General features: G+C 52.8%; 6 protein-coding genes across 10 annotated transcripts; 4 read left to right on the forward strand and 2 right to left on the reverse strand.

Annotated features, from left to right (window-relative positions):
* Positions 1-4988: 4988 nt before the first annotated feature.
* On the reverse strand, positions 4989-24276 carry PLCB2 (phospholipase C beta 2). 2 transcript variants are annotated; one of them, XM_058541221.1, is made up of 32 exons: positions 23903-24276; positions 20459-20536; positions 19737-19805; positions 18939-19079; positions 18725-18804; positions 18587-18640; positions 18406-18481; positions 15547-15647; positions 15225-15391; positions 14988-15134; positions 14655-14812; positions 14296-14378; positions 13971-14055; positions 13213-13375; positions 12952-13070; positions 12728-12824; positions 11618-11702; positions 11355-11479; positions 10681-10835; positions 9976-10140; positions 9283-9382; positions 8638-8742; positions 8380-8474; positions 8169-8244; positions 7870-7917; positions 7529-7754; positions 7280-7448; positions 7097-7173; positions 6911-7006; positions 6352-6409; positions 5653-5739; positions 4989-5295 (listed from the first exon to the last, which is right to left on the reverse strand). In XM_058541221.1, the coding sequence occupies exons 1-32, from the start codon at positions 23984-23986 to the stop codon at positions 5092-5094; spliced, it is 3573 nt and encodes a 1190-aa protein (XP_058397204.1). In that variant the 5' UTR covers positions 23987-24276; the 3' UTR covers positions 4989-5091. The 2 variants fall into 2 exon arrangements, with proteins under 2 accessions (XP_058397204.1, XP_058397203.1); XM_058541220.1 differs by having other exon boundaries at positions 7870-7920.
* An 11810-nt stretch (positions 24277-36086) lies between these two features.
* Positions 36087-52072, forward strand: INAFM2 (InaF motif containing 2). Of its 3 annotated transcripts, XM_058541223.1 has the most exons (5): positions 36087-39859; positions 43176-43262; positions 44787-44961; positions 50889-51030; positions 51425-52072. In XM_058541223.1, exon 1 carries the CDS (start codon positions 36648-36650, stop codon positions 37107-37109), a length of 462 nt encoding a protein of 153 aa, XP_058397206.1. In that variant the 5' UTR covers positions 36087-36647; the 3' UTR covers positions 37110-39859; positions 43176-43262; positions 44787-44961; positions 50889-51030; positions 51425-52072. The 3 variants fall into 3 exon arrangements, with proteins under 3 accessions (XP_058397206.1, XP_058397207.1, XP_058397208.1); XM_058541224.1 differs by lacking the exon at positions 43176-43262; XM_058541225.1 differs by lacking the exons at positions 44787-44961; positions 50889-51030; positions 51425-52072 and adding an exon at positions 43365-43704.
* CCDC9B (coiled-coil domain containing 9B) lies at positions 47134-53791 on the reverse strand. The gene is made up of 11 exons (XM_058541222.1): positions 52936-53791; positions 51983-52096; positions 51591-51698; positions 50863-51018; positions 50647-50772; positions 49804-50003; positions 49457-49515; positions 48820-48873; positions 48619-48718; positions 47993-48035; positions 47134-47909 (listed from the first exon to the last, which is right to left on the reverse strand). Exons 1-11 carry the CDS (start codon positions 53143-53145, stop codon positions 47367-47369), a joined length of 1713 nt encoding a protein of 570 aa, XP_058397205.1. The 5' UTR covers positions 53146-53791; the 3' UTR covers positions 47134-47366.
* Positions 53792-71514: 17723 nt separating this feature from the next.
* Positions 71515-84018, forward strand: DISP2 (dispatched RND transporter family member 2). The gene is made up of 8 exons (XM_058540448.1): positions 71515-71627; positions 76523-76852; positions 77348-77377; positions 77524-77647; positions 77930-78045; positions 78242-78369; positions 78735-78832; positions 80121-84018. The coding sequence occupies exons 1-8, from the start codon at positions 71515-71517 to the stop codon at positions 83379-83381; spliced, it is 4200 nt and encodes a 1399-aa protein (XP_058396431.1). The 3' UTR covers positions 83382-84018.
* An 8252-nt stretch (positions 84019-92270) lies between these two features.
* Positions 92271-102087, forward strand: KNSTRN (kinetochore localized astrin (SPAG5) binding protein). 2 transcript variants are annotated; one of them, XM_058541226.1, is made up of 9 exons: positions 92271-92479; positions 92661-92755; positions 95866-95998; positions 96508-96555; positions 97761-97866; positions 98087-98180; positions 99733-99794; positions 100577-100651; positions 101368-102087. In XM_058541226.1, the coding sequence occupies exons 1-9, from the start codon at positions 92271-92273 to the stop codon at positions 101497-101499; spliced, it is 954 nt and encodes a 317-aa protein (XP_058397209.1). In that variant the 3' UTR covers positions 101500-102087. The 2 variants fall into 2 exon arrangements, with proteins under 2 accessions (XP_058397209.1, XP_058397210.1); XM_058541227.1 differs by lacking the exon at positions 100577-100651.
* A 6678-nt stretch (positions 102088-108765) lies between these two features.
* IVD (isovaleryl-CoA dehydrogenase) lies at positions 108766-121141 on the forward strand. The gene is made up of 12 exons (XM_058541228.1): positions 108766-108933; positions 110604-110693; positions 110927-110978; positions 113337-113506; positions 113963-114056; positions 114262-114398; positions 115610-115706; positions 116974-117067; positions 117566-117647; positions 118210-118314; positions 118414-118486; positions 119182-121141. Exons 1-12 carry the CDS (start codon positions 108781-108783, stop codon positions 119313-119315), a joined length of 1281 nt encoding a protein of 426 aa, XP_058397211.1. The 5' UTR covers positions 108766-108780; the 3' UTR covers positions 119316-121141.
* Positions 121142-135823: the final 14682 nt, after the last annotated feature.

Here is a 135823-nt window from a genome sequence, read left to right on the forward strand (position 1 = left end):
CTCCCGCACACGCTCACTCAGAGCAGGGGTGGGAGGAGAGTGTGCTCTCCAATTTCAGACGTCTCCAACCCCGACAACGCGCCCGCGTGCCAGCTCCCGGCGGCTGAGAAGCAGGCGGAAGGGAGCCTTAGGATCCAGGAGTGCGGCAGCCACGTTACCAACTCCCCGCGCCGCCTCCCCGCTGCTTCAGGACCGGCCGCCACCCCGGAGAGAGCGTGGACATACGAAAGGCACCCGCATGGTCCAGTCTCCCTCCGGAGCACAAAACCACGCCCAGACCACAGGGCTCTGACCTTGACCACTAGCTGACCCCCTCGGAGAGGAAGAAGAGGAAGAGAGCTCCAGTCGATAGGGTGTGGAAAAACCACTGCATCTCCTCTTCCTGTGGCCCGCTGCTCAGCCCTGAGGGGCAGGGGTGCGAAGGCCTTGCTTGAGGGGAGTCAGGGCGCCTCAGAGCCGCAGGGAGGTGGGAGGGGGTGTAGGATTGGAATGGATATTTGTAAAGTGAGATATGAATCAGGTACCAACTACAGAATTTACTGAGACTTTTCATGAGCCAGGTATTGTGTTCCCAGCTGTGGGAAATACAGAAGCAGAAGTTCAGTTCTGGATGCAAGAGACCTCTGCTCTCAAGCGGGAAGACAAGCCCAGGACACAAGAGGTGGAGGTTATCACCTGAGGGCTGAATGCGTCTGTTAAATACAAAACTGAGACAGTCCTTAGAGGAAAAGTGGGGAGCGGAGGGCTCTGGGGTCTTCTGTGAACAGGATTTCTGAGATGGTCTTCAAGGATGTGTGGGATCTGGCTGCTAAGAAATAAGGAAGACATTCCAAACGGGGTTACTGAGGCAAGGGCATGGAAGCAGGAAAAACACCTTTAGGGGACAGTGTTGAGCGCTGCTCTAAAGGGCCCCTTTCTATGAAAGACAGGGAATTAAGGGAAGAATAAAGGTGTCCTCAGCCTGGGCAGAGCAGTGACAAAAAGCTGTGCAGCAGGAGCTGCCTGGGGAAAGGTATGGGGTGAAGAGAGGATTGGCCTCTGGGAAGAAGACGGTGGGCCCAGGTGAGTGACATGGCCCTGAACCCTGAGCTTCTTGCCTCTCTCTAGGCTCCAGGGATGCCCACCTGGCATCCAGGGCCCAGCCAGGGAACGGGGGCTCCGCTTCCCTCTGTCCTGGGGGGAGCATGTGATGTGTACCTGCGCACACTGCGAAGCCCCCCTTTTATCTTTTTGCTTTTTTTTTTTTTTGGTGAGGAAGATCAGCCCTGAGCTAACATCTGATGCCAATCTTCCTCTTTTTTGCTGAGGGAGATTAGCCCTGGGCTGACATCTGTGCCCATCTTCCTCTACTTTATATGGGACGCTGCCACAGCATGGCTTGACAAGCGGTGCATCGGTCCATGCCCGGGATCCAAACCGGCGAACCCAGGGCCTCCAAAGTGCACTTAACTGCTGCACCACCAGGCTGGCCCATCTTTTTTCATTTTTTTAATCCTCCTGCTCAGGACTCTGCCAGTTTTCTCTCACGGTGTCATAGAAAGGGCACAATATTTGACATCAGAGTTAAATCCCTGCTTGGAGGCATTTACTAGCAGAGTAGCTCCAGGCCTGCAGATTCTCATCTGCAAAATGAAGCCAATAATACCAGCCCTGCCTGCTTCGCAAGAGCAAGCTAGAGAGTGTGGGGGAAAGAGCTGCACAGTGACTCCTAGTGCAGAAAGCCCAATCCCCCCCTCCAGACCTGGGGGCCCCTCCTGGGGTGTTGCCCAGGGGTGGATATAGACTCTCCAACCCCAGTAGGGACACAGGAATGGTCTCCCTGCAGAAGAAAGGCTTTTCTTCCCTTCATGACTCAATTCCCCTTTCCTGCAGCATGAAGGAAATTGCCTCCTTCCCTTCTTTCTGTTTCCAGAGGAGTGGGGGGAGGGGGCTGGAATCTGTGTGTGGCAGGCCAGCCTGACAAGCCAGGCAGCGACCCTCCCCACGTGGAGGAGAGAAGCAGCACCTGGAATGGGCACCTCTTTGGTCCTAAAGAGCTGCGCTGCTTCTTCCCTGAGACAACTCCGCCTCATTTACAGCCCTGTTCCCTGTGGTGGATGGAGACAGTTCCAGGGAAGAAGAGGAGCTGGGGCAGGTCCCCATCAGGCCCCTGGCCTGACAGAGAGTGCCATGCTGGGTACTCTTTGGAAGGAGCAGCCGGTTCCATTTGCCCCAGCTGGCTTCCATTTGCCCCAGCTGGCATGGCCAACCCAGGCAGGCCTGTGGCGGGATGGGATGGTGGCGCCAGGTCTCAGGCCCTGGGGCCTGTGCTCTGACTTTCCTGTGGGCTCAGTATGTTCTGAACAGAAAAGAAATAGCACAGCTGAAAAAAAGCTGAGACTTTGCTGCAGAGCACAGAGGCACCAACAGCCCGAATTAGAAGCTGTCGCTTAGGGAGCTGAAGGCTGACAGGAGATGGAGCCGAGGGAGGCAGGGGGCAGGCAGGCCCTCCACACACCCCTCCCCTCCCACCTGCTGAACCTCTCCTCCTGCAGGCCCCAGGCTGGCAAAAGGGCTTCCTCCCAGAGGCAGCTCAGGTCTACAGTCTGTCACTCTGTCTGCAGCTGCCCCCCCTCCCAGGTCCCCTTTCTTCCTCAAGTGTCACCAGCCCCCTCAACCTGTCACGTTGCACCAGCTTAGCAGGGCTGGGCCTGGTGGCACGTGGCTGGGAGATCCAGAGAGCGGGGGGGGGGGGGGGGGGGGGGGGGGGGGGGCGTACAGGGGGCGGGGTGAGTCAGCAGGGGACTCTGGTATCTGAGTCAGCAGTGGAATTGGAAAGGGGGGTAGGGACACTTCTCTTTACGCAAAAGGTGAAACTGAGGCGTGACGGGTGGACAGGGAATCTCGCCTCAGCCTCATAGATACGCAGCAGGAATGGAATCCAGGTGCCCTCCTGTCCCAGTACTTGAGGGAGGGCATCAACATTTCCTCTGACATCCCCTGCAGCCAGAGATGAATTCATCTCCAGGGCCCAGAGACTATGGCATTTTCCCGAGGGGGCACCCCCTGCCCTTTTTCCAGAGGACAGAAAGCAGGGAGGTGGGTATCTGGGCTCAGCCTCAAGGGAAGCCCCCAGCCTGCTTTGCAGAAGCCTCTCCAGGAGGCAGGATTGCATCCCTTCCCCATTCCGGGCTTCCCAGCTCCAGACTGGGGGTCCAGAGACTCTGCCAGGCCTGGCTGAGGGGCAAGGGGAAGGCAGTCTCCTTCCCCTGAGCAGTCATTGGCAAAAGCTGGGGGCTGCACAGTGGGCCCTATTTGGCGCTGGCTCTGGCTTATGCCCCCACGCCCAGGTCAGTGAGTTCTTCTAGGCCTGGAGCCTCATCCCTGGGTGGTTCTACCCCTGGGTTGGGGGGAAGATGAGGCACCTGAGTGCCCAGCTGGAGGGCTGAAGACAGGGTACTGCCCTGGGGTGGAGGGGTCCCACCCTCAGCTGCATCCAGTGTGTCTGCAGGCTGATCAATGACAGACCTTACTCCTGGGAATGAGCAGCGCCCCCCCCCACCTCACCCTGCAGCCAGGGACCGCTAGGATCCCAGAGGCAGTCCCCCAGAGGGACGGCGGGGTTCCTGTTTATTTTCCAAAGGCACAGGTGCTCACAGCTAATGGCGTTGCTATAGCTGTCTGATGGGAAAACAACCTCTTCCCAGAATCAGCCCCCACCCTGCCTCTCCCAAGCCAGTGCCTGTCCCCATTTGGGATTTGGAACCATGTCATAGGTGCAGTGAATGGCTGCCCACAAGCCCCTCTACAGCAAGAGTGGGGTCAACCATGACTGCCACAGGGGCCTGAGAATCTGACCACTCTGTCTGCCTAAAGGGGCCCAGGAAGCCTGAGGGTTTGCGACTCCCCAAGAGGGTGGGGGGCACCTTTATATTAGGCTCTTCTGCTCTAGCCCTGAGGGTGGAGACAAGGAAGGGCCACATCTGGGTGGGGAGTGGAAAGGAGGGATGACATCATTTTCCAGTGGGTGTGAAATCAGGGCCACAGAAGGGGAAGTGAATCCTCTTCAAGCCCAGAGGCAGGGCCATTCCAGTGGGCTCTGGAAGGGACCTCACCCCAGGGTTCAGCTCTCAAGGGTTTTCTCCCCCAGCCTACTTCATTTTGGGGGCATTCTACTCCCCTGCCCTCCATTTCTTAGCTGTAGAACAGAGGCCAGGCTTAGGCAGGAAATATTGGAACAGGATTCTTTAGTAGGAGCAAGAAGGAGAAAAATAAATAAACCACATGAAGTCAGGAGAGAAAATGATGCTGACCTTGTCAGGAAGTCTGAGCAGGGGTACATACTAGGAAGTACCCCCCCCCCCCCGCCCAGGCCTAGGAAAAGGGGGGAGCCAGGCTCTGGGTGGGAGAGTGCCCAAAAGGCCGTCCTCCTCCCCTCACCACAGTTGTCTCAGCGGCCTGAGGGCCAGACAGCTGAGGCAGCTTTTCCGCATCAGCCTCCCATCCCCCACAGGCAGGAGGCAAGGAAAGGGGCCTCAGCTGGGATCCCGGCAGCAGCCGTCCCCTTGGAGCTTGGAGGTAGTGCCAGGCTCTGTATCAGGGAGCTGAACACGAGGCCAACTCAGGCCAGGCTTGAGAAGGGGCCTAGAAGCCTGGGTGAGCTGCCCACCTTATGACAAGAGGGTTTGGAGTTTGGTCCTGCTTGAACTACAGGTGCTAGAGTGGAGGTTCCAGGTGGCCAGGCCTAACCCTCCAGGTGAGGAAACTGAGTCCAGAGTGGGGCACCACTAGTTGCACACTAGGAAAAGTAGAACGGGGCCAGGACCCCATTTCCAGGCTCCCAGTCCATATTCTTTTGCCCTCAACAAATATGCGACACTTATTCAGAGGTGAAGAAGGACGAGGAGCAGGAAGTAAGCTTAGAGAGGACCTCTAGGCTCCAGATGGGTCCCTGCCCTGATGGCACCCAGTTCCTGCCTCCTCCTCTAGCCTGGCTGTTGAGGAGGGGGCTCCAGCATCCCATAGCCTCAGAGTCTTTCCTCCTGGGGGGATGGAGCCACGTGCCAGAGATGGGTGAACGTCCTTGCAGAATGTCCCAGTGGAATGGGGGCATTAGAGCTGGCTGTCTTTGGCACCTGCCTTTGCTGTGAGTGGGTCCTGCTCACACAGTTCCCTGGAGGCTTCACAGGCCCTCTCAGGCTTGTCCTCTGCCTCTGAGGGGAAACAGGCCCTGAGGCAGCCTTTCACCGACTCCTTCACCTCTGCCTCTAGGCCCTTCATCCTGGTCTCATACTCTGCCAGCGCCTCCTGCTGGAACTGTGGGGAGAGCAAGGACCACCACCTGGCTCAGGAGGGGCTACCTGCCCACTCTCCCTCCCCTGGACAGTGGAACAAGGAGATGCTGGGTCTGTTCAGAGCTCCCAGGAGACTGGGGGGGGCGGGGGGGAGGATAGAGGAGCCCATCAGGGAGTCTCTGAGGAGAAGGTGTGCCAACCAAGCAGAGATCTGCAGAAAGGGCCTCAGGACCCCGTGGGAGCCAGAGCCTGTGACCCACAGGTGAGGGGTGAGTCCCCCTCCCCCAACCTCCTGACAGGCAGCTCCCTGGAGTGGGGCCCCTTTACACCCTGAAATCAGGCCAACTCTGCTGGAGGCCAGGGGAGAGGTCCCTGTCACCTGCTTCTCCATCTCCCGGATCTGTTCCAGGCAGGCTGCCTGCTTCTCCTCCAGCTTCTCCTGGTGCCTCTCCAGGTTCTCTGTCATCTGGGTGGGAGCAAGAGGCAGGGAATCAGAACAGCACAGACAGGTAGCCTGGGGTGGAATCCAGCTACAGTCCCAGTTAACCTGCTGTAAGACTTTGGACAAATTCCTTAACCTTTGAGCAGTTTTTTTAAATTTGTAAACTGAGGATAAGAGTACCCATCTCGCTGGACGGGGAAGGATTACGTGAGACGGTTCACGTGCAGCACCCAGCGTAGTGCCCGCACAAAGTTAGGACGCAGTGGATGGCAGCTCTGCTACTGTCTACTAATCCCCAGGGGAGCTCGGCTCCACTCTCAGCAGGGCCTTCCTTCCTCCTCCAACTCTTGGAGCTTCAGGAAGCCCCCCTCACTCCCTCTCACCCACCCACCCCAATCCTGTCCTCCTCTGGCCAGCTAGCCAGAACAGACCCCTTTAGGCTGGTATCCCAACCTCCACACAAAGGCCGAACCCCGGGATGGCCTAGGGGCTCCCCCTCCTCTGCACCACCTCCTCCCATCCCTAGCTGCACAGGCTGCTCTGGACAATGCATCTCCTAAGGGCAAAGTAAAGGCCTGGGGCCACCTCTGTCCTCCTATGGAGAGTGTGTTTGGGAAGGACACAACCCCTACACACCTGCTTGATGACCTGCACCACCTCCTGGATGTGGGAATTGTTAATCTCTCTCTTCAACCTGTTGGGGTGATGAGAGTGTCAGAGAGAGCAGGAGGTCCCTGGGAAGAGTTGGGTGAGATGAAGACTCCTCAGGGTGTAGGCGAAGTGAGAAATACGCCATGGGGCGGGAACCAGCCAGAGGGGTAAGCATGAGGACCCAAGGAGGATCTGAGGGGACCTTCTGAGGAAAAGGCTTCCTCACTAAAATGCACTCTTTCAGGGCTTGCGCAGGAAGGCACAGGTGGGAAGCAGCTGTCCCAAGGTTTCGCCTGCCCTCTTTGCATGCTTGATTTTCCCTTAAATTCTCCTCTCTGCTCAAATAGTGTTGGCGTGTGTTTTGCCTAAGAACACTCTGATCAGAGGTGACAGAAGTGAGATTAACTTACAAGAGCCAGGGGACAGGCACATCTCTGGGGAGCAAGTCAGGATCCACTTGCAGGGAGGCCCTTCCCACCTGGAGGGGTTCCTGCTCAGCCCTGGGCCCAGAGTTTGAGTCCTGGGCCTCCCGGCTGGGGCTCACCTCTCCTGGGCCATCTTGTCCGTGGTGACCTTGATCATGGCCTGAATCCGTTCCAGCCTCCTGGCCTCCAGCTTTTTCTTCATCTCTTTGGTGTCACTGCAGACAGAAAGGCATCAGGGAAATGTTTCGTGGGGCCTGAGCCCTCCTGGGAGATGCGAGTCAGGCGCGGGAGGGAGGCAGTCCTACATCTCCGAGGTCTCCCTGAGAGTCTTCAGCTCTGCCGCCTGTTTCTCTCTGGCCAGCTCCATCATCTTGGCGATTTGCTGCGGGGAAAAAGATGGGTTTAGCGAGCGGCCCTTGGTTGTGCGGGGGGGGGGGGGGGGGGGGCGTTGGTTGGGTTGGGTTTCCTCCCCTCCCCCGCCCTGGCACCTCGGCCACGTGCTGCTCCCTGCGCTTCAGGATGCACTCGTATTGCTCCTCGCCCTGCTGCAGCAGCTCCAGCTCCAGCCTGTCCCTCAGCTCTCGCACGCGCGCGTCCGCGCCCTCGGGGTCCTCGCCCGGCGCGGCCCCGGTGGCCTCCTCGCCGCCGGGCAGGCTCCTGAGGAAGCCACGTGGAGACAGGCCCTGAGCCCTGGGCTGCCAGCGCCGCGGAAGGCCGAGCACCGCCGCCGCCCTTACCTCTTCTTGCGGGAGCCCTTGCTGGGGCCGAGCCTGCGGACCCCGCAGCCGCCCCCTGCGCCCGGCGGCCCGAGCTCGGCCAGCTGCGCCGCGCCCCTCTGCAGCAGCTCCTCCCAGCGCCGCGCGCCGCGCCGCTCCAGCTCCCGCAGCTCCTTCTCGTGCCGCCGCTGCAGCTTCGCGACGCCCTTCAGCTCCCGCAGCTCGTCCAGGCTGGCGGTCCGCGGCTCTGCGGGGGCCGGGGTGAGGCGCGCCGCCGCCCGGGAGCCCCCCAAGAGCCCTTCAGGGGCCCCGGACCCTCCCCAGGCGCATCCCCAAGATCATTCGGACTCAGCAGGCCTTACCCGCAGCTTCTTTCGTGGCCTCCTCCCGGGCCCTGGCCCCGGCCCCAGCTGCTGGAAGAGCCACAGGATGAGCTGACAGGTGCCCTGGGGGGCCCCTTGACTGGGCTGGGCTCCTCCTCGCCCCCTGGGGTCTCGGTGTGGGCCCCCTGCAGCGCACTTTCCCTGTGCTGAGGCTTCAGACGCAGTGGTTCCCTCCCCGAGTCAAAGTCTTAGTCTCTTAAAGAGCTGGGATGTGCCTCTGGGTGCGGCCAGAGAGGTCGAGGCCCTTGCAGTAGGTAGGAGGACCCCGCAGTGCATACCTGCTGACCCGTTGCTCGTTGGGGCTGATGCCCCATTGACCTGACTGGGAACTGGACTCAGAGGCGGGAAGGGCTTCTGTGCAGGGAGAACAGGGTAGGAAGGTGGCTCCAACAGCCCTCTGTCCCTGAGCCCAAGGCTCTGCCCCCCCATCCTCCCATGGAGAGGGCAAAGCTCCTGGGGGTCCCTGGCAATGGACCAGGCAACACAGACCTCAGGCAGACCTCCCATGGCTTCCTTGAGCTTCATAGACTTCTTATCGTGGGCAGTGAAGAACTTGATGGGATTGGCAAGGGCCACGGTGAGATCTGGGTGCACAGGGGCATCACAGGCCTGGTATGGAGATGTACCTGGAGGCCTCCCCCTTCCTCATCCCAGGATACCCTGTCCTGCCCCACTCTGGAGGTTCGCTTGAGGAGGGGGGAGGGGAATGGACAGCCTGGGGCTCCCAGCATGCCAGGGGCCTCCTACCTGCCCAGGTGTCAGGTACATAGTCCTTCATCTCCAGGAAGACGAAGAGCGCAGGCATGGTGAGGGGCATGTTGCTCTCGCTGTGCAGGCACAGATGGTGGTATCCTGTTGGGCATGATGGGGTGGGCAGTGAGCCAGTGCCCACTGCCACCCAGCACTGCACAGGAGCAGCCCAGCACTCAAGACTTCTGGCTTTAGAGTCAGAGAGGCCAGAGTCCGAATCTGGTTCTGCACCTTCCTGGCTGTGTGACCTTGGGCAGGTTACTTTAAATCTCTGAGACTTTCCTCAGCTGTGAAATGGGGAGAATAGTGTCTACCTCATGTGGTTATTGTTAGGATTAAGTGAGAATGTGTTATAAGCCCTTAACTCATTTTAAGTGCCCAATAAGTGTCAGCTACTTGGGAAACTGTCCCAGTAGTTCCAGGAAATTACAGACATTCTGTTAGGTGGGCAGAGTCCCCACCTCTGTCAGTTTCTTGGAGTGGTACTATTCCTGCCGCACTCCTTAGGGCTGATAACATGAGAGGGTTAGGTAAGTTCTCAGGGCCACCTGCCTAAAACCGTCCCTCCCTCTGGACAGGCTCCTGATGCTGGCCTTGGTCTCAAACCTGCTGGGAACAGAAAAGAAGGACCCCTATCCTTACCAGAATTCAGGGCATTGATGGGGATGATGCGATGTCCAAGAAACTTGCTGCCTTCCTCCATCACAGCCACCCTGAGAGAGGCCAGCTCAGGCATCAAGATCTAAGGAGAGTTCAGGACAGGACAAGCTGGCGATGGGGGAGGGCAGCCACACTGCCCGGCTCTCTGGCTCCAGAAGTCTAAGGGTCAGAAGTCTTAGGGCGTGAGAACATGACAGGTGTTATCAGATTTGGTGAGGACAGTGGGCACACTCTAGGCCACACACATAGACATCCTTACAGCTCAGGCCGTGGCTGGTCTCACACAGGGCAGAAGGGCTGGGTGGAGAGCCCAGGGCTCTGGGATCCTGGTGCACACAGCCTTTGGCAGCTTTGCCAGTGAGTATCCAATGGGGGTGAAAGACCCCCGTGATTCCATGGAGCCCTGCACCCTGGACTGGGAGTTCACATTTCTGCCTCTAGTCCCAACATGAACATGCATGCGCCAACACACACATGCACACACACACAAAAGCTGCCCACCAAGTAAATTTCTGTAAACGTGGCTTTTGGATTCTTGAAACTCAGGAGGGCATGGGGTGAGGGTGGGGAGAGGAGGAGGATCAAGGATGTCCCTTTATTTATTTCCTCTTTTCTGTAAGTAAAGGCCAAGAAGTAGAGACAGACCCCAGCCCCAACCCTGCCCTGGCCCCCCACCTTCTCAAAGACAAAGGGCTCCTCCTTCCAGACAGGATTGATGGAGTTGGTACTGGGTGACAGCTTGGTGCGATAGCGCCTCTTGGGGTCCCCAGGAAGGCCAAACAGCTCCACTTCCACATAGGTGCGCACGCTGCGTTCTGACAGGAACTGCCCCGAGATCACCTGGGGGTGGGGGCCCACGGGAGGCCAACATCAGCTCCCCCACCCAGGCTCTCCCCCAGCACCTGGGGCCTCCAGCTCCTCTAGCTGAAGCATCCATTCTTGGGTACTGTGAAGAGCCTCATTCAGCTCCAGCCACTGAGCAGAGGCTGTGTGGCTTGAGGGCTACAGCTAAGCTCTGGTGACCAGGGTGCTTCCAGCACTCAGAGAAGAGGTGTGGGCCTCCCCACCTCCCTCCCCAGGCAAGGAAGGAACAGCACCTCCCCCATGGCCTGGGGCTCCTGCTGCCCCACTCTGCCCACTCTTCTCCCCTCCCCCACCCCAGCCTCAGCCCTTCCCCTTGGTTTCCATGGGGACCCAGAGGCAGCCTCCAGTGCTGAAGAGGAGGCAGTTTCCAAGGCAACTTGCTACTGAAGGAACTGGCTGGGGCTGAAGTTTTCAGGATATCGGGGGAGGGGGCTGGGAGTGGAGGAATGGGGCTCTTGTGTCTTTCTCCTCAAGACCCCAGCCCTCCCTGCCCGCTTGTCCGCCTGAGGGCCTTGCCGTAATGGAAAGGGTGGTGGCTACCACCACGTCGATGCGATCCACCGAGAAGGGGTTGAACTGTTTGTCTGGCCGGCGCATGAACTCATGCTTGAGAAGGTAGCCACTCTGGCCGTTGAACTCAAACAGCGCCATGTTCTGCTGCATGGGCAGGTCTGGGGGGACAAGGGCACTCAGTGAGGGAAGCCTGGCCCTGCGTCTGCACCTGTTCTCTATTTCCACATTTCCCAGCCTTTCCCGTTTCCTGAAGGGGAGGTTGGGCGGGCTGTAAGGATGAGGGTTTCTCATGTCTCCGCCTGGTTCCTTAGGGCGTCTCATTGCTCAGGAAGGGTCCACAACCTCGAATCAACAGGAGCAAAGCACGACCAGACCTCAAGTTCGCAGTGGGAGTTGAGGCCAGTGGAGCAGGTGTTCCCACAGACCCATTCAGGCAGAGCAGCCAGAACCCATGCCAGAAGCTGGCATCTTCATGTACATACTCGTATCCATGCAATCATATAGGCATGAGCTAAAGCATTTATACGCCTAAACACTCACACACCTGCATGTTCTCCCAGAGCCTAAACAAGCATCAGGACACCTCGGTGTGTTCTGAAGACCCCCACAGTGATGGAGTGAAGGTGGGAGGGGCAGGGGGCAAGGGAAGGTTCCTAGAGGCCTGGGAGTGCCCTCACCCATCGTCTGGAAGTTGAGGGCAACCATCTGGCAACCAGCATTCCAGAACATCTGGGGCATGTAGTTGGAGGAGTCCATGCGGGTGCCCTTGGGGTAAATGCGGCTCATCTGGCGCTTGTTGTAGCTGCCCCCGAGTATAGGATGCCGGCCCAAGGCCGCCGTCACCAGGAGGACCCGACAGCCCCCCCGTGAGCCTGTCCCCAGACCTTCCCCATCCCTCCACCCCAACCAGGGGCCCTGGCTATTGAGGCCTCAAGGATACTCCACAAACTGCACTGAGGCCTTGGAGAGCAGGTCATAAGCCTTGAGCTCTGTGAAGGAGGAGATGACATAACTTCGATTCTTCTCTGTGGAAGGGAGAGGGAATCCATGTCAGGCTGGCCCCTCCTTCAGCCCTGCCCTCCCCTTTGGGACAGCTGCCTTCAGCACAGAGATCCCTCCAAACTAGTTTCCACTGAGGCTTGAGGGTTTAGAGGGCCACCACCGGGGGGGGGGGGCTGTACAGATCTATGTGGGCAACAGTGTATGCTGGGGTAAAGGGTATACACAGTGGATCTGCACCAGGATGGGTGTATGCCACAGTTTTGAGAATGAGGGGCACAGAGAGTGTGAGGAACACGCTGGGAGGAGCCCAGGGGGTGAGGAACATGCTGTGATGTGCAGAGTGAAGTGTGCAAGCTGTGACTGAACGCGAGGGGGCAGGGGTAAGAGGTACACACCAAGGGCAGTGCATGCCATGGGTGGGCACAGGTGGGGGTGCAGGCTGTGGGTTCAGGGGTGAGGAGTCAACGTTGCAGAGTATACACTGCACAAGTGTGTACACAAAGAGGTGTTCACGTTGGGGACACACACAGAAGGTGAGAGGACTGCCCTGTGCGTACATGTGGAGAAGATAGAGGTAAATAGCATGAGTGTGTACAGAAAGGGAGGGCTCCAAGGGGCAGATGTACGCTGGCTGGTTTCTCTGCCTTCCACCCCCTCCCAGGAGTTCTCATGCCCCTGGGGCCGGGGCTTCTGGGCTTGGGAGCCACAGAACCTGCAGGAGGCTGCAGGAGCCCCAGGCCAGCCAGGCTGAGGTGGCCTGTCATAAGCGACCTGCTGTCCCCGACACACTCCAGAGCTTTCTGCTTGGTGCCAAGTTCCTCAGTTCAGTACTGGGAAACTGGGAGCCACTGCCACTTGAACATGCCCTTTGCCTGACTCCTGTGCTGGGTATTTATAGACAGGGCCCTAAGTCCAAGGAAGGGGGAGACCCCCCTCCTTTCTCCCACCCATCAAGCTGCTCTGGTGTCAGGACACGCTTCTTAAGAGCCTGCTCCTGAATCTAGCCTAACCTCCAGCTTACCCCCACCCCCACCACATGCTAACTCACGGGCAGATAACTCAAAGGATATGAACTTGGTGGGCTGGATGTAATTGACTAGGCTGGACATCTCCTTGTAAGCCGTCACCTCCAGGCCCGCTGTGCCCTAGGGAAGAGAGAGGAGGGTGGAGAAGAGGAGGACGGTACAGAGCCCAGGGACATGGCCCCACGCCCCCGCCCGGAGGGCTCTGCATTGGAGACAGTACAAGGGCCTCAGGGCTGTCGACACACACCTCATCCGACTGCATCTTCTTCATCTCTTCTTCATCCAAGCTTCCTGACTCTTCCTCCTCTTCCTCTTCCTCTTCCACCTCCTCCTCCTCCAGCTCAGCCTCTTCCTCACCAGCCCACACTGCCACACACAGCTCTGTGAGCACTGGGGCAGGGGGAACCCCGCACCAGCCTGGCTCCCTGGCACATCCGCTCCAGGCCCAGCCCCTCTCTCCCATTCCAGATGCCCCACCTCCACCCCCACTCCTACCAGGCTGACTCACCTGTGTCCCCACCCACAGGGGCGCTGGGGGGACTGCTACCCTCAGCCTCCCCATCCGGCTCCTTGCTGGGGGCTGGTGGGCCAGAAAACTGGTTCTTCTTGTTCTTGATGAGGATCTTGCCACGAAGATCCTCAGGGCTGGGCAGGGGGATGCCTGGTTTCAGCTGTGGGAGAGGAGAGAGGGTCAGCAACCTCCCCTCACCTTCATGATGTAGCCTGAGCTCCTTCATACCAAGCTGAGCTCCATCTGCCCCCTGCTTCCTTCTCCAGCCTCGCCTCTCCCCACCCCGACCCTTGTGCACTAAACCCCTGCCTGACCCACGTATCCCAGTTCCTCAAACAATGCTGTTCTCTCTTACCTACACCATCTGCCTTTCCCCACGCTCACCAAGACAGACCCAGTTTCTCCCTCAGGTTTTGGCTTAGCCATCACTTCCTCCAGGAAGCCTTCCCTGATCCCCAAGACCGGATCAGGACTCCCCTCCCATAGCAGCCACTGGTTGTAAGGGCCTGGTTACCAGTCTGTCTGCCCACTAGTGGGTAAGCAACCTGAGGGCTGGGACTGCATCTTTGTCACTAACATCCCACCAAAGTCTAGCACAGTGCCTGACATATGGTAGGTGATAGTCTTCCGGCCCCATGACCTTCCCAAATGAACCCCAGCATCCTCTGGGAACCTCTGCCTCTTTAACCCAGCCCCCACCCTTCCCGGGGTCCCCAGCCCCCAGGCCCAGATGCCCCACAGTGGATTCCCCTTACTGGGAACTTTTCCAGGGGCTCTGTGAGCAGCATGTCCCCAAACATCGTCCGGCAGTACTCGGCCATCTTGGCCTGTTGGCGGGGTCTGTAGGGAACAGAAATGGGGCTCTGTCCATCCTTTTGTGCCCATAGTGACCCAGATCAGGGGCCCAGGAGGTGGGGAGGCAGGGACAGAGGCAGGAGAGCCTGGGGTTCCACGGAGGTTGTGTTGAGACCTGGGAGAGAGCTAGAGGGCCTGGCTAGAGGAGGGGATGGTTGTGGGGAGGGCAGCTGCATAGGAGACGGGGACAGGGTAGAAAAAGGCTGAACAGGCCTGGATACGCACGAGTCCACGTGGTTTTCAAATGACAGGATGACAGGGTAGGGGGAAGTCTTAAAGGCACTTTCTGCAATAGCTTCAATTGCTTCCTGGAGGAGAAGGGCACTCAGTGTAGAGGGAGTCAGGGCTCCAGGCTTCCCCTCCTCCAACAGCACCCTTCCCCACTCCCCAGTTTCAATACACGCCTACATCTGGAGAGCCACTGTTGGCCCCCTCTCTCCTCTGGTTCTCACTGGTTCCCACACTGGTCCAAGGCCTCCCAGCCACTCCTCCTCTCTAGCTTCACTCCCCCTAACCCTAGAAAGCTTATGGCCCGGGCCCCTCCCTATTGCCACGGCCACCAGCCTCCACACACGGAGTCTCACCTTGAAATAGATGTCTGTGGTCATGGTGAAGCCATGGGTGATGATGGGCTCCTCATCGGGGGGCTTCCCCTTCCAGCAGTCCAGTTCCACGCAGCGGCAGCCAGCCAGCAGCACCTGTCGGTACATCTCGGCCGAGGAAAGGCCTGAGAACTGGCCGGCTGAGGTCAAGAGAGGGGGAGGGGCAGGGGCTTCACTCAAGGGCAGTCAGCTCTGCCCACCCGCTCCATCCTGGTCTGTCCTCTTGGCAACCCGTGGGCAACCCCTGCTGGGGATTCAGGGAACAGGAGCAGCCCTGTAAAAGGAGAGGTCAGCAATGGGGTCACCAGGGCCCACCTGTCAGGTAGGTGTTGTGTGAGGAGTTGATGAAGTAATGATTAAGTGGCTGCGTCATGTCGTGGTGGAGCAGTAGCTTGTCCTGGGCCAGCACACTGTTCTCTGGCCCGCAGAGAAACCACACCATGCCCTCAGGTGACAGCTGGCCTGGGGGACAGGGGATAGCTGTCAGGGCCACAGTCCAGCGGCCAGGGCAGGACAGGCCCGCGGAGGGTGTGGGGTTCCGTTAGTCCTCACCCCTCTGCACGTTGATGCCACTGGGCTCATACTTGTCGATGAGGCCCTGCACCTGGTCAGGCCGAGCTGGTGGGAACAGCAAGGAGTTGAGGCGGGAATCTCGTTGTTTCTTGTTGATGAATTTGGTCAGGTGCTCCTTGGTCATGTAGGGTTTGGCCTTGGCATGGCTGCAGGCCAGAGAGAGGAGCACAGGCCTATATCCCCTGGGCAGAGGGGCTGGAACAACCCCCTTCTCCAGTGAAGCCACGTAATTGCCGGCATGGCAGGTGGAAATTGTAGCCACGACCCCGTCCCCCTGTCCAGCCCAGCCCGAGAAGCTCACTAGGATGTGAAGATCTCGTCTATTTCTGGCCGAGGACAGAGGCTCATGAGGAAACTCTTGTAGACGGATTCTGGGAAGTCCTCAGGATTGATGGCGTCATTCTGGGGGGATAGAGTCACCCTATCACTCCTGCCCCCACCTTCTCAGAGCTAAGAACCACAAACTAGGCCCAGCCCTGTGCAAGGGGGCCTGGTCAGAGGGAGGGCCCAGGGCAGACAGAGGAGCATGAGGAACATCCTGAGCACCCACTTTTCAAGGCCCTGGTTGCCGAGCAGAGAGCATGCTTAGCTGGTTTGCTTTATCCCTGAATTTGCGCAATGGCTAGTCCCATGGCTGGGGCAGGATTGGAACTAAGAATGATCAGAACTGGGAAAAAAAGAGGTCAGAAGTAAGTGGGGCCACTTATCAGAGCAGTGGGCTATCTTTCTTTTAAAGTGGAGGATAAATTTTCAAAAAGAAGCAATTTGAATACGAACAATGCACCTAACAGAGCCCCAAGATGCATGAAGCAAAAACTGAAAGAATTGAAGGGAGAAATAGGCAATTTAACAATGATAGTTGGAGACACCAAAAAGCACAAGGAACAACACCAAAAAAGATAAATTGGACTTCATCCAAATTAAAAACTTTTGTGCTTCGAAGGACACCATCGAGAAAGTGAAAAGATAACCCACAGAATGGGAGAAAATATTTGCAAATCAGATATCCAATAAGGGATAACTCAACAGTGAAAATATAACCCACGTGAAAGATGGACAATGGATTAGAATAGACATTTCTCCAAAGAAGGTATGCAAATGACCAAGAAGCACATGAAAAGATGCTCAATATCTCTAGTCATTAGGGAAATGCAAATCAAAACCACGAGATACCACTTCACTCTCACAGGATGATTAAAATAAAAAAAAAAAAAGACAGACAATAACAAGTGTTGGTGAGAATGTGGAGAAACTGGAACTCTTATGCAATGCTGGTGGGATTGTAAAAGGGTGTAGTCACTTGGGAAAACAGTTTGGCAGTTCCTCAAAATGTTAAATGTAGAGTTACCATATGACCCAACAATTCCACCTCTAGGTATATATCCAAGAGAATTGAAAACATATGTCCAGACAAAATCATATACATGAACGTTCACAGCAACACTATTCACAATAGCCAAAAAGTGGAAACAACCCAAATGTCCATCAACTGATGAACAGGTAAGCAAAATGTGGTATATCCCTACAATGGAATATTATTCAGCAACAAAAAGGAATGAAATACTGATACATTCTACAACATGGATGAACCTTGAAAACATTATGCTAAGTGAATGAAGCTTGACATCAAGATCACATATTGCATCATTCCATTTACATGAAATTCCAGAATAGGCAAATCTACAGAAATAGAAACAGAAAGTAGATTAGTGGCTTTCAGGGATTCTGTGCCTTTGCATTCCATTCCAGAAAAACCTATCGAATGTCTTCCAGGATCATACTGGAAGGACAACATCAGTCTTAGTTTGGAGCAGAGGGTCTGAGCAGGAGAGCTAGACGGGATCTCCCTAAGACTGGATCTTAGACCCATCAGCTCCAAGCAAAGATGGGTCAGTGGTCCCTACTGGGACACAAGGAGAGCTGATAAATAAGGACACTTAGCCAAAGTGGGAGCTCAGGAGGCAGGAGAAAAGGAGGGTGGATGTGTACTGACAGCAGCAAGCAGTACCGGCTACAGGGCCCTCAGGGGGAGCCCATTCCTACCCTCTCACCAACCCCATGCTTGTGACTGATTGCACCAAGGGGTCACTAGCTCCATAGAGCTGTGACAGTGTGGGAAGTATTCCTTCTGGGATTGTGTGGACAGGCGATTAATAAGGTCTCAGTTTTATTATTTATTTATTTATTTATTTTTAATTTTTTTAATTTATTTTTTCCCCCAAAGCCCCAGCAGATAGTTGTATGTCATAGCTGCACATCCTTCTAGTTGCTGTATGTGGGACACGGCCTCAGCATGGCCAGAGAAGCGGTGCGTCAGTGCGCGGCCCGGGTTCGGATCCCGGGCCACCAGCAGCGGAGCGCACGCAATTAACCGCTAAGCCACGGGGCCGGCCCGGTCTTAGTTTTATTTATTTATAACGTCCCAAATTCCTACCAGGAGAAAAGACTCTATGAGATTCAGGTGGTGCCTACACAAAGGCGCTGACCAAGGGCGCCGGGGGCTGAGATCCAGTCCCACAGCCAGGCGTGAACTCTGGCTCAGGGCTGCCTCTGCCCAGAGGCTCCTTTTTGTAATTCACATAAGGCACCTCATTGGGTGACCTGCCTACGACTTGTAATTAAAAATTAATTACTTAGCTAAAAAGGAAGAAAAAATGTTTTCCGGTGTTGAGCTGGAGTCTGTGTGCTAGCTACTTTCACCCTTGGTTCTGTTCCTCTCCCTCACACCCTGCAAAACTAGTCCCTGCAGCTTTCTGATCCCTGCAGACCGCCTCCTGTCCCTGCTGACGTTACCTCACTCCTCCAGGCTGAAAACATTCACCTCAACTTCCATCCCAAGGCTACACTGGGAATGCACCCACCCTGCCGCTTGCCCTGAACACCGACCACTGTCCCCCACCACCACCCAAGGGTAGGGGATGCAGACCGACCTGCTCTGAACCTGGCATCTCACCCCTCCTTGTTCTGGTTCTGCCTCTGTGCCTGGTATCAGAAACCAGTGGCTCTAGGGTTAACTGGCATTTCGGGCTGCTGGCTGGGACTGTGTTGTCATTCCTGCCCTCCCCATCCCCCACCGCCTGGACAAGTTGCCCTCTGGTCAGAGCCAGCTGAGGTGAGAAGGAGAATGCTGAGGTGGGCTGGGGAGCGGGGAACCACTCACCTTGCCTTTTGGGAGGTGGCAGGCGCTGAGGGCAGCTTCCACCCTCTTTCTGTCAGCAGGAAACATCTGGAAAAAACTGAAGGAGCAGAGAAAGGCCCCAGGCAAAGAGAGGGGTCAGGCCTGGAGAGGGAAGGCTTTGGGGAGCTGGGCAGAAGTGTGGGGAGGGAGTAGGGAGGCTCACTTCTTCACAGGAATCTTCCCTTCCAGGTTGAGCTGCATCTTGAGCTTCACCAGGCTGGTGGGGCAGAAGGCAGCCTGTGAAGGTCTGAGGCTGGCACACTTAGCCCCACGCATTAGGGCCAGGCAGGCAGGCACTTACATCTTGTCCAGGAAGGTGCTGCGGGGGGCATTGGCCGTCAGCGGGTGCTTGACCAGAGCCAGTACATCTTCAGCCCAGTCCTACAGAACCCCAGAGCACAGCAGTCAGGCCCCTGACCACGAAGGTGCCCCTACCACCCTGTGGCCCAAGCCTGTCTCTCAGGAAGTCAAGGCTACCCCAGTGCCAAGCCCCATGCCAGGAACCCGCCATGCACCTTGCCAACGTTCTCTTTGTAGGAGACGAAGTTGTGGAAGGTGAGGTCCACCATGTCGGGGCCAGACACCACGGTGAGTGTCTTCAGCAGGATGTTGTTGTCAGGAAAGTCCATGTTGAAGACGTCCCGGAGCTTCTGGCTCTGCAGCAAGTGGTGACATGGTTAGGACCAGAGGTGTGCCCCCATCCCTGCCCACTGCGGCTCTCCCTGCCCCTCCCTCTCAGCCACTTGAACTATGGCCCACTGGGGCAGAGTCCTATCCCCATCTTAACAGCCACGGGCCTCAGCACCCTCCTATCCCTGACTCCAGGGGCTGGGATGGGGAGGCAGAGGCTCACAGGAAGAGATTAACCAAGGCTGTGGGGCCTGGGAGTCCTGTGTGTTTTGTTTGCCATTTTTCATTTGAAGATAGATTCTTAGCTCCCACAAAATCCTGCTTCCCATCAATCCCTTCCTCCAATTTTCCTACCAGCATTAGGCAAATCCAGGCAAACCAGTGAGGGGGTGGGGGTGCAAGGAAACCTCCCAGAAAGCCTGGGGTGCTCCAGGGGCAGGAGCTGGCTGCGCAACATCTCTGCTCACTGTGCCCTGGGACCGAAGCCCCAGCAAGCCCAGGAGCAGCCACACCCCTTCCTTGGCTGGGGCAGGGGCAGGGGGAGTGGGGGCAGCCCTGACGCCCAGCCCAGGAACCCTTCCCCTTGCTCCAGAGATCAGGCTCCCCACTCCCCCAAGGACTCCTGCCTCAGCCCCGTGGAGCTGGTGCCATGCTGAGCCTGGACTGCTACTGGGCCCACCTACCTTGGGTATCTTGGCAAACTTCCCAAAGCGGGTGTCCCGGATGCTGGTGATATCCAGAAACTCCATCTCCTGGAGAGGGCCCCAGTGGGAGCAAAGATGGGATGTGGACAAAAAAGTCAGGTCAAGAATGAAGAGCAGAGAGGAAGGAGCTTCCATACCCCTTCACATCTTGGCCAACTGCCCTCTCTAGATGCCAAGACTGTGTGGGGCCGCCCTGACCCCAACCTTCCCTTCCCAGAGATCAGGTTCTCCCTGCACATGGTGACCCTCCTCCCTTCCTCTCGTTCATTCCTTCTCTGGCCACTGGAGTTACTTGGGAGCTGTGGCCTGCAGTCTCGCCTCCACCATCCCGGACTCTCCCCAGGCTCCCCCTTCCTTCCTTCCCCCTCACCCCGGTGCTGAGGCCCTTCTCTGATCTCTCTGAGCCCTCAGTTTTGCCCAAAACAACAGGCAGAGAATCAGCCTTCAGCAGCAGCTCTTTTTCCTTTCTCTCTCTCTCTTCAAGGGATGCTAAGGCTGGAGCATCTGGGCCCGAGGAAGCCATGGTTGGAGATACTGCATCCTCTCTCCCAAAGCAAATAGCTCCGCCCACAGGAGCTCCCAGAAGCCACCCTTGCAGGCCATTCTATACTCCACGTCTCCACCGCCGCATCATCAAGAGGCTGCTTTGACTCAGTGGATCAGCCGGACCTCAGGGCCACGGTAGGTAGGGCCCACCTCACCTTACTCTGATACGTCCAGTATAAGTAATAGCCCTTGGGATCCACACGGAGGATAACCGGGGAGGCGATTGTGGTTTCCTGCAGAGAGAAGGAGTCAGCTCCCTGCTCTGAGACTTCAGGCCAGGGTTCTGGTGCTCACCATCTCCCAAGGCAGTGGCCGCCCCAGGAATCTGCAGGCGTTTCCTTGTTCTCCAGAGCTAAGCGCTGGGCATAAGCCTTCAAAGCTCTGAACCAGGGGTGGGGGGGAGGGTAGAGGATTGGAGACGGCATTTCTGGAAGAGAAGAGGGTTTCCCCTCTAAACCCCAAATAGAAGTTCTCCCTCTAGACCCCAAACAGGGTCTTGGCCCCCACCTTCCCTGTTTTCAAGGGCCACAACTCAGCCAAAGGGGTAGAATGTCTCTCCCTGAGACTCCAGGCTGCTCCCAAGAGAGCTCAACACAGTGAGAGCCAAGATCCCAACCCCCGTGCCTACACCTAAGGCCCCGTGCAATCCAGCTGCAGCCTGGCTTCCCGCATGCCCAGGCCTCCCCTCCGTGAACCACCCACCCCATCCATCCAACTGTCGCATAGACCGCATGTGTTCCCACCTCGAAGCCTAAGCGGCCAACCCTCCCCTGCCTCAAATACTGTCCAGCGCAAGCCTCACCTCTTCTGAAAAGCCTTTCCTGAAACATGCAGTAACAGTGGGGTGGGGGCTGGTTCTGAGGCCTAGAAGCCCATCCGGGAAATCGCCAGGGGCTCTTGGACTCCCACGAAGCAAGGCTGTACTAGACCTTGGCCTTGGTGCCCCATGTTTGCTGAAGCAGTGAGTGGGTGACGAATGAACTCACTTCTGAATTCCTGTTCCCCTCGCAGAGCACACAGGCTACCTTTTATTTGAGGGGTCTTTGTATGCATATATAATAAGACATTAAAGCTGAAGTTTCTAAGAAGCCACGGTAATTGCTGCACACCAAACCAGACCAAATGCAGAATTTACAAAGGAAATGGCCCCCAAAAAAGGGTTCTCAGATCAAGGGTGGTTAGAGACGGCGGAAAGAGAACACTTTGTGAGGAGGCTGATTTTGGAGAAAGCTGTGTTGTGAGCTCCCTTCCCGTCCCTCCCCAAGGGAGGGTTGGCGGTGCCTGACCCCTTAACTGAGGCCTAGTGAGGGGTCTCAACTGCACTTGGAGAGCTTCTGTCACCCCTGCAGCTGTGGGGCATAACAGACTGGGGTCTGACTTCTGCCCAGGAAACCAAGCGATGACAGGCGGGCTGACTATTGGAGGCTGAAAGACACTAGGGTGCTAGACGAGCCCAAACCCCCAGAGTCTGTTGGGCCTTGAATGTGTGAGTATTTGCTGGAGTCCAGAGTGCGCCTGTGGGAGAGGGGGGCAAAGGCCCCAAAGCCACAGGGAGCTGAAGGCGGTAACTGGATCAGGAGTGGGGGAAGAAGTAGTTGTGTGACCTCCTGACACAGAGATGGCAGGAGGACCCCAAGAAAGAAAGCCATACCTCAGGGGGGAGGGTCTCCTGAGAATCCACAAAAACATGCACCAGAGAAGGAATAAGCCTTAACCTTCAGCCAGGCTCAGAGAGCGTGAGCCAATTTCTGAGAGCACCTGTTCAATTTAGAACTTTCATACTCCTTTCCTACCCTGCACCCCATCCCTAGGGGGGCTTGGAGGAAGAGCAGGTAATCTTACTACAGGCCATTCCAGAGGGCCCGCAGCCCACCTGAAACCATTCCTAGAGGGAGGACGGCAGAAGATGTCATTCTAAATTAAGGTTGGAATTTTGAATTATAATTAGTTTCTGAGATAAGACTGGGTTTTGCGAGGAAAAGTGACCATAGGGTTTTCTATTCCCCAAGAGCAAATGGAATGTCTTGTGACTGGCTGAATTTCCTTCCACGGGCAGGAGGAGAGCTTCTGCCACCAAATGCATTGTAGAGGGGCCGTGGGAGACGAAATGAAGTTGGGAGTTGATTACATCCTGTGCATCATGCTTCTTCAACATGGCACGACATACCCAGGTCATCTACCAACTGGGCCAAAGGTGGTCTGAGAGCAGAGCCCCATCTCACAGGTGTGTGTGCCCCATGACTAGGCCTGAGAGATTCCTACTCGTGGAAGTCAGGATCCAGGACCGCGTGGTACCCTATCTTAGGGAGAGGAGTACACAGGTGCTGGCTTGCAGAGAAGGCCACATAGCATGTCCTCACCCCTAATAACCTTCTGCCCAGTCAGGTTACATACACTTCCCAGAGGAACTGAGAGAGGCCACTTCACTTTTCATTCTGAGCCACTTCCCTCATTCTGCAGGCTCCTGGGACATGCCACCACCGGCGGCATCAACCACGCCACTCCTAGGGAAGCAGAAAGCTTCTCGCCACGGGCCCCCTCCCCATAGTCATGGCAACCAGATACCTCAACTTGGCTCAGCACTGAAGGGTTGAGAGCCCCAAGCTGCCTTAGCTCACAGACCCAGAGCCCCCTCATCCCACCTGTAAGGAGGACGAGCCAGCCCTAAGGGCCCTCTCCCCTCCCCGCCAGAGCCTTCATGTTCCCTTCCTGGAACCAGCCCGCCCTGACTCTCACACTGGGCCAGCCCAGCAGCCTCCCCTCCGTGAGGGAGGAGCCCCATGTTGTTCTCCTCACCAGCCCAAGAGAATCCCTGGCCCATGGTAACACAACATTTTCAGAGTCCCAGACGACCAGAGTCTGGGAAGCAGACCCTAGTTTGGGAAGGAGCAGACACAGTGGAGACAGAGGTGGAGGGCAAAGCAGGGCCTTCCTCCTTCCCCTGCAGACAGGCGGGTGTCAGGGAGCCAGACTGAGAGCAGCCAGCGGAAGCAGAAGTCATTCCATTCCCTCCCAGGCCCCTGGAAACAGAAGCCATCAGTTCTCACTTGGGGTCCAGGAGCCTTTTGTGGCTGCCCCACAGCAGCCCAGGAGAGAGCAGGGCTTCCCTGGGACATGGCCAGGGCCAGGTGGGGAGGGATGAAGGAGTCCAGTCTGGGTATCCCACTGTGGCAAGAGTGGGGTGTCTGTACTGGGCGTAGGGGCCTGGCTCACCTCTGCTTCTGGCCCCTCCACTCTGGGGCACACTTTCCTCCCACTAACAGCGAAACCAGGAGCAACAAACCCTGCTCTTCTTGGGGGCTTTGGGGGAGGACAGACCCAGACCCAAAGAAACATCCTCCTAGGACCACCCAGGCAGCCCACCCTCTTCTCACATCCAGACACAGAGTCTTAGCCCTGGCAGCCCAGCGACACATACTCGGGGCACACATTCTCACCCCTAGGTTTGTTTATCCAGGCACTTGTGTCAGCTGCCCAGCCAAACCACACCGGCGCCTGGGTCCTGGCAGACATAAACCAACCCACCTACCCTGGCAAAGCCCCTAGTAACCCAGCCACCACCCCAGTGCCCCGGCAGCCATGGCCCCTGCCCCACTCACATCGTCCCATTTGATGAAGCGCTCCCCTTGGCTCAGATAGGCCTTCACCTTGGGGGGCAGCAGGACAGGGTTGAGCAGAGACATGGTGCCAAGCGTCCCTCTTTGGAGAGGCTGGGCCGGCACAGGCAGGCAGGAGGAGAGAAGGAAGGAAGGCAGGCAGGAGGGGAGCCAAGCTGGGCTCACATGGCACCCGCCCAAGCCGGTCCGGAAGTCTGGGTGCTCTTATAGTCCACGGGTGGCAGTGGCTCGGTGCAGAGTTGAATGCTTCGGCCAGAGGCCCATCTGCCTTTTAAATTAGCCTCCTCCCGCCTGCCTGCAGTGGGGGGCTGCGGTCACTGCTTCTGCCCAGGCTCCCCTCCTCGAAGCCCCCGCCCTTACCCCGTGCCTCAGCACTTCCTGCTCAGGGCTTCCTTCTCTGTACTGTTCAGGACAGAGGCGGGTCATGAGGCCTGGTCCCTTGGAGCAGGGGCCTCTCAGTCCCAGGGGTAGTCCCTGGTCAGATGTGTCTGGGAGACTGGAGAAGGAGCAACATGGGGACCAGCTGGGGACACTGTTGCCCAGGCAAGGACTGAGGGGAGGGAGCAAGGAGTTCACTGGGGCAAGGGACCTTCACAGAGATGGGGTCCAGAGCATAGGGGTCTCTCCCAGAAGCTGAGGAGGCTGGGACCACCCTGGAGGTGGGAGCTGAGGGTGGGGCAGGGCCCAGCTGGGATTGAGTGTTTTGAATAAGCAAAGTTTGCTGAACACCCAGCTCCTCTTTCTCAATGCTTCCTCCCCATGAAAATGAGGTGCAAGTGAGGCAATCACGCCCCTCACCGCCATGTAACTCGCTCCTCTCGGCCCTCCGCACCTGGCTGAGGCCTGGAACCGCCACTGACCAGCCACCACTCCACACACAGCTGCTTTGAGCAACCCTTGGCCGCCAGTCTCCACTGCACTCTCCTGCCAGGCTCCCTCCTCTGCTCTGTGCCCAGGGCCTGGGTGAGACCACTCGGGGCAGGAGGGCTGCTCCCCCAGGAGAGGCCTCGGCTCTGGGTGCCTGTTCAGGGTGCATGGCCCTAACACTGCCCCAGCCCGGGGAGCTCAGTCTCGGCCCAGCTCAGCCAGCTCACTTCCTCTTGCCCAAATGGCTCCCCTTATCTCTCTTCTTAATCCAGCTGGGGAAGCAGGGAGCTCTGCCCAGGACTTCCTTCCCCTCTCAGGGCCTGACTTTCTGCCCCAGGTCCCACCGTGGGCTTTTGTGCCACCCCCTGACAACTGTGGGACCCTCATCCAGACCCTAGAACTGGCTCTGCTGCCAGTTTGGGTTCCCACAGGGGCTGGAGCTAAGGGGATTCCTAGCACAAAAATAACCCCCAGAAAAGCAATTCTAAGACCATTGGGGTGGAGCCTGGAGCAAGGCCTGACTGAGCCTGTGAAACAGCTGGAGCATCCTCCATGCTTCCACACCCTCCATCCTCGGGACTCATCCTCTCTCCGCTCCCTCCAAGCCCTACTGTCTCTCATCTTTCCTCCTCCAACCCTCCAGCCTTGGGCCCCTCTGGGGGCCCCTGCAGTTCTGATTCCCTCCCTGGGATCAAGTTCCCTCTCTGTCTGTTTGAATGGATTTTGCAAGGGAAATCTCTGCCCCTTCCCAAAACCCCAGCACCTGTTACCTGCAGCTGCTCCTGGTCCCTCCCTGTTGTCTGCCCTGCAGCCAGCAGCCTTCTCTGCACTTTGGGCCTGGAAAGACAATCTCCTCCCTCTCCCTCAGCCTGGGGAGGGGGAAGGTACAGTCTTCTCTCACTTCATGGGAGGGGGGTGCCACAAGGAAGGCAGAGATTTCAGAACTCCTTACTCTGGTCCTTTCGATCTCAGGCTCTGAATCCACAGAATAAAGCCTCACCCACTTTTATCCAGTGATGGCACAGCCCCGACCCAGTTCTTGAGACCCCCAACTGTAGCTTCAGTGGGGCCTGTACTCTCCTGCCCACATCCTGAAGAGGAGCCCTTGGAATGCAGGAAATACACGCACTGGGGGGAACAGGGAAAAGCTTCATCAAGGGCTTTTTTTCTTTTAAAAATACGTTTAGGTTTTTAAAAATGTGAACCGACAAAGAAAAATATTGTATAAATAATGGTAGAGTGGATATGGAGAAAATAAGGAAGGTCACACGATGGCCAAGTTTGGGAAACGGTGTCTGAGGGCTGAGCTGAGGGAAGGGCACCCCAGGGGGTCTGCCAGTCTCGCCCCCACCCCACTCGCCCCAGCCCGGGGGGCAGAACATGGAAGGGTAAGGATGCCCCCTGCTGGGCGCACTGGATAGCAGGTGCCTCCTGGGGAAAGGTTGGGGATCTGGGAAAAGCAGACCCTCAGGGCAGTTGCTGGTAGGTCTGTGTCAGCTGTGATACTGGAGGGTTTGTCATGTGTGAGCTTCGGGCCATAGAAGGAGGTGAGAACTTAACCTTCAAGGCAGGGCTGCCTCCCAGGGAGCTACTGGTGGCCTAGAGCTCCAGAGGCAGGTTTAGAATTCACTTGCTCACTTGGCAGCTTTGTGTGGGGACCTCGTGCTTTGGTTTCTCAACTTGTTCCTCAGAGAAGTTTACTGGCCGATGTCAAACTCAGATCTTCAGGTGACTCAGTTACCAGCCAAACAAGAGAGTCAGATTAGGTGGGTTTCTTACCCGATGCCAGGACTTACCTGATGGAGCAGTGGAGTTTGGGAACCCGGAGGCCTGTTGTGTGTCTTGGGAAAATGGCTAGGAATGAAGATGGCTCAGTCGTTGCATCATCTCGTGTCTGTTTCCCAGTCTGACACAGGAAGCCACACTCACTGCTCTATGAACCCGGACACCTACTAGCTGGTTTATCTTCTGATACTTAACCTTCCTGTGCCTCAACTTTCTCACCTGTAAAATGGGGATAATAATGCCTCCCAAGGATGTTGTAAGGATTTAATAATACAATAGATGTAAAGTACTTAATACGGTGCCTGAACATGAGCTCAATAGTATCATTATTGTTATTATTATTATTATTATTGTTTGTTAGCAGACACTGACAGGAGAAATGCAGTTTCTTATTATTTCTTCCTCAGTACGGATGCTATTCCTTCCACAAGTATCTTCACCGACTTGCTCTTTGGATTGTTGTGTTTTTTGTTTGTTTCAGCAGTTTGTGTGGATCAGGGGCTGGACCTGCCTTCCCAGAGCAGGCTAAGTTAGGGTTCCTCCTGGTTGTAGACTTGAAGCAGGTTGTCCCCCAAGCGGCCTGAACTCATGAAGTCATGACACAGGGCTCAAATCCTGGACAAGCGCCGTCCTCCACTACCTTCGTGCCACCACAGCCCCCACAGCTGATGAGGCCACTGCGAGAGTGGAGACCAGGAGCTGTCCATCTGTCCGGCTGTATGTCCAGCTGTGGCTCCAGATCCAGCCACCTTCTGCAGGCTGAGAGCTGAGTGTGAATGGAGACAGGGACAAGGGAAGCAGGTGCTGAGGTTCTGATCCCTTAGGGAGGAGAGGAGAGGCCATCAAGAGTTCTCTGCAGGAGGCAAGGAGGAAGATGTTACCTGTCCTCCCATGCCAAGCCCTTCTAGAATCATCAAAGGAACCATCTGGGACTTAGCAGTGGAAAAGAATCCGTCCCACGTGTGTTTCCCTTTGAAGTGCTATTTTGGATCAAACTTACCTGGACGTGTAGGGTTCATTCTCAAGAAACCCAGATTTTAGTCTCAACCAGAGCGAAGGTTTGCTGTGTGAGCTTCTGATCTGTTGAGCTTTTGATCATTTCTAAGATTCCTTCCAGCTTTCCAATCAGAAGGGCCAGCTTTGCCCCTTATCTCACACCTTTCCTCTGAGAGATGACAAACCTAGAGACAAGAGCTGTAGATGGCAGGAGAGAATTGGCTTCTACTCCAACAGGATGTTCTTGGACACATTGCTCATCTGCTATGCCTCTGTTTATCTATCTGTGAAATGGACCCATTTTCATAAGAGTGATGAAATTGAGTTAGATGATGCCCTTCTCTAGGCAGGCGTGGTGCATTGCACATAAGGAATGCTCTCAGAACTACTTGACTGCTCCTGTCCTTACTCCTGTGCTGGACCACCTTCTTATCAGGACCTGGGCAAAGCCACAGTGAACAAGCCCCTCGACTTTGTGAATAGCAGGAAGCCAGTGAGGACAGGGGATATGTTGGGAGACACACTCAGGATCCCCAAACGTCCTAACCTGCTGGAGCAACAGCCTGAACCTCACAAGGTAAAGTAGACAGGGCTTAACTGAATGCTCCGGGCTTGGCTCCAAGGCACCGACAGTACAAGGACAGGGTGGGGAGGTGGCGGCTTAGCAGAAGCATGTGTGAATAAAACTGAGAGTTTTCGCTGACAGCCAGCTCCATGTGAGTCAAACGACAAGGCGGCAAAAAAGCAGACAGGTTCTTAGGCTGCTGAATTGAAGTCGAGTCCTGAGCCCAGTGATTCTCCATCTTGATATCAATCAGAATCACCTGGGAAGCTCTGGTAATACCGTGTACTCCCTGCTGAACCCAGACCCTCTGAATCAGGACCTGGGAGGGGTGGGTGGGGAGAGGGGAAGAAAGGTGAGGAGTCTAGATTTCTAAAGACTTGGTTCTAGAGCCAAGGAAGCCTCAGTCCCATCCTCATTCTTGGCATGTCAGACCACACCTGATGTACTCAGGGACTTCGGTTTAGGTTGTTTGATTGTGGGGAAATGCATGCACTGGAGGACATTTGACATTTGGTCGGGGGGCCAGGATGGAGGATGCACACAACACTCTGTGAAAACTGGTGGAGGGAGCAGGAGGTCCGCCTTTGCAGGACGAGACTTGTTCTCTGGGGTCCCAAAGTTAGAATCTGAGGTGACTTAGGTGACTGCCTTAGGTCAGTTGTCCCACAAAACTTTATGAGACAGAGATTTGCTTGCAGGAAGTTTATTGGGAGGTGCTCTCAGAAACAACACAACACATCTGAGGGAGTGAAGGAACCAGGATTGAGCAGAGGAAGAAATTGATCAACGATGCAGTCACAACAAAGGACGCCTCCATAGGGAGCTCTGGGATTGGGATGACCCTTCAGAGCTGGCTCCAACTGAGGCAAGAGGGCTGGATCTTTGAACTCCCACATTGACCAGGCAGATGATCCTTAGGGAGAGCTCGTGAAGTCTGGCAAGGCAGCTCCCATTGGCGGCTGAAGGAAATGCCCAGGGAGAGACTAGTTGTAAGCCATCAGCGGCCAACACTCCTGGCAACTTAGGGATAAGCTTCATGGTCTCAAAGGCAGGATCTGGGAGGTGCACCATAGCAACCACAACAGTACCCCCTTTGCAAGGCTCAGGCCTACTTGCTTCACATGGCAAGCTCACTCTGCCTGGGACGAGCTCCTCCAGACTTTTGGTGATCACTTTCTCTGGGAAACTTACAGGAAGGTAAGTAGGATGAACTATATGGCCCTTAATACTGCAGCTTGTCTTGGTGTCACAACTGATATTCAACATTGCCACCGCCCCTCCCTCCCGCATTACTCATTCTACATTCTCTTTACCTTCAGCTTGTACCTCTGCTGGTCTAGGTGGCTTACCTGTGGGGTGACTCAGATCCTCATTCCTGAGGGGTCTGAGCTCCTAATCACCATGCCCTTCTCAAACCATGCTGCTGGATTTGTTCACTTACTATCAAAATTGGGCAAGTGAGTACCAAGAGACACCCTAGTGGATCACCTGCGTGCCAGACATATTCTTCCCAGGCCCCATTATGTAGTAGCAGCCCTATCTCCTCAAGAGGATCAGGGTCAAGTACCCCTGCCAGGAAGTGACACCTTTTTTTGCCTGCTGGTCTCTTGGCACAAGGAGTCTGAAGGACAGAAAGCAGCCACACTTAAACTTTATGGGATTCTTGTTCTGTCCTCTGGCAGAAGTGTTCTGCCTCTGGGAACCAGATTCTCTAAACCCAGAGAGCCTGGAATCATAAGAACAGGACCCACAAATTCCCCCAAAAAGGTCACTGGGAGTGATGGTAAGTGGGGTTATTCCTATGTCTACCTGTTGTTTCCTAGAGCTCTGTTTTCTACCTCTTGGGCCAGAGCATAACGTTATAGTTATTGAATTGGGCACATTCTTCTCCCTGGAGGGTGGTGTCCCATCATCTCTAAAATGGTGCTGCAGCTGCACCTTTGAAAGGCTTTTCTTTCACTCTATCAACTCCATTCACCACTGGGCAGCAAAATATGTGATAGGCCCAGAAGATTCCACAATCATGTGCCCACTCTTTTGCTGTAAAGTGGGACTCTTGATCTGATGTGATGTTAGGTGAGATCCCATGTCAGTGAGTCAAACATTCTTTAAGTCCTCAGAGAGTAGTGCTGATTGAGGCCTTTAGTGGGAAAGAGAAATCCAAATCCAGAATATATGCTGATTCAAGTCAAGATGAGTCACCAGCCCCTCCAGAGTAGAACAGGTCCAAAGTAGCCAACTCGTTACCAAGTAGCTGGTTGGCCATCAGTTGCTGGCAGGTTGGAGATTTGGCAGCAACAATAGTTAGATCAGCCTTGGTGAGTGGAATCCCATTCTGTTGGGCCCACCTCTGTCACTGTACACAATATGTCTATGAGTCACCTCCATCTATGCCAACATGGCCACTTTATTCATGTGGCCATTGTGCCAGCATGAGCGGTCAATGACAGAGGCTGGCTAACATCAACTAGGCAAGTCATTTTTATCTACTTGTTTATTTAGTGTCTCCTCCATGGTGGATGCTCTTGGATGGGCATTAACATGTAATATATAGATGTTCATACTTTGTGCCCACTCCCATAGATACATCCACATGCCTCTTCTCAAGACTTTCTTGTTCCCAATCCTCCAATATTTCTCTTTCTAGGCCTCTAACCAACTAATCAAGCCATTTGCTACAGCCCATGAGCCTGTATATATTTTTACCTAGGACCACTCTACTGGGGAGCCATGATGATGACTCCAGTCCCCTATCAATGTCAGCTCAGACACTGCATGACCTTAAAATGTTTGGCTATTCTACTTTCCCCAGTGTACAGTTACCCAAGTAAATGGCCATACGTCCCTTTGGGGAAGGAGTATGGAAATCATTACTGTATTGCCATAGTGTTACAGAAGCCTTCCTCCTGGGAACCCGACCTCTCCCTCAAGCAACAGGCTCTGGATCCAAAAATTGAATCAGGTCTGGAAACCAGACAACGTATTGTAACTTTTTATTGAAACAACTGCCATTAACCTCCTGGTCTTTCATTCTTAATTTCTTTTCATTGTACAGCTCAGCAATTCTGTGTGTGGTCTGCAGATCTCCGGGGGTTCCTGAGACCATTTCAGGGATTTCACAAGTTCAAAATATTTGCATAATAATATTAAGATATTATTTGCTTTTTAAACTGTGTTGACATTTGCACTGATGGTGCAAAAGCAATGGTGAATAAAACTTCTGGCACCTCAACAAACCAAGGCAGTGGCACCAAACTGTTCTGGTAGTTCATTGTGAAAGAAAGAAGGAAAGAAGGAAGGAAGGAAGGGAGAGGGGGAGGAAGGAAGGGAGGAAGAAAGGAAGGGAGAGAGGGAGGGAAGGAGGGAGAGAGGGAGGGAGGAAGGAAGCAAGGAAGGAACAAGGAAGGAAGGAAGGAAGGGAAAAGAGTCAGTTTCACTTAAGAATGTCCTTAATGAAAGAATAAAAATTGTTAAGTTTTATTAAATCATGACCCTTAAATACATGTCTTTTCAATATTCTCTGTGATTAAATGGAAAGTACTGTACTGCACACAGAAGTATAATGGTTTTCTCAAGGAAAAGCACTTGTACAATTGAGTTACACGCTAAACTAGTCACTTTTTCATGAAACACCATTTTCACTTCAAAGACTAACTGGCAGATAAACTATAGTTATTCAGACTTGGTTGTCTGGCAGATGTTTTCTCAAATTCAAACCAAGTAAGCCTGTCACTTTGATGAAAACAACTGATAGTATTTGTTGCCAATGATAAAATTTGACCTTTCAAGTGAAAATTAGAATTTTAGAAAACTTGTATGCACTATCATGAGCTTGACAGATTCCTAATACTCAAGCTTTTTCTGATGATATTAACAAATATGATTTTTAATATTGTATAATGAATTGTATTGTATCAATATTTGAAAGATCTGTATAATTCAATGAACCAATATTTTCCAAATGACCGAGGGAAGATGTTACAAAATCATGCATGGGTTGAAGAGCCATTCATAGTGCAAGGTAGACCAATAGACTTTAATGTGATCGAGTACAAAAAGTTCATTGACAAAGTTTCATATTCTACATTACAACTACCATATAAGAAAATAGCACTTGCTGAGTTTTGGTGTAGTATCAAAGAAAAACCCACAATGATCTGAAAAGCTATTAACATTTTTATTTTATTTATTATTATTTTTTATCATTAAATTTTCCAACTACATATCTGAGTGAGGCCGGATTTTCTTCATATATTTTAACAAAAACAACATGTTGCCAACAGAAGCAGATATAAGAATCCAGCTGTCTTCTATAAAGCCACATTTAAGAGATTTGCAAAAATGCGAAAAAAGCCACTCTTTTCACTAACTTTTTTGTTATATAAAATATAGCTATTTTTCATAAAAATATGCTATTTATGTTAACATATAATGGGCTAATTATTTTTTAAATGAACAGATAAACATTTTATGAATTTCTTGATCTTAATTTCTAATATGGCAAATGTCAATAAATATAACCCACATAAACAAAAGCTCTTGGGAGATGTCAATTTTCAAGAGTGTGAAGTGACCTCGAGAGCAAAAAGTTTGAGAACCACTGGTATAGGCTGAGCAATACCATCACTAGCTGCCCATCTCTGCACAGCTCTACTGTCAGGACCCCACTGCCGTTCTAAGTTGCTGCTCATTAAAATAGCTGTGCCAGCCTCTGGCTTCTATTATTTCATGGTCCCATCATCCCCATTGCTCTCAGGGAGCCAGTTCTGAATGGCCTCTTGCTGTCAGCCCTGACCTACAGAGGACAGCCAAAACTGAGCCCCCCACCAGTGCACCCCTCTGCTTTCCTCTGGGATCTTCCGGGCCTTCCTGCAGAACTGAAGTGGGTTTCTGCCTTACATAGAATACCCACTATAGCATGCCCACTTCTCTTAGCTTTTTGAACCCTTCCTCCACCTCTGCCGTGGTAGTTCTGGCATTTCCATTTCAATTGATGGGCCACTGTCTTTCTCTTCTCAGGATCCTTGAGAAGTATTAAATCCTGTTTCCCCGGAGAGTGCTCCCATATCAATAAACTCTCCCATGCTCAACTTAATATTCAGCTCCCCCTTGATCTGGCTTTTACATCCTTTCTGGGCTCCTGCCAGTACATGCTGGCTACTTTTGCAGCTCCTTGGGATTATAGCCCTTCTCCTTCCCTAGCAGGCCCCTGCACATCTCTGGCTGGGTTTTGTTGGAACATGGCGCTATTTACTGGTCTTGTCGGCCAGGGGAGAGATACAGCTTTTTTGGCAACTGAGGGCAATTCCCAGGGACAGTGGCAGCTGTGAGCCATCAGCAACCGGCACTCCTGGCAGCTAGAGGAACGAGCACCTCCATGCTGATGGTGATCTGGGTGGTACCCCACAACATCTACTACAGAGACAAAGTTCAGCTCCACCTGTGAGGCAGAGGAAAGCAGGGATCAGAACCTAATGCCCTAAAGTCAGACTCAGATTTGAATTCTATCTAGCTATGTGACCTTGGGCAAGTTACTTAACCTTCTTGAGGTAGTTTCTTCATCTCTAAAATGATGATAAATTGTAACTACCTGATAGATTGTTGTGAGACAAATGAAACAAGGAATGTAAGTGCTTAGTACAGTGCCTAGCACATAATAAAGGCGTGGATGTTGTTCCTGTTATAATTGGTCAGAACTTTCCAAAGCCTGAAAAGGCTGCCTTAGGGAGCAGACAATAAGGTACATGATCGTGGAGGGTCCTTTAGCTGATGCTGGAGAGTGCTCCATAGGGATGTTGTGGAGGAGGCTGTAGGGTCCGTGGGGGTATTTACAAAAGATGAACTTTGGGCCCATTCTGTCCCCAAGCTGCCTTGATTCTTTGATTTCTCCAACTCTGCCTACCCTTAGTGGGAGCGAGGCACTTAGAGAAGTATATTCACTTTCAGGCCACTAGGGGGCCATTTAGATGCCTGCAACGGGAATACACTAATGGTTTCTTAATGGCTCAGGCACCAGGGAGATCAGGCTCAATTATATCTGGAATCATTTTGAGTTCCTAGGGTAAAAGACACTATGTAAATCCAGATAATAAATAGGGCCTATTGATGACAGGTTAAAGAATCTGGCACTGTTTAGTTTGGAGACATATAGAATGAGAGGAATTGAATAAGGGCTTCAAGTATATTTATTCTTTAGTGTAGAAAAGAGTGACATGCTGTTTTCCTACTCCACAGGAAACAAAGCAAGAAGAAAGAAGTTTAATTTGCAACAGAAGAAATACAGAGTACATTCAAGAAAGAGGATGGAAGGGGGCTTTGGGTTGGCCTTATCTGGAATCTGTAAGAATAATTTGCCTTGGTGTAGTTGGTATGATCAGTCCTGCCAAGAAGGCCAGAGAGTAGGGTAAAGAAGAGTGTTCAACATCCAAAGACAATTAAGGGATTTTAACTTAACAGGCAGTGCTGCTAGACTGGCTCTGGCGGACCTGGGAGGAGGACAGGGGAGGAGTGGTTGTCTTTTCTCCATCAGCCCGCAGAAGGCAATAAACACTCCAACTTCCAATGTCCTTGAAATGTCTCAGAAAGTAAAAAGGCAGGCTGTTCCTGGGAACAAGCATCCAGTTGGCCATTGCTAGTGGCAGACTCACACCCCAGCCTCAGGAATGAGAGTCAGGGGCTGGGTTACAGGCCTGTCATTGCAGAGGTCGCTCAGCACACTCTGCTCCGGTAACCACTTGACTTCTGTACAGCTGAGGGGGCAGGGCAGCAGTGTTGGGGAGGGGCTTCTTCACAAGAGGGTTTGGTGTCTGGAAGCTAAGGGTTCCCATGGAGAAGGAGAAATTGGAAAGGCAGAGAGGGTCCTGTCCTGCAGAGTCAGAAGCCAGGAGTCAGGCTCACAGCTGCAGGGGCAGGAGGGGTGGTTCACCTATAGAAACCCATCAGGACCACAGTCCTCTTCCACACACACTCATGCAGGCACAGTCTCCCACACCCATTGAGACACCCAGGCGGTCCACACACCCAACTCTGGGAACACAGGAAGTAGAATTCAAGGAGGAGAAAACCAGAAATTCTAGAAAGCCTCATAGAGAGGGAATGGAGAAGAGAGAAGGCCAGGAGAGAGGGGGGCAGAAGGAGGGGGAAGGCACAGGGGAGAGCGTTACTGAGAGTCGAGCTTGGAGAGTGGTCCTCAGCACCAACCTGAGGGAGGACACACCTCACATGGGAAGGGGTGCAAAGAACAACCGCCAAGGCTCTGAGCCCTGGAGAGGAAAAGAGAGGGGAAAAGCTCTCAGAGTCGCTCCACCGTTCAATGCAGCCCCTTGAATCTAAATCAAATCCAAACCTGGGAGTCAGAAGCCCCAAAAAGCAGGACCTGGGACCTGTTGCAAACTTCGGGACTAAGGTGGGAGGCGAGCCAGGAGAAATAGCCCAGCGCGTGGTACTGCCTCGGAAGCTCCGGAAGATCTGGGCAGCCTGACTTGGGGCTCTAAGAGAACAGGGAATCGGGAAGATTTCAGCAGAGCCCCGAAGCCCAGGTGGGACTGGGGGGCAGGGGGAGTAAGGGGCGCCACCAGCTGAGTCCACAGTGCGCGCTCCAGGCTGATTGGCTGCCTACGCCAGATGTGAGCCAGGCTCGCTAGGCGTAAAGGGTCTGGAAGACCAGCTCGGAAAGTACGTGGAGCGGGGCGCGAGCCGCGAGTACGAGCTTGGTATCACCCCCAATTCTGGGGGTAAACTGAGGCCTGAGGGCCAGAGCCGCTGCTGCTATTCCACCTGTCACTTCGGACAGTCAGGACGGAGAGAGGAGATGCCAGAGTTGACAGCTCCGCGCTGTGACCGCCCCTCCCCGCCCGCCTTCCAGTTCCGCATTCCGCCCCAAACGATGCTGTTCCCCTTTTAAAGAAGCGCCCGAGGCTCCTAGCCTCATCTCGCCAGCCCGCGAGGGGTGGCGGCGGCGTTGCCCTTTTAAGAATCAGCCTCCTTGAACTCTCTCTTAACGGGGCGTCCTGGCGGGGCTCGCGGAGCACGACAGAAGCCCGCCTCCCCGCGCGGCACTTCCGGACCCCGGCGTCGCCCTTTTAAGAGGCAGCCCCCAGCAGCGCTCTCCCCCGCCCCTATTGCCGGCGCGCGAGGCGGGGCAGCCCGGCTGGAGCGGAGCGCTGTCCGCGCGGCCACTGGAGACCGGGCAGCCGGCGGCCGGGCAGGCGGTGGCGGCGGCGGATGGGGACGCGGAGCCGGGCGGCTGTGGGGGCTGTGACTGTGGCGGCGGCGGGGAAGCAGCTGACGGGCCGGCGGCGGCGGCGGCGCTGGCGGCGGTGACTGGTCCAGGCCCCGGCGGCGGCTGCAGCGACGCGGTGGCGGGCTGCGGGCGGGCGGCGTGAGGAGCGGCGGCGGAGCGCGGAGCGGCCCGGAACCGAGGGCGCCGGGCCTCCCGTTGCCCAGTCCTCGCAGGCCGCCAGGCCCCCTCCAGCCGGGGCCGTGGAGCACCGAGGCAAAGGCCGGGGCCCCCCCATGAAGGAGCGCGACGCGGCCCCGGCCGAGCGGGGCAAGCCGGCCACCTACACCGGGGACAAGAAGGCGAAGATGGCGGCCAAGACCAACAAGAAGTGGGTCCGGCTCGCCACCGTGTTCGCCTACGTGCTCTCCGTGTCGCTGGCCGCCATCGTGCTCGCCGTCTACTACAGCCTCATCTGGCAGCCGGTGGGCGCGGGGACCTCGGGGGGAGCCGCCGGCCCGCCCCCCGGCGGCTCCAACGCCACTGGCCCGTCCGGGACTTCGGGGGCGGCGGCGGCGGGGCCCAACGCCACGGGGTCCTCCCGCCGCGAGGCGCCGCGCGACGCGCCCCCGCTGCAGGCGGCGCGGCCCATGGCTCCGGGGCCCTCGGCCGACAGCCCCCTGGCCGGGCCGCTGGAGCAGCCGCGGGGGCCCGAGGAGGACGAGGAGGAAGCCGCGGCGGCGCCCGGGAGTCGTTGAACCCTCCGCGCCAGGGGCGGCCGGGAAACGTCCTCTTCCAGCCTGGAGGCAGGACTTTGCAGCAGGACCCGGCGGGGAGCCCGCGGGAGTGACCCCCACCGGAGTGAACGCTCCCTTCCCCCCGACGATCGCCGGCTCTCCCCGGAGGCGAGTGGCCTGCAGCCTGATCTTCAGCCAAGGGACCACGATTCTCCGGGGGCTCCGGGTTTGGTCTTCCCAGGACCTTGCTGCGCCAGGGCCCTGAGCCATAAGGGGCATGGGGGAGGGGCGGGGAGATCCCAGCACCGAACCCTTCTCCGCAGCTCGCTCTTATGTATCCTACATGCAGGGGTGACTCGGGCTTTCCCCCAAGACTCAGGGGAAGGAGGGAGCTGTAGGGGCTCTTCTTTAATAAGCTGAAGCTCTCGCAAGGAGGAGGGCACCTAAAGTAGTGGAGCTCAGGTATGTCAACCTAGTTGCAGTGGCCACAGATGCATTTGATTTATAGATCCCTGTATATAGTTGTTGACATATGCACTAGAAGCTATAATTACATAGAACTATATGTATCCTCCCGCACCCTGGGTAGCTACTGACTGATGGGGTCAAGCAACGGCTATTTGCTGGCCCCCAAAGTGCAGCTAGCCAGAAGGGCACAAACACTGTTTTTTTCATCACCCACTCTTTCCCCTATTCCCCCTCCTATTTCAGAAAGATAGGTTTATGACACAAAAGAGTATAATCATTCTTAGACTTGTTGAAAGGACAGTGGAAAACCTTAGGAGAAGTAGAAGCAGTTTAGAGAGGGTGGGGAATGTACTGATCGCCTCCTCTTCCCACCCTAGTGCCCCCACCCAAGAGGCTTCCTGTTGCAGCCTAGAGTATCTGGAGAGGGGCCAGGGCAGAAGGAAGGGAAAGAGCAATGCCTCTGTGCTTTGATTCTTGGCCTTCTCCTCACAGAGTTCTTTTAGAAAAGCAAGCTTGTGTATGTAGAGTGGCTCACAAGTGTTTTATCTTTCTTGCTTTTTTTTTTTTTTTTTTTTTTGCTGCTTCTAAAGATCTTGTCTTGTGCCAGTCATCACCTTCACCTTCCCTCCTTCCTGAGCCTGTAGTGACAATGTAGCCCTGCGATTAAGATGAAATCTGTGGCAAAACCAGAGCTTTGAGAATGTCCCCTGGTTTTGAGTTTTGTATAGAACTGGAAACGCTGAAAGGTGGGCTTCAAACTCAGGATCGTGCTTTGATAGCCAGATAATAGACCAGCCATGGGAAGGTTAAATTGGCTTGTCTTTACCTCTCCTGATAAACCCTACGTATATGCAGCCTATACTTTTATTGAGATGAGAAACATCGAGAGAAATGACATATGTATACTCTGGGGCAGCAAGAATTATACATCAACTTGGACTCCATTTCCTTCTGCCACTTGCTTTTAGGCAATTGAGTGTGGGTAGTGACAAGATATCAAAACCCTTAGTGTTTCCTTTTTGGGAAATGAGGCACTTTTTTTTAAAAAAAGACAAAAACGTATCCACCTGAGTCCTGAAACAGTTTGTCTCTCCAGTTTTCTGGCCTATACTCTAGTTAGCTCTGATCCAAGTTTACAGGACAACAGCCTTGTTTTAAGCCATGTCCTGCTGTGGGCAAGATAACAGCAGCTGAGCTGTCACAGCCTAGGGGCAGGCTGGTAGCTCCCTCAAGGTGTCTTTGGAGGAGATTTCTGAGCAGCTGACTTGACTTTGGTCATTAGGAAGCCTTTGAGGCCTTTTTAAATTTTGGGTGGGGCTCTGGGGGGAAGAAACATAAAATGCCACTTTATAACTTCAATAATAGCTTGTAATTTATATTTATTGTGTGAATTTTTAGTCCTATATTTTAATAATTTGTAAATTAATCTCTTATTCCAAGAATCCTTTGAACTTGCGGAAGTACATCTGGGAATCCAGTCCCCTGTCCCCATCCTGACCCCTGCATTTGGGACTGTTTAATCCACTTTGGGGTGGATTACAGAGTCTAGAGAGACCACTCGCAGACCCAGCTGCTGGCCTCCTGCCTCTCTAAAGCCTTCACTGGAACTGGGACATTAACTCCAGCTCTAGCTGGGAACACGACCAGAGACATTATTTATAACTCAGCCATTTAAGATATACCTGTACTTAAAAAGTCCTGTATATTTTTAAAAAGTTTTATTTTTCAGGTGAACAAAAATACATTCTAAGAACTCTATGTAAGTTGATTGTTTCTCTTTTTCATACTTCTTGGGGAAGGAGGAGAGGGTGGAAGAGGAAATGGTCTGAGATGGTGGATGGGTGGTGATGAATAGGTGTAGGAGGAAAAAGCAATTGCCCTGCTGTTCTCTGAGCCTGATGGCTTGACTGAATTGATTAGTGAAGGTGGCAGGAATCCATCTTCATCGGGAAGCAATCATGGGGTCGGAAGAACAGTGATATCTAGATCAGCCACCTTAAAAATGTTGAAAAAATTCGGCATTACAGGACTCTGAGCTGCCTAGCTGAGGAAGCTAAGAGACCAGTAAGTGTGCATATTAAAAATTATTACAAACACTGAGCTGGCTGAGAGCTGAGGTGAGGATAAAGCCTCCTGATAGCATCACTGTTCTCATCTTTAAATCATTGGCCCCCGGGCAGCTCGAGAAGCACTAACACTGGGAAAGCCACACCTGTGCGCCTGCAGTGGTTGGTCAGAGCTTTGTCTGCGATGGAGGAAGCGAGAGAGCCAAATGTTGAGAGAAGGTGTAGGTTGCTTCAAAGGTGAGGCTTTTCCTCCCCACAAGGCAAACAATAAAAGACATGTGGGTGAAAACCACAAATATAAGCGATTAGTTATGCTGCAAAATACATGGCAAGCAATTGAGCTCAGCTCATTATCAGACAATGCTGCCCAGTACAAACCCCAGTGAGAAGCCAGTGTGAGGGGGCCCCCTGAGGCCTGCACTTTTCCAGAGCTGTTGGGGGGTGGCTGCTGTGCTTTTACATCTCCTTCTAGTCTGCAGGGAAGCATGGAAAAAGCCCGCCCTTCTTTTATTTCCCGCTTCAGCCTACACAATGGCTTTCTGTGAGAGGGCTTGGTATGGCAGAGCAGAAGGGAAGAGAGTTTCTGAGGTTCTTCTAGTCAGCCCCTCCTTTCTGGAGACAGTGACATGTGGCTTCTGCAGTTGCACGCGGCTTCACATGTTGGGCACATACAGCAGTGTGTGCAGCAGGAGCCTGCTGGCCGATGAGAAGGGCACTGTTCCACCAGAACAGGGCCTGGTGGGCAGGGAGCAGTGGTCGGAATAGCTTTATTTTCAAGGGTTAGAAATTACCTGCAAAATTGTCCATCAGGTTTTGAGTCAGGAAGGAGAGGTCTGTGCAAAGGGAGATTACTTTCCTTCAACTGCTTTGCACCTGGACCGCCAGGATCATTCTAGGTGTTCACTTATATTAGAAGTTACTCTGGGGCCGGCCCGGTGGCGCAAACGGTTAAGTGCGCGCACTCTGCTGTGGTGGCCCGGGGTTCGCCAGTTTGGATGCTGGACGTGCACCAACGCACCGCTTGGCAAGCCATGCTGTGGCAGCGTCCCATATAAAGTGGAGGAAGATGGGCATGGATGTTAGCCCACGGCCAGTCTTCCTCAGCAAAAAGAGGAGGATTGGCAGATGTTAGCTCAGGGCCGATCTTCCTTACAAAAAAAAAAGTTACTCTGTGCGTTTATTCCCTGCCAGCCTGCATTTGAAGGAAGAGATAATCCTCTTTGGAAAGTGAAGTTTTGGAGGGTGAGGGGTCAGGAGTTGGCTAAGCCGTTTAGACTGAGATTGTGGGGGTATCATTTCTTTCCCCCGTCGATGTTGAGGTGCAAAGAAGTGTTTCTCTGACGTTTTAAGCATAAGATATATTTTCCTTCCTCACAGCTCTGGATTTCTGTGTGGTATGAGACCACAGCTTTGGAAGCTTTCCTGTCTACCTTGTTTTTCAGTTTTCACTAGGGAATTCTAAGATAGCGTGTTCTTAAGCTGAGTATTTATAGCCTGTTTTGAAATGCTGAGTGGAGAGCATCTACTTGTTTCTACATGTTTCTTTAAGGGGAACTGAAAGGTCAGGTCCCAAGCTTTAGGGCTACCACAGCTATTTAAGAGGGGTAATAATTGTCCTCCCCTTCCTGTCTGCAGAGAATGGAGGTATTTCTGGAATTGTAATGCAGTAACAAAACGGCTACAGCTGTACTTTTTTTTTTGTCTCCCTGGGTGGAGGGAGGGACCACAATGGCTTTGCTCATTTCACAGGACCACCGCTAAGCTCAGTGCCTGGGCACACAGTAGGGGGTGCTCTGAGTTTGTGGATCACCTGGTTGATGACTGTGCCGAATAAAATTGGCCCTAGTGTCGTGTGGTGTCACTGTCATAATCCACTTGTGTACCCACATCCACAGCCCGTAATCTGGCTCAAGGGAGTGGATTGCTAAAGAAAACCCCTGCAAATCACAGCTGCCCTGGCCATTCTGGCCATGGTTTCTTTATTTCCAAGCAGAGGGACTGGGCCTTGGCCTGCATGTTCTTTCCAGACACCAGAAGTCCACAGCTGTATTCCATGTGGTGCTTAACAGAGGGAACATAGAATATATGACCCATCCATTGTCTCCTCTGTCCTGTCCCAGTGGCCTAATGTTGAGCTATAAATATACCTGCTCTATCAACAGTTTTTTGGTCATATCTGTTTTACTTGCTGACATAGCCTGTGGGTTTCTGCTGCCAGAAAACCTGTGTTATGCTTTTTGTCTCTCCAGTAGCTAATTTAAAAAATACAAAAACTTTTTTTTTTAACTACACACTCAGACTGTATCAGGCCCTCCGTCCTAAGTGCAGAAACAGCCATGACTCCCAGTGGTACCGTGCACGTGAGCTGCCTGGTCAGTAAGGAGCACCCAGGTCAAACCAGTTTCCCTGTGCCCCATTCAGTTCTATCAACATTTGTTAAGCTACTATGGGGGACCAGAAAAGTATCACACAGGTCTTGCCCTCAAGGAGTTTGCAGTCATGCCAACAAGAATCTGTCCTTGTAATTGCCCTGTTTTCCTATCTTCATTAATCTGTTTCTGCAATAGCTTATCACTTAAATAGCAATAAGATCCTAACTTTTCTCAGAATAGTTTCTATAAACCACTGCCGTTAATTCAAGAACTACTTATTTAGTGTCTACAGTGTGCCAAGTGAGCTTTACAAATCCCAAAACCAACTTATCCAAAAAAGCAATTATGTTGATTACCAAGGATTTCCTTTTAAATATACGTCTCTCTGCTATCTTAGTGTTCAGAGTCATGAGTTGAGGTCTCCTCCCATTTGTGTCCTGGAGGCCACCTGCCCTCAGCCCCTGCTGGTGGTCTGGGCAGCACTGAGTCACAGCAGCCAGTCTCTAAGCCATAGGCAGCTCACAGCATCGCGAGGACCTGGGGGGGAGGCAAGTACTCTTGGGAGGGACCCCTGAACTGCAAGATAGGAAACCTGCGGGCTAAGCAGTGGCATTGGTCATGGCCCTTGACCCCTCTCTTTCCTCCTGACCAAATGGGACTTCATGAGAGCAAATGGAGCTAATTGATGTGACAGGGCTTGGAGATCTTGGGAATAAAAGTACAGTGTGTACACATGAGGTAATATATTTTCAAGGGACCGTCTGTCCCTTTGGGCAAAAATGATGCATGGAAAGTAGTGTGAAGGGGCAGGTAGTAAACATTACACCAATGCCCAGACCATCAGCATCACCTGAGAACTTGTTAGAAATGCCGTGTCTTAGGCCCCATCCCAGACCTGCTGAATGAGAAATTCAGAGGATGGAGCTCAGCATTGCGTTTTAACCAGTCTTCCGGGTGATTCTGACATACACTAAAATTTGAGAACCACTGGCCCAGCCTTTCCCTCTGATTCTGTAGCTTAGGGTTAGGGTATTTCTGTTTTGACAGATGGTTATCAAGGTGACTTTTGACCCCCTTTCTTGGTTGAAGCCAGCTGCCCTGTACACTGTGACACTGTGTCCCTAGACTTTGTAAGAAAAGGGGAAAAAGCCTATATTGATGGTTATTTTTGACACTTGTAGGTTTGATGGTTGCAGAAGAATTTGCCCTGGAGAGCTTGTTAAGAAGGAGGCAGGCCTAAAAGAGTCCTCCCTCCCTCTTCCACAAAGGTACTGATCTGTCTGCCTCACCTCCTGCCCTGGGGCCTGCTGCTCCTCGAACCAGTCCTTAAAAGGAGCAGTGGGTGCCACATTTGTTCTTTCTGGTGCCAGGTCTGCGCTATTTCACTTCGCCAGTGTCAAGTGGATGCTTAATGAGAGGCTGTGATGTAGGCCGGCAGACTTGTTGAGAGAAAGCAGCCTGTCTGTGGGCTCCTCTCATTGCCTTCCCCAGCCTCCAGTTCCCGGCTCAGTGAGGTTGTGGCCAGCCTGTGTGGGCCTTCCTTGTCAGCCCTGATAACCCTCGCTCAGAAAGAGAGGCTGGCCGAGGTCTGTGGATACTGATAAATGACTCAAGAGGCAGAAGTGAAGTGGTGTCTTGAGGTTCTTCTTTTCCCTTGACCCCCTGAGTTAGTCCCCAAAATAAGATGTAGCCATATGGAGAGTTTTGCCATTTCCTTTGTTCTTTTGGGGGCTAGTACCATCTTTTCCTGTTATTCCTATCCCTGAGGCCGGGGCTGGGGCTGCAGGTGACTGGCGGTCACACCTTCCAAACTTGTGCCTTGTTAGATGGCTGGGGGTCCCCTGCTTCCAGGGATCCCCAATGACCTGTCCCTTGACCATAAGAAAACAGTCATGCTGCTCCTTTGGGTAAAAAATTTAACTCTGGCAGGTGTGGAACTCCACAAGGGAGTTTGTTTCTGGGGAAAATATTAGGAAAACAAAAACTGTGATGTGAGTTCATGAGATTCCTACTGACATAAACAGAAGCAAAGAGGAACCACTCCAAGCTGTGAGAGCTAAGGGAAAATGCTTGGAACGTCCTTGTGATCCAGCCCGTGAGTGAGGGTGAAGAACACTCCCTGTAAGAGCAGGGTTACTTCGTGAGGCCTTTATCTGACCTCAACCAGACTCTCCTAAGGGATTGAAGAAGCTCACTGTCCTGGGAGGTTGGGTAAACTTTACAAACCATCCCTTGTTCCCTAAGAGTGTATTGACCCCAGTGAAGATGAGACTAGAAGAGAAGGTAAAGGAAAAGATAGAAAACAAAGTAGACAGAGATCACACCAAATAGCTACTTCATTTATTCAACAGATTTTTACTGAGTGCCTTCTGTGTGCCAGGCTACCATCCATAGAGTACCCACTGTGGGCTGGGTATATTTTGCATACTCTTATCTTTTATTTTTCTCAACAACCCTTCAAGGTAGGTATTACTAGCCCCGTTTTGCAGATAAGAAAACTGAGGCTTTTTGAGGTTAAACTTGACCGAGGTCACCCAGCTAGCAGATGGCAGACCTAGGATTCAGATTCGGTCTGTCTGACCCCAAGGCCCATGTTTTTTCCACTCTGCCATGCTGCCCGTCATCAGAATACATGCCTCCCTTGCAGTGGTCCGCCACTCCTCTCTGCAAGGTGAGATGGACCCAGGATGGAGATGCCCTCCGCCTCTTCTGCCCTCCTTGTTTTGAGGCCTTAGGTAAAGCTGTCATCTCCTTACTGGCTCCCTCTTACCCTGTGTGCTGTCCCTTCTCAGTCCCTCCAGCTCTGTGCCTGTGTTCCTAATAGCCATGTCTCGTGAAGAACTTCCCACCTTTGAGGAGCAGTCTTGTCTGTTGGTTGGAGAGAAGGGCATCCAAGAGGAAGGCTCCCAGCCAGGCCTTTAAACAAAGGAGCCAGGAAGAGATACACCAGCCTTTCATGACCCCAAGGTTTGTGGAAAGGTGTCTAACTACCCTCCCTCCTGCTCCATAGCTGGTTCCATCCTAGAGCAAGAGGGGTGGCCACCATAGCTGTAGGTCCCTTATCCTGAAGAAGAGCTCCCTTTTGCTGAGGAAAGCTCAGTGATACTTGCCTTGCACTACAGTCTTCCTCCACTGAAGACACCCAGTGCCAGACTCCACTCTCTCCAACCCCTAGTGACTCCCATGGCATCCTTTCTCCTAACGTCCTTCTAGATGTTACCCCCAGGGAGAGAAGCCCTATTTCTCCATAGCCCTTCTGCCCAGCTTTCTCTCCTGCTTAGGTCCTGTTCTGAAGGCTGAATCAGCTCTGCCCAAATCCTACATCCCCATCCCATAGTCAAACCTGCTGTGGCATATCCCCGTTAATGAAGGCACATCTGCACAGTCGGCAGCATTGGAGTTTGGGAGCAGTTTGTGAATCTCAGAATTCGAATTCTTGATCACAATGATTTTTGGAGACATCTGAATTCAAGGGCTCTGCCTGAACCGGCTCTACCCTAGCCCTATCCTTTGGGAGTCGTGGGCTCCAGGGTTGGCTCCATGCTCCAAAGCATATATGTGTGCCGGGAAGGCAAGAGGAAAACTTGGGCTGGGTATCTTTCACCCTGCCCTAGTCATGGCTCACAGGGGTCTTCTTCCCATCTGCACAGGAATGTTCCCAAGCCTTTCCAAAACTCCTCTAACCAACCCCACACCAACCTCTTCCAGCCCCCTTCACCTCATCCTATTCCCTACTGGCTGTCTCACTCCCCACTAAAGGAAGTTGGCACCACACACTCACTGGCCTCTCAAGCATCTTCCCAGGAGCCTCAGCTTCCCACCCAACTCTGAAGCCAGGAAGCTCCCACTCGGGAGGGGCAGCCCTCCCCCATCCCCTACATAGCCAGCAACCAGCCCTTAGAGTCTAGAGTCCATCTTTGCCCCTAGCCCTCCATATATTCTACTCCAAACTCTTACTACTCCAAGTGTGGTCCAGGAACCAGCAGTATAGGCAACAACCATGGCAGGGCTAGAGAGGAGGGGAGCAGAGGAGGTCATGTGGGGAGATCCAGGCAAGGGCTTGGGGGCAAAGGGCACACATGACGAGAAAGGGAAGAACACCTGCCTTTGTGAGCAGAGGTGAGATGGTTCCCTTTGGGCTCCTACCACCATCCTCAGCCCCTGTCAGGCACCTACAGCCAAGAACAGCTCCTGCTGTGCTGCCTGGATCTGCTGGATGACTGTCTCTTCCCTCCCTCTTGTTGGCAAAGTCACCATCGCCCACCGGCTGCATTGCTGGTAGTGGGTGCTCAGGAAATGTTTGTTGAATTGAGAGGAAGCCACAGCTTGTGCGGAGTCTGGATAATTCACCAGACGTTTGCCTCCGGGGAGGGGCAGGAACGGAGACTAAGTAGGAAAGACAAGTCCTGATGTCGTACTTAGCTGGAGTCACTGCTTCTCTGTCTCAGTCCCTGTCTGAGTCTTTGCTTTTGCATGATCATGGTGCAGGGAAGTGGTGGGGAAGAGGAAGTAGGAGATGGCAGGAAACAGCCCTAGGTGGCAGGGCTGCCTTTCCCCCATTCAGGGTGCGCTTGACGTCTGACCTGGGTGTGGGGCAGGGAGTCCCTGATGGTGAGCTCACCACCCTACTGTGGGGAGAGAAGGCTGTTCCCTCCTCACTCAACCCCACCGCATTTCAGAGAGGAGGCCTTTCCAGGCACCCTCCCTTTCGCAGAGGAGACCCAAGCTCTGCGTTTCTGTCCCCAGCTCAGTCCCTCCTGGCGGTGTGGCCTCCCTTTCTCTGAACCCCAGCCTCCTCTTCCAGAAAGGCGAGAGTCTGCCAGTTGATTCTGAGATTCCCCTGGTTTGGCCGTCCTGTGCATCTGGGACCGTGAGTCACCTGGGTGCAAGTCAGAGCTGTGGGAAAGGGCCCAGGCCTGGGCTGGCCGTGCCAGCTGCTGAGGCTGCCTGCACCTGAGGAGCCGGAAGCTGGCAGCTAGAGAGGGAGGCCAGGCTCTGGAGGTGACGGGAGCCAGGCGAGCCAGGTGCTGCATGTTTCCAAGCTGTGTTCTCTCACTATGGCGGGGAAGCCTGTGGCCTGGGCAGCAGTTGGCCCAGGACAGGGCTCGCCAGCCTCAGAGACCACGTGTGGCACAGGAATACACCAGGGGCTGTACCTGCCCATGAAAACACACATGTGCACAGGGATGTGCACGTGAGGTGCAGGGAAGGACAGCTACTTGCCCTCACAATGTCACTCTGCCAGAGAGTTTGGCAAACTGCTCAGCTAGACTGCCACAGCCACCAGCAACCAGACGCCCACTACACAGGAGACTCTTGACTGCGTTCCTCCCTCCTCCTCTCCCCAGCCTGGCCCCTGCCCACAGCTTTGCTCAGCATCTTCCTGCAGGGCCAGGACCCCCTGTCCTGCTCCTCATGCCTCCTGTGCCCCTCGCCCTTTGGCCAGTTCCTCTGGGGGTCCTGCTTCGCGGTGCCAGGCCCTGCTGGGCCCCAGCCTTACCAGACCTGTCTTCTCTGGGCTCTAGGGGCCCTGTCCCTCTTTGTGGCTCGGAGCAAGTCTGGACTTCCAGCTTGGCCTGGGGGTCATCGTGCCACCCCAGGGGCTGCTCAGAACCATCCGGACAGGACACAGGGCTCTCCTGAGACCCAGGCCTTAGATTGAGCGCACACACACTCTCCCTGGGTCCAGGGCTACTAGCCCCTCCTAGAGAGAGGTCAAGGGGAACCAAGTCAGTGTTTTGTGGAGAGCCAGGGCCAGGACTGGCTGTGGAAGCTCCTGACTCCCCTTTCGGCCCCTCTGGGGTTGCTGGGGCTGGGCTGGTTGCTGGGGCGCTCATGGGTCTGCCCGGCTCCATCCTGCTCTGTGTCAGTGCATGTTCCTTCTCACTTGGAGTCTTTCTGGTGCTTTGGCTTCCCTGAAACAAGAGATTGGCCCTCCTGGCTGGTGAATTCGGGGACCATGTCCCTATCCTGCCCCAGCCTATGCCCAAGTACTCACCTCCTGACTCTCCAGCCCCTCTTTGTCCTCCTTCATTTCCCACCTGTAGAAACACAGCACATGGCAGGCCCCACTCCTACCCACCCCACTTCACATCCCCCACTCTGTAGCTGGTGGCCCATGTTCCCCAGGGAGAAGCTAGAGCCCAAGGGTCTCAGAGGAGCATCAGAGCCAGAACGAGGCTCCAGGATGCTTTCCTTGCAGCTGACCTTGCTCCCCAAATCCATCCATTTCCTCTGAACACCGCCCATCTTAGCCCCATCCCAAGTCCCCAGCTGTTGTTTATGGCCAAGCCTGCAGCACCTTGAGTTCTGCGGGGACTCCAGGCGTGTCCTTGCCTGCACTGCCTGGGAAAGGCGCGCCTGACTTCCCGGGGGAAGGTAACTGCTGTAATTACTGCTGGCCTCCCTGGGCACCAGGCTCTTGCTGCTGCTGCCTTTGCTGATGGCCTCTCCTCACATCTCATTAACCTGCCGCCAGGCAGCAGTCAGGCAGGAGGCAGAGGCTCTGGGGGCTGGAGCAAGCACCTGGACCAGTGCCGGTGCTGACTTCCCAGGGGCAAGGGAGATGCAGGAAATCAGGGAGCCCAGATGCCTCTCCTGATCGTGCCCCCTGCCACCTGTTACCTGCGGGCCCTGCCAGTCAGCCTTTCCATCCCCCGGGCTTTGCTGCGTGTGGCTGATGCCCCCGAGGGTCTGCTGGGTTGCCCACCCCGAGTAGTACCACCTGCAAGAGATGGTCCACAAATCAAGGAGAAAAGAAGGCCATAGCAGCCCAGCTCCTTCAACAGCTCACGGGACCCTGCTGCTCCTTCTCTCCCAACTCACCTTTGCCATCAGGGGGCAACAGTGGTGGTTGCAGCTTCCGGTGGCTCCTGGGACCTAAGTAGGGCAAAGGAAATGGGGAAAGGGTGGGGTGACAAAGGACCCAAAGCAGGAACACGAGTTCTTCCAGGACCAGGAAGCTGTCAGTCCAGTTGTGGGTTTTCTGGTTCCCAAAAGGAACCCTGGCCCCGGGGGTCAGGGGGGCTGGGTCCCTGCACTCGCTTTGCCACTCCTGGCCAGGTGACTGGCCCAGCATCTCCAGCGCCAGCTTCCTCGTGTGTGGAATGAGGGGCCAGTAATTCACAGGCCAGAGCTCTTCCTACAACAGGGCGGGGGCAAGGAACGAGAGCTTTCACCCAGGAGGGACCAACACCCCAAAGGGACCCCAGGGCAGACTTCCTCGTGAGCCTCCTCCGCAGACCTTCGGGGGTCAGAATTCGGGGCAGGAGCTGGGGTTTGGAGGGTGAGAAGGGAGGTCATGGTGCCCTCCTCTGATAGAGAGAGGAAGGAAGATGTTTCTCCATGCTTCCTTCCGGCTCTGAAAATAAGTGGTAAACCAAGAAATAGAGAAAAGAGACAAAGAAGGGGTGAGGAGTGAAACAAGCAAGGAGGGGAGGGGGTGAGGTGGGTGCTGGCTCACCCCTGGTGCTGCCCGCCCTGGCCGGGCCGTCTTCTCGAGGCTTGCTGGAGTCCTGTGGCCTGTGGAGACAGAGAGAGGGAGTCAGGCCGCTGGCACAGGGAGGACAGAGGCTGCAGCAAGACCCACACTGACACCACCTCCCCCAACCCCAGTCCCAAACCTGAGGGCAGCAGGGAGATGGTAGGCCCAAGAAAGATGGGAGACCCAGGGCCCAGCCAGAGGCCCCAGGCAGACCCTCACCACCCTGGTTAGCGTCCCAGCAGCCCTCCAAGAAGCACCTACAGTCAGTCCTACCCCAAGCCCCACAAGCATGTCAGCCCAACGAGCTGCCCAGCCCTGCCACCCACGTGGGCTTGGCCTTGTCCAGGTCCCATGGGCGGCGCCAGTCACCCTGTGCATCTCTGTGCCGGGCGAGGCGGGCCAGGTCAATTTGCTCCCGCTCCTGTTTCCACTGAGCATAGTCCCAGCCCACTTCTGGGGGTCCCCCCACTGGCCGGCGGGGAGCTGGGCCTGGGACCAGGCCTGGACTCCGGGGCTCCCGAGCGCCCTGCAAAGACAAGACACGCAGCACCATGGGGATAGAAGCAGAAAGAGCTCTGGGCTGGGAACGGGGATCCAGAGAGTCTACTAACCCCTTCCTCTCTCAAGGTTTCGACGTCCCCATCTAAAAATTAGATCCACGCCATCTCTAACATGCTGTTTGCCTTAGGCACGGTTTCCATCCATTTGTTAGCTGTGTCTTTTAGGCAAGTTACTTAACCTTTCTGTGTATCATTTTCTCATCTGTAAAATGGGGATAATAATAGCACCTATCCACGGGGTTGTTGCAGGGGTATGTGGACAGGCCCAGGGTGGAGAGGCACCAAGCAGCCGTGAGCCGGAGCCAGGACTAGGGGCTGCTGCCACCTAGAGGTGACACCTGGCACATGGCCAGTCCCCTACACCCCCCTGGCCCTCCCCAAGGTCCCCACCCACTTGCCACCAGAGGACCAGATAGGGTAAGGGGCTGGGTCACATCTCTGGCCCGCCCAATGGGGAGACTGGCCCAAGAAATGAAGAAGGGGTGGGAATTCTTGCAGGTGCTCCTGGGCCATATCTCCACGGATGGGGCACGTATGCGACTCAGCTTCTTGGCCTCCCCCAAATGGGGACTGCCACATTTCTCTCCCCATACCCTCTTGAAGATGTACCTTCCGTGCAGAATCTGAGCTGCTGGCCATCTGCATAGAGGGGCTCTGGCCCAAGCCCCCTCCAGGTGACCCTTCTGCTCCCTGGTTCCTTGCTCTGCTGGGCTTCTCACTTACGATCCGCTTGGCCTGGGGGAGATGAGGATGGGCAGTGTGGCAGAGCAGGGGAAGAAGAGGCTGCCCCCTGGGGCCTGGGCTTCCCACACCCACCCAGCTCACCTCAGCTTTGTTTTCCATGGTCACAGCCAGCTCCACCCGCTCCCCCAAGCAGAAAGCACCGGTGTGGTGCTCCACCTCCTCATCCTCAAGCATCTCCTCGGCTGCCCTGGATCCCAGGCTGCTCCTCGCCCAGTTCCGGCTGACCACCCGCTTCTCCTGCAGAACGAGGTGCCGTGCCCTCAGGCCGCAGCAGCAGCGCTGGGCAGGAGCTGGGGGCTGGGTCCATTGGGTGGTTCCCCAGGCCGGGCTCCGGCCTTGGCCCTCCCTGGAATGCCCACAGAGGAGCTGACTCCGCAGGGCGTTCACATGCCAGTGGCATTAGATTATCCAGGGCCTGGGGCCACCCAGGGGCCCAAGATGCCACAGTGGCCCGTCATCTCTGAGCTGGGAAATCCAGAGCATTCTGACAATGAGGCTTTGTCCCTCAGACACTGTTCCTGGCATTCAGCCCCAACTTCTCTGTCCGCCTGGGGTTTGGGATTTGGAGCAGCCTGTGCTTTGGGGCATAGGTTCCAGGGGCTGGAAAAGGGTATGAGGAGGCTTCTATTTGGTTGCCTTTCAGCTGTGGCCCTTTGGAGACGAGGGGACAACACTGAGAATGGAAGTGGTGGGTGCACCCCAGAACTGTAAGTAAGAGAAGCAGAGGAGCAGGGACAGTTGTCCTCCCCCAGCACAGGCTGGGCCTCCACCTCCTCGCCACCCCACCCTATCTCCCGGGTGGGGCTTACGCCAGGAATCTGGCTGATGGTGACAGTGAGGCCATCAGGTCGGAGGAGCTCCGGCGTGGTCACAGCCATGCCCCCCTGCTCTGCCTGCCGACGGTCTTCCTGGATCTCCTGTGGGAGGGCCTGGGATCAGCACAGGCCATGGCCCCCCCAGACGCACAGAGACACAACGCTGACAGGCCTACACAGAGAGACACCAGTGGGACACCAGGGGGCAGAGCTCCATATCACAGAGTCCCCAAGGCCCTCGCAGAGCCTTTGAGATGGATCACACCCACCCTAACCCTGTCCCCAGGCCCAGAGCCTGCAGGGAGAGACCACCATGCAGGGGTCTGCGGGTCAGACAGGGAGTGCCAACCCGGTCAGTCCTCCCGGCCCTGTCACAGCCCACTCACCTGGTACCTGCGTAGTAAGGCCTGGTTCTTCTTGCGAAGGGCAACTATCCTCCGATCCAGCTCTGCGTCCTTCTCTTCCTGTCTGCTCATCGGGGACTCGGCCCCATGAGGCCCCTGCAGAGGGCAGGGGGCCCAAGCTCCTGCCTGCTGAGCCCAACCCTTACCAGTTCCCCAACTTTCACATTCTCCCACCCAACCATATTTTTACCACTCAAGCAACAAACCCCAGACCCAGAGCTAGGGTCACACAGGAAGGAAAAGGGTCACTCGGGGAGATGGTACATGGAAAGCCCCAAGCCCCTACCCCACTAGGCCCGCCTGCCCATCTCTCTGCCTCCTCAGGGGCTCAGGTCAGGGCCTCATACCCAGGCCCACAGCTGCCAGCAGTGGGCTGCCCCTCCCCCTGGCTCTCCAGGGAGCTCTACTGCTGAGCTGAGCCTGGAATGGGAGTTATAAATGGCTCTGGCAGCGGAACCTGCCGTGACTGGGAAGTTGCCAGGGGATTCAGGAGATCGAAGGGGGAGCTGTTTGGCTCCCAGGCCCAGGACCACAGTAAAAAGAGAGGCCTCTGCTCCGTCCTGGGCTCCCAGGCCCTGAACTCCACTCCTCAGGCCTGTGCCCAGCCTGTGGGAAAGAGCCGCGTCCACGGGCCCAGCCTCTCCAGGCCGGAGCTGCTGGCAGTCCAGGCAGGAGAGAGCCAGCTCGGTGAGCAGGCCCAGCCGGGGAGCCACCCTGGACGAACTATGCCTCTGCACCGAGATCCCCGGGTCCCCCCTCTGGCTGCAGGGACTCCGTTGTGGCCAATGCCCCTGTCCAGCCCCCTGACCCGCCTAGGCACAGCACTCTTCTTCCCAGGCCCAGCTGTCCCCAGCTGCCCCCAGAGTGTGGCTGTCAGTGTCCCAGCCCCTTCCCAACCCCAAAAAGCCCCCCGTCAATGGCGAGGTGCCACTCACAGCCGACTGCATGGCAACCGCAGGCACCGAGAGAATTCCAGAGCAGCCCCGGGGGAGCGAGAGCAGGAGGGAAGCCGGAGCCACTGGAGCCGGGCCTCTGCCGGCCTCTCCCGGCCGGCTTTGCTGCTCAGCACACGAGATCATGTTGTGATTACAAAAGACTCCTCTGGGCTCCCAGCCAGGAACGCCGCGGCCACTGCCCCCACCCATCCACTCTCAGAGGGCAAGGACCGGGGCACCAGCAGCCAGCTGGCCCTGCCCAGCACCTCTCCGTGCCCTGCCCCAGCGTCCCCAGACAGACTGGCAGGGACTTCTCCCTGGTGGGTTGAGCCCACACAGGGGGCCTGGCTGCCCCAGGCCCTGTGCCCCAGCAGGATCCCAGCCTAGGTCTGCCTGCAGGAGGATGGCAGCCGGCGTAGGCCCCCATCCCTCCCATTAGTAGAGAAAGGCCTAAGGATACAGCCCAGTCCATTGGGCTCCCTGGTCTGAGGGCTCCCACCCCAAATGAGCCTCTCCTCACTCTGGTCGGTACTGGTTTAAGTAATTAGAGGGATCAAGAAGACTAGGCCACCAAGTACTACTGCATACCTAAAATAACCCCATTAGTCATTCATTCCTTTAGGTTGAACATTGTCTTCCCTGTATTTTAAAGTACAGCCACTCCTGGGAGGCTCAGCTGATCTCCCTTGGCATGGGGAGCTGGGTCCCCCTGCAGGCCCCGTACCACTACAGCTCAGAACTGGCCAATGGCCTTCTCTCCTCAGACTCCTAACTCTGGACCCTTCCCAGCCTTGCTCTCCAGGGCTGGCCCTTTCAGCCTCTCTGACCTCGAGAAAGGAAGCAGCCCTTCTCGGGAAAGGCTCTCCCCAAATCTTCCCAGTACAGCTGAGGCTACTGTCTCTGCCCAGGGGAGCAGCTTGCCCAGCAATCCCACCCTTAGAGCCTCTGGGACCTGGGGCTTGGGGAGTGCTGGGAGGAGGGGTGGTCTCTGTATCAGGAGCACCTGGGCTCTGTTTCAGAAGTAACAGGGCCCGACCTCCAGGCCCTGAGGGGAGGGTCAGAGGTCCCTGCATTCCCCACATCCCTGATTGACCAGGCCTCAGTTCCCTAATCCCATGCCACAACTTTTCCCCTTCTATCTCCAAGGCAGAAAGCCCTGCTGCCCTCTCTCTCCTCCCCAGACCAGCCCAGGCAACCAGAGGTCCAACCTCTTGAACTATCCCCTTGAACTATCCCTTCCTGTCGGCCCTCTATTCCCCCCACACTTAGCCTCTTTCCTGGCTAGGCCTTCACACAGCACCCCTGACCCCCTACACCTGAGCACCACCGCCCCAGAGTTCCCATCCTGCTTGAAAATGCCACTGCGCTCTCTTCCTTTCCTGCCGGATGTTCCCACTGAGTCAGACTCATCTACTTTCCCAGCAACAGTGACGTAGCCAGGCTTCTCACCCTGGGCCTTCCTTTCTCTCTCTCACACACCAGCTCCTCTCCCACCCCCTCCACATGCCACCCCACACAGGCTGTGAGTTCCAGCCCCGCCTCCGAAGGCCAGGGGCAGGTCCCTGGTGGAGTGGCAGTCAAGCTTCCCATCACCTGCCCTACACCATGTTGTTGGAGCCGAGAGGCCCGCAGAGCACCGGCCTGAGACAGGGAGAGGCCACGGGGACCTCTGTTGTTCTCTGTCGTCTTTGGAACCCAGGCCCCCAGACCAGGTGGGGGAGGAGGGGTGTAGATAGAGGAGGCTGCAGGGGTGAGGCAAGGGCTGCCGTCCCCCTCGCTCCTGTTCCCAGCCAGGCAAGGGGCAGGACAGCAGCAGGGGAGCAGCAGACACAGGTAGAAATCCTGCCATCCTGTAGGGACGGTGACCCAACTCTTCTGGATCGGCTGCAGAGAAACTCCCCTAACCGAGAGACAGAGGCCTCCCAGCCCATCAGGCTGGAGGCCCACGTGCGTGGGATAAGCTGACAGTCAGAGAGGGCCCCACGGTTGCTGGCCATATGCTTCTCAGTGTTCCTCACACAGTATGTCATACCTCGGAGCAGCCCCCACGTTCTCCTATTTCTTCCAGACTCTGTGGTTTGCTTTTCTGCACCCGCCATTGGACAAAGGTTCCCTGAGGGCAGGAATGGTGTGCTAAGTGCCTAGATCCCCAGGACCTGGCACAGTGCGCTTGCAAACTACAGACCCTCCCTCAGCACTTAAAGAATGAATACATGAGGGAATAACCCATGCTCTCCTGTGCATAGCTGTGGGTATCCTATGCATAGGCTGTGACTGCCTTTCCCTCCACCCAGAACACACGCAGCCCTGAGAGAGGCTGTGGGTGGTAAAGGCCCCTAAAAGTGAACCCGCCTCCCCTCTCCTGCAGAGGAGACCACCGGAGGCAGGACGACCAGCATGATGCTCCCCGGGTGAGACCACGTCTCTGTTACTCCATGCTACCACTAGGGGGCAGCAGAGTTACAAGGCCTGGTTTGGGGAGGGCTCTTCTCTGTCTAGTCTCCTGCTCCCCAGCTCCTCTCCCCAAGCCTTCGTAACCCCACCTCCCAACTCCACTGGACGAGAGAAGCTGCGCAGTTGTGGAAGCCTTTTTTTATTGATGAGGAGGCCCAGAGAGGTGGCGCCATCTGCCCAGGCCGCACAGCCTGTTTGCGGCACAGATGAGACAGAAGCCGGGGCGCTTGGCTCCCTGCCCAGTGCTCTTTTCCCCCGCTGCTTGCTGACCGGACAACGCTGTTTCTGCTGATACTTCACTCTGTGCCATCCCTCTCTCCGCCTGGGGATGTGCCCGTTGTCCTAGCACCTCGACCACGGGTCCAGGTCACATCTCTTCCCTGGCTGGTCCCCCACCCTCTCAGGAGGCCTGCCGGCTGGCCCACGGCCCCACACCTGGGATGGTCATAGTACACAGATCCAGAGCCAGCCCTGAGGACAAGATGGCTGCCAGTCCGGAGATTCTCACTGAGGAGGAAACAGGAGGGAGGCCTGCAACGGAGAAAAGACCCTCTGGACCACACGCCAGACTGTGGGCACAGACCTGGCAGAGGCCATACCCCTGGGGCCTGCGCCTCTCAGACCTCCTTCACTGTTTCCAGAATGGCTGCCTCTGCTGATGGCTGATTAATAAAATATATGCACTCCAGCCCTTCTCCTGCTCCTCAACCTTGTCATGAGATGAGGCAGAGTGGAATGGTGGATTCCAAATTAACTTCACTCCTCACTGGCTGTGTGTCTCTAGGTAAGTCCCTTATCTCTCTGGTCCTCATCTGTAGAGTGAGGTGTACCTATGTAACCAGACTGAAGAGTCGGATTGCCCAGGTTCTTGGTCAGAATAAGAGAGGAATTCAGACACCCACACACCGGCAACAGCAAGCAAGCAAGGATTCATTAGAGGAAAGGTCTGGTACACTCCAAGTGAGGAGTGGGCAGTGCCCAGAGAACGTGTCTGCCCCGTGTCTTGAGTTAGTTTTATTTTATTTTATTGTGTTTGTGAGGAAGATCAGCCCTGTGCTAACATCAGCCAACCCTCCTCTTTTTTTGCTGAGGAAGACTGGCGCTGGGCTAACATCCGTGCCCATCTTCCTCCACTTTATGTGGGACACCACCACAGCATGGCTTGCCAAGCAGTGCATCGGTGCGCGCCTGGGATCCAAACCAGCGAACCCCGGGCCGCCACAGCAGAGCGCGTGCACTTAACCGCTTGCACTACCGGGCCGGCCCAAGTTAGTTTTATTTTTATTTGGGCTGTCTAGAAGGGAATTAGCATTATCTGGTTATCCGCCAATAATGGTTTTTCCTCCACCCTCACGTTGTCGGGAGGGGGAGTTCTTGACCTTCTAGGGGAATCTCCGGAACTGTCATGGCAGTCATCCCCTGTGGAAGGGGGGCTAATGCATATGGAATTCGTATGTAAATTCAAGAAAGGTCAGTGTCCTCTGGAGATGTATATAGTAGAAGGCTTTGTATGTGTTGTTTGTGCACTTGTTATCTTTATCGTCGTGGTTGAAGGTCTCCGGTGGCGGCGCCAGGCGGGTCTCAGTTCCCCTTTATCTGCATCTTGTGGGATGCCAGCAACTCGTTTCTTTGATGTAGCAAGGTCTCCAGCTGTGAGTCCCCAACCCATGTTTGGATGCCAGTAAGACGCTCCACTGATGCAGCAAGGTCTCCAGCTATGACCGCCCGCTCATGTCTACCGAGCCACCTATCTATCTCACCTACGTTACCCAGTTATTGGCAGATGAAATGAAATAATACGGTAACATCGTATCTGGAGCAACGTGTGACCCAGAGTAAAGCTCAGAATAGTTTTCTTCTTGCCTCAGGTAACCATGATAGCCACCATCTGGGTGCCACCACCACAGCATCCTTCGAGGGGCCCCAAAGGCTGCCTCCCACCATCCCGCTGGGGCCTGAACACATTGAAGACCTCTGGGCTCTGGGGACTGTTTGTGACCTGGTCCGGGAGATGGCACCCCCTCAGCACCCTCTGTGCTTCCCTTCATGTTGTTTCCTGCCCAGCAAATCCTGCAAGGCAGGGCTCCTGCCCCACACCCTCCAGGAAGTCCTTCCTGCCTGCTCACCTCCCCCATACCCTGTCCACTGTGAAGTCCCAGGCCCTGGCTGCCATCTCTCTCCGGCTGTCCTGGAAGCAGGCCCTGTGCTTCACCTGCTCTGGATCCCTCCAGGCCCAGTTCCAGGCTAATGTCCCACCGCCCGAGAACCCTTCTTCTTGGCTGGGGCTGAGCCCTTAGAGGTCACTGGTGCCGGTTGCACCAGCTCTGGGTTAGTGGATGAGTGTTGAGGAAGCGGGTGGGCAAGGCTAGATTGCTGATAGCCCAGCTACTAGGCAGGTGACCTTCCAGACCTTCCAAATGGGAAGGGGCCAGAGGGTGGCTTAAAGCCTAGTGTTCCTTTCCTATAAGCCCGCTCCTCCCCCTCCCTGCCATGGCCATTCCTGGCTCGAGAAACTGCTCTACTGACTCCTACTGACTAGAGGTCAATGTGCAGGCATCTCCGGTCAGGCCAGGCCTGGCCCTGGGTGGGGAGGGCTCACAGGGCATGAGGTGGGGCTGGAGGGACCAGCCCTGGGCAGGCTCCAGCTGCCAAGGACAAAGTCTGGCCCTGCCTCTCCCAAGAACACACAGGCCAGAGCAGGGTGGGAGGCAGAAGGAGACCCACCCCTCCATTCTGCTCTCCAGGGCACACCCAGGGCTGGGGCATCACGAGCTTTCCAGATCCAGGCCCAGCAGTGGGAGGTGAACTCACAGAAGGGTGTGGAACTGAACCCCTGGGGTCTCCCTTGTTTGGGGTTCTCTTCTCCATGGTGGGTGCAAAGGGGACTCACAGTGTTTTTCCCAGGACCCTCACCTCGACCCCCAGCCCAGAGCTGCCCCTGTCAGGGCCTGCCCACGACATTAGCAGGGCACCTGCTGTGTGCTTCACCTGCCCAAGGCAGTGAGGGGACAAGGAGGGGAAGACCCAGGCTTCACCTCAGAGGTACTTGCCAACACCAGGCCACGTTAGTCTGAGACCAGGGTGACATAGGGCTCTGCCGACCAAGGAGTCTTCCAGATGAGCTTCAAGGGAATGGTGGTGAGAAGGCATTCCATGAAAGCCTGAGAGAGGCAGCACCGGAAGTGGCGGTGGCTTTTACCAGCAAGAGAACATGAGGTTAGGAAGGTACAGACCAGACTGGGAGGTCACTGAAGGGCAGACTGAGGGGGTAATGTAGTCCAGAGGGGCTCGCTGAAGGTTTTACAGCAGGGGCTGCAGAGCCCACGCAGTGGCTTAGGAAGCTGAAGGCAGAACGGGTCAACCGGGTGAGATGGCAAGGAGAGTGCACAGGTAGGAGGCTGTGTCCAGATCCTGGAGGGAGGAGTCTGGGCCAGGCAGGGCAGGGGAGGGGTGTCCAGGGAGGAGGGAGCAGGAGACCTTCAGGAGGCCTAGAGCCTTAGGCGTGAGGTGGGGAGGGACAGTGGAGAGGGGAGGAGCCAAGACAGCATCACGGACTCAGACCTGGGGATCCTCGTGGATATGGGGAGCAGGCCGGGTTTGCCTGCGTGTGCCCAGGGTGCTGCTTCCTCTGGGTAGGCAGAGAGGCAGGAAGGCTGGCATGGGACAGACAGGCTGTCCCCCTTGAAGCTCATCACAGGGGTCTCTCATGAGGGTGAGGTGTGGGTGGGTCCCACCCTCCAGGGGTAGGGAGAAGGTCTGGCCCAGTTCTGAGGGGTGGAGAAAAGGATAGAAAAAGAAAAGATAAAAAGACAAGAGAGAGGCCGTCCCCATGGCGCAAGCGGTTAAGTGCGCGTACTCCGCTGCAGCGGCCCAGGGTTCGCCGGTTCGGATCCCGGGTGTGCACCGATGCACCACTTGTTAAGCCATGCTGTGGCAGCGTCTCATATAAAGTAGAGGAAGATGGGCACGGATGTTAGCCCAGGGCCAGGGTTCTTCAGCAAAAAAGAGGAGGATTGGCATTGGATGTTACCTCAGGGCTGGTCTTCCTCACAAAAAAAAAAAAGACAAGAGAAGGCTGAGGAATTGGTGAAAGCAGGCATCCCTCTGAGAAGAGGGAAGGGCCTTTGGAATGGCCAGGCATGATATGCCCCCTCTCTGGGTGGCGTCTCCTGGCCTAGAGGCTTCGAGGCAGGAGAGGGCAACCAGAGTGAGAGAGAGCTGCTGACATGCCAGGCAAGAGACACCATGATCACCACAGGGGAGAGGAAGCAGCCTGGGGGTGGGGAGGGAGGTAGGGTGACCAATTGTCCTGGTTTGCCTGGACCTGACCCCATATTAGCACTGAAAGTCCTGTGTCTGGAAACCTCTCAGTCCTAGGCAAACCTGGATGTTTGGGGCCTTAGTGGGGAGGAGGGTGTTGCAAGAGGCTGGGGCAGGGAGGGAAGCTCTCAGGAGCTTGTCAGTGAAATACTTGAGTGATGTCAGAGGCCTAAAGGTGGTGACCTGTCCACAAGAAGATCCCAGTGTGAGCAAGGGAAGGAAGGATGAGGCCAGGAAGTCAAATAGGTCATTAGTGCTGATACTGTTAATACTAATAACACCTTGCACTCACATGTATCACTGCCAAAGCCCTCACACAAGTGGTGTCATTTGATCTCGTCAGGCTTTGAAATCCAAATTAGCCAGGGCAGGAGTTATTCCCTTCTCTTTGAAGATCGGGGTCAGTGACCTGCCCAGGAGTCCCCATGGTGGGGTGCAGGTCTCCCCACTGCACCTCCCCTGAATCACTGAGGCTGATGCCCCATCCCTGCAGCACTCTCTCCAGCCCATGCCCAGGGTCAGCCAGCTTTGCCCTTTGCCCTCCTGCCATTAAAGACCTGTCTACCCAAACCGTGTAAAGGTGCCTGGCTGGCCTGCCTCCCTCCCCACCCCACAGCCCAGGAGCAGGGTGCCTTGCTGGCTTGTTGACAGGGGTTGGGGGTCACAGAGAGGGACATCCTGCCTTATGGCCTTCACTATCAGTCCACACCCTCTCCAACGCCCCCGCCCACGGCCTCTACTGCTACTCCAGGAGATTCCCTTCCACCTCTCCTCTCTCTGAGCCCAGCCTCTCACCCCAGGAATGTCTCTTCCTGCTCCCCAAAGCTCCTTTCTTCTCCACTCAGTGGCTTTCTGGTAGGGAAGAGCCACCTCTCAGCCAGGCAGTAAGTCCAAACACGTGGTGAGCGCTTATTATCTGTAAGGCACAGGGCCAAAGGGGAGAGGGGACACAGAGGCTCTGCTCGCCCGCAACATCTTACGATTGGGGAGGGGAGAATCCATGAACCTCAGATTCTGCTATAAATTGACTCCGACGACATGCCCACCACTGCTGTGGGAATCCTCCTCACCTCCCACAGGCTTCCCGGCCCCACCCATGCCACGCAGAGTGCCCTGGCTTCTCTGTACACCCCATCAATACGGGTCTACCTCTTCCACCCCAGGCCTCCATGCCTCCCACCGCCTGCCTGCCTTAACCTGGATACTGAGCTCAGAGCCTGAGTCCAGAGATGGTGAGAAGTGAGGGCCTGAACCTCGAGCCCAGAGCACTGAGCCTCTGCTCTCCCCCTTGGGGTCTGTGAGGATGTAGGCTTCTCCTTTCAGCTTCATGCCAAAGGCTGGGGGTCAGGATGGGGAGGTCATGTTGTCAGGGTCCCCGAGGGGGAAAAGGAGGATTCCTACAAAAGCGGCTTGGAGAGCTGGTGAGAGCAGGGCGTGGGGGACACAGGCAGTGCCATTCGCACAGTGCAGGCTGGGGGCTGGTAGCGCCCCCAGCACCACACCTTTGTAAATGTCCCTGTGGACATCTGTCCCCCCACCCCCCCAGCCCCCCCCCCCGCCAACCTCGCCATCCTCTGAGCCCTGGCTCCCGGAAGGCTCACAGCAAATGTATGCATGGTGGATTAATAACTCCCTACCTAGGCAGGAGCCAAAGTCCTTTGCCCATAATGTTACCAAAGCAGGCTAGAATTTTTCGGAAGAGCATTTTTGAAAGGAGAGATAAGGTAAGGTGGAGAAGGGACCCAGGCTCTAGACTCAGACAGTCCGATTGGGACTAACTACACACAGGCTGTGTGACTGCAGGCAAGTTTCTTGACTTCTCTGAATCCTGGCTTTTTTAATCTATAAAAGAGGGGAAGATAATAACATCTACCTCTGAGAGCTGATATGAGATAATCGATACTGTAAAAGGACCTGACACACAGAAATACTTTCCTGTCTACCATGGAAAGAAAAGAGAATCACTCTTTTTCCTTCTCTCCATTTTTCAAATCGTTTTCTGGTGTGGTTATATTACTTCTGTTTTTATAGCTCTAATTGAGGCCAAATTGACATACCATAAAATGCACAAATTGTGCAATTTGATGAGTTGCCGTATGTATACTCCATAAAATTATAACCACAATCAAGATAATGAACATATCTATCAAACCCAAAGGTCACCTTGTGTCCCTTTCTTTTTTTTTTGTGAGGAAGACCAGCCCTGAGCTAACATCTATTGCCAATCCTCCTCCTTTTATTTTTTTTTCCCTTTTTCTCCCCAAAGCCCCAGTAGATAGTTGTATGTCGTAGTTGCACATCCTGCTAGTTGCTGTATGTGGGACGCCGCCTCAGCATGGCCGGACAAGCAGTGGATCGGTGTGCACCTGGGATCCAAACCCGGGCTGCCAGTAGCGGAGCACGCGCACTCAACCGCTAAGCCACAGGGCCGGCCCCCTGTCCCTTTCTAATATCTCCTTCCACCCCATACCCATTCCCACCATGATATCCCCAGACAACCACGGATCTGCTTTCATTATCAATTAGTTCACATTTTCTAGAATTTTACAGACAGAGTTATACAGTATGTATTCTTTATGCCTTGCTTCCTTCACCCAGCAGGTATTTTGAGATTCGGTCATGTTTTAGAGTATATCAGTAGTTCGTTTCTTTTTCCTGTTCAGTGGTATTCCATCGAATGCATGCACTACCCCTGCGTTTATTCATCCTTCTATTGATGGACACTTGAGAAGTTCCCAATTTTTAGCTATTCCAAACAAAGCGACAGTGAACATTCAACTATAAACCTTTGTGAGGACCTGTTTTCATTTCTTTCAGGTTTGTTACCTTTTACAAACGAATTCAATGCAGTTCAGGTGCAGCTAGTTCATCCGGGCTTCTTACAGGAAAACCTGGAGACAGTGGCTGTTTCCTTGGCTCTCTCGTGCATCCTTTTGATTCCATGTGGCTCTTGTTCTCCCTGATGGAAGCAGGGGCCGACCAAGCCCCTCTCCCTAGCTGAGGGTGGGAGTCTTGGCCTCGGTGTTGCCCAGCAGTGTTAGCCCAAGGTGGGCAGCACGAGCTACAATCATGGAAGAGCACCTCCTCCTTCTTCTTTTTCCAGAAAAAAAATAATAATTTTTAAAAATATATAAAAAAGAGAAAAATAAACACAAAATATAAACCACAGAAATGGAGGCCATTTCTGTTACCCCAAAATGTTATATAATATTTTTATTTTTACCCAACAATAACTGCACTCCAACCTTCATTCATTCACCAGATATTTGTTGGGCACCTGCTGAGTGCCAGGAGGACTGCTAAGGCCAGTCCCTGGGACCACAAAGGTGAGCACGCAGTCCGGTGAGAACAGGAGACGTTAGAAGAAGGGATCCATAGGCCCGGCCCTGGCCCCGTGGCATAGCGGTTAAGTGTGCGCGCTCCACTGCTGGAGGCCTGGGTTGGGATCCCGGGCGCGCACCGACGCACCGCTCGTCAGGCCATGCTGTGGCGGTGTCCCACATAAAGTGGAGGAAGGTGGGCACGGATGTTAGCTCAGGCCCAGTCTTCCTCAGCAAAAAGAGGAGGAATGGCAGATGTTAGCTCAGGGCTGATCTTCCTCACAAAAAAAAAACAAAGAAGAAGGGATCCAGGGAGAAAGGAGAGGTTGTGACAGGGGCACCTGGTCTGTCTTCAGGGGACAAGGGGAGGCCAGCATGGCTGGAGCACACAGAGCAAAGGCACATGTCAGAGGCCAAAGGGGTGAGTGGGGCGAGACCATAGGGGCTTGCTGAGTGCACAGCAAGCTGGCAGCCTGGACTTCAAAACCTTCCCACTTGTCTACATTCTCTTCCGAAAGTCCCCTTCCTAACTTGTTCGATTTCCATTCCTACGCTAGCTCCCTGGCCTGGGGCTTGGCACCCAGGGCAAGGATTCCACCAGGTCCCTCCACTAGGGTCACTATTTCATCCTCCACCCATGCACGGAAGTGACAATCCTACCCATTTTGTAGGAGTCAGTGGGTTAACTAAAGTGTGTGAAGCACCTCATGGCCTGGCATTCAGTAGGAGCTCTACCAATATTTAGAGCCGCCCCCCTGGGTGCTGAACAGCTTTGCCAGGGTTTGGGACCTCCGCCTTGGTTCTATGGCATCTTGTTACCAGATGGATCGGGTAATGGGTTGTTCCCCACTCCCCCACCTGCTCCCCACCTCCCACCCACACATCCTGCTTCCAGCTGCTCTTTGCCCGGATAAAGATTAGCTCATCCTCCGTCATGTCATGCCCCACACCCTCTGTCCCTGACCCTCCCAGTACACTTGGTCCATCTCAGCCCCACCCTATCCTATACAAATACTCCTGAGGACAGACGGAGCCTCACACTTCCTCCTGCCCCCGCTCTGCACTCTCAGGTAAGGGTCTGCCTCTGCTGGCTGTGGGCAGAGGACAGGAGGGGCTCTCTGTGGGAGTGTCTTGTGGGTCTGTGTGGTCGTGGTCTCTCTGGGTATGTGTGTATGTGTACCAAATTGGTACCTGTGCCTCTGGGTCTCTTTGTGTGGGTGTCACGCATCTACGTGTGTGGGTCTGTGTCTCTCACGAGTGCTACGTGGGTCTGTGTATTATGCATCCGTGTATCTGCGTACATGCCTCCCCACCTCCCTGTCCCCACTCCTGGGCCGAGCCCCTGTGCCTCCGCTCTCTACTTGAGTTATAATTGAATTTATACCCCCTGCCCCATGCTAGGCAGAGGGGTTTCGCTGAGGGTTGAAGGGATTGCATTAGTTCCTTTTCAGAGCCACCAACTCTTATCCCTCAAGCACCTTGGCCTGAACTGGAGAGAGACAGTCCAAGGCCTGTCTTTTTTTTTTTTTAATTGAGGTTTAATTGACATATAACATTATATTAGCTTCAGGTGTACAACAATGTGTACCTTTTGATCCCCTTCAACCATTTCACACCACACCCCCCACCCCCGCCTCTGGCAACCACTAATTTGTTCTTTGTATCTATAAGGTCATTTTTTTGGTTGTTTTGGTGTTTTGTTTTGTTTTGTTTTGTTTTTTTTAGATTCCACATATGTGAGATCATACGGTATTTGTCTTTCTTTGTCTGACTTATTTCACTCAGCATAATGCCCTCAAGATCCATCCATGTTGTCGCAAATGGCAAGATTTCCTTCCTTTTTATGACTGAATAATATTCCATTATATATATATACCACATTTTCTTTATCCGTTCTTCCATCAGTGAACACTTAGGTCGCTTCCATGTCTTGGCTATTGTAAATAATGCTGCAATGAACATGGGGGTGCAGATATCTTTTCCAGTTAGTGTTTTCATTTTCTTTGGATAAATACCCAGCACTGGAATTGCTGGATCACATGGTAGTTTTACATTTAACTTTTTGAGGAACCTGCATACTGTTTTCCATATTGGCTGTAACAATTTACATTCCCAACAATGCACAATGGTTGTTCCCTTTTCTCCACATCTTTGCCAACTTATTTCTTGTCTTTTTGATAATAGCCATTTTAACAGATGTGAAGCGATATCTCATTGTGGTTTTGATTTTCATTTCCCTGATGATAGTGATGTTGAGCATCTTTTCATGTACCCGTTTCCATTTTGATGTCTTCTTTGGAAAAATGTCTATTCAGATCCTCTGTCCATTTTTTAATTGGATTGTTTCGTTTTTTTCCAAGGCTTATCTTTTCTCCTTCTTGCAAGCCAGATCCTGGCCCTAAGGTTTTTTTGCTGCTCCCTCCCCCAAGCCCAGCCCCAGGGGTCTCTTCCAGAGTCATCACTCACTAAGAGGAAGGATGAGGAGGCAGGAAGGACCATGGGCATAGCTCAGAGGCTGACCTCAGCTGAACATTTGTAGTAGAAGCCAACAAATATGAGTGGCTCAAGAGGTGCAGGAGGCCTGCCTTGCAAGGGGCTAGGGCTGTTGTATTAGGGATGTGTGTGTTTGTGAACATTTGTGCTAGTATGTCCAGCAACCATATGAGTACCAGAGAGCCCTGCTGTCAAGTATTTGGTCCTTATGTCACACACTACATTCTGATTTGTGGGTCAGAAAAAAATGAATGTACTGTGTGTGCACTGGGCCCATTCTGGGGTTGTCCATTATGACCTATATGCCAGCCCCAAGCCAGACAAAGCCAGCCTTAGCCCCAGGGCACCTCAGCAGCTCCATCCGATGAGAGCACACTTATTGGCAGATGACAAATTGGCTCGGACCCTAAGCCTCCCACCAACTTCCAATCCTGGTGGGAGGAGACAGGAATAAGCAGCTAGGAGCCTGGAAGGCTTTCCATTCACTTCTGCTACAGGGGCAAATGTCTTAGGGTCCCCTGGATCCCCCAGAGGCCACTACCTACCAACCCCATCCTGCTTTTCCATGCTCTGGGTGCACTGGTCTCACCAAGCCTCCCTCTCCCAGCTTTATGCCAGGTGTCTACACAGGGACAAGTATGTATAGGGACTGGGTACCATGACCTGGCACATGATTGGCACACAACATGAATAATTAACATTATTGAACTTGACCCAAGTAGAACTGAATTCATACATGATTGTGAGTCTGGGGGTGGTTCTGGGGGTCAACTGTGAGGGTATGGGGTTCAGGGGCTAGAGCATGATGCTTTCATATCTCTGTCTACCTGCCATGTGGGTGAACCTGCTGTGTCCATTCAACACCCATGGCTGGCATCTACTGGGTATCAAGCTAAGCCAGAGGGAGTAGTTTCATGCCTTTATCCCTTGAAGGGGCTGTGTGTATACATCCCTGGGAGGGATAAAGGAGAGATTGATATTTAGATTATAGTTAACTAAACTTTAACTGTTGAATCACAGGTGTTCCATTTGTCACTCTCTGTGCTTGCCCCATAAAGATGGATCCAGGTAAGTACTGTGGCTGGAGGCTGTGGGGTGGAAGAAGGAAGGAGAATGGTGAAGGCAGGGGCAATCAGTCAGCCATATCTACTGCATGGCAAGATTATGTGTTTCTGTGAAGGTGATGGTAGTGTTCCAAAATGAAAACCAGCCCTACTATTTTGTAGAACACTTTACAGTTTAAGAAACAAGCTCACATATCCTTCATCTCACTAGATCTTCAACCAGAGGAGTAAAACAGGCAGGTGCTTCTCCTTTTGTACACATGAGGCTCAGGGAAATTAGGAGTCGTGCTCAGGGTGAGGCCACAGAGGTGTAGCTGGGTCTGGAGACCAGAACTCAGCTCTTGGCAGCTGTGCCATTGGCTCCCCTCAAAATGAACATAAGACCGTCCTGGCCCTCAGGAAATATAAATCTCATTGAGTAGATGATTCCCAACAATGGAGCACTTGAGAACACCCAGGCCACTTAGATTGGTTACTGCAGCATGAGCCCACTGGACCCACAGCTGGGAAGGCAGGCTGGCCCAATGTAAGTGGACTTCCAGCAGGAAGGCAACATAGAGTCAAGTAAGAGAGATTTCCAAGTGTCAGGAGACATGAGCAAAGGCTAAGAGCTGGGACCAGACAGTCATAAGCAGGAGCCAACAAACAGCTCAGGGATTGGGCTGAGGAAAGTGGGATTTGGGGGAAGAGGTTGATGGGGAGGCTGGATGAGGCCTGTCTGGAGGTGGAAGCAGTGGAATCAGGGTCTGCCACTGTGGAGTGCCTCCCTCAGTGTCATGGACTTTGGCTGAGGTTGGGAGGGCAGACAGCTGACAGAGTGGGAACAAGAACCCACATTTCCTAACTGGCCCCACCCTACGCGGGAGGATTCAGCTGGCTCTTCAGCAAACAGGAATGCACCACTGAACTTTGTACTGACTTTCTATATATATCTCTTGTTGAGTGAATGAATGAAGGAATGATGGTCAGCAAGTGATCAAGCCTGAGGGACCTTGTTGGAGGTGGGGGGTGGGCACCAGGGAGAGGACAGGTTTCTCACTGCAGAACCAAGTGACCAAAGCTGCTTCTTTTTTCCCTTTCTCTCCCACAGGTCCAAAGGTAGGAAAGTTTCCCAGCCATCCCCCCTTTTGCCTCCCCGCTGCTGTGTCCACCAGACCTCCAGCCCTCTTCCTAGACCCTAAGGGAGCAGCCACGACTTCTCCCAAATGAAGATAGGGCGCAGGCTCAGGCATCGGTCCCACAGGCGGGCACCACAGCGCTCATCCACCCCCTGCCGGCTGCAGCCTTCTCCGGGCTCCTCTCCTATTTTCCCATCTGTCTCCCTCCTTTCCTCACATCCCCTCCCTGCCCCAGCAGCCCATCCTCTCTCCTGCTGCTTCCCCACCTGTTCCACACTTCTCTGCTTTCCTGGCTACCCCCACAGCCTCCCTGGATGGCTGGCTTGCTCTCAAACCCCAACCACACGCAGGGCCCCAATGACGTGCCTCTGCCAAAGAAGGGAGGCTGCCCATCCTCTTCCCTGCTTCTCCCTCTCCCCCCACTGGCTACCATCAGCAGACCCAGCTCCTAGGCCTGGAACTGGCCCCACCATAAAAGAGTCATAGGAGAGGCAGGCAGGGTGGGAAGTGGCTGTTTCCAGGCGGCTCTGAGCTTGGATGGGGGAGGGGGAGCTCTAACAGGGTCACAGGAAAGCCCCGGGCACTGGAGCCTGCCTCTTCTCCACCCTACCAAGCCCTTATCAGGCCCTAGGAGGCAGAAGCAGACTGAGGAGTCATCCAACCCCTAGAGTAGGGACATAGCCTCACCCCTGCTCCTTCAGGGTCCCAGGCCCCCCAGTACCCTAGCACCAGAAGCAAGATGGTGTCTCTCTCCTCTTCCTGGGCCTGTGGCAAGAGGCAAAGAAACTCCTCTGCCCTTGGGGCGTCAGGAGGGATTCCAGCCAAGACAGAAAGTTAAACTCCACTCTTTCCAGGCCTCTTCTGGCTAAGGCAGTCAAGCCTTGATTTTACTTTCTATTCTTCCTGGTTTCTTAAGTCTGGCACCTGCTCAACGACAAGCATGGGCTCACACATACTCCCATTGTCATGTACACACAGCCATGACCAGGCAGCCATATGCATGTATCTGTGTACACAGCAGGCCTGTATATGCACCCACCCATGCATATGTACACAGACATAGCTATTTGTATGTAAATGTAGCACACACCCTCATACCTACACATGCACACACACTACCTATATAGAGAACACGCACATCCTCACTTTGCTACCTTCTACCTTTGGTCTCCCCTCACCCTCCAGCTGCCTCCTCCTTCTCCTTCTCAGCTCCTGCATCTCCCCCAACCCTGCCTCCTGTTTATTCTGCTTGCCCCTGGTCCTCTGTGAGCTCCTCTGTAGCCTCCCCTAGCCTCACCCTCACTTCTAAGTAGGCAGCCTGCAGTTCCTAGCGTGGCAAAATCTCTGATCACTCTGCAAGTGTTCCTGGGTGAGGGAGGGGAGAAGACAAGATAATTCTACTTCTTAGTTACAGATAAAATAAACCGAGGTCCAGGGAGTGGGAGTCATATCTCAGCTCAAGGAATGGAAACCAATAAATCTAGGTTCCTCCCCTTCTGTCTGCTCAGGGCTCTGGCTTCATCAAGGCAAAAGGTCCAGGGCCAGGGATAGTCACTTGCTATCCCTGTCTCTCAGCCCTATGCCAAGATCCCCTGCTAGTGCCCAGGAATCCTGAGTCCTCTACAGTAGGGGGTGGGGGAAGGGGGGAGAAAGAGGGGGAATTGATTACGGTAAGATTGACACTGACCTCTGACTCTAATATTGTTCATTTGGCTTTCCACAGGGACATGGGCATGGTCCTTGCCATGGCCCTGGGCACTGCCATAAACCAGGAGGCCACCCCCCAGGGCCAGGTTGCCACCCCCCAGGGCCAGGTTGCCACCCCCCTGGGCCAGGAGGCCACCACCCAGGGCCCGGTGGGCACCCCCCAGGGCCTGGTGGGCATCCCCATGGCCATGGGCACCCCCCAGGGCCCGGTGGGCACCACCATGGTCCACATCACTGAAGAAGCAGAAGAAACAGGACACAAGAATGGGGAGCCTGAGTGGGTTGCCCTGCTGACCTGGCATGTGGCCTGAACCAGAATCTTCTAATAAACAGCCTCTTGGAGGCCATGTTTTACTCTTAAAAGAGCCTGTCTTCCTTCACATCCAACCTGGCACTTAGGAGGCCTAGTGGTCTCTGAGTTCCTTAGTTTGGCAAATGGGGTACCTAGCCAGGCATTCTCAGAAGCTTCGCTCGCTCAGTGGTGCCCATGGCAGATGGTTGTATAAGGCCACCCCTCCTTTGCTTTTCATTTCTGCCCCCTCCCATCAAAGGGCCTCAAGTGTGGCCTCATCACCTCTAGCCCATCATATATACCCAGGCCTGGTGGGCCTTCCAGGGTTCCATCTTGCATGCGTTACTCTACAGATCAGAAGCCTTCAATGGATCCCTACTCTGCAGATTTATTTCTCACCATTCCTTTAAAATACATTGAGCCTTCTAGGCTCATTAACTTTGCACAGTTCCCTACCATCACCACCCTGCCCCACCCCCAAGTCAGGAATGCCTTCCTTCCAAGCCAGCTGCAGCTCCAGCATCAACGTGAAGCCTTCTCTATTAGGGAAGCCCATTAGGAAGAGAGAGGTCCTCTCTCTCAGCACACTGCCCCCTTCTTTGCAGCTTATATCAACCATCACATGGGCCTGACCACACCCTACCCAGTCAGCACCAATTTATGGGCTGGCCTTTTAGCTCTCCAACCAAATTGTAAGCTACTCAGGGCAGGCCCACCACTTCTACACCTCTAGATTCTCCCATCCCCATCTCCCACTGACCTATGCCTTGCAAAGGGTGGTGTTTGCACACAGTTTAGGCATAGCTATACCCCAGATGCTCCTGGGTTCTGACTCTCTCCCCGGCCCCATTCTTCAGCCAAGGCACCTCCCTGCACATAGAGCCAGCTTGCTTGCTGTGAAACCCTTTCCACCCATCCAAATCTCACATCTGGGACCCTCTCCACTCCCCAACTCCCAGGCTTCTCACACTGCCCTTATCTATTCTAGTGCTTCCACAGCCCTCTAGCCAGGCTTGTCCACAGCCCATCACACCTCTCCTGCCTCACAGCCATTCCCTGACTGGGGAGGCAGCAAGTGCCCTGGAGTGTGTGGCTCCCGGCTACCTCCCAGGCTGAAGTGGGGTGATAATAAGAAAAGGAGATGGGGATTCTCTGAATGCCTCTCTTCTCTCTGTCTCCCCTCTCCTATTCTCCGCACCTGAATAACAGAATCGGGGCTCCAAGTGTGAGGGGCGCAGACCCAGGTCCAGATGAACGTGTAGAAAGACCCAACTGGTGCCTAGCCCCAATGGGGAAGGGAGGGGGGCGCTGAGCGGAGCCGAAAGAAATACGGAATTGAAGTCGCCCGACCTCTCGACCCCTCGCCGTCCTTCGCAGTGAAGTGCAGGCGTGGAGCTGCTCCCTCTTTCCAGCTGGAAGAGTCCGCGTTTCAAACTGTGAGGCTCTCTGCAGGCTGCCTGGGGTCGCGCTTCCTGGTCCCTTACGGAAAGACAGATGCTCCCCAAGAAAAGTCAGTGAGAGGACTACAGCCAGACGGCCGGACTCCTAACAGCAGCTCTCAGACCTGGCCAGGGTAGAGGGCCCCACGCCACCAGCCCGTGGGTCCTAAAGACAGCCAGCGTCCAGCGCTGGGCAGCAGCGCCGCGGGAAACCTCTGTCCCCGCCCCCTGGTGCCGCGCCCATTGGCTGGGCTCCTTGTGGGCCCCGCCCAGCGATCGGCCCGTCCCGTCGCTGACGCATGCGCAGGAGTCCGCCGCCGCCGCCGCCACCGCTTCAGCACCAGAGCCCGGACAGCGGCGCCGCCCACGGGCATGGACCGTGGTAGCGGCGGCAGCAGCGACGGTCCGGCTCCTGGCCCGGGTCCGGAAGGGGAGCAGCGGCCCGAGGGGGAGCCCTTGGCTCCAGACGGCAGCTCCCCGGACAGGTAGGGCGGACCGCTCCGCAGACCCAGCTCGCAGACCTTCCCAGCACCCCCGCCCCAGGTATCCCCAGTAGCCGCCATATGTCGCCCCATTCATTCCCCAGCCCCTCGTCATTCCCGCGCCTCAATGCTCCCAGCCCCTTGGCTACGCCCTCATTCTGCCCGGTCAATTTTCTCTCTCCCTGATACCCTCTATTGTCAGCCCCCATCGCCCTCACCCCCACCCTTCCCCGGGGACCTGCCCCACCCACTGTTCCTACCCTACTTCTAAGGCCCGGTGTGCCCCCGCCCCTCCAGCCTCCCAAGCCCCTCCCTCGAGGCTCTGCCCCCGCGTCTTCTCAGTAAGCCCCAAGCCCGCAGCGACCTCAGTCTGGGTTCCAGCCTGTCGGTGTGCTCGAGGGTGCACGTGTATCCTAGAGGGGAGGCTCGCCAAGGTGTGTGTCCTGAGGAGGGCAGACAGTCGGCCGCCACGCCAAGGCCTGTCTTTGTCCATCATGGTCAGTCTCCAGTCTGCCCTGCATGGCCGGCTGCGCACGTGTGGGCTTGACTCCCTGTGTGTGGCAGCCACCAGCACTCCCTGGAGGCTCTAGGGTGGGCAGGCTCTGAGGCTCAGGCCGTGTTCAGTACCGTCCCTGAAGGCACCCCAGGCTAGCGGGACAGCAGGAACACCTTCCCACTGAGGGCCCAGATCTCAGTGCCTCTCCTCTCCCTTCCTCCACCATATGCGTGAGGGAACAGGTAGTAATATGGCGCAATTTCTGTGCCCTGCCTGGTCTGCTGATCTGGGTCCCCCAGAATCCCTCCCCTGACATGACACTGCCTCTCTCTCCTGCCTGGACTGAAATTAAGAGGCACTCTTTGGAGGCAAAAAGCAGAGGTGGACACATTGTCTCCAGACTGCCCCAGGTTGAAATGTACATGCTGTACCTCAGAGCAAAGAGGAGGCCCCCCAGGTGGAGAGAAATGTTGTTTTCCCTCTATTATTACACATCAGCAGTGATAGATTTGGCCACCTTTCAGTCTGAAAGGCACAGAGCTTTCTTCAAGGGGTTGAGACACAGGATGGATGTGTCCCCTGGACCAGGGGGCTGCCTGGGACTATGGCCTGGCCAAATAGCCAGGGAAGGAACAATGACAGGGCAGGGGCCTGGGGCCAGGAGCAGCCCTTGAAGGAGCTGGAGGGTCATTTGCTACCTTGGATATTTTGCCAAGGATCAGCCCTGCCTGGTCTGCTCACTTCCCCTACGCATAGGGGTCATTCTTGGGCAAAGGAACTACTTGCTCTCTTCCAGCAACTCCCTGAGACCTCTGGTCCCTCTCTGCACTTCCCAGGGACCCTGGACACTAATCAGGCAAAGGGACTCCATTCAATTCAATTCAAGAAACACAAATATGCTCCTGCTGAGCTATGTAGCACTCGGGATAGATACACAGTGCATAAGATAGCACGCACACACACACACACACACACACACACACAGTCCTTTACTAATGCATTGACTATGGCATAATTTGAAATAGTTCATTCTTTGTGTTTTTAAAATTAGCTTTTTATTTTCCTAGTGGCCTAAGCTGCTCCCCCATCTGTCCTGGCCACTCTGTGGGATCACATGGATGTCCATATGGCTATGTGTCAGTGGGCTCAGGGGCATGGTTAATGCACATGTACATTTGCCCCTTATGGGGCTCCCAAGTGGGGGCTCTGTGTCTGGGGTCCTGTCAGCCATGCCCTGACTGCTGTCACTTTAGCTGCTTGAGGAGGCCTGTGTCACCACTTTCCACCCCCCTGTCTGCCTGCCCCAGTCACTTGGCTTCCAGGCCAGCGGCCCAGGCAGGCAGCCCAGGAAGTTGCTCATCCCAGTCAGAGCCATGGAACTGAGAGGGTGAGAATGAAAGGTCCCTGGGGAGGCAAAGCCTAGGGTACTTAACTCGCTTTATTACTAGGTGTCCTGAGGACAGAGGGCAGCAGGGGCTGGCAGGGGAAAGCTTTTATTCTGAGAAGAGTTTCGCTCTTCCCCTTGGGAGGGCTGAGACAAAGGCCTGGTTCTACAGCAGTCAGAATGTGGAGGTTTTCACATTCTGTCACATTGACAATGATGGGCACAGTCAAGAAGGGTGAGATTTGGGAGCAGCTGATCCTAGGTTCCTGGAGAGGGACAGAAGGGGTTGAAAGGAAAGGGCTGGGGCCAGGGAGACCCCAGTAGAAACAAACCAATGGTGGAGGCTGGAATCCCCCTTGAATAGGAGCCAGCTAAGGAAGGGGGTGAGCTTCTGAGATTTGGCAGACTGGTTAAGGGAAGAGTGCTCCGGGTCCCCACCCAGAGTGCTGGCTTCCATTGATGAAAAAGAAACTGACCCTCCATGTGGGGTCCTGGCTCCTAGGACAAGCCCGGTGCTCAGTAAGTGCTCTATGGCCAAGGGCAGCTGGAATAGGCACCCTACTCTTAAGAGGGAGACCAAAACTAATGGGTCATCTTCATGCCTTCAGGATCCAACCCAGACTAAGCACAGTGCCCAGCGTGTGGCAGGTGCTCAAAAAAGACCTGCAGAATAAAAATCTTAAAGAAGTAGATGTCCACACCTATACACAGAAACCCAAGCCATATATCTATCCAGCTTCCCTTTGGCCCATGGGGATGGGCCCATACAGTCTTTTATCCACCTGGGCACTGGTTGCTATGTCATTAACTTTATGGGGTCATCTGAGGTCTTGCTTTAGAACAGCTTTGGTCAAATTCCTATTTTTCTAAACCTTGAGTGAGTAAAAAAATAAGTATCAGTGATTTAAATCATGAGATCAAATTCTAATGCATCTTTTGGATCACAAAGAGGAAAGTATTTATAATTATATATGTAGTGAGATTCTCAAGGTGTGAGAAGTTCTCAAGTGGAGATATATTATCTGAGGTGCCTAAAGAGGTCAAATTATAAATATAAATATACTTCTTAAACTGCATGCTCCCTGCAGCAATGAGTGTAGGAAGGGTCAGGAAAGCAAATGTGTCTTCCACATGCCAGGCTCCATGCCAGGCACCTCACATGTTACATCAGTTAATTCCCATACCAAACCTGAGGGGGGGCATTGTCATCATACCCTCACTCAACAGACAAGGATGCCAACACTCCAAGAATCATGTGTCTTTCCCAAGGCCCCCAGAGCTAAAAGATGATGGAGCAGTCCACCTCCACTGCTCCCCTATTTTACTCTCAGCATGAGGACCACACCCCCACCCCCATACTGCTATGTCAGCCAGCCAACCTTCTGGGAGGAAAAAGAAGAGCTTGCCTATTCTTTCCAGTTTCTCTACTTGGTCTCTGGGCAGAACCCAGCCTCCATGGGCAATGTCTACTTGCCACCACAGCCAGGACTCTGGCCCAAGGCCCCTTCAGCAGTGCAGCAGGCAGGACTGGAAGCCAGGGTTGGCTCAGCATAGACCTGGCTCTCCCATGGGAGCTATGCAAGCTCTGGCAGGCCAGGTGAGCCAGGTGAATGGGGGGAAGGAGACAAGGCTCTGCCAGGGCTGCCCATCCTGGAACCCCTCTGGGAACCCCCCATGGCCCTCAGGCACTCTGTTCTGTGGCCATCTTCTCCCGTCCTAGGTCCGGCAATCCTGCCACTAGGGTGGGACTCCACCTCCCCGCTGCGCCCAAGGTGTCGAGGTGGGTCCATGCACAGAATGCTGCCCTCCTGAGTAATTTTGAAAGAGGAGTCTATTGCTGACTCCTCCTTGGCAAGTTCCTTGGGGAGTCCCAACTCCTTCTCCCAACTGTGCATACCCTTGCAAAGCAAACTTTCTGCCCTGTGGCCCAAGGGTGGTGCATGGGCAGCAGATGCCTCTGCCAAGCTTTCCCTGACTACCCTGACCCCTGTCAAAATTGGGTTCTCCTCTCGGCTCCTTCAGCCCTCTGTGACTTCCTCTCTCACAACACTCAACAGGGTGGACTGTCCACATCACTCACCTACTATGAGTGCTTAGAGGACAAGGACCGGGCCTTATTCATCCTAGCACCACTATTAGTAGCCTGTCTAGCACTCAATATTCATTCAGCAAACATTCCCTGGGCACCTTTTGTGTACAAGGCACTGTTCAAGGCACTGGGGATATAGAGGTAAACAAATACACCAGGCCCTGCTTTCCCAGAGCTCACATTCCATATGAGAGATGGGCAATAAACATGACAACTATGTAATATAATGTCCAGTTGCAGCAAATGCTATGAAGAAATATAAAGCAGGGTAGGGGGCTAGAGAGCTGGTGAGTGATTATTTAGAGAAGGTCATCAGGGAAGGCTTCTCTAAGAAGGTAATAGTTGAACCAAAACCAGAAGCAAGACAGGGTGTGAGCCATGCAATTATCGGGGGACGAGCATCCCCAGCAGAGAGAAGAGAAAGTTGAGAGGCTCTACGGTGGGAACAAGAATGCAGCAGGTGCTCTACAGATGTCTGATCAGAGGAGGAACAGACAACTGTAGCAGAAAAAGCATAAGTCTGCAAGTCAGAAGAACTGGATTCGAGGCTCAGCTCTTCATGTTTCACTGCACCTCAGTTTCAAATCTATAAAACCAGGAAAGTACCTCCCCCGCAGGGCTTTGTAAAGAGTAAATAAGACCATTTATGTAAAAGCACATGCAGTGCTTAGCACAGTGTCTGACATGTGGCAGGCTGCCAACAATGTTTGTGTGTGCATGGACAGGGGAGTGAATGAGACAACGGACCCCAAGAGGTAGGTTGGAGGTGTAGACCTGGAGCCCCCACCCTCCTCGCCTCTCCCCCAGGACTAGTAATAGAACAACCTCGAGCCCCTGTCTCCTTGTCTCAGCTTACTGAACAATGCCGGGGCATGGTGTGGCCCACCACCATCCCCCACTGCCATCTTCCCTGCCTCTTCTCTCTCCAGGTCCCAGAGCAAGGCTGTGGCCCCTGAGGCAAGCCCAGAGAGAAGCTGCTCCCTCCACAGCTGCCCCCTTGAGGACCCTTCCAGTTCTTTGAGACCCCCACCAGCAACGTCCACCCTCCAGCCTGTAGACCCGTCCAATCCCTTGGCCCCAGCCCACTTCACCTATCCCCGGGCACCGCAAGAATACCGGGGGTGCAGTTCCCTGCCAGGACTTGGGGACCGGGCAGCTCTGTGCTCCCACGGCTCCAGCCTCAGTCCTTCCCCAGCCCCCTCACAACGTGATGGGGCCTGGAAACCGCCGTCTGTGCAGCACCATGTGGTCAGCGTCAGGTAAGGAGGGGTCCAGCAGTCTGCCAGGTGCCACTGGAAGATGGGGCAGGGCTTTAAAGTGGAGCCGACCTTGGGCCGGCCCCGTGCCTTAGCGGTTAAGTGCGTGCGCTCCGATGCTGGCGGCCCGGGTTCGGATCCCGGGCTCGCACCGATGCACCGCTTCTCCCGCCACGCTGAGGCCGCGTCCCACATACAGCAACTAGAAGGATGTGCAACTATGACATACAACTATCTACTGGGGCTTTGGGGGAAAAATTAAAAAAAAAAAAAGTGGAGCCGACCCCCTGGGCTCTGGACTCCTTCATTAGGAGGCAACCCAGGATGTCCCCTGCCTCTGATGGAGGAGGCAGCCTGGAGGGAGGAGGAAGTAAGGGTTGGAGCTTGGGAGTGGGCAGGCCTAAAAGAGTTAATACCATCTTCCTCTATCCCCCCACCTCCGCTTCCTACCCTATGAGAGGACTCTGACAAGCAAGTATCTTTTCTTCTCTTCCACAGGCAGGAACGGGCCTTCCAGATGCCAAAGAGGTAGGCCTGAGCCTTATTTGGACCCCTAGGGGTGATCAGGCTGGTGCCCAGTTTAGCCCTACCACTCCTTGGTGGCTCCTAAGCTCACCCACCCCCTGCTACCACACCCAACACCAATTCATGTGGGCTGTCTTTCTCTTTTCCAGCTATTCCCAGCTGATTGCCGAGTGGCCCGTGGCCATGCTGCTGCTGTGTCTGGCTGTCATCCTCCTCTGCGCCCTGGCTGGACTGTTGGGAGGCCAGCTGCCTGACTTCTCCAAGCCCTTGCTGGTGAGGGGCCAAGGAGGGGGAGGGGGACCCCCAGGCCTGGGCACCTCAGCTCAGCCTGGGGCAGAAAACTGGAGTGGCTGAGTTGAGGGTGGGGTGGCAATAGTGGGCTCTCGACCTCCAGAGAGAGTTGGGGAGATGGAATAGAGGCAATACTCTCGTCCAACAATCCAGGCAGGTGGGCTGGCCCTCCCTGTGCCAGGGACCCAAAGGGGCAGAGCCCAGAAGAGCCAGGATGGAGAACTCCTCCTCCTGCCTGCCTGATCTCTCCCCTCCTTCCTGCAGGGCTTTGAGCCTCGGGACACGGACATTGGGCGCAAGCTAGTGGTCTGGAGAGCACTGCAGGCCCTCACAGGCCCCAGGAAGCTGCTTTCCCTTTCCCCAGACCTTGAGCTGAACAGGTAACGGGTTCCCATCTTTCCACTGTTGGAGGAGATGGGGGAAAGAATGAGGTCTCCAGAGAGGGGCTATTGGGTGACCTCCCCAAAGGCAGGTCAGAAGGGCTTTCTGGGGCCCCCTGGGGAGTGATGTCAGGCCTCCTGTGAGCACCTCCCCACCCGTTGAGAGTGCCTGGAATAGATTTTCTTTCTACCTCAGCTCAAACCCCCACACCACTCTGAGCCCCGCACCTTGGAGTGGTGCCCCAGAGGGCATGGTCCGGCCTCGGAGGATGGTGGAGCCCCTGGAGGACAGAGGGCAGGAGAGCTTCTTCTGCGGCCCCCCTGGTAAGCTGCAGCCTGGCCAGTTCCTGGCTTTAATGGTGGTCCCCACCCCACCTACTAGAACAGGAGGGCCCAGGAAAACAAATTTGGGCAAACAGAAAGAGAAGGAGGCCAGCTGGCCACATTCAAGCCAAGGAAGTTGGGTTACAGCTGGGAGGATGAGGCAGGTCTCTGGTGCTCCAGCCAGGTAGGGTCAAGCTGGGTGGGGGTGGGGCACCGGGGCAAAGATGTAAGCCCAAGATCAGGCAGCCAGGCACAGGTTTCAGGCTCCTGAGAATCTGAACCTCCTATGGCCCTGGGTAAGCATCTTCCCCTTGGTGGCCCAAGACCTGGGGCCAAAGGACTGAGCTCTGGGGGGTGTGTTGCAGAGAAGAGCTATGCACAGCTGGTGTTCATGTCCACGTCAGCGGGCAGCCTGTGGAACCTCCACGCCATCCATTCCATGTGCCGCATGGAACAGGACCAGGTGAGCTGACTGGGGAGGTGCCAGGCGCTGGTGGGGAACCAGGGACATCAGGGACCTGATCCCAAGGAAATACAGCTGAGCCAGGACTGCCAGGGTGGACTGGGGAAGAACACTCCCTGTTTGTGGAGGGGAAAGGAGAGTCAGCTGTTTTCAGAAGAGCCAAAACACAGGTGCTGGAAGACAGACCATGCACAGCCTGGGGTTTTCAAAAGGTCCTGAAAAGGAGCCTCAAGAGCTGTTGAGGAGGCCCCAGCCCAAGGCCCCCAGCCCCCATCAACCCAAGCAGTGCCAATCCAATCCTGCTAACTGGAGGACCACATACCATGACATCTGACAAAAGGTTTCCTGCTAAAAACAGTGCAAACACCACTAAGTAGCCCAAGCCGCTCACTTCACACAAGGGTATCCAAAGTACCCAAAGGCAGTGGTCAAGAACATGCGCTCCAAGTCAGATGCCGGAATTCAAGGCCAGCTCTACTACTCTCTAGCTGTGTGACTTCAGGCACATTTCTTAACCTCTCAGGGCCTCAGTCCTCGTATATATAAAATGGGGATAATAATGCTACTTTCCTCATAGTTAGTTATGACAACTAAACAAGAGAGAATTTGTAAAACTATAGCATAATGACTGGCAGTAGGAATCTCTCAATAAATGTTACCACTGTCACTACGATCTCAGGCTCAAGGCCATACAGCCAGTTGATGGCAGAACAGGGCCTCTGATTCCCAGGCCAGTGCTCTCTGTACTACACCAGCTGCTGTGATGTCAAGAGCAGGTGGGAGAGAAGAGGAGACACAAGGTCTGAAAAAGAAACAGCTCTGTCCCAAGAGAGTTTAAGCAGACCAGTGGACAGAGGGAGGGGGCTAGGGTTTGGCAGTGACCCTGATCCTGGAATGTTTTGGCCTCCACTTTTCCTACTGCTTGCTTCCAGTTCCCTGGACCCTTGGCCCTGTTCCATCTGTGGTGGCCACTTCCACTCCTACTCTTGGCTCAAGAAGTGCAGAGTCGGGGGGTGTGACCTGCAGGGGCCCTTAGGGCAAGACCTCTCAGGTTGAGGCCTCTGGCAGCATCCTTGAAGCTCCTCTTTGATGGAGTCAACATGTAGCTGCTAGTACCTGGGCCAGGAGCCAAAGGCAGCTCTAAGACAAGCCAGTTCTGCTGGGCTGTCAAGATACCTGTCTGCCCCGGCCCTGTAGCCTGAAAGGAGATGAGAGGCCCTCGGACAGGGCTGGGGAACCTGGGCCCGGCACTGCCCCTGAGCTCTCTCCTGCTGTGTGTGCCCTACAGATCCGAACCCACCCCCGCTTTGGGGCTCTGTGCCAGCGTACAGCAGCCAACGAGTGCTGCCCCAGCTGGTCCCTGGGCAACTACGTGGCTGTGCTCTCCAACCGCTCCTCCTGCCTGGACACTACTCAAGCGGATGCAGCCCGCACACTGACCCTGCTGCGGGCCTGTGCCCTCTACTACCACCGCGGTGCTCTGGTGCCCTCTTGTCTGGGACCCAGGCAGGACAAGCCCCCACGCTGTGCCCAGGTTCCCACCAAGTGCTCCCGGAGCAGTGCTGTCTACCAACTCCTGCACTTTCTGCTCGACAGGGACTTTCTGAGTCCCCAGACTGCTGACTACCAGGTGCCCTCCCTCAAGTACAGCCTGCTTTTCCTGCCCACCTCAAAGGGTGCCTCCATGATGGGCATCTACCTGGACCGCCTAGCCGCCCCCTGGGGGCTCTCTGACAACTACACGTCCATCACCGGCATGGACCTGGGCCTCAAGCAGGAGCTGCTGAGGCACTACCTGGCCCAGGACACGGTTTACCCCTTGCTGGCCCTGGCGGCCATCTTCCTTAGCATCGCCCTCTACCTGCGCTCCCTCTTCCTCACGTTCATGGTGCTGCTGGGGGTACTGGGCTCCCTGCTGGTTGCCCTCTGTCTTTACCGCGTGGCCTTCCGCGTGGCTTACTTCCCCTTTGTCAATCTGGCAGCCCTCGTCCTGCTCAGCAGCGTCTGTGCCAACCACACCCTCATCTTCTTCGACCTGTGGCGCCTCAGCAAGAGCCAGCTGCCCTCCGGGGGGCTGGCGCAGCGCGTGGGCCGCACCATGCACCACTTCGGCTACCTGCTGCTGGTTTCAGGGCTCACCACGGGGGCAGCCTTCTACGCCAGCTACCTGAGCCGCCTCCCGGCCGTGCGCTGCTTCGCCCTCTACATGGGTACGGCCGTGCTGGCGCACCTGGCGCTCACGCTGGCCTGGCTGCCCTCCTCCGCCGTGCTCCACGAGCGCTACCTGGCGCGCGGCTGCGCGGCCCGGGCGCAGGGCCCGTGGGGGGCCAGCGCGCCCCGGCGGCTGGCGCTGGCGCTGCACAGGCGGCTCCGCGGCCTTCGGAGGGCCGCAGCCAGCACGTCGCGCCTGCTCTTCCAGCGCCTGCTGCCCTGCGGCGTCATCAAGTTCCGCTACATCTGGATCTGCTGGTTCGCCGCCCTGGCGGCAGGGGGCGCCTACATCGCCGGCGTCAGCCCCCGCCTGCGGCTGCCCACGCTGCCGCCGCCCCGCGGCCAGATCTTCCGGCCCAGCCACCCCTTTGAGCGCTTCGACGCCGAGTACCGCCAGCAGTTTCTGTTCGAGCGGCAGCCTCAGGGCGAGGGCGGCCACATGCCCGTGGTTGTGGTGTGGGGCATCCTGCCCGTGGACACTGGCGACCCCCTGGACCCTCGCAGCAACAGCTCACTGGTGAGTGACCCTGCCTTCTCGGCCAGCGGTCCTGAGGCCCAGCGCTGGCTGCTGGCACTCTGCCACGGAGCTAGGAATCAGAGCTTCTTTGGTGCCCAGCCCGAGGACTGGCCCACTCTGTGCTTCATGGAGGCCCTCCAGCACTGGATGGAGAGCCCCAGGTGCGCCCGCCTGGGGCCTGGCCTCTGCTGTGGCCACTCAGGCTTCCCCTGGGCACCCCAGCTTTTCCTGCACTGCCTCAAGATGATGGCTCTGGAGCAAGGCCCCAATAGCACCCGTGACCTGGGACCCCGCTTCAATACCCAGGGCAGCCTGGCTGCCCTGGTCCTGCAGTTCCAGACCAACTTCCAGTATAGTCCAGACTACAGCCAGGCCCACCACTTCTACACTGAGGTCAGCCACTGGCTGGCAGTGGAGCTGGGCAGGGCACCTCCTGGCCTCCGCCGGGGTTGGTTCACCAGCCGTCTGGAGCTGTACAGCCTGCAGCACAGCCTGAGCACTGAGCCTGCTGTGGTGCTGGGCTTGGCTCTGGCGCTGGCCTTTGCCACACTGCTGCTGGGCACCTGGAACGTTCCACTTAGCCTGTTCTCTGTGGCAGCTGTGGCAGGCACCGTTTTGCTCACCGTGGGGCTCCTGGTTCTACTCGAGTGGCAGCTCAACACTGCGGAGGCCCTCTTTCTCTCTGCCTCTGTGGGCCTCTCGGTAGACTTCACTGTCAACTACTGCATCTCCTATCACTTGTGCCCACACCCTGACCGCCTGAGCCGCGTGGCCTTCTCGCTGCGCCAGACCAGCTGTGCCACAGCAGTGGGGGCTGCAGCCCTGTTTGCGGCTGGCGTGCTCATGCTACCTGCCACGGTGCTGCTCTATCGCAAGCTGGGCATCGTCCTCATGATGGTCAAGTGTGTCAGCTGTGGCTTTGCCAGCTTCTTCTTCCAATCTCTCTGCTGTTTCTTCGGACCAGAGAAGAACTGTGGGCAGATCCTCTGGCCCTGTGCTCACCTGCCATGGGACACTGGAACTGGGGAGCCTGACGGGGAGAAGGCAGGCCGCCCAAGACCAGGGCCAGTGGGAGGGGCGCCTGGGTCCTGCCCCGAGCAGTATGAGCTGCAGCCCCTGGCACGTCGCCGGAGCCCTAGCTTTGACACCAGCACAGCCACCAGCAAGCTGTCCCACCGACCCTCGGTACTCTCTGAGGATCTACAGCTGCATGATGGCCCTTGCTGCTCCCGGCCCCCACGGGCCTCTGCCTCCCCCAGGGAGCTGCTCCTGGACCACCAGGCAGTCTTCAACCAGTGCCCCGCCCTGCAGACGTCCTCCCCCTATAAGCAGGCCAGCCCCAGCCCCAAAACCCAGGCCAGGCAGGTCTCCCAAGGGCAGAAGGCTGAGCCCATGCAGGCCTCACCAGAAGCCCCAGCCCACTCCCCCAAGCCCAAGGCTATGGAGCCTGCTGATTGCCTCTGCTCCTCAGCCAGCACCCTAGAGGGGCTCAGCGTCTCCGACGAGACCTGCCTAAGCACCTCTGAGCCCAGTGCTCGGGTACCGGATTCCGTGGGTGCCTCCCCAGATGACCTGGAAGAACCTGAGCACACAGTACCTGAGCGGGGCCAGCTAAATGAGAAGCGGGACACCCTGTGGCTGGCGCTGAAGGAGACTGTGTATGACCCATCACTGCCTGCCTCCCACCAGAGCAGCTCGTCCTGGAAGGGCCGTGGGGGGCCAGGGGATGGGAGCCCTGTGGTGCTGCCTAACAGCCAGCCAGATCTGCCAGACGTTTGGCTGCGCAGGCCCAGCACCCACACTTCAGGCTACAGTAGCTGAGGGAGGCCCAGGGAGGCTGCACCGGGGCACAGAGCCTGTCAGGCATGACAAGGCAGCACCAGGCTGGAGTCTGATGGTATTTCCCCACATCAGCATGGAGAAGTCTCACTCTCCAGCTGTGGATTTTAAACCCTGCCAGATGTTCCAGCCTTGGTCCAGGCTGCTGCTAACTCCCCACATCTGGAGGATTCAGCAGAGACAGTCTCTGGAGGGAAACGCCAAGCTCTCCTTGTGACCTGCTGAGGACTCATCTGCCCCACAGTGCCAATCAGGACCCAACCTCTGGAAGGAGGAAGGCCAGATGTGTAGCTCCAGGTATCAGGGGAGGCTGACCTGGCCTTCATGCCAAGTGGCAAGAAGTTCAGTGGGACTAAGGGACCCAGTCCTTGGGAACCTGCCAGGGACCTCACCAACCAGAAAAGCCCTCGGGAACCTCAGCAGCCTCCTGGGCCTCACACCTTTCAAGGGCTGTCTATTAGGGCACTTCCTTCTCTTTGGGGAGCTTCTCTGGGCCACAATTGGGGCCTCTGTCCTGAACTGCCCTGCCCCTCTCACCCTCCCCAGTCTGAAAAGAAACTCGTCAAGGCCAGGCAGAGATGGCTGCTGGGAGTGAAGCAGGAGAAGGAGGGATGGTCAGCCTCAGAGCATCCCTAAACTGCAGAATGGTCCCTTGTTGGAAGCAGGCTCCAGTGCTCTCCCCTGTTAGCAATCAAGAATCCTTTACGAGCCTGTACTTGTTAGTTTACAGAACACTTGCACATCCATTGTCTCCTGGGAATCTCACCCCTTCACTATGGAGTAGCCTGCAGTTGGCCAGGTGTACAGTGTACAGGGATTTTGCCCCCAGTGTACAGGGGAAGATGTTGAGACTGAGTACGGATAAGTGATTTACCCAGTCACAGGGCTAGTAAATGGCAGAGCCGGTTTCCTGACTCATTCCACCACTACAACTCCCACTCTCCTCCTGGCTACCTGCTTCAGGGACATTGGCCTGTGGCTGTCTTGACCTTTCACCTCTAGGACCTTCCTGCAACCTGCCTTCTCAAGTGTCTCTGAGTAAACTCCCCTCCCTCCCTCTTTAGGCCTCCATCTCCACAGAGGGCTATACTCTGAGCAAGCCCCAAGTTCTTCCCCACCTCCCCTGTGCTCCCTGTGCCTCCCCCCTGGATCCAGTGGAGATGCCTACCGGCCATGGGGCATCTGGGCTAAATCTGACTTCCAGGTTCAGGGGCAAGGGCTTGCCTCTTCATGGCCACAGTGTATGGAGAGCCTCTGCCAGGAGGGGCACTGAGGAGCAGGAGAGGTTGAGCAGAGTCAGTTAAGGCAGGAACTCAGGCCTGCCCTTTTGGGGAGTGTGTGAGTCTGAAGCTGTTCCCCAGGTCAGGGTCCCTGGCTTCCTAAGGACAGGTCTCTCTGGGGGCACTCAGGAGACCAAAGGCTGACTCCCCCTCCCCAAAGCAAAGAGTCTCTCTGGAAGGTTTTATCCTGTGTGAGAGCTCATGACACTTGGAGCATCAGCAGGCTTACTGAATACCTGCTCTGCATATGGCACTACAGGGGGACAGAGGCGGAAGCATCTGCCCTCAAGGAGCTCACCCTCTAGCTGGGAAAGAGCTCATGCGTGCATGCCGGCATCAATGGGTCACTGATGGCACCATGCAGTGCGTGCTGAGGCCCATGTGCCTGTCACCATTAGTATTGCTGGAGCTCAAATACCCAGGACTGGGTAACCAGGAAGGCTTCCTGGAGGAGGAACGACTTGAGCTGGGCTTCAGAAGTCCAAGTATCTCAGACTGGAAGGGACCTTAAAGATCATCTATTCCAGCCATTTTCAAACTTTGTAGACTCAAGACCCTTTCTTTAAAGAATCTTTGTGTGGAAACACAGTATATAAAACCAATGAAAAGCAGCTACTCTGGTGGGTGCTGGCTGGGGGAGTACAGAGCCAGCTCAGCCTCCCTTTCTACTGCTCCTCCCAGTGGGCCCTGGGGAGCCCCTCAAGCTCCTGGAGGCTCCACAGAACATGGTATGAAAACCACTGTCCCAGGCCATTGTATGGATGAGTATCACAGAGGGGAAGGGATTTTTCTAGGGCCAAACAGCCTGTGGCAGAGCTGGAGTCAAATCATGGGGTGTTTGGGGGTTTCTTTTTCCTATATTGTTGAAACCCACCTCCCACCCCAAGTAGCCCATGAGAAGTGGGGCTGAATCCTAAATGAGGCCCGGGAGTTGAGGAAGAGACAGAAGACTGGGCAGGAATGACAGGCTACTTTGTAAGATAAGTAAGTCAAACCCATTTGACCCCTGACACCAGGAAGGGGAGGCAGTGACTAAGACCTAATTTGGACCTGTCCACCTGGAGGTCTGCTAGGACCTCTTTGTCTTCATGTCCAAGTGGAATTCAGCCTCTCTGGCCTAGGGCTGCTCATCAGAGTCCTGACTTCTCTGCACCATGGACTGTGTCCTCCTTTTATTGCACAGCCAGGCCAAGAGCTCTGGTCTCATCTGGGACAATCAGCCAGAGGGAGGACAAGGTGAGCCCTTCCTCCTGAGCATGAGCAGAAGTCTGGCCTTGACTCAAAAGAGAGTCCAGCATCTTAGTTGCTTCTCAGCAACTCACCGAGGCTCCTCTGCCCCATCTTGTGGGAGGGCAGCAGGTACCTGGACCAGAAGAACCTGCTCCTCCACACCCTCTTTTGTGTCTTGCAGAGGAAGACATTGGTGTCTGGGACTGGAGCTTCAAAAACTTTGCCTGAACACAACCACTGAAATGTTAGAGTACGGAGGGGTGGGTAGGGTGGGCATCAGGGATGTGGGCACACCCGAGGACCCTACTTGGGGGTTTCTGGGTCCCATTCTTGCAGGCCATGGCCACACAACCCTACAGGAAAGCAGATGAGCCAGAGCAGCTGAGGTACCAACTGGATTTGTTCTTTCTACCACCAAGCCCAAAGGACTGGAAGAGCCCAGTGGTAATCAAAACATCACCTCACACCTAGATGGCTCAGACCAACAGCCGGCAACCCACATCATTGGGTAATCCAGCCCGCCTCTCTAGTCTCAACTTTGGAAAGCAGGATTTAAAGCGGTTTCAATTTCCTTTGAGTTTCAACAGATCTATTTGCTTTATTACTATTATGAGTGGTTACAATGAGTGTATGGCCCTGGATACATGTGGGGAGAGGCTTAGAAGCATGCTGTGAGGCAGGGGAAAACCAGTCAAAGCATTCATGTTTGCTCTGGAAAATTCAAGAAATGGTTTCTGAACACGGTGACACTTTAAAATAGAACTACATTAACACTCATTTGGGACTTGATGTCATTTCTCCTATTTGTGCCCCAGATCCTTGAACTCACACTCAGAGTATGACTATGTGTGCTGTATGTTTTTAAAATGCAACTTGGTGTAGTTTGTTACTGTGGGAAAACCCATCCTTCCATGGCTGTGGCACTTTGGTGATAATGTTAGAGATTGATTTGACTGGTGGACTCGTAGATTTTACTGGCACATGGCATATCCCATAGAATGATATTTAGGCAATATCCCAGCTTGAACCTAATTCTGAAAAAGAGATCCCACAAATGATTTATAAGCCAAACTTCCTCAGCGCCCTCCAACTCATTCTTCTCCCAGTGCATGACAGGATAGAGAGGCAGGTGAGGGGTGTCAGGAAAGAGGATACATTGGTTTACAACCTTCACCTGTTGTCCAGAGAGTTTCTGATCTTTTCTTCCATGGTGGCCTTATCTCAGCCTTTGATAATACACATGGGCAATGACAAGCTCTCTGGCACCCCATGCCATGCATCGAGATCCCATTTGCTTGGGGATAGGAAAAACAGACATTCCTCACCCTTTCTTCCCTCACCCTTGTTCACAGGGACAACTGTAACTCAAAGTCTGGAGGTGTTTATGCTTCAGAGAAGAAATTGTAACTCAATTCACTGGGAAGATGAGAAACAAAAGAAAGCCACTATGTGCTATGTAAATGGGTGGTGATCCAAAGCCACCCTGTGCTGAAGAGCACTAGAAGGACCTTGATAAACTTATTATCAGGCCTCTGTGTGCGTATTCATGTTATACTTCAACACAGGGAAAAGATCAGCATCTTAGCAAATTCACAGACATCAAACAAGAGCTTCAGTATTGCTGAAGAAACTCACACACTGGGCAGATTGATGTAGATCTGAATTCATGACCACCAACTCAACTGGACCTCAGCCCTGCCTAGCTAGTTTCTGTTCTAGTTACTGCTTTCCATTCTTTGTAATGACCATTTTACACTCTCTCTACCTTCCTCAAACATCTGATGCCCTCCACCTCCCTGCACCCCAGTTTCAGTAGACAAAAAATTCATTCTTCATAAAGAAAACTGGAGGCGTCAGATAGACATTTCCTCACTTTCAAGGCATCAAGTCCCTAACTTACCTATCTCTGCTCCTGCCTGCTTCTCTCCCCATCCCTTCTATTAAAATGAAGGAAGCAGTAATGGCTCCATCAATGGCTTCACACACTTTGCATCAGAGGCTTTCAAACTAGGGCTTGCATTCCCACAGGAACATGAACACTTTCTAGAAGGTAGGTGGATACAGATAATTTTAAGGGAATCAATTTCCAGAGCTTCCTCCTTCATATGGTCCATCTCCTCGTATTGATCAGCCTAAGAAGGAGCCTTAGGTCAGCCAGTTCTCCTTCCTGACCTCCACTTTCCCAGTTGACCCCCTCCTTCATTCTGAATCCTATTCTGGCGCCTCACTCTGCAGTATAAAAAAACAATAAAAGAACTACTTGAGAATGCTCTGCTTGAGGAAGTCCTTGAGACAGCAAAGCCTAGAGAGCTTTTATGAGAAGTTGCAAAGGGGCAGCCCTGTAGCTCAGTTCTGTGCCTTTTCCATTTAAGAATTCAAATTCAAAAGTAAGAGGTTGATACAGGATAATAACCTGTATAATAACCACACTTATTTGAATTGAAAAACAAAATCATACTTTTTCTGATGGAAAGTCAATCTGATTTGGCTGATGGGTTTGACAGGACTAGCTTTGCAAATAGGATATATGGTGGACATTTTCCCAGAATGGAATAATTTAAATCTGCGGCTCCATGGTTTGAAGAAAAATACATTTATTTTATTTTATTATTTTTTCCCCCAAAGCCCCATTAGATAGTCGTATGTCATAGTTGCACAGCCTTCTAGTTGCTGTATGTGGGACGCGGCCTCAGCATGGCCAGAGAAGCGATGCCTCAGTGCAAACCTGGGATCCGAACCCGGGCCGCCAGCAGTGGAGCGCGTGCTCTTAACTGCTAAGCCATGGGGCCGGCCTGAAAAATACATTTAATATACACATACAACTTCCCCTTCCAGCCAAGATGGAGTAGTAGGAACGAGATTTATCTTCTTTCCTGAAACAACCAACCCAACAGAAAAAAATATATGAGACAACAGTTTTCAACACTGGACATCAGACAACAAAGGACGGTGATCTCTTCTGGACAAGAAACAAATGAGATGAGCCTTGTGACAGCCCCAGCTTACTGCTTGAGAGAGTTTCTAGGACATACTACAGGGAGGCAGAACCCAGGCAGGGCCATGCAGACTCCCCGAGCTGAGGAGATAGCTCAGAGTCTGGGGCAACCAAGGTAGCTAGAGTGGTCAGGACAGAATACTGACTGAGAGGAGAAAGGTGCACAGAGAGAGAATTCTAGAGATCTGCAAATGGCCCCCCTGGAGTATTCAGCAGAGCACTGCTCAGCATATAAGTGTGAGGAAACTACTTGAGACCAAGGAAGGAACTACCCAAAATGACTAGAGGGAACAGTAGCCAGTAGTCACCTAGGGCTGGAACAGTGCCAGTTCCCATCAGCCACACTGGAGAACCTGATAATTTATGGAGCATTGGTTAGAGTTCTCAGAAGGAGCTTGCCTCTGTAGTGGGAACTCATTAGCCCTAGTTTAAACACTGCTGGCTCCCACGTAACAAATCTCAAAAGCAAGACCTGAAAAGATGAAACTGTTCCTAAGTATTGTAACTGCATCCCAGAACAAACCTCAAGAACATTTACAGGAATGCAAAAATAACCAGCGCCCAAAAATGTAAAAAATTCACAATGTCTGGGGTCTAATAAAAAAATTACCTGTCATGCAAAGAAGCAGAAAAATATGACCCATAGTGAGGAGGAAAATCAATTGACACCAACCCAGAACTGATACCTATGTGAGAATTAGCAAGCAAGGACATCAAAACAGTTATCATAATTGTATTCCATATGTTCACATAGCTAAGTAGAGACTTGGAAGATATAAAAAAAAAAAAACAAAATTGAACTTGTGAATGAAAACTAAAATGTCTGAGATGAAAAATCACTGGATGGAATTAACAACAGTTTAGACACTACAGAAAAAAAAGATTAGTGAACTTGAACTTGAGCTAGCAATAGAAATTATCCAAAATGAAACACTAAAAGAAAAAAGAATTTTAGAAACAAAGAGCATGAACAACATATAATAGGTAGAAGGTATGTCCTTTACAAATATTTAAAATTGAAAAAATTTAGGGGGCCGGCCCCGTGGCTTAGCGGTTAAGTGCGCACGCTCCGCTACTGGTGGCCCGGGGTTCGGATCCCGGGCGTGCACCAAGGCACCGCTTCTCCGGCCATGCTGAGGTGGCGTCCCACATACAGCAACTAGAAGGATGTGCAACGATGACATACAAGTATCTACTGGGGCTTTGGGGAAAAAGAAAAAATTTAGGCATCAACTAAAAATAGGTAAGATGATTGTTTTTTTAAGTTATTTTGTGGAGGTACATGAATAAGAGTTTGAAGTTGCTGCTCTAGATCCCGTCTTCCTTTCTCCTTTCTCTATGACTTTGCTCCTGTGATCATCCCATCTCCCCATGAAATATCCTTTTCTTCCTCTCAGCATATGTACCAACTAGTATCTGCATCTTCAAGAAAACCCTTCTTTGACTGCCACAACCCACCTCCAGTTACCACCCAACTACTCTACTCCATTCACAAACTCTGTCTTCACTTGCCATCTCTGCTGCCTCATCTCTCCTGTACTCTGTGACCTGTACTACCGTGATTCCACTCAAACCTCTCCACCAGAATTCCTCTTCCTGTACTCACCAATGACTTCTTTGTTGTTAAATTAAATAGATCCTTTATAGTTCTGATCTTGCTTGCCCTTTCAGTTATTTTCAATAGTTTACCACTCCCTCCTTCAGCAGTTTACGACTTCCTCCTTCTTAGCTTCTAGGATACCACCCATTTTTTTTTCTTCTCACCTCTCTGGCACCTCTTTATCAGGTTTCTTGGCTGGCACCTTCTTATCATTGCAGCTTCTACATGCTGCTCTCCCTGTCCTTGGCCCTAAGGCTCTCTGTACACTTCTTCCTTTGATGATCTCATTCAATATCGCAGCTTTAAATACATCCATATACTCATGACTCCCAAGAGAATATCTCCCACCTAGACTCACCTCTGGGCTCAAAGACTATATTTCCAGCTGCCTACTTGACAGCTCCACTTGAATATCTCAGAGGCATTTCAAGCTTACCATGTTCAAAACTGAACTCTCAATCTCCCCCCAAGACAAAATAGTGACTCTATCCACACAATTATTCAAGCCTGGGAGTCGTCCTTAAGATCACCCTCTCCCTTACCCCTTTACCCCCCACATCCAATCTAGCACTGGGTCCTGAGATTCTACCTCCAAAAGCTGTCTTAAATTTGTCTGCTTCTCTACATCTCCACTACTACCATCATGGCCAAACCACCATCATCTTTCACTTGAATGGTTACAGTGACCTCCCAACTGTCTCCCTTGTGCCACTCTTGCCCCCCTTCAATCCATTCTCCATGGAGTAGCCAGAGTGAGATTTTTAAAATATAAATTGAATAACACTGTCCTGCTCTAATACTTCAGTGACTTCCCATTACTCTTAAGATAAAATCTAATCTCTTTACTTTTGGCCTACAAAGGCTGCCATTTGATTTCTTCCAACTTTATCTAGACCACTCCTCCCATCTTTCAGTCCCTTCTAGGAAAAAAGCCCATTCCTACCTTGGGACTTTGCATTTCTCCCCCCTCCCCCATTGTTCATCCGATTAACTTCCACTCGTTCTTCATTAATCAATCATCATCTCAGATGTCTTCCCTGACTCCCCAATTTAAATTAGGTTTCCCTGCTTTTCTCTCTCACAGCACATTGTAGTTTTCCTTCAGAGTTTTACTACTGTTGGTAGATACATATTTATTCGGGATTTTTTCCCAGCTTAACTGAGATGTAATTGACAAGTTCGTGTGATTATTTTCCTAGACTGTAAATTCCAGGAGGGCAGACCCAAGGTCAGTCTTGATATTTGCTGCCTCGCCCACCATAAGCCCTCTTCGAGTAGTGCTCAATAGGTGCTCAATAAATATTTGCTGAGTGAAATGAATGAGTGCATTAAGTGCTTGAGAACTCTGCACTGCTGAGAACTCTGTTCGCTAGGAGTAGCTTTGAATCTCTGCTTAAAATCTAGATAAGAGTTATTAAAGTCAGGACTGCAGGTAGGTACCTCAGGTATTTCCGCCCACAGGCCCTCTTCAAACCCCACCTGCCACTCTCCACCCTGTAACATGTAGTTTCCTCCATCCAAATACCCTATGCTCCTGGAAATCAGGCATCATGCAATGTACCTAACAATCACAGACCAAATAAAGAGAAGGATTGTGACATGGATCTAAACGTGACCACGAGTGCGTCCCAAGCCCGAAATATGACGCCGGGGGCTCATAGCTCCATTCAGGCCGGCAAAGTGCACAACTCCCCTCCCCCGCCCAAAGCTGGGGGCTCGGACACCCATCGTCAAGAAGCTCCGGCTCGCTCGGCTGCTCGTACAGCATGGCAGCCCCCAAAGGCGTGGCCCACGGCAGTGCCTGCAGTACAAGATGGCCGCCTACAGGGTACGCACCGCACCCCCTTCCGCCCGGCCACCGGAAGTTTCTATTTGAAACCCAGGCGGCAGACCCGGCCGGCGGAGCGGCAGTTGCTGCAGAGCATCTTCCGAACCAGAGCGACGAGGGCTGCAGGCAGGAGCAGCAGGCGCCTGGGTTCGGCTCTCCCGGGGCGAGGGACTGAGCTGGGTGTGGGGGTCGGACGAGGTGGGCTGGGAATGGAGGATTTTCTCTCTCTCTCGAGTCCTCCCCGGAGTCGGGGCGCGCTCTCCCTGGGCCCTCCACCTGCCCGGACCCCTTGGCCCACCCTGGGTAACATTCACCTTGCACCTTCCAGGGCCCAGCCGTGCCGCCTCGTTACGATGACCAGCGTGGTTAAGACAGTGTACACCCTGCAGCCCCCCTCTGTGCTGAGCGGCGGCCTGCCGGCAGGTGGGTATCCACGCCGCCCTCCTCGGGCACTGGGGACCAGCCTGGGGCGGTCAGGCCGGGAATGGGGGGCGCGGGCAGAGGGAGGGCATTTCATCGGCTCTGACAACCCTCTAACTCCCCTAGAAGCGGGCTGTCTAGGTGTACGATGGGAGTTAGGGGAAGGGCCATGTGGTAGGATTTTAGACCTGCCCTGCACCCCTCCTCCCCCAAACCTAACCGTGCTGGATTCACCAATTAGATTTCGCTTGCTGATTCTTCTACAGTATTATTCCCATTAAGCTAGGAATCCCTTTTTAAACAGTTACCCCTTTTATTTCAAGACTTGGGCTATCTGGAGGGACTGGGTTTGTTGTCAGGGAGAAGAGAGGAGAGTCATTTGAGAAGGGGATACTAAGGGGGAAGCGCTAGGCTTCACACTGTGTGGTTCACATTTGATATGCACAGTGTCTCTTCTATAGTACATTCTCAGTAAATGTTGGTAGAGTGAAGTGAGAGAGAGGGGTCAGGCCTAGCTAGAGTATTCCAGAACCTTGGGAGAAGAGACATGATTAAAAAACATTTTTGATGGCTTTGCCATCTTGCTTTGTGTTACTTGGCTTGTGGTTGAAAGTCATCTCTTAGGGCCTTCAGTTGTGGAGCTGCCTAATCTAGAGATTATAGCACAGAATAAACTTCAAACATCAGAGCCTGTTGTGGGAGATTTTGAAGCAGCTATATAAGATCCCTTCCCAGGTGACTCCACGCAGCTGGTTGATGAGCAGGAGCAGGATTGGTCTGTAAAGTAAATAGACTTTTCTCCGAAGCCTTCAGGGGTTGTTCTGTTTGTCTTCTGTTGCCTCAGAGAACACCTGAATGGTAATCCTGGCCTCCAAGTTGCTGGGGGAATTGCATCCATGTCTCCTTCCACTGCCTTTCCCTCCGAGAGCAGTGCCCCTCTGTCAGGGGGGTATGACTGATGACTGGCTCTCCCCAGCCAAGTCGGAAGTTTTCGTCTCTTTGCTCTCTATCCCTGTCTTAGAGTTATGATAATATGTAACCTCAGTGGTTTGACATTCTTAGGCTGTATCCCAGGTTTTTTATTTTGATTTTGAGCATGGGTTAGTTGTTTTTAAGTTTTAGTTTTTTGACTAACATATGCACATTTAAAAAAAAATCCAAAGTTAGAAAATGATATGCAGGGAAAAACAAGTCTCCTGCCTTCCTTGACACCAGGCATCCAATTCCCCTCCCTAGGGTCTCTTTTTTTTTTCTTTTGGTGAGGAAGACTGGCCCTAAGCTAACATCTGTGCCAGTCTTCCTCTGTTTTGTATGTGGGATGTGGCCACAGCATAGGTTGATGAGCAGTGTGTAGATCTGCGCCTGGGATCCTGGCCCCGCGAACCCTGTGCTGCCAAAGCAAAGCGTGCGAACTTAACCACTACACCACTGGGCTGGCCCCTGCATTTCTCATTTTAAGAAGACGGGGCCAGCCCTGTGGCTTAGTGGTTAAGTTCCCATCCTCCGCTTCGGCAGCCCGGGGTTCGCCGGTTCGGGTCCCAGGCATGGACCTACGCACCACTTATCAAGCCGTGCTGTGGCGGCCTCCCACATAAAGTAAACGAAGAACGAGGATGGGCACTGATGTGAGCTCAGGGCCACTCTTCCTCAGCAAAAACAGGGGGATTGGCAGTGGATGTTAGCTCAGGGCTAATCTTCCTCACAAACACATGCAAAAAAAAAGACAGTGTTTGTTAAATTCTGCTAAATTTTTCCTACAATGCAGTCTTTAAGTTCTAGCAAATATGGATTATTGGAACCAACTTCGATCAATGAAGAGTGTTAATTTTGATCAATTTTCTATTAACTCCTTTTTACATGGGGTAGATTTGTTATTGTGTATAACTTATTAATACTTGAGAGAGGAGAAGGTACATGCATTCCCCTAAGGTTACCTTTTGCTTCAGACAGAGACCTCAAAAAGAACCCTTTTAATATTTGCTTTGTGGGTAAGAGTATGGAAAATAGGGAGCAAGTGCCTGGTGAGTATACCTATAAATGAAATAATTTGTTAGCCTGAGAAATCATATTTATTCCAAACTGTCATGCAGCTAGAGTCATCAAAATTAAATCTTTATCAAATACAAAATTTCCTAATCCCTGTGATCCAGTGCTTTGGACCTCATTTCTTCAACCTGATTTAATTGTTAGGGCTTAATTGTGTGGCTCTTAGGTCAAGCTTAAACAAGCCATTTTACAATGAACAAGGTGAAAGCATCAACTAGAAAAGCGCATGGGTGTGGTGTGGTATGTGTAGTGGAGGGCTGGTGTAAGGGCTAGAGGGAAAATGCTCACCTCTGAGGAAGAGGAGTTTCATGGCAGGGCCATTTCTCTGGTTATCTGGCAATAGCCTAGCAGGAAGATCAGAACAGAGTGCCAAATAGGGAACCTTGAATAAACAAATTAAAAGGGCTGGTGGAAAGGTGATCAGCATGGAAAGGGGTAAGAAGACTAGAAGAGCTAGTTTAGAGATGGTCTGTGAAATAATCCATGGAGGTGTGTAGTGTTCCATATATTCAACAAGCAGTTTTGAACCTCTGTTAATATGCCAGGTACTCTACTAGGCACTGGGGACACAAAGACGTCTCTTAGAGGAGTTAGGGAGACAGTCTGGTCAAAACAACTAAGCAGCAGTTAAAAGAGAGACTCAAGCAGCTTGAGCGTAGCCTTAGGAGAGCGTGCAGAGTGCTTAGCATAGCAAGGTGGTTCCATTCCACTGGTGTTTGATGAAGGGTTCAGCTCTGTTTTGCCTTGCTGATGACCACACTGCTTTTTTTAGCTCTTTGCTTGTATCAATCTCCACTTTCACGTCTGTACCCTCTGGCCATTCAGTCTGATGTGTCATCAAGCTTTTGGCTACCTTCAAACACACTGCACTGTCACATTTAAAGAATTTGTGTTTCTATCTCCAATTAGCATAGAAGTCTTATTCTTCTGACTTAATCTTCACAAATTGAGATTGGCCAGAGTGAAAATACAGGTTTCTGACAACCTGGAATGGAGCTTTGTTTGTTACAGAGTTGCAGCTGTTGCGTCCTGATGCTTGAGGTTTCACTTCTTGTTTTCCTTTGCAGACATACAAACTCGAGCCACTTCTAAGAGCTTATTACCTGTTAAGTCCAAGGAAGTTGATGTTTCTAGATTTCTGCATTCGGGAGGTTCAGAGAATGATGTTACAAAAATCATCAAAACAAGACGAGAAAATGGGTGAGAGTCAGATCATTGGTATCCAATTAGAACATCTTGCTAGAAATTGCCCAGTGCCAAGAATTAGAAAATAGGGTTTTTGAGAGCACAAGGCTCCTGAACAATTGGCCCCAAGTCGGGGTGGGGGCTGGTTGTTGGCTGAGGTTGCTGGTCTGAGCACAGTCCAGCTGAGTGTAGTGTATGTTTGTCCCTCCACCCAGTGCTCAGTTCCCACATACATAAGGCTGATGTGAGATAGCCACACCATTTTGAGCAGGACATGCAGGTCTGTCAGGTTGTTGAGGTGGTCAGAAGAGGAGCCCATTCCCTATTAATAAGCCTTTTTCAATAGTCTGGGCTGAAACAAAAGTCCATGGGCCCTCAGAGCTTCTCAGCATGTGCTGTTTGCGTTGTATCTAATCTCTGCTTCTTTCCTCAGAAAATCAGCCTCTTTGTGCTGCCTTGTTCACAAGACACGTAACAACAGTACTATGATTCTCTAATTGATTTCTTTGTTTTTGCTTTTCTAGGCAGGTGAAAGCTGCAGATACTGCCATCAGGAGGAACGTCAGAAAGGGGTGAGCATCAGGATAAATGAAACTGGGCCACCATTTTATTTTTTTATTTTTATTTATTTTTATTTTTGCAGGGAAAGAGTCACCCTGAGCTAACAGCTGTTGCCAATCTTCCTCTTTTATTTTTTTTCTTCTCAAAGCCCCAGTGCATGGTTGTATATCCTAGTTTTAAGTCTTTCTAGTTTTCCTGTGTGAGCAGCCACCACAGCTCACTGTGGTGACTATGTCAATGGTGACTACCATTGGTGACAATGGCAACTGACAGATGGGTGGTGTGGTTCTGCAACCAGGAAATGAACTCGGGCCGCTGAAGCAGTTAGAGCGCCAAACCTTAACCACTAGACCATCAGGGCTGGCTTTTGGCCACTATTTTAGACTAGTAGATATCCTAGTTATACATCAGAATCACTCAAAGGACTTGTTTAATGTGTCACAGTCTGGGTACCACCCCAGAAATCTGAATGGAATTTTCAGGGGTGAGGCATAGCCAGGTTTGAGAACCACTGTCAGGGCAAGAATCAGTGATGCTACCTTCTTGAGTACCAGACAGGAGCTTTTTGGGCTCCATGCTAGGACCACTGCTAATGGGAAATCAAGCCCAGCTCTGGCCCATCAACAGGAGTGTGAAGCCTTCAGGATAGGAGGGGCTGCATGTGATTAGTGATTTCCAGATTAGTGTGATGGTGGAGGAGGAGGAGGTGGTGGTGATGGTGGTGGTGACGGTGAAATCCTGGAGAAGGATCCATATCTCTGTTTGAGGCTGGCTTGGACATTTTGCAGTCCTGAAGACAGAAATAATATAAGCTGAAAACTTCGTAGAAATAGGTTCTAATTCTAAATCTATTATTTGGGCATGTGTTAAAAGTTCTGAAGACAGTATCATGAAGGTCTCTGAGAACTTTGGAAAGAAGGTTTAATATTGATGCTGATAATGGCTCTTATTTATTAAATGTTTACTATGTGTCAGTAGCTGTGCTAAGAATGGTACGTATCTTCTCTCTCTTATTCTTCACAGTAATAATATTATGAGATGTAGGTATTATCCTGATTCTAGAAATGAGGAGACAGCCTCAGAAAGGTTATGCAGCTCACTGAAGGTCATTTACCACTATGTAATGAAGCCAGGATTTGAACCCCTATTTGTGTGACTCCATAGCCCATATTCTTAAGCCCTCCACCTCTTCATAGAAGTACACTTATGATTACAGCTACAAACCAGTCAGTAAGCAGAAATCAGAGGAAGATCTCAAGGATAAGAACCAGCTCTTAGAGGCCGTCAACAAGCAGTTGCACCAGAAGTTGACTGAAACTCAGGTGAGAGACCCACCAGACCTCTGCCATCAGCTGCCCTGGGCGATGCGTGTGGAATTCTGAGGGATGGCCCCTCGGGTGGGAGCATGCTTGCAATGCCAAGGTGCCCAAGGGCAGAAGGAGAAGACACCAGGCTTGTGCTGTGGCTGTCCAAGAGCAAGGGCAGAAAAGATCACCCCTGAGGAGTGGGACATGCCTGATCTGTCTGCATGGCCCCCTATAGGGAGAACTGAAGGACCTGACCCAAAAGGTGGAGCTGCTGGAGAAGTTTCAGGACAGCTGTTTGGCAATTCTGGAGAGCAAGGGCCTCAACCCAGGTAAGAGACAGCACACAGCTGCCTTCAGAGGAATCTGTGCACATGCCCCTTCCTGGGGTGATTCTGGACTGGTTGTCAAGAGTCCAGCGTGGCATCAGCTGGCCCAGTCAGTGCAGGGGTTGCCTAGCAAAGCCCTAAAGATTTTGGGGAGCTTCTCTTTGTTCTCTTGTGATGTTGACTTTGCCTGACCAACAGCATTTCAGATAGTTATGGAGAGAGGATTATCTCTTTCTTATCTGAACACTGTATGCCATTCATTTGGTGCCAACAGGTATGACCTGCAAATAGACCAGAAATATTTTATTTCTTTCTTTCTTTTTTTTTTTTTTTTGTGAGGAAGACCAGCCCTGAGCTAACATCCAATGCCAATCCTCCTCTTTTTTGCTGAGGAAGACTGGCTCTAGGCTAACATCTGTGCCCATCTTCCTCTACTTTATATGGGACGCCGCCACAGCATGGGTTGCCAAGCAGTGCATCGGTGCGCGCCCGGGATCCGAACCGGCGAACCCCGGGCTGCCGCAGTGGAGTGTGCGCACTTAACCGCTTGCGCCACCGGGCCTGCCCCAGAAATATTTTATTTCTTTCATAACTTTCCCAGGTGTGAGAGAAAGAGATGATACTGTTTCAAGGGTTTCCTAAACCTGGCTAATCAGCAGAATCACAGTAGTTAAAATGTGATTTCTGTTCTGCCCTGTCCCGAGAGAGCAGAGTCTGTAGCCAAGAGAAGAGCAGAAGAAGGAATTGCCTGAAGACTGTAAGAGGGCCTCAGGCTGAGTTGAGGGGCCTGAGAATGCCCAGGGAAGGGGCCCAGTCTTCTTTGAATTAAGGAATACTGACTTTGAATGCTACTGATTAACCTGTGCATTTAGGATATATTCTTTATAGTCACCATATATGTTTTTGTATGGTTTTAATCTACTATGTATATGCGTTACTTTTATCAAAAATAATTTTTTAAGGCCTGAAAGCTTTTAAAAATAGTTTTTTGTGGGGCCGGCCCGGTGGCGCAAGCAGTTGGGTGCGCGCGCTCCACTGCAGCGGCCCGGGGTTCGCTGGTTCGGATCCCGGGCGCGCACCGACGCACTGCTTGGTAAGCCATGCTGTGGCGGCGTCCCATATAAAGTGGAGGAAGATAGGCACCGATGTTAGCCCAGGGCCGTCTTCCTCAGCAAAAAAAGAGGAGGATTGGCGGATGTTAGCTCAGGGCTGATCTCCTCACAAAAAAAAAAAAAATAGTTTTTTGTATTATAAACAAAACAACAAAATCCAACCTATACATTTCCTTTGGACAAATTTTCTACTGAGCTGAGGAGAAAGCAGAAAGCATTTTTGACCATATCCAAACCTAGAGAGGAAGGAGGTAAAATATGGCTCTAGAGGGCAGGTGTGGGCGACCCTGCCAAGGTGAAGACTGAGGAGAGAGAGTCAGGGACCAGGCACTTAGAGAAATTTCCCTCATGAATACTCCTGTACTTGTCCATGGAGGGGTTTTTATTTTCTTCTGTTTAAGGTGCAGTTCCCTAAGCAAGACTGACTTTCTTGTTTCTATCAGTTTTAGGCAATGAGACCCTGGCGTCAGAGCAAGAACCCACCACAGATCATGTGGACTCTATGGTGAGGGCATGGATGTGAGTGGGCGAGGGCCAAGTGACCATGGGGCTCTGCAAATCTAAGAAGGTCTCTGTCATATGCTCAGCAAACCCCAAGAAGCAGCCTTTATCACATGATAGTGGAAGAGAGTGGTAGATTTGTACTCAAAATAGCATATTTTACTTGGAAGGTGATTTTGTGCTTACAAGAATGAGTGATACTGAGTTGAAAATGTACTACTTTACAATACATAATAGAATGGACTTATATAGAGAGCTTTCTGGTTTCTCTATTCTACTTTGCCAAATTTCTCACCTTATTCCTTTGCTGAGAACTCTGTGATGCAGAGGTCCAGCCTGAATTAAATTTGGCTTCTCTTTGGTTCCTTCCCTGAAGTAGGAAGATAATTGTTTGGGATTAAAATCTTTTGAGCTTCTATCATCTCTTCCCCAGGAAGATCAGTTGTCTGTCATCTTAGAATCATAGAATACTAGATATGGAAGCCTTCCTCAGTTCCCCCAGGCTATTGGTCACACCTTCAATGGCTACTCATTTTGTTCATATTGCCTGTGTAGCACAGAGCACATGAAAGTAGGGTAATCCATCTGTCCTATAGACTGAATTCCTCCAGGGTACCCAAGAGAGGGCCCAGCACATATGTAGACGTGAGCGTAAGTGACTGAATGAAGGGAAGGGATGTTAGCAATCATCTAATTGAACTCGTTTCATATGAAGAGATCAGTTTATGTAAAGAAAGTTTTCGCATTTCAGTAAAGATTTGTTACTACATTGTACTTTCCTCTTAGTTGCTGTTAGAAACTTTGCAAGATGAACTGAAGCTTTTTAATGAAACAGCCAAAAAGCAGATGGAGGAGTTACAGGTGAGAGGCAGACATCACCCTGAGGCAAGGTTATTGTTTCCTACCACAATAGGCGGATCTATGGAGGACTCTTTCTTATTTATCTATTTTTAATAAACTATTTTGTAATAATTTTAGATTTACAGAAAAGCTACAAAGATAATACAGAGAATTAAATTCTCCTAACATTAACATCTTACATTATCATGGTACATTTGTCAAAACTAAGAAACCAACATTGATGCATTACTATTAGCTAAATTCTAAGACTTCATTTGATTTCACCATTTTTTTCAACTAATTTTCTGTTCTAAAGACTCTTAGAAATGCTCACATCTGTAGGGCATGAGGCAACGTGCAACATGCTAGCTTGTTCAAAGTTGCGAGTTGAGACCTTTGTGAAATCTACACTGTGGAAACTTGATTTCTCAAGGAAACCTGTAATAAGAAACCTAGATTCTTGGGTCTGGACTGCTTTGGATTGCTTGGGTGAAGCGTGGGATATTACACTGAATCCTGGAGGATTTCATTGCTCTAGTTGAGATATCGGAGTCTGTATTAGAGAGGAACAATTCCTAAAACCAGCTCAGATAAACAAATCTAAGGTAGAAAATACAATGTCTGTTGGGATTCCAGTGGTCTTGGAATAGAAGCATAATATTCTGGTATGGTATTATCTTTCCTGTGAGTCAAAGTTTTGTGAATTTTTTTTTCTCTTTGAATATCTTTCCATGCAGGCCTTAAAAGTGCAGTTGAAGATGAAAGGAGAAGAGAGGGCCAAGTTCCTAGAACAGCAGACCTTATGTAACAGCCAAGTAAATGATTTTACGGCAGCCCTTGAGGAAATGGAGCAGCTATTAGAGATGTGATAAAAAGCAAGTGGCCAGATGGCTCCCTCTTGGGGATAAACTCTTAGAGGAAGCCACTTAGGACATCTTCTTGGCCATGATATTCTAGGACTCACCATCCCAGAATGGAAACAGTTTCTCCAGTAAGATTAAGGACAGTTTATGCTGGAATGGCGGTTCCTCCTTTCAGTAAGTGTTCCTAATCTTCAGATTGATCAGCTCTTCTGAACCTCACACTTACATAATTCAGGCCTAGAAGAGGGGGGCCTGGAAGCTTGGATCGACCTCCTAGGCAGCATAGTGGCACACCATGAGAATCAGAAGACTAAACCAGCCACAGCCAGAGAATCCAAAAGGTCATGTTCAGATGCAGAGGAAGAAAACCTTAATTGTACAGTGGAGCACAGGTGCTCCACAGGAGCAATCACTGAGGAGCTCTGCTGTCTGCTTCTCACTTGGAACACGTTCTGTCCCGTCCTGGTTGGCCTCTGTACCTCATTGTAAGTTTATGAACTTGAAGTTACTTGCAGTGGCTTAATAAATGGGGTGAAGGTGTAGATAACAATAACACCTACCAGAAACAATACACCTTGGAGCTTTTGATCTAAATCACTTCTGTTTTTTTATAAAGTGTTACTTTTTTAAATAAATATTTCTGTAAATATTCGGGCTGCAACATTGAGAAATGAAATTAGCCTTTTAACCTAAATATATCCACTGAATACTACTGAACTAATCTAGTTAACAAGTTCAAGACTCTGATTTAACCCAGAATATTTTTTTCTACTCATTAAGCGCTCTGTGGCTTGCCCCATCTTCCAGGAGCATTAGCAAATCTTCTGAGGGTGGTCCCTATTTGTAGCAGTGGGTGCCAGGCTCTGTCCACCAGGTTTGTGTTACTAGCTGCCTGTGTTCTCCCTATATTCCTAAGCATGGTTAGATACCTGCTTTTTGCTTTGCACAGCCAATCCTGGCCCTGGCCCATGGATCCTTAGTCAACTGATGGCCATGGCAGGCCTTCCCCCAGTTAACCAAAGGCATAGCCATATTTCATTTCTTAGTCAAACTGGGCAGATTTGGCTTTGGCCGTCTCCCAATTTCTTCACCAAACCCCCCCACCTTTCAGCATTATTGAGGCTGCCCAGAACCACCCAGTCAAGCCAAATAATACCCCTACCCTAACTTACAGAGCTAAAATTCTTTATCTTCACACACAAACATTCACACAGTTGGTTATGTCTCACATATTTTGAAAAGAAAATCTAGTTAAATAATTCTCATCAGTGAGAAGGACTGAATATTTTCTTCTACCCATTTTCAGGATGTTTATAGTTTAAAAGATTGTTTATCCAAATGAATTTGTAATAGGCATTTCTGGCCAAAGAAAAAGTTCTACTTCCTTCTTGGAAAGAGAGGGTAGAAAATTCAGTTGTGGGATCCTCACTTCTTGTCCTGCCTGCCTAGTTAAGTCCTAGGAATGGAACTATCTCAATGCCGGTCAATACTCATCTTTCCCAGTTTGGAGATCCTGTTCACTCATGGCCTGGTCTCACAAGGCTTTTGCCTCGTGGTTCTACTTTGCACTACCAGCCAGCATTTGTGCACTCTTGCCTTTTCTCTTGTTCCCTCTGACCTCTGGTGCTCCATCTGCCTTTTGTACATGTGGAGGTATTCTGGATGCTTAATCTGATCTGGAACCTGAATAAATTCATACATTACATAGACTCAGCAAATAGTGATCTGCATCCTCCGCTTTCCTAGATGGTATAGGAAGCTTTAACGTAGCATGACATTCTTAACCTCAAAGATGGTAACAGCCTATTTGGTGGAACAAAATGTGCAGATGACATACAAGTTGAAAAACAAAAGGCAATACCTTGCTAAACAGTAGGTTATGTACTATAGTAGTTAACTATGGGCTGGTTTGGTTGGGGAAGGCTTGATGGAAGAGATAGACAGGGGATTGAAGGGAGAGTAACATTTGGAGAGGCTAGCTAAAAAGTTGAGGACCTTCCAGGTTGGTGAACACATGGAGTTTTGGGGAGTGTGATGTACTCAGAGAGGGCAGGGAAGCTCCACGCCCTTTCCCCACACCTTGCCCTATGCATCTCTTCCATCTGGCTGTTCCTGAGTTACATCCTTTTATAATAAACTGGTGATCTAATAAATAAAGTGCTTCTCTGAGTCTGTGAGCCACTCTAGCAAATTAATCAAACCCACAGAATGGATCATTAGAACCTCCAGGAAGAAAATAAGAGGTAGTATTATTAGTAAGAACACTGGTTAGGCTTGTTCAGAGGGTTCAAGATAAGAGGAAATTATGTCTGACACTTAACATGTGGCACTTTATAATATGGCACACGTAGTGTTTATACTGGTTTCTCCTTGTGAATGTTCTCGTGTAATCCTCATTACAATCATACAGGGTAAGCACTATTACCCCTTTTTACAGCTGGGGAAATAGGCTCAGAGAAGTTTTGATTTGCCTAAGGTCAAACTACAAGCAAGTATTGGAGAAAGATTTGAGCCAGGGAGTAATGGGGGTGGAAGATGCGTGGTTGTTACCAGAAGTTTTGAAGAACCTTGAATGCCAGGCTAAGAAGTGTGGATTTTTATCTTCTAGACCACAGATTTCCAAACTTTCTCAGTTCATGATGCCCTTAGTGTCTCAGTAATATTTTGAGACACACCAAAAGAAATACCTCAGTTCAATTTTAAGTAGTTAGATCCAAACAATAAGTACTCATGTCCTAACAACTTAGTAGATATTTGAAAAAATAATACAGATAAATCTAAAAAAAATACTTTTATTTCATTTTTAATAACTACAATTATTTACTAGTGGGATGTTGGGCACTGCTTAACATCTCAAACTTTGGAATCAAATTGGACACTACCACCTTCCTTCCCTGTTTGACACTGAAAGGAATGATCTAATGTTGAAACTGATCTGCTTGGAGCTGGTAGTTCACATATTGTTTAACAGATGTCAGGTGTCACTGTGATTCCCCCCAAAGTCTAAAATATCCCATGGCAGCCTGTGAGTTTGCTGCCCAAGGGTGACTTGGCTCACACTCTGGGAACCAGAGTCTAGGCAATAAGGAATCACTGATGCATTTTGAGCAGGCAGTCTCCATAATGAATGTTTTAGAAAAATGAATCTGGCATTGGTGTTAAAGATGGATGGCAGGATTAAGAGAATGGAGTCAAGGACATCAAAAAAACAGAAATCAAATTGTTAGGGCTGGGACAGTGATGGTGTAAAGAAAGATTTGAAATACAAGAAAACTACAGGAATTCATCGATGGCGTAAGCGTGTGGAGGGAAAGAGTACATACTAGAGGTTTTGAATGAAGGTGACAGGATAATGTCGATAAAAATAATCCATAATCAATCTATAAATCGAAATTGGGATGAGTTTATTCTGAGCCAGATCTGAAGACTAGCCTGGGCTTGCCTTCCCCAAGGAAGGAGGGGCACCCAAAAAGTGGGGTATACAGAGTGGTTATATAACATCTTGGAACAAAGAGCATACATCACACATAATAGGAATGTCCCTTTTACAAGAGTCATGAGATTGCTGGCACAGCAGATCGGTGGTCAGCAGGTTGGTGGTCACAAAGGGGAGTGGTCACAAGGTGAGCACAGCAGGTCAGTAATTAATCCTTAGTTTAGGGAGAGATGCTTACCCTAAAGGAAATGCCGATATGGGGGACTTTACATCCCTATCATTAGGGGCATCATTCTTGTCTTTGGGACATAGTAAATATTTAAAGCAGATGTACAATGCATGCTCAACAGGCCACGTCAGGCCATTTTGGAAAAACAATGTCAGGCCAAGTTAGTTTTAAACCAAATGGCTTCCTCACACACTCCCGTATATCCTATTGCTTTTCATTTATTTATCAATAAGAATTGGTTATAAAATTAGGATGTTATAACTTCAGCTTGCAGCCCATTCCCAGCCAGATGGCTGGAACCCACTAAAAACTGGTCTTTGGCAAATTACTTCTCTCAGTCTAATTTCTTACCAGTAAAATAGAGATAATACCTGTCTTGCCGCATCGTAAGAGAAAATTACGTCCAGCACCTAACCCAGTACCTGGCAAAGGTACTCAAATCCTGACGGTGATTATTAATAAAGTTCAAAATTTATCTTGGCAAATAATTCCCTTCATAATCTTGCCCTTCACTTCCACTACAGTGCTCACCCTTGCTCTCTTCTATCTCTTCTTAGCACCCTGATCTTACCATGCCTTTGCAAGCCTCAGATATTCAACTTCCCTCTCAACTGGAAACTCGCAACTTTGACTTTTAGGCTCAAATTACAACCATCTTTAAAAACTAAACAAAATAAAGCACCCATTCTCATCTCCTCCAGCTATCATCTGTCTTCTACTCAGAATCAAATTTCTCAACTAGTGTTTCCACTCACTGTCCTCTTCCCATTTCAGTCTGGCTGAAAGATAAAACCAGTCATGAGTTACCCGGAGTAGGCAAATTTATAGAGACAGAAAATAGAGTAGAGACTGCCAGGGGCTAGGAGGAGGAGGGAAGGGAGAGTTATTGTTTAACAAGTACAGAGTTTCTGTTGTGCATAATGAAATAGTTCTGGAAATGGGTAGTGGTGACGGTTGCACAATATTGTGAACATAATGCTACTGAATTGTACACTTAAATATGGTTAAAATGGCAAATTTTATGTATAGTTTACTGCAATTTTTTATTTATGTTTTGTGAGGAAGATTAGCCCTGAGCTAACATCTGTTGCCAATCCTCCTCTTTTTGCTGAGGAAGATCGGCCCTGGGCTAACATTCGTGCCCGTCTTCTACTGTATATGGGACACTGCCACAGCATGGCTTGACAAGCAGTGGGTCAGTCTGCGCCTGGGATCCAAACCTGCGAACCCCGGGCAGCCCAAGTGGAGTATGCAAACTTAATTGCTATGCCACCAGGCCAGCCCCTACGATTTTTTTTTATTATTTATTTTTTATTTCTTTGTGAGGAAGTTCAGCCCTGAGCTAACATCCATGCTAATCCTCCTCTTTTTGCTGAGGAAGACTGGCTCTGAGCTAACATCTATTGCCAATCCTCCTCCTTTTTTTTTTTCCCCCAAAGCCCCAGTAGATAGTTGTATGTCACAGTTGCACATCCTTCTAGTTGCTGTATGTGGGACGCGGCCTCAGCATGGCGGGAGAAGCAGTGCGTCGGTGCGTGCCCGGGATCCGAACCCGGGCCGCCAGTAGCGGAGCGTGTGCGCTTAACCGCTAAACCACCGGGCTGGCCCAGCCCCTACAATTTTTTAAATAAAATATTTTGAGGCTTAACGAAGTATACAAACCTTAAGTGTACAGGTCAATATATTACTGCCCCCCTCCAGAGACAAGCACTATTCTGACAGGAGATCACTATCTATATAGAGTATTGTCTTTTCTTGAACTTCATATAAATGGATTTGTCCATTTCATCATGGTCAAATGTATTGGCATGAATTGCTCAAAATATCCTATTATCTTTTTCGTATCCATAGGATCTGAAGGCTGTCCTCTTTTTCATTTTTGATACCAGTAATTTGCAGTTTCTCTTTTTTCTTCATGAGTCTTGTTAGTATCAATTTTGTTGATTTTCTCTATTGTACATCTGCTGCCTATTTCCTAATTTCTACTTTTATATTTATTATTCATTTCCATCTATAATTGAGGTTTTAACTTACTGTTGTTTTTCTAGTTTCTTAAAATGGAAGAGTAGATCATTTCAATTTTTCTCTTTTCCTGTATATGCATTGACAATTATAAATTTCCCTCTAAGGCCAGATAGCTGCATCCCACAAGTTTTGCTGTGTCATATTTCCATTATTTATCCTTCTGTTCAAAATATTTTCTAATTTCCATTGTGATTTCTTCTTTCACCTATGGATAATCTGGCTTCTTATTACTCCACCAAAACAGTTCTCACTATGGTCACCAATGACTTGCCTGTGGATAAATCCATGGGACTTTTTCAGTCTTCATTTTGGCCTTTAAGTAGCTGAGGACACTATTCCCTCCCTCCTTGAAGTTTGGCCTCTTGGCTGTCACTGTGTTGAGCTCTCCTGGGTGGTGACTTTGGGGTCTTGGGGAGAGACATTCTACTCCTGGCTGAGCTGTGGCCCTTGAAAACAGGGGAGGTGGGAGCCAAGACCCTGCTTGGGGTCTAAAGGGAGAAACCTTGTCTGAGGTTTAGAGGGGAAATCTCTTCTCCACCTAAAGGAGACTCACGATATGAGAGGTAGTGAGGTGAAGAAGACAGCATTTCCGTCTGGAGAAGCTCACAGAACCTGGCTTTTGTCTTAGCTATGCTTGAGACCTTGGACTAATAAGGTGCTTAAGAAAGAACAAAAAAGTATTGTCGTTAAAATGCAATCTCCCTTAGTCTTTCTAACAGCCTTGCGGTGGGTGGTACTGTTTTCACTTTATAGATGACGAGGTAGAGACTGAAAAGATCCGAGAAGCTTGCCCAAAGTCCCACAGCTAGGTAGCAGGACTGCAAAGCTCGGTTCCTGGACTCCAGGCTGAACTCCCTGAGATGAACTGTTCAAGGGCATTGGCCCACCACAGAGGAGGAGGAAAATAGCGAAGGGGGGAAGGGGATAGGGGCTGAATTCCATCAGCTCTTCTCTTTTCCCTCACACACCCCTCTTCCTTTCCTGTCTCTCTACCCCACCCCCGTTAAAAAAAAAAAAAAAGTCCCGACTGCTGTTCTTACTGTACATTAAATAATTTGGAAAACAGCAACTCCTTAACCACCTCTCTCTCATAAAACGCAAATCAAAATCAACAAACCCTGTTACATAAGAAAGCAAATTTTACTGAGTTGTAATCAGTGTGCACACTAGAGCGAGCGCTATTTTCCAATCTTAGCTATCCCAGATTGCTTTACCAGTTTATTCCCAAACCCTAAGCGTTTGGGGAGTTTTCCGTTCGCTGTGGTAATACTTGCTTTCCCACAGAGATAGACTTCTGCAACTGCTATTTCAGGGAAGGGAAGATGATATATCTTCGACTCAGAAAGGGAAGACACTTTTCTTCCTCTTCCACTTAAAAAAAACCCAACCTAGGAACGCCACCTCCGAGTCCCGCCCCCAGGCGTGCACATCAATCCCGCGGGGGTGTCTGCCAACGGGCGGTCACCGCTGATTGGCTCGTGTCGTGGCCAAAGGCAGCGCGGCATTCCAGGGTCAGCGGATGGTAATAGGCTGCTGAAGACGCACCCCCTCGCCGACTTTGCGCCACTGCCGCTCCCGCTCCCGGTGCAAGGCAGAGATGGCGACTGTGGCTCGGCTCCTGGGGCGGCGTGTGGTGAGTTGGAGGCTGCGGCCGCCGCTGCCGCCGCTCGCCGGCGTGGTTTCCCAGCGGGCCCACTCGCTGTTGCCCGTGGACGATGCAATCAACGGGCTAAGCGAGGAGCAGAAGCAGGTAGGGAGCCTGACCCCCTCCCGGCCCCAAGGCCCCCTGGCCCCGGCCTATCGCGCTGCTCGGCGGTCGGCTCGGCGCTCCGCTGCCCCGCACCCGTGACGTGTGCTCGCGGGCCTCAGCCTCAGCCTCAGCCTCAGCTCTGCGGAGACAGCAAGGCCCGGCTGCCAAAGTTAGATGAGGAGGAATCTAAGACAGGAGAGCGCCTGGGAGACCGATGGTGTTTTGGTGGAGGATTGGCAGGGGCCACTCGCATACGGCAACATGGCCCTCAATGTGTCTGAAGCTGGCTTACACCTGAGCGCTGACTACGGCCATGATACTCAAAACTGGTTGGGCTGGCCAGTGGCTTAGCGGTTAAGTGCAGCGCTCCGCTACTGGCGGCCCGGGTTCGGATCCTGGGCGCCCACCGACGCACTGCTTCTCCGGCAATGCTGAGGCCGCGTCCCACGTACAGCAACTAGAAGGATGTGTAACTATGACATACAACTATCCACTGGGGCTTAGGGGGAAAAAAAGGAGGAGGATTGGCAATAGATGTTAGCCCAGAGCCGGTCTTCCTCAGCAAAAAGAGGAGGATTAGCACAGATGTTAGCTCAGGGCTGATCTTCCTCACAAAAAAAAAAAAAAAAAGGCTGGTTAATCATCACCAGGGAATCTTTTTCGAATACATAACCTCCAGGGTTTTGAAATGCACCGTGTAGTCTGCTTTAATTCTTCGACTCACTGGGTCAAATCACAAAGTTAACAAAAACTTAAAAGATGTTACAAATGGACCTGAACCGGAGCCTTCCTGGAACCTTTCCCCGGAAACAGGATTCTCCTGTGGCTCCAAGCAACTGCCTGAGCTTCCGGAACTCCAGAGCTCATTTGGGTTTATAGTCAGCAGACAGACCTTTGAATTGCCCCAATCAGAAAGGGTTCAATCCTAGTTCTGAAAGTTTCCTGCCAGGAGTTTGAGTAATCCTGTTCCGCCAAAGGATCTGGGGCAAAAAGAGCCTGACGCTTGCCATAACTGAAGGGGGCGTGGCCACAGCACAGCGAGTGGGGGCGAGAAAGGTACTGGGGAAGACTGGAAGGGTCAGCAGGGGTCAGCTCCTGCAGGGCCTTCTAGGCCTGGGTAAGGAGCTTGTCTTCCAAGTACAATAGAAAGCCATGGAATGATTTTATGTAAGGGAATGACATTTAAAAAATAATCGTCAAACTTTAGCCTGAGGACCTTAAGAAAGAGTGGTGTGGGGGCCGGCCGGGTGGTGCAGGCGGTTAAGTGCGCGCTCTCTGTTGCGGAGGCCCGGGGTTCGCCGGTTTGGATCCCGGCCCGCACAGACACACCAATTGCCAAGCCATGCTGTGGCAGTGTGCCATATAAAGTGGAGGAAGATGGGCACCGATGTTAGCCCAGGGCCAGTCTTCCTCAGCGGGGGGAAAAAAAAAAAGGTTTGGCAGATGTTAGCACAGGGCTGATCTCCTCACCAAAAAAAAAATAGAAAAAAAAAAAGAGAGTGGTGAGGATCATCTCTAAGGAAGCATAAACTAGTGGGGCCTCTAAGTTTCAGTCTGATGCTTGGTGAGGTCCTTGTGGCCTGTTTCCAAGTGTGTACTCAGTAGTGAAGACGCTGTCCTAGTGGCAGCAACGTACTGTTTTAGCGGCATCTGTCCACTTCTCCCTCTAGCTCCGGCAGACCGTGGCTAAGTTCCTTCAGGATCACCTAGCCCCCCATGCCCAGGAGATTGATCACAGCAACGAGTTCAAGAACCTTCGCGTGAGTCATGAAGCCCACACTGGGGGGACAGGGGGACAGTCTGGGAGCTGGGCTGGGAGTTGTGCTGCTGCTGCCTGGAAGGGCTCTCACAGTCTTCTGGTAAATGAAACCTCCCTGAGAATGCAGCCCCTTTCTGTGAAGCATGTGGCTCTCATTGCTCCAGATGTGCCAGGTTCCTGTGACTGGCTGCCTTCTTCTCACAGCTCACTGCACTCACCCCATTCTGTTGGCAGGAGTTTTGGAAGCAGCTGGGGAAGCTGGGAGTCTTGGGCATCACGGCCCCTGGTGAGTATAGTTTCTTTCCCTAAAGAGAACTTTTCTTGCATGCCCTTTAACTCCATTCCCAAAAGAAGCAGGAAAGGAGGGGAAAGCTGGTGCTCAAAGAGACTGAGAACTTCCTCCCTCCTGGACATGAGAAAGCACCCATTGACTGTCAGCCCAGAGAAGAGTACATTCTTCTGTTTCTTTAGGCAGGGATCACGAGAAGCCAAAGGGATTAGGCCATGTGTTTCTCTTGGATCGTGATCACCCAGACTCTGCATGCTTAGTAAGCTCCTCCAGGTGATTTTGAGAGTTTAGAAGACTCTCCACATCATGCAGCTGTCTTTGTACCTCGTCTTACTGTCTCCCCTAATCTCTAAGCTCTTCCCTACCAGTAGCATCTAGGCAGGACTACTCAGGACAGGTGTGTCCTTATGGGGACTGCCTGTGCCCTCTGCCATGGCTTGGCCCTGGAGCTCATTTGGGAGCAGATGGCGGAGTGAGGAGAGGGATACCTGTCTGACCCTCCACGTGAGGCAGATGTGTTTAATAGGCTCTCCCTCGGCCTGCTCAGTGTCCCCTCTGGGTCTTACTACTTGTTTCTAGGAGGAGGACAGGGAGCTGGTGGGCTCTGGTTTGGGTGTTGGCCTCTGAAGGAGAGGTCCAGCCTGGCTTGCAGTGCCCAGTAAAGAGATGAGTCTGTGTCTTCACCAGCCAAAGCCTGGACGGCCCACCATGCTTCAGCTTGTATTCGGTAGGCATTGGCACAGAGGTGGAATACAGTATACTTCTCCTCACATCTTTCCCTTCACCACTTGGAGACAGTTCCTGGGATTTGAGCTGATCATAGAAAGTTACATCATGAGTAATGATAAAATGAAACCACGTAAAAATTAATTTAGACCTTCTTAATGTAAAATGGTAGGGGGATAGGCCACTGGGAACTCCCAAACAAGACTCTTTCTTCCACTGTGTCTTGGGTGTTTATGAGCCCCCAGAGAGAATATGCTTCTGAATCAGATGGCATTTAGTGGAAGAAAGAGGCAGAAATCAGATGAAAAACGTTTCAAGGGGGAACCTTGAAAAGAAAACCAGATATGAGTTCTGGTTTCCCCATGGTTGTCCTGGTGGCTGTTTCCAATGTCACAGGCCTATGGGCTTTCCTTCCCAGAGTTGCAGGGGTGGAGCCAACCTTTCCCTAGAGCCTAGGATGAGCCTGATTTCTTGATCAGAGTAAATGTGTGCAGAGGGTCTTGCTAGGGTTTACCCAAACAGCAGGACAGTGGGGCGGTACCAGGTGACCCAGCCGCTTTGATTTTGGATCTGCTGCTAAGTAAAAGCCACATTTTTTTATGAGAAGTTCTGAGATTTCCTACCAGCATCTCTTCTGCCTGCTGCTGCACTGCCCACTAGATTTTATCTCAGGATGGAGCTCTCCTGTCTCCTGTTACTAGTTCAGCTTTTTTTTTACTTTTTAAATTGAGATATAATTAACATATAACATTGTGTGAGTTAAAGGTGTACACTGTGTTGATTTGATAGTCCTGCTTCTTTAGATCCAAACCTATGCCATGAAAATCTCACCTTCCTCACGCATTTTTTTTCAGTTATTTTATTGAGGTCATAATGGTTTATAACATTGTGTAATTTCAGGTGTACATTAGTATTTATCAGTTTCTGTATAGACTGCATCGTGCTTACCACCAATAGTCTAATTTTTATCCATCAACATATATATGTGCCCCTTACCCTCTTTCACCCAACCCCTTTCCCCTCCGGTAACCACTAATCTATTCTCTTTATACACGTTTATCTTCTACATATGAGTGAAGTCATGTGGTGTTTGTCTTTCTCTGTCTGGCTTATTTCACTTAATATAATACCCTCAAAGTCCTTCCATGTTGTTGCAAATGGGACAAAAAGATTTTGTCTTTTCTTATGGCTCCTCAGGCCTTTTGGACACACTTCCTCTGCTCTTTATCTGTTCTTAGTGCTTTGACCCTCCCTCCCTCTTTGGGTTTCTCGGTTAAACTCCAGGTCCTCTTTCTTCAGTTATTCATCTGCCTCTGCATTTCTGTAGCTTTCCGAGTAGTGGGTGTTCAGATTCTCTTGTCTTCATCAAGAGGTCTATCTGGGATAAAACAGGAGTTGCAATGACTGTTTTCTGAACCACATCTCAGCTGACTTGAAGGAGCAGACAAAACCAGTTCTGTTAGCTTGTAAGCAGAGTCCACGGCATCAGTCTGTTGGGCTTGTTAAAGGAAACTTGGAATAGGTGCTCCAAGGGTGTTCCTCTGCTGCTAGTAAAGACAAGATAGCTGTCAATGGCCTAATTTAATCCGTGCTGTCTTTTCCACTCCCCTGCACCACCTCCACTCCCAGTTCAGTATGGCGGCTCCGGCCTGGGCTACCTGGAACATGTACTGGTGATGGAGGAGATATCCCGAGCTTCTGGAGCGGTGGGACTCAGTTACGGGACCCACTCCAACCTCTGCCTCAACCAAATTGTGCGCAATGGAAATGAGGCCCAGAAGGAGAAGTACCTCCCCAAGGTGAGGATGAGAATGGAAAAACACACGCCAATCTCGTGGTGCAACCACCAACCATGAGGCACCCTCCCGTGTTGGCGAGGGCTGGTCAGACTTGCTTACCATAGCATGCTGCCCTGAACCAGATGTGGTTAGGAAGGAGTCAGGGATTTGCTTTAAAATATTTCAGTCAAAAAATTTAAAAATAGGGCCGGAACTCCTGAGTTGCAAATGGACAACATTTGCAGAGTACTTTAAGAAACGGAAGACTAGGGCTTGCTTCCTTGCAAAGAGAATGGCAAAGGAAGAGATGTTTTCAGTCTTGTAGATATTGGGCTTCTCTTCCAGGACTTTACCAATACCCTGGTCTGAGAGAGCAGTTTGAAGAGGTGTCATGTGAACAGGCAAGATGCAGTATCAGGGAGCTCCTGTAGGGCACTTCTGAGGTCTTAACCAGGCCCTTCGGGGTTTTCCTTGCAGCTGATCAGCGGTGAGTACATCGGAGCCCTGGCCATGAGTGAATCCAATGCTGGCTCTGATGTTGTCTCCATGAAGCTAAAAGCAGAAAAAAAAGGTGAGGCTCCTCTTGACTTGAGAGCTGAAATGGACAGAGGAATAGACCTTCTCAGGGTGAGGGAGCAATAATCGGGGGTGGCCTCAGCTGGGTTTCCAGAACTGTTTCCCAGCTGAGAAGCTTCTTGCTCAGCAGCAGGTCTATGGACTGACTGGCTGAGATAGGCCAACACGGCTTCAGCAAATAGCCAACCTCCTGTTCTTAGGAGATCACTACATCCTGAATGGCAACAAGTTCTGGATCACCAATGGCCCCGATGCTGACATCCTTATTGTCTATGCCAAGACGGATCTGGCCGCTGTGCCAGCTTCTCGGGGCATCACGGCCTTCATTGTGGAGAAGGTGAGTGGAGCAAAGTGCACAGAGGAAGGCAGAAGAGCAGACTGGAAGGAGGGTGGCCAAAAAGTGGAGGCCAGGGATGATGGGTCAAGTCTGAGGACTGTGGAACCAGGCCACACTAAGAGGTCCAGGCAGGTGAGGACTGAAAGGAGGCAACTGGATTTGACAATCAGGACGTCACTGGTGGTTGTGGTGAGAGCAGCTGCGGCAGACTGAGGTGTGAGCAGGAATGCAAGTGGAGACTGAAGGAAGACTGCACCTTCCAAATCTTGACACTAAAAGCAGGAGGGAGAGAGCAGGAGTTAGAATGAGAAGTTGGGAGTCTGAGTCTGTTTCTAAGAATGGGAGAGAACTGAGCAAATTTTTTGGTAAAGAGGAAGGAAAATAAGAGGGAGAAATCGAGATGTGTGCAAGTAAGCAAAACACAATGGTGAGCTGAGGGAGAAGAGGTAAGGCTGGGTTACAGGTGATGGTAGAGGAACCACCTGCCTCATGACGGTGAGGAGGGGGTCAGGGACCACGGGAGTTCGGGAGCTGGTGGAGAGTTTTATGAATGAGTGTCATAAAGGTTTGCAATACCCTCCAGAGGGAGAGGGGGAGAGTAGCTGATTAGCATTGGAGGGTGAGAAAAGTGAGTAGCCCGAAGGGCCTGGCTGAGGTTGGAAATCTCAAGGTTGTGTAACGCCACTCTCATCAGCTTGGAGGAGAGGGGAGCAACATGCGTTATTGCTTTGCTGGGCACCAGCCAACGCATGCTGCGTCTGATGAGTCAGGTCAAAGCACGAAGGTGGTGGAATTGACCCCAGGTGGGACTCAATTAGGTACAGATGGCAGAGGAACAAGGGAGCAAAGGAACTGAGTGTGCAGGTGAGGATGTCTTGGAAGTGATTTTCCCCGAAGAAAGGAAACAAAGCCAGGAAGAGTCAGTAGGGCCCCGGGAATCGGGGTTTCATTGAGAAAGAACTGCTCGGGTGAGAAGTGCAGAGGACACAAGCTTGCAGCAGAGGAGGCTGGGGTCAGGGTGGGCTATTAGGGCTGGCGCTTCCGGGAGTGGAGCAGTTGCATACAGAGCGGGGCCCCTGGGAGTAGGGCGCCGGTGTGCCGCGCAAGTATAGGAACTTGTTAAGAAAATGGGCATTTCCCAGGGACCTTCCTTTCTGTAGAGCCCCTTGGGGGCTGGTCTGTAATCAGAACCACCTTTTGTTCCTGTAAAGGATATGCCTGGCTTCAGCACCTCCAAGAAGCTGGACAAGCTGGGGATGAGAGGCTCTAACACCTGTGAGCTGATCTTTGAAGACTGCAAGGTTCCTGGTGAGTCTCTAAGGATAGGCGAGCCCCTGTCCTGACCCCTTCACAAGCTGAGAAAGCCCATCTCTGGGTTAGAGGGGCTCACCATTGTTAGCTTACCAGTGACATGTGGCTAGACAGTGGGCCTGCCACTGCTGTACTTGCCCGCTGGCCCGTACATGTGGGACTCAGGCTGCTGGGCAGAGCCCTGCAGCTGTATGCCTGACTGTGGCTGCGATGAGGGTGGTGTTTCCTGTGTGGATAATACACTGTGCCTGGAGCTAATATTCCAGGATCTGGAAGAGAAAGGTAAGATCCGCCCTCACCCACTAATGTCCTTCAGACTTCCTCATTTGTACATTTCCCTGTACAGCCTGAGTGAAGTATTCATTAATGATGCTAAAAAACCATGGAATAAACTGATGAAGCTAGACTTAGTAAAGGGAAGGCAATTCAGTTGGAGTGTTTTCTCCCCTGAAGTAGAATTGAAAATGTGACCCATCGTGGAGAGCCAGTGCACCGCCGTGTGCTAATGAGACCGAGGGCATAGATTTGATCATCAACTAGGTGTGCTCTGCACCTCAGCCTTAGAGCATTCCTCTCCTCCGTGATTTGCCACCCAAGAAAAGTGTGCCTTGATTACAAGGAGCATCTAGGGAGGGTGTCAGTGCAGATCCTTCTTTGTCATCAGGAAAAAACTCCGCCATCATTACAGGCAGGTCAGTGGTGTCAACTCTTTGTACTCAGTTTCCTACTCTCCTCTCCCAAGGCCATCCAGTGTCCTGGCTTCCTGGGTGGAGAGGTGCTCCGCAGTTTCTGTCACTAACACTGAATGGCCCACCTCCTGGACAAAGACTCTTCAATGGACCACCCAGGGCGGGGGCGGGTAGTGATATTGGACCAGAGCGGACTCAGACTGGGGGAAAGAGTAATTCTCTGGTTCCTTTATGGGCACAGGGAAGAACTGGATGACTTCTAGACCAAATTAGCTTTTCTTCTTTCCCATCCAAGGCAGTCGAACAGGAAGGGAAGGGGAAGATCTAAGTATCAAGCCTTTGTTTCTGGTCTTGTGGATGGTGTGTATGCAGGGGGCTGGGGGGGTTCTTCTAGCAAGCTCTACTTCTGACTGGAAGTGGTAAACTCCTTCCTTTTGTCTCACCCAGAATATGAAGGTCAGCTGACATATTTCAGTGCCTTGTGTGAGAGCCACAGTACCAAACCTAGTAGCTTTGCTAAAAGTGAGGAGGCTGTGGACAGCCCTCTTCCCTCTGACGGGCACTCTTCCTGGCAGCTACCAACATCCTGGGCCATCCCAGTAAGGGCGTCTATGTGCTGATGAGTGGGCTGGACCTGGAGCGGCTGGTGCTGGCTGGTGGGCCCCTCGGGTGAGTGTGACTCAGGGGGGAGCTGGGCTTTTGGCCTCCTTGGCAGGTGGGGCCACTGCAGCCTTCCCCTTGGGGGTCAGTGGGAGCTGCCTCCTGGCCAGTGAACCTTCTCTCCTGAAATAAAATGAACCTTCTCCCATGCATAATTTCTTCACACTGAAGAGAAATGTCATTAGGTGACTGGCAGAAGGCTTGAGAAGCAATACTGCTTAGTTACTCAGGATGTGAAACAGGATGGCCCAGGCTCTAAGGCCCTTCTACGCAGGGGTCCTGCCGCTCTGTCTGGTCGTGGAGGAAGGGGCACAAGTCCTGGGCAGTCAGTGCAGTGACTGAGCAGGGGCGACAAGAGTCCTGATGCTCCTTTACTCCTCCTTGGGACTCCAGCTCCTTGTCTCGCTGAGCTGTCCCCCAGGCCTTTTCATGCTGGCATTTTGCCACCCCACCTGACAGTAGGGAGACAGTGAGGCACCTCCCCAGTGGCTTTCTCCTCTCCGGCAGGCTCATGCAGGCCGTCCTTGACCACACCATTCCCTACCTGCACATGAGGGAAGCCTTTGGCCAGAAGATCGGCCACTTCCAGGTGGGTGGACCACTTTTGTTGAAATGTCCTCCTTGATTGGGTTCAAGTTTGTTTAACAAATGAGTAAACAGGGCATATGCTGTGGGGCGTTTACTACCCTCCACCAGCAAGATGAGTCTGAACGCTTGGAACGCAGGCTTCTTCAGCATGCTCCTTGGCTTTGGAAGTTGTCGGGAAGTTCATCACATGTCATGTCACTTCCAGTTTGAGATGAGTGAACGAGGCATTGTGAGGGTGGAGGGTGAAACGTACGGGCTGTGGGGAGGGCTGGGGAAAGGGAGCGGCATTTCTAGTCACACTTTCTGGGCTGAAGTCACTGCAGGACGTTAATGAGAGCTGTTTCAGGGGCAGTGTCCATGGTGCAATGGCAGCTCTCTGGCATTAACTCCAGACACACTGCCACTTCTGTCATCATAGGCAAGTCCTTTCTCCTCTCTGTGCCCTGGCGTCCCCATTCCTGGCGGTCAGGGTGCTACTGCTGACCTGCTTTTGGTAACTAGGGAGAATGTCTGAGGGGAACGTGGCTCCAGCGTGTTGACCTGTGACCTCCCTTTGTGCCCAGCTGATGCAGGGGAAGATGGCGGACATGTACACGCGCCTCATGGCGTGTCGGCAGTACGTCTACAATGTCGCCAAGGCCTGTGATGAGGGCCACTGCACCTCCAAGGTAAGGGCCAGCCCCCCAGGAGAGAGGGCGGGGCAGCGGGCCGGAGGCTGGGACTGGCTCTCTGCGTGGCCCCGGCTGACCCGAAGCCTCCTCCCGCAGGACTGCGCGGCTGTGATTCTTTACTCAGCCGAGTGCGCCACACAGGTCGCCCTGGACGGCATTCAGTGTTTCGGTGAGCAGCCCCCACTGCCCACACCCAGGCTGCCCTTGCTCCCGCAGCCCGTGGCTGCCTCCAGAAAGAGGTTTCCTCTTCACTCCTTACCCTGGGCTTCAGCTGGCTGCCGCTGAGCTGGCACGTTAGGCTCCCTCTGCCCCAGGAGGACATGGAATAGCAAATGAGAAAATGGCTAGAGGCCACAAGTTGCTACTTCTGTCAGCAGTGCCCCCCTCTCAGCCTCCCCGCCTGGTCCTGTAGACACTGGGAAACGAGGAAAGAGAGATACCTCAGAGGGGGGACAGCTTCATTTCAAGGCTGCACGGTAGTTAAGAACACAGACTAGGTTTGAATCCTGGCTCTACCACTGACCGGCTTTGTGACTTGTGCAATGACTTAACCACTGGGCCTGACACCCAGTAAGTGCTCTGCAGTATCTTCTTGTCCCCACTTCTCCATGTCTGCTGGTGGTTTTCTCCAATTTGGCCTGGTATCCTCAGCACTCTGGGTGGCCTTCCAGCCCCTTGCCCACCCTACCCCCAGCCAGGTATTCCCCACACCCTCCCCCTCCCACCTGCTGCTGCTTCTCTTTGACTAGCCCCCCGCCCCCCCCCCCCCCGGCCAGTTTCTATCTACTTGGCCTTCTGTTTGCTTTCCTTGCTTTGCCCATCACTGTTCCTGTTGTTTTCCCTCTGCCCAAACCCTGGCTGCAGGTGGCAACGGCTACATCAACGACTTTCCCATGGGCCGCTTTCTGCGAGATGCCAAGCTGTATGAGATTGGGGCTGGGACCAGTGAGGTGAGGCGGCTGGTCATTGGCAGAGCCTTCAACGCAGATTTCCAGTAGCCCCAAGACCTGTCACCCACTTTCCCAGCACCTAGAGGCCTTTCTTTGGAAATAGAGACGTGACAGCTCTCCCCCGGCCCAAGGCAGTCCTGGCTGTGCAGCTGCCTTTCTTGCGTCAGTGCCCTGGCCTCTGCATGAGGTTGAGTTCTCCACAATGGCTGCCAAGTCCCGTGGGCCTCAGAGCCAGGCCAGCCAGCCAGCTCAGGAAAAGCATTCAATGGCTTAATATGGACTCAGCAGGAAGCATACTGGCTTTTCTGGGGCTTAGTGGGAGGGCGTTGGTGACTCTGTGTCCTTGCTCTCTAACTTCCAAGGCTGACGCCCCCACCTCCCAGGGTGGGCACCTTGGGGCAGGCAGGTGGCCACCCCTTTTTCTTGGGTGATCTCTGGCAGGGACTCCTCTGCTCCAGTACATCAGAAGCATTGCCCCTCTCCATTTATTCGAACTTGGTAGCCTCTTTTCTTTCTGGGAAAATAAAACCCCCAAACCTAGCCTCTATTTCTTCCAATTTCTAAAGGCAGCAGCTCCCAGCAGCTCGTGAGCAGGCACCCACTCTGCAGCAGCCTCTCCATCTTTCCAGGGCTTCATTCTTTAGGGGTGAAATCCCACCATGTTGGGGTGGAGCTCTGGGAACAGGCATCTCAGAACACCTGTGCCGCCCAGAGTCCACAGTGGCGTAGAGGTCAGTGTGCTTGAGAAAGATCGGCTCAACACTGGCCTCCGTGGCAGCACCTCTGAGCCCTTTGGCACTGCTCTGTCACTGCCACCATCTAGTCCTGGCCATGTGACAGCCCACGGCTGACTAGGCAGCAGGCCTGGGTTGGCTGGCTCAACTCCAGCCAAGGCTGCGTACATTTCTCTAGACACCCTATGGCTGATTTTGTTACAGCTGCACAGCGGCTGCTGCCATTTTGTATTAAACATATTATGAGGCAAACCCATCTGCTTCTAAACTGGTGTTTTTGGGGAAGAGCAGTCTACTTGCTACTGCCTCCCATCTGGCTCCAGCCCCATGTCCTTAGAGAGTGGCTGGTCCAGGTCCTGCTCCTGCCCTCCAGCCTGCTCATCAGTGATAGGGGACAAGGGGATGGAATCAGTCCCTAGGATAGAGGAAGTCTCAGCCTCCCTTTCCCAGATCTCCCAGTGATTTTTAAAGGAAGGAGGGAGTCCAGAGTGGTAAGAGTCTTGGAGCTAGAAGGAAGCTCATAAATTTCTGGAAACCATCCCCATGTTTTTTAAAAGATAAGACCATCTGATTGTCCCAAGGTCAGAACTGGAGCTAGAATCCAGATCAGTAGAAATGGGGGTTCTGAGAATGCCAGCCTGGGGCCTCACTGCACGGCCACCTGGACGGAGCATGATCAGAGCGAAACAGGTTTGGGTTCTACCCCATACAAGTTCCCTAAAAGAGAACTGGCTTTCTTGGCTCTCAGCCCAGTGGCTCCTGTTCCAACTTTTGGTCCTGGCCTGTAGCCAAGTGCTGTTCCCAGTTTGATGCTTGAGATATGTGGAGTGCATGCCTTACCAACCCAGCCCAGGTCCATGCTGAGGGGAAGACCCAGGGCTTGTGGCACTGTCCCTTCACTTCCCCACCCTGCCCCCTGCTGTGTTGGAGCTAAATGTGGCTGAAATGGTGGTCTTGCTGGGTTTAAAGTGTGGGTGGACCAACCAGCCTGGAGACGTTCAGAATGTGACCAAATGGAATGTTTCGTCCAGTCAGTCTGGTTACAGAGCCCTGCCACCAACTTGGGGAGAATGTGATTGTCTCCCTGATGTTATATGTGAAATAGAAGAGAAATGTTTAAAAATAAAGCCAAAAAGTGTAGTCTGAATCGTGAATGGGAGAGCAGGAGAGGGGGTCACTTCCACTTTGGTTCTTGTGGGTTCTTGGTTGTCGATGTGCACTGTGCAATGCTATGGCACCAGCCACCAGCACTGCTCCTTCCTGGGGCTGCCTCTAATTCCACTCCAATTTTAGGCAGGTCACACTACGTCTGGCTCCCTCTTTGACTACCATCCCATTCTTTGTTTTCCTACTGCTTGCTCTGTGGGATAGCAACAGAAGCTAAGGGAATGGTTCTCCAAGTGTGGTCTGGGCACACCCTTTATCAGAATTTGGCAACCTGTAAAAAATGCACGTTCGGAGAACGGCCCCTAATCACATCTCCAGGAGTAATTCTGAGGCACAGGCAACCTTTTAGAACTGATCTGGGGCCTAGAGGATACTTCCCCAGAGGCCTGAGTCCTAATTCTAAACCCATGTAATCTAATAATGACAATCTCTTACCTATATAGCCCTCTCAAGTCTGGTTTTGACATATTAGTTCCTTGATCTTAGCAACAACTGCGTGCAAGAGACTACATTGCGCAGGGCCTCCTTCCAGAAGACCGCTAAGGTGAGCTGACCAAGCGTATCCGAACAAACGGCCGGTGAACCAGCCACGCCCGGAAGCCGGGTGGAGCCAGAGCTGGTGTCAACGCGGCATGGGGGCAGGGGCCGGGCACCTTGTCTTGATTTGGGGGCAGGCTCCCAGCCCACGCCCCGCCCGGCGGAGCGGGACCCACGACCCAGGTGGCCGTTAGTCGCGACCCCTAGTCTAGGTCAAGGCCAGGGTCCTCTGACCCCCTTCCGCGAGGTACCGCGCGCCGCGGAGCGCTGCTCGGGCTCGCAGGCTCCGGCTCGGGCTCGGGCGCGGCTCCTCGGGCCCTGCGTGGAGCTCGCCTGACCCCTGCCGGCCGGCCGCGGGGTCGCAGGCGCGCAAAGCCCGCCGCTCTCGGGTGTTTGCCGGGTTCTCCGATCTGGTGGCTTCCATTGTCGGCTTTCAGGATCCAGAGGGCTCAACGACGTTTTGTTTTGCCAAATGAGGACATTAAAGAAAAAAAAAAACCAGCTATCCTCTATCTTGTATCATGTCATACAAGAAAGGCCACTTTTGGCAATTAAAAAAAGTAAGGGTGCAAACTCAGAACAAAGGCCAGTGTTTTTTTATTTTTAATATTTTGTATATGTTTTATGTTCATGGGTTTTAAATATAGTTTAAAGGCTTATTTGAAAAAAAAGCCTCCCCATCCTCCCCACCCCTCCCAGGATGAAACCACTTTTGAAGCTTTAGGAGACTTCTCTTGGTAATTCACTTCATGCCTCAAAGTGATAGGCGTACTCACTGATTGAATTGCAGGCACTTCTAGAGATAGTTCTTTCAAGTGCATACATTTGATTTATAAGAAGCTCATTACATGCCCACATTTTCCTCACTTCCTAAGGCCAGTCCTGTCCACAGGCCTGCATTTGGGAACCCTGAGATCAGATGGTGCAGAGCCCCAACCACATTCCTGGCTGTCCCCTGCCTCTGCCCACACTTAGTGCTCCTCAGTACCCAGAGCCCAGAGCCACACTAGTTCCTGTGGGAGCTCTCCCCTCCCTGTGTGCTGGACCTGGTCTCTCTTCATGAACAGGGAGCTGTTCATGAAGCTGGCCTCTCCTACACACAGCACCCACCCATTCTCAGATAGAGCTAGCTAGTCTAAATATTTCTTGGATCCACAACAACCTGACAACTTGCCTGCCTTCCTCCAATCCATGCCCCTCAACCCTTCTTCTATAGTAAGCCATAGTGAACTATCAAGCTCCCCCTAAATCCTTCAGTGGCTCCCAACACCTATAAGATCTAAGGTTTTGCAAGGCAAAACCAAGGAAGGCCTCCACCTTCCCCTTGGCTGCTTCTCTCCCCATCCCAGCCGAGCACTTGTACTCCGTGGTAAACAGTCTTCACAAGCGGCGCTGTTTCTTACCCCTGTGCCTTTGCCCCAGCTGGTCCCTCTGTGGAGGATGTCCTTCTAGCCCTTCGCCTTGCTCTTGCTTCCTCATCCCTAAAGGCTTCAGGAAGACCTCCCTTCTCTAGCCCGTCCCCATCTCACCCATCCTGAGCGGGGCCCCGTCCTGCTTCTCCCTCCGCGTAGCTCATCAGTGGGCTTGCCCCGCTCTTGTAATTTTCTCGTGTGTCTGTTTCCCCTGCATTAGGCTAAGGACTAAAGGGCCAGGATTGTGATTTAGCTGCCATCATGTGCTCACCATCCAGCCTGGTTCCTGGCACGCAATAGGTGCTCCACGAATGTTTATTGAAAGAGAAGGGTTGGGCCGGCCCCGTGGCTTAGCGGTTAAGTGGACGCGCTCCGCTGCTGGCAGCCCGGGTTCGGATCGCCGGTGCGCACCGCTTCTCTGGCCAGGATGGGGCCGCGTCCCACATACAGCAACTGGAAGGATGTGCAGCTATGACATACAACTCCCTACTGGGGCTTTGGGGGCAAAAATAAATAAATAAAATCTTTATAAAAAAAAAAAAAGAAAGAGAAGGGTAGTCATGTGACCCTTAGCTCACATTTTGCTGGTACCATAGTTATTTGTGTATGTGATTACCTCTGAGTATACTGTAAGATCTCTGAGGTTGAAGACCATTTCTCACTTAATTGAACCCTCCCAGCAGCACCCAGTGCTCATAGTAAGTGTTCCGTGGCTATGTTCATGCTGAATGAGTGAAACAACAGGTGGGCCAAGCCCTGGCCTAATCCCCAGAGTTGGCAGAAACAGCAGAGCCAGCCGGCCTGGCCTGGCCCAGCTCTTTCCAGGCCTTCTCACCCTGGAGGAGCCAGGGCCCAGCTGCAGAGGGGAGGCCTTCACCCCCGGATTCCTCTGACCCACTCAGAAATAGTAAGGAACTGTGATGCGGGACCCTGACCCCTCCTCTGCCAGCTGAGGACAAGAATGGGGACTGGATGGAGTAAGGGGGCAGAATCGGGGCACACATCATCATTTTTTTTCCTTGTGTAAAATGTATGGTATATACAGAAGAGTGTGTAACATGCATATATGCAGTGTAAAGACAATAATAAAACAGATTCCTGTGCACCCAGCACCCAGGTCAACGAAGAGAACATTCCAAGGATCTTAGAAGCCTGTGTGCCCGTCCCTGACACATTCTCCCCAGAGGACCCACCATCCTGAATTTCATGACAGTCCTCTCCTCACTTTTCTTTATGGTTTCCTGCCTCTGTGTGTATCCCTAAGCAATATTGTTTAGATTGTTTGTTTTTTAAGTTTCTACAATTGGAGTCATACTAAATACATTCTTCTATGTCTTCCTTCTTTGGCTCATCATTGTTTTTAAAGATTCATTCATGTTAATGAGTAGAGCTGTAATTTGGTCAATTTTTTTCTTGTATAGTATTCCATTGTGTGAAAATATTACAATTTAATTATCCATTCTAGTGTTGGACATTTGGGTTGTTACCAGTTTGGGGCTACTCTAAAACATTCAGCATGTGTCTTCTGGTTTATAGGAACTACAGTTTCTCCAGTTACATTCCCAGGAATGGCATTTCTGTGTCATCAGGTATACACTTGATCAACTTTACTAGGTAATTCCAAACTGTTTTCCAAAGTAGTTATGTGCCTATATATTTTAGAATGATGCCACCAGAGCTGACCAGGGGCAGAGGTGGCATGCCAGCCCCAGGGCCAACTCCATGAGCTTATTTTCAGCAAGAGGGAGAAGTCAGATGGCTAAAGTGTGCATCATGCTTCCCTGCCCAGGCCCATAAACCACATGGTCAACAAACCTTTAGAGACAAGCTGAGAGCCATGCAGAGGTCCAGGGGCTGAGAGACAGCACTGAGTTAGCACAGACCAGCCTCAGAGAGGGACAATTATATTTCCACTTACTCTGCCAGGCAGCCAGACACAGCTTTGCCCTTGCAGACATGGGAGAGAGAGAAGGGCTGGACGGGTAAGTGGGAGTTTTCTTGAAGAGAGAAGGATGTTCTGGGCCCAGGGATAGCTCAGCACAGGCAATGTCTTCCCTCCTCAGATGACAGTGGATCAGTGGAGGAACTACAAAGAGCTGCCCTTGCCAACAGTAAAGGGAGGGAAGAAAGAGAGAAGACTAGAGCTATGCCCACAACCACAGAGATAGACAGCTCCGTCCAAATACACCTGTGCCCTTGTGCCCATCCAGGGGCAAACGCAGGTGCACACACACATTGACACACACACGCTGCACACACCAAGAGACAGGCTGTGAGACAGGCTGCAGGAGTGGAGGCAAGGAGTGTGAGCTCGCAGCTGTCCGCGGGAGATAAGCCCAGCACTGGGGGCTGCCTGCCTGGCCTGCCTTGAGTCCCTGACACATCCGCCTGGGCTCCCAAGAGGCAGCCTCTACAAAGCCGGGTGTTTTCAGGACAACCTGGGGCCCCACCCCAAATGCTTGTTCTATTTATGGGAATGGGGTAGCAAAGTGTCTTAGTCTGGACCTGAGCCTTATCCGATGCTGCCAGGCTGGGTATGCAGCAGGTCTCTTTGCTTGTTGAAGCAAAATTGTTTAATTTAATTTATTATAAGATGAATTAAGATTCAAAATAGGGGGAGGAGGAATCCGAAATGAGAAAAGGCTAAGGAGGTGAGACTTGTCCTTCATAATTGGCCTGCAGCCTGTCCAGGGCTTCCTTTCTTTCCAGACTCCCGCTGTTGGCCCAGAGTGGAAGGGTGGGGTCGGGGCCATTGTAAGGTTGCTAATTAAGGCTGAAGGTATGTGAGTTTTACACTGAGGTGGCCTGGGAGTGTGGGGATCGCTCCCCAGTGCCGAGACTGCTTCCAATGCCCAGAGCTGGCAACAGTTCAGGCTAAAGAGTCACCACCCAGATATTCAGACCAGCCACTGCCAGCCCCTCTCACCTCCTCTCTCCTACCCCAACGTCCCAGGTGCCCCTGGGCAGAGGACACCCTGCAGTCCTACAAGGCTGAGAGGAGAGGGGATGGGAAGCATGTTGGCCTTTGGGATCTCCATCTCCCCTGGGTACCCTCCCTCCCTGGGAAGCTGCCTGGCTCCAGAGGGAAGGAAGGTGAAGTTCTCACGGGAAAGCATCTGGGGCCCTCTGCAGTCTTCTCCTTCTGCACAGGATGCCCAGGTGCTTGGAACCCTGCCCCCCACCCCACGCCCCATTCACTGACCCCTAGGGGCCTGTCAGAGAGCTACCTGCTGCAGTTTTTCTGCACTCCCCACCGGATCACCCACATCTCCAAGGGGGCTGGAGTCTCATGTCCTGGACTACTGAGCCAGACAGAGGCCGTGGGGGTGGGGCAAGACCCTGGAGGTGCCTCAGAGTGTTGAGCCTGTTGTCAATGGGTGACAAGATGATCTGTAAATGAGGCTGTTAGCCCTCCCCAAAGAAGAGTCAGAGAAATGCTGGCTCCTCAGAGTTAGCTCTGAGACATCTCCCTCTCTAATGTGTACCCTTCCCCATCCCATATTCTGTATTCCTTAAACTTCCATGTTCCCCTCTGCCCCAAGGCTGGAAGCCCAAAGTGGCCATTCTTGTGGGCTCAGCCATCTTACACTTCCTCTGATAAGCCCCTTCCCTCCACCCAAACCCCCCCCACCACCACCACCAGGAACCACCACCCAACTCATTTCCCTGCTGCCTCATGGAAACTTCATCTCTCTGCACCTCAGAGAGTCTATGAGGGCTTCCTGGGGCCCAACACCCAATCCCCAGTCAGTGGATGGACCTGCTTGTCCACCTCCTGCTCCTCAGCCCACTTTCATGACTGGTCCCTCCATCCACCAATCCCCAGCTCAGTTAAGAACAACTGGTATTACTGAGTGACCACTATGTGCCGGGGTGCCAGGGATTCAAAGACCAGCAACAGTTATGGGGCCAAAAGAGCTTACAATTTAGTTGAGGACACAGACAAAAAACAGATCATTTCAATCACTCCTATCAATTCTGATGTCATTCATTCTTTAAGACCTAGCCGTGAGCACCGCTCACCTAAACATTACCTGTTTCTGATTTGCTGCTGGATCCCCAGCATTAAGCCTGGCTTAATGGAGGTGCCCAACCAATAAACACTTGCATAATGAATGCCTGCCCTGGGGGGCTGCACCAGGAGACCACCTTGCTTCCTGTCACCCTCCACCAAGCTTATCTAAATGAAATCAGATTTAACTGAAACATCAAGGGCAGACTTATGGGGGGAAGGGCAGAAGTGGGCAGGGGAAGTCCCAAGGCTTTGCCTGAACTAAATTCTCCGATCTTTTCAGTAGCAGCTAAAAGAGCAGGGTTCTGGGGCCACAGACTCTAGCTTCTCCGAGAAGCCATCTGGACTGCCGAAGCCAGAACTGTAATTTCTATGTCTCCAGGTTTCAAAGAGTCTGCTCTGTGGAACCCATAACTATCGTAATCCAGCCACTGAATTAATCAAGTCAGTAAATTTTATAGTAAAAATATTCACAAATCACAAATCACAAAACCCACAAGCGTTGGAGACTCAGAGGCCAAGGTACTATCACAACTAGTCCTGAAAACAGGCAAACTGGGCTGGGAGGAGTGAGCCTGCTGGGAGGCAGGGCCTGGCACACAGTAGAGCGACAGGAGGTAGTCCTCTAAGCCGATAGGAAAGTCCAGCACTGTGACTCCCTGGCAAAGCAACTGGACTGCAGAGCCGCTGCAGCACAGGGAAAGGCTTTATTTCTCAGCCAGTCATTCATTTATTCATTGTCATTCAGTGATTGTTACTGAGAACCTACCATGTGCCGGTCCCCTGCCAGGCTGTGGGGAAACAGCAGGACCCAACGCAGACATGGGCCTCCCCCCAGCCTAGTCGGAGAGTCAGGCCTCACCCAGGAACCATTCACTTGCCACGCCGGGCTTGGGAGGGAGGGAGCATCGCAGGTTCAGGAGTGTGATTGGGGGGAGGGGAGTAGGGATCAGGGAGCCTCTAGGCTGGGACGGCCTCAGTCATGGGTTCCAGATTCGGATCTTCATCCTGACAGCCAGCAGGACCCACAGACAGGTTTAAGCGGGAGAGTAGTATGATGTGATCTGTTTTGGAAAGATCCCTCTGGCTGCTGCGTGGAGAACAGGCTGCGGGGGGATGGGGTGGGGCAGAGCGGATGCAGGAGGCCAGGGCTGCGGTTGCTGGGGTGGGGAGGAGGAGGTGCAAGGAGTGGAGGTAAATGACAGTCAGGCTGTGGTGATGGATTAGATATGGGTGGTGGCTGGGGAGGGAAAGGGAGGTGCCAAGAATGACTCGCAGGTTCCTGGCTTTTGAAACTGGGTGGGAAGTAGTGCCTTTACTCCAAAATCAAAACACTGGGAGAGCACTGGGTTTGCCTGTAGTTGGAAGTTGGTTGAAGTGTATCTGATGTTCCTGAAAGACCGCATTGTTATTTCAGTGTCAAAATGAGTGCAGGAAAAGGGTACTTTTGAGGAGGCTTTGCAAAAGGAATATTCTTTTTATAAAGAAATATGACAATATGTATGCAACATTTTGCCCCCCATCTAATAGTGAGATGGATGTTGCTCACAGCAACTTTATGTGTAAAATCCAAGTAAGTTGCTAACAGACATTTGCAAAACATAAGAAAAGAGAATGGTTTGGGGAAGCTCATTTAGGAACAAGCGAAGGAGGAGCAATTAAAAGGGACAAGGCTGGGATCTGAACCCTGACTCCGCTACTTATTAGCTTTGTGACTCTGGACAAGTTATTGAACCTCTCCGTGCCTCATTTTCCTCATCAGTAAAATGGGAATAATAACCGTACCTATTTCATAAGACTGGTTGAGGATTAAAAGAGAGTGTATAAAGAACTTAGCACAGTGCCTAGCTCCTGGAATCTCTCCAGGAATGTTACCTATCACTACAGAACACACTCTAACAGAGAGAAACAAACGAACAAGGCAACTGCTGACCTCCGCGTATGCTTTTCTTTTTTGTTTTTTTTTATAATTTTATTTATTTTTTCCCCCAAAGCCCCAGTAGATAGTTGTATGTCATAGCTGCACTTCCTTCTAGTTGCTGTATGTGGGACGCGGCCTCAGCATGGCCGGAGAAGCAGTGCATCGGTGCGCGCCCGGGATCCAAACCCGGGCCGCCAGTAGCGGAGCACGCGCACTCAACCGCTAAGCCACAGGGCCGGCCCTGCGTATGCTTTTCAATAAAGAAGAGTTGCCCATATAACTAAGCATGATTTTCACAAATCCTCTTGTAAGATTTTTAAAAATAGAATAATATTCACAAATCAGGGGAAAATATTTGTCAGACCTCATGCTTGAGTCTTAGTGACACCTACCCAGCTATTTATTGTCTGACCCCGTCTTGCTTGGGTCTTGTACTCTTTGCTGGATTCTTCAGTTTCGGAGGGTCTCTCCCGTGCTGGGTGGAGTGGGAGCTTCCAAGGTCAAGCAATGTGAGCAGCGTCCCTTTTCAGGGCCTGTTGGTGCCTGAACGGTGCTGAGCTTGAGTGGCACTGTGGTTGGTTAAACTACTTGTGGCCCAGAATGTAGTTTGGGGACCTCTCCAGGGGTTGTCTCTCCTGGCAGGGACTGGTCGTGGCTCTTGTGGGTTCATAGAAATTGAAGGAAGATGGCAAAAGAGCCACAGGAGACTCCCTCTGCTCTTGGTTTCGGAAGACTAGAGAGCGAGGCTGTGGCTGGAAGCCTGTAGGAGATGAGCCACCTCACCTTGGGGAATGTAATTAGGGATGCCCCCAAAAAACTTTGCAAATGCAGAGGAAGATGGCTGGGGTCACGGAGTCAGCCCTGATGTTGGGAGGGTGGAGTGGGAAAGCCTTGGGGAGAGAGGCGGGCCCCTCCTCCAGACTCAGCAAAGGGAGGCATCCAGCCTGACTGAGGCCAGAGTGGGACATGCTGCACCTGACTGGACAGAATACAGCCAAGGGCACCACATAGTAGGGGCTCCACATGGGAGACAGGGGTGCAAACAGGGGTTGCAGGACTGGATTCCAAAGCCGAAGCAGGGCAGTCTGCAGGCATGGGGGCATGATGAAGTAGAGTCATAATTGCTAATAGCTAATGCTTTGGGGGCATTTGCTATGGGTCAGGCACTCTTCTAGGTAGTTTGCATGTTTTAAGAAGCTGTAGAGCCAGGACTCCTACTGAGGAAGTCTGGCTAAAGAGTTTATATTCTTAACCACTACACGGTGTGAAATGAGAAAGAGTAAAGGTTTTAGACCCACAGAGGGTTGGACTTCTGTTTAACCTTTATGTTAACTGCCAGATTAAAAAAAAAGCAAAGGTTGGGGCCAGGCAGGTGGGTGGCGTCATGGTTAAGAATGCATGCTCTGCTTCTGCGGCCCCAGGGTCGCAAGTTCGGTTCCCTGGTGCAGACCTATGCACTGCTTATAAAGCCATGCTGTGGCAGGCATCCCACATATAAAAAAAAAAGTAGAGGAACATGGGTACACATGTTAGCCCAGGGCCAATCTTCCTCAGCAAACAGAGGAGGATTGGCAACAGCTCTTAGCTCAGGGCTAATCTTCCTCACCAAAAAAAACCCCACAGAGGTTTGGAGCCACTCCAAGCCTGTGTGATCTTGAGCAGTTACTTAGGCTCTCCAGGTCTGTCTCCTTATTCGTTTGTAAATTTGAAAATAATATTTACCTAATAGGGTTGGTGCAGATTAAATAAAGAAACATGCATTGTGTGCCTGCCCATGCCTTCTGTGAGGCCCCTGGCTTTGGTGGCTCTCAAGACACAGCCCATTTCAGATCTGGGTTTCCTCAACATCCCAGGTGTCTGCAGGTCTGGGTTCAAGGAACCATAGTGGGTATACCCTTGGACTTCTAGTCCACAGCCACTGGGGCTCCTTGGAGGAGGGGGTCCCCCTTAACATACTCCCATTTGATACCTGAGCAGACAAGTGTCATGATAGCAGTGACCCACACCCAGATGATCACAGACATTTCATGCTTCTTGGAATGGTCCTCCCTTCTCCATTAATTTATTTATTCAGTTGCTATTTACCACTTACTATTCCATTCATGAAATATTATCAGGCACCTATTATTTGCCAGGCATTATGCCACGTTCTTGGGAGGAGAACCTAGAGGCACCCACAGACTCTAGACCATGTTTAATTTCCCTTTTCATCTCCAGCCTGGGTCTATGGATCTTGGAGTGTGTTCAGTAACATCTGCACCTGGGGCAATCATAAAGGTACTGTTAGAGATGGGCTGTGAGAATCTAACAAGGCTCTCCAAGTAGGTCCAAGGGAGGCAGATGCTCCAAAGGCCTGGACCACGACACCCATCTGTGTCTCTGTAGCCACAATGCAAAGATCACAAACCTGAAAACCTTCAGGGGTCAGTCAGGCAGGTCTCATAAATGCTTGAAGAGGCCAAGGTGAGACCACGGCAAACTGGAGCATGCCTGCCTCATAAAGATGACATTTGTTACTTGGCACCAGCCTATTGCTGCAAGTGGAAATGTGGGCCAAAGACAGCCAGGTCTTCTGACTTTTCAAGAGACACGGGAAATCTTGATTTTGGTTTTAAATCCCCCAAAATTTCATCATTGGCGCCTAATTTTAATCTTTTTTGAAAGCCCTGTGAGACAAGAACTTGTCAGACAGAACTTGTCTACCTGCTGAATTCTGCTGAAAGGTTGCCAGTCTGGGACCCCTGAGTGGGTCTGTAGAAGGGGAGAGGTAGAGGGCTGTGTGTCCTGGGGCCGCTTCTTGGGACCCAGAATGCCATCCTTCCTTGGATCCAGGAATGTGCTAGACACACAGGAAGCCATAAAGAGGAAGCTGAAGCCACAGTCCTGCCTTCCAGGGGTCTATAGCTTCATCACAGAGACCGAGGCAAGGCAGCAGATGGTCAGGAAGACAGTGTGGAGCCCCCAGGAAGTCAGGGCATCAGAGAGCAAGGTGGACCTGAGCTCCTGGAGACCTTTCCAGGAAGTTAGGCTTGAGGCTTTGAAGAGGAAGATTCCAGAGGCAGAGAGTCCAGCGAGCTCCAGGAACAAACACGAATAGGCACGACCTATGCTGGAGACCCCAAAGAAAAGCCCCGGAGAGTTTGCTTCCCAACATCCTGGGACAAGGCTCGCTGGAAAGGGCAGGGGTATAGGGTGAGGCTCTGCTGACATCCCCACACTCCGTCCTACTCGACCTGGCAATCCCGACCGTGGTCGTGGTAGGGAAGGGCAGGCCAGCGGGGCAAAGCTGGTCCCCACATTTGCCGACGTCTTTCTCATCGATGCTGCAGGAAATGGCATTGATTCTGGGAGGGCAGACTAGAAGGGGCGAGCGAGGGAGGAGATGAAGGCATTGGGTCCTCCTCATCCCTTCCCGGGGGCAGAAATAAGGTAGAACCCCTGCTTGGCGGTGGGGGCAGCGCTGAGAGGGGACTCTTCCCAAGGATAGACCCTTCCCGCCTAACCCAGACCCGGGAGGACAGGGGAGCCCCAAGGTTAAACATCCCTCCGGGAAGCCGGCGCTGAGGGGAAGCTGAGGCGCAACAGTCCCCCTGCATGAGCCACACCTGCTGGTCCCGCCACTCGCCTCCCCAGAGCTCTGTTAGACACAGATGTTACCAGGACCTTCCTTCCCTTAAAATGCTCCAGTGCCCCCAATACTTTTGGGATGAAGCTCCTTGGCAAGGCTTACAAAGCCTGGGTGGCCCGAGCCACCCCTCCAGCTTCATCTCCCGCCTCGCCCCCAACTATTTAACAGCTCTACGCCTTTGGGGCGTCCTCAGCTTTCCCCCTATGGATGACAGGTCTGCGTGAAGAATGCCTGCTCCTTCATAAAGACTCTGCTCACGGCTTAGCCCTTTCTGGAACGTTCTCGCACCTTACCCCAGCCCCACACCAGGGGCAGACCCTGGCACCCTTCCCTTTGCTTCCTCAGCTGCCATTACGCTGCTGTCATGAAGTTACGTTTATCACGCTGTTTTCTGTCTACCTCTCCCTCTACCGCCAACACATCCCAGCCCCCGACTGGAAGCTTCTTGAGAGCAGGAAAACAGTCTTGTTCCTCATGGCAACCCAAGGGCTAGCTCTTTTGCTTAGGGCATTCTGGCCACTCCACAAGGGATGGATAGCCGGGCGGGGGGCACGGGCGAGCGGGCAGCTGGACGGAAGAACTAGAGCCGTGGATGGGGCCGTTTTTTTAGAACTCGCGGGGGTGGGGGTGGGGTGAGGTTAGCCCTCCACCCTCTGTAGTAGGCTCTAGCCGAATCCAGCCCACCTGGCCCCTCTTCCGCTCTCGGAGCCCGTGCCCACTCGGCCAGGTGATCTCGAACCTTCTCCCTCTCACACCCCAACAACAAACAACCCTCGCGCTCTCCCTCCGGAGAAAGGAGGTGGAGCCTGACCTCAGCCGGAGGCTGCAGCAGCTGCCGGAGGGGGGGGGCTGGGGGGGGAGGGCTCGGAGCTCCAGTCCTTGAGGGAGCCTTTCCCCCAGGGAGTGGCAGGGGTGGGGGCCTTGGCGAGTTCCCAAGCGCCCGGGAAGCCCTCCCTAGGCAGGCTCGACCCTCCACGGGCGAGGGGAGGAGGGGCAGAAGGGGTGGCTTCAGTGCGTGCCTGCTTCCGACTCTGTCCCTCTCCCGGTCTGGAGTGCCCTCGGACCCCCCTTCCCCCCATTCACACCCACCCGTCCTCGAACCCTGAAGCCCCAAGGGCAGGGTGAGACTAGGTGCCGAGTAAGCAGGAGGGAGAGGATGCAGTTCCGCTGGGCTCCTGGGAGCCAAGGTGTGCCCATCCCCCACCCCTTGGCTGCGGGGGGCGGAGGGGGGAAGGCGCAGGGTGGTGAGACGGACCCCAGGGACACGCCGACTAGGGGAGGAAAGAGCCTGAAGCGGGATGTGGTCTGCAGTTGTTGGGGCTGTGGGGGAGGCAAATTGGATAAGGGGCAGAGAAGGCACCCCAAGGGAAGGCTAGGGGCCCTAAAGAGGGTAGGAGTGGGGAGTTGGGAGAGAGGGAAGGAGAATGCAGAAACAGCTTTTCCGGGGACAGGCAGCCTGCAAAGACTTCCCCTGGCCAGCAATCTGGAGGCTAGCACTGGGCAGATGGGGGTTTTGGACACAGCCCCATGGACATGTGTTCCCCAAAGTCTGAGTGCATGTAGCCCCCCTCGTTCCCTCTTACGCAGAGACTGGGCCCACATAGGCCCCCTCCTCACTTTGACCTCCCCCCAGGCTGGGGCAGTGGGTGTCATTAGAGGAGGGAAAGGTCCTGTTCTTTGCTGGGCACTCAACAGCTGGCTCCTTGGGGACGGGAGGGGGCCTTGCCCCTCCAGTTCAGTCACAGGGAGAGCACTGCTGCCTCCCACATCCCTAGGGAAAGGGGCCCCAGCAGGTAAAGACCAAAGAGACATCTGCACTTGGATTTGCTTGGGGGCAAATAATTTCTGGAGATCCCTTTAAGGAGGGGGTTCCGATCCCTTTAAGAGGGAGTGGGTCGGATAAAAAGACTATAAAAGTCCAGCTTTCCTTATTTCCCCCAGCCCCGGGGGCTTCCTACGGTGGGGGAGGGGGCAAGCGCTGCAGCCGCATTTAATTGGTGCCCTGATGTCCCTCCCCCATGTAGCTGCGCCCTCCAGTTTGTCCAGTGGGGCTGAGGAGCCAGGTGGCTCAGTAAGGGTTCCTGGGACCCAGAGTTTAGGCACTTTAGCGGGGCGGGGGAGCAGCTGCCCCACTCCCAGGAAAGATGTGACCAGGGCGCGGAATCGAGGAAGGAGAAAGTGGTTACTGCCACCACTGCAGGGACTGCGCTGCCCCGCTGGGGTGCCCTGCCCGGTGCCAGGTGGTTGAACCGAGGGCCGGCCGTCTGCAGGGACTGCGGCGGGCAGTGGGGGAGGTGCCTGACGGCTGGACTGGAGATGACGGAGCAGCCAGTCTGTCCCGGCTGTCAGTCTGGTCGTACGCTGTGGGGGAGGGGTGTGCGGCGTGTTTTCTCTCAGCCCTGGATGTTTTCCTCTCTGCATCTCCCTCTCTCTGCTCTCCTGCTCTGAGGCAGTTAACCCTTCCTGATGGGTCTGGAGGCGCCTGGGTAGGGAGAGCCCCTTGCCTGGAGGCAGGGAGAGGGTGATCCAGGAGATCTGATGGATCCATTCCTGTCTCCAGACCAAGGGGCAAACCCTTTTCAGTGGGGGATCTCTGGGCTGCTGGGTGTGCAGCAGTGAGAAAAGGTGATGGGCCCCAGGCATTGGCACAGCTGCCTTAGTGGAGTAGGGGGTGGGGGGTGGGGGCACCACTCAGGAAAGGTTAGAGGAGCTGAAGGAAGGAGGAAGAGATGGAGACCTTTCCAGGTGTGGAAGGGCTCTGGACTGGGAAGGAAGGAGGCCCAGGTGAAGGGGTCCCTGGAAATGGGGTCAAGGAGGAGAGGAGAGGCCGAAGGGTCCCTAGGGGGACAGGCAGGGGATGCAGCCCCTGGCGTCTTCTTTGCTGGCTTGTTGACCAGCTTTAACAAAGTAGATGGGGAACTGAGGTAGATCAGTGGGCTGGCATAGGAAGAACACCAAGTGCCTTTAGCCAGCCTGTGTCTCCTAATGGTCACCCACTCAGAGCCTCCTGGGGCAAAGGAGATAGCCACCCACATCGGGGAGGCTCTGAGGGAAGAATTCCTCCAGCTGCCTGGCAGGCCAGGCAGTCTGGCTAGGCTGGGTAGTTTGGAATGGGCTCTCATGACCACTCTGCTTCCTCTCCAGT

This window comes from Diceros bicornis, chromosome 5 (genome assembly GCF_020826845.1).
Source record: "Diceros bicornis minor isolate mBicDic1 chromosome 5, mDicBic1.mat.cur, whole genome shotgun sequence".
NCBI lineage: Eukaryota > Metazoa > Chordata > Mammalia > Perissodactyla > Rhinocerotidae > Diceros > Diceros bicornis.

Bases quoted from the DNA above. Each gene is read 5' to 3' on its own strand.
- PLCB2 (XM_058541220.1), bottom strand. From the start codon at position 23,986: ATGTCTCTGCTCAACCCTGTCCTGCTGCCCCCCAAGGTGAAGGCCTAT. The intron at 19,806-20,458 runs GTGAGGTGGGCC...GGCCCTCTCCAG, and splicing joins ACTGGACGTATCAGAGTAAG to GAGATGGAGTTTCTGGATAT. The intron at 7,174-7,279 runs GTGCCAGGGCGG...TTTTCCCCGCAG, and splicing joins GGGAGCAGCACGTGGCCGAG to CAAATCGCCAAGATGATGGA.
- INAFM2 (XM_058541223.1), top strand. From the start codon at position 36,648: ATGAAGGAGCGCGACGCGGCCCCGGCCGAGCGGGGCAAGCCGGCCACC.
- CCDC9B (XM_058541222.1), bottom strand. From the start codon at position 53,145: ATGGGTGGGGGCAGTGGCCGCGGCGTTCCTGGCTGGGAGCCCAGAGGA. The intron at 49,516-49,803 runs GTGGGTGGCAGG...CTGTCTCCACAG, and splicing joins CTGGACAAGGCCAAGCCCAC to GCCACAGGACTCCAGCAAGC. The intron at 47,910-47,992 runs GTGAGTACTTGG...CTCTTGTTTCAG, and splicing joins AGGGGCTGGAGAGTCAGGAG to GGAAGCCAAAGCACCAGAAA.
- DISP2 (XM_058540448.1), top strand. From the start codon at position 71,515: ATGGACCGTGGTAGCGGCGGCAGCAGCGACGGTCCGGCTCCTGGCCCG. The intron at 78,046-78,241 runs GTAACGGGTTCC...TTTCTACCTCAG, and splicing joins CCAGACCTTGAGCTGAACAG to CTCAAACCCCCACACCACTC. The intron at 78,370-78,734 runs GTAAGCTGCAGC...GGTGTGTTGCAG, and splicing joins CTTCTTCTGCGGCCCCCCTG to AGAAGAGCTATGCACAGCTG.
- KNSTRN (XM_058541226.1), top strand. From the start codon at position 92,271: ATGGCAGCCCCCAAAGGCGTGGCCCACGGCAGTGCCTGCAGTACAAGA. The intron at 96,556-97,760 runs GTGAGCATCAGG...TTATGATTACAG, and splicing joins AGGAGGAACGTCAGAAAGGG to CTACAAACCAGTCAGTAAGC. The intron at 99,795-100,576 runs GTGAGGGCATGG...CTTTCCTCTTAG, and splicing joins CAGATCATGTGGACTCTATG to TTGCTGTTAGAAACTTTGCA.
- IVD (XM_058541228.1), top strand. From the start codon at position 108,781: ATGGCGACTGTGGCTCGGCTCCTGGGGCGGCGTGTGGTGAGTTGGAGG. The intron at 110,979-113,336 runs GTGAGTATAGTT...CTCCACTCCCAG, and splicing joins CTTGGGCATCACGGCCCCTG to TTCAGTATGGCGGCTCCGGC. The intron at 118,487-119,181 runs GTGAGCAGCCCC...CCCTGGCTGCAG, and splicing joins GGACGGCATTCAGTGTTTCG to GTGGCAACGGCTACATCAAC.